The 101,222-nt window shown below is 34.9% G+C and overlaps 6 protein-coding genes across 8 annotated transcripts; 1 reads left to right on the forward strand and 5 right to left on the reverse strand.

Moving 5' to 3' along the window:
* Positions 1–7,695: 7,695 nt before the first annotated feature.
* On the reverse strand, positions 7,696–8,850 carry LOC132795400 (uncharacterized). The gene is made up of 2 exons (XM_060806091.1): positions 8,638–8,850; positions 7,696–8,544 (listed from the first exon to the last, which is right to left on the reverse strand). Exons 1-2 carry the CDS (start codon positions 8,848–8,850, stop codon positions 7,696–7,698), a joined length of 1,062 nt encoding a protein of 353 aa, XP_060662074.1.
* Positions 8,851–20,874: 12,024 nt separating this feature from the next.
* LOC132796195 (uncharacterized) lies at positions 20,875–64,847 on the reverse strand. Of its 2 annotated transcripts, none has more exons than XM_060807274.1 (10): positions 64,748–64,847; positions 63,593–63,796; positions 32,993–33,713; positions 30,868–31,252; positions 27,722–27,894; positions 26,042–26,158; positions 25,615–25,926; positions 24,092–24,387; positions 22,223–22,426; positions 20,875–22,129 (listed from the first exon to the last, which is right to left on the reverse strand). In XM_060807274.1, exons 4-10 carry the CDS (start codon positions 31,086–31,088, stop codon positions 21,656–21,658), a joined length of 1,797 nt encoding a protein of 598 aa, XP_060663257.1. In that variant the 5' UTR covers positions 31,089–31,252; positions 32,993–33,713; positions 63,593–63,796; positions 64,748–64,847; the 3' UTR covers positions 20,875–21,655. The 2 variants fall into 2 exon arrangements, with proteins under 2 accessions (XP_060663257.1, XP_060663258.1); XM_060807275.1 differs by having other exon boundaries at positions 64,712–64,843.
* Positions 64,848–66,619: 1,772 nt separating this feature from the next.
* On the reverse strand, positions 66,620–70,023 carry LOC132795490 (pyruvate dehydrogenase E1 component subunit alpha, mitochondrial). The gene is made up of 2 exons (XM_060806229.1): positions 69,548–70,023; positions 66,620–68,168 (listed from the first exon to the last, which is right to left on the reverse strand). Exons 1-2 carry the CDS (start codon positions 69,698–69,700, stop codon positions 66,774–66,776), a joined length of 1,548 nt encoding a protein of 515 aa, XP_060662212.1. The 5' UTR covers positions 69,701–70,023; the 3' UTR covers positions 66,620–66,773.
* Positions 70,024–70,201: 178 nt separating this feature from the next.
* Positions 70,202–73,987, reverse strand: LOC132795491 (pyruvate dehydrogenase E1 component subunit alpha, mitochondrial). The gene is given in 6 exon segments (XM_060806230.1): positions 70,202–70,798; positions 70,857–71,179; positions 72,253–72,463; positions 72,465–72,818; positions 73,494–73,562; positions 73,830–73,987. Coding segments are annotated over 6 exon segments (1,200 nt in total). The 5' UTR covers positions 73,890–73,987; the 3' UTR covers positions 70,202–70,615.
* Positions 73,988–77,656: 3,669 nt separating this feature from the next.
* LOC132795257 (dynein light chain 1, cytoplasmic) lies at positions 77,657–91,556 on the reverse strand. Of its 2 annotated transcripts, none has more exons than XM_060805882.1 (3): positions 91,453–91,556; positions 86,906–87,090; positions 77,657–77,824 (listed from the first exon to the last, which is right to left on the reverse strand). In XM_060805882.1, the coding sequence occupies exons 2-3, from the start codon at positions 87,011–87,013 to the stop codon at positions 77,663–77,665; spliced, it is 270 nt and encodes an 89-aa protein (XP_060661865.1). In that variant the 5' UTR covers positions 87,014–87,090; positions 91,453–91,556; the 3' UTR covers positions 77,657–77,662. The 2 variants fall into 2 exon arrangements, with proteins under 2 accessions (XP_060661865.1, XP_060661864.1); XM_060805881.1 differs by having other exon boundaries at positions 91,382–91,495.
* A 3,491-nt stretch (positions 91,557–95,047) lies between these two features.
* On the forward strand, positions 95,048–100,358 carry LOC132795289 (putative mediator of RNA polymerase II transcription subunit 26). Its single transcript, XM_060805942.1, has 3 exons — positions 95,048–95,378; positions 96,320–96,767; positions 97,402–100,358. The coding sequence occupies exons 1-3, from the start codon at positions 95,186–95,188 to the stop codon at positions 100,130–100,132; spliced, it is 3,372 nt and encodes a 1,123-aa protein (XP_060661925.1). The 5' UTR covers positions 95,048–95,185; the 3' UTR covers positions 100,133–100,358.
* Positions 100,359–101,222: the final 864 nt, after the last annotated feature.

Consider the following 101,222-nt stretch of genomic DNA (forward strand, 5'->3'; position numbering starts at 1 on the left):
CACGGTTTACGGAGGGGGGGGAGGGGGAAAAGAGAGCAAGTTTCATTTGGGTATTGCTGAGAGCAAGAGTTACTCGCAATTTCAGTTGCATTAATCATCAACTTGTTTGGACCACTGACTTTCGCAGACTTTTATTGACTGTGGCCCTGACGTGCGCTCACCCGCTGCAACACTGCACTGTGGGTGACCATTTTCTATTACATTTATTTTGTTAAGAATTTGTTAATACATAAATCTTTTATTGACTACTATGTACATTTTAAAAGTTGTGTAAGAAATAATTTGATATGGAATTAATAGATATTGTAGTATGTTTTGAAAATATAGTATATCGATATACCAAATTAGTATATTTTTAGTTTTTTTGGTATATTTACATACCGTATATAAATTGACAATCTGGTATGTTTTAAACTTTATAGTATGTCGATATACCATATATAATCCTTGGTATATTTTTCGGTATATATGTATATCGTACTGTTTTGCTCTCATTTTAAATGGTGTTTATTGACATTCTGGTAAGAATTGAATTTTATTGTATATTTTGAAAGTAATAGTATGTCGATATACCAAATATAGTCCTTGATATATTTTTGAATTTGTTCGGTATATTTACATACCGTATATAAATTGACAATCTGGTATGTTTTGAACTTTATAGTATGTCGATATACCATATATAGTCCTTGGTATATTTTTCGGTATATATATCGTACTATTGAATTTTATTGTATATTTTGAAAGTAATAGTATGTCGATATACCAAATATAGTCCTTGATATATTTTTGCATTTGTTCGGTATATTTACATACCGTATATAAATTGACAATCTGGAATGTTTTTAACTTTATGATAAGTCGATATACCATATACAGTCCTTTGAATATTTTTCGGAATATATATCGTACTGTTTTGCTCTCATTATATATGGTGTTTATTGACATTCTGGTAAGTTTTGAATACTTTTGTATATTTTGAAAGTCATAGTATGTCTATATACCAAATATAGTCGTTTTTTTTTGTAGTTTTCGGTAAATGTACCATACTTTTTAACATTCACAGAAAACTTGTGTCATCTAGTAGTAGTCTCTGTAGCTTTCTTACTTATTGTAATAAAAGTTGTTAACTTTAAGGAATCAATTGACAGTCTGATATACTTTGAATTTTGTGGTATATTTTGAAAGTAAAGTGGTAAAGTGTCGATATACCAAATATGGTCTTTGGGATACTTTTCTGTACACAAAGTGATAACTATTTAATTTGTACAATTTAGTGAAAGAATGAATTAATGAGTGAAGGCAATTTTTACTAAATGATAAGAACCACATAAATCGCCAATTTGTACTTTTCTACTTAAAAAGTTTGACTTAATAAAAAAGGAATAGATTATACAATTTTCAGAGCACAAAATCCAGTACTCTGAATAATATACACACAAAAGTATATACAATAAAAATTTCTTGTGTTCTTAATACGAATATGGCAGGCTTAACAAATGAAAAAATATTATCGGGTTAAATAAATGCAAAAAAAAGTAGCTGTAATAGCACTTTCACCTAATTTAAATGCTTTTAAATTTGCTACGGAAATATGCATATTTAGCCCACAGTGCATTGGCTGTACCGCCCTCAATCCACATGTTTTGGCTAACGCGCTTCTAATAGACTGCAGTTCACTTGGCTGAGCTTTATAAATTATCAGCAGTAACCAACTGACTTTGTATGGTCACTGCATGCGGTTTTTGTGTGCCCATAAACATGAACCCATAGTCCGTCCCTTCCACTCTTTGTGTGTGTGTGTGTATGTGTGTGCATCTATGCGAATAGACCGCAATAGTAGCTCACAAATGAGACCACAAAAGTCACTTTAAGTGCGTGCCACACACACACACACACACACAAACTCGCACGCAAGTTCCACAAAGTGCGACCAGACATCCCATTTAATGTGCAAAATATGCTGTGCTGCCCACAATATTAAACATACGCAATGTGGAACAATTAATTAAATTCCAAAATCATTTAATTACATTTTTGCCACTGCATTTCACTTTCACTTTACTCCATTGAAAGTCACAAACTTCGTCCGTCTCCTACAAATCTTACAACTATCAATTATCAATAAGCGAAATGCCTGTACTATGTATAATTTACCATGAATTATGAATATGTTAATGAATTTCATATTGACAAAAGCAACATACACAAAAGTTCCAAGTAATAATTAAATTATGCATTTCACTTGCCCACATTCGTAATTTGTATGAAATTGAATGGGCAACAAAAAAAGAAGAACAAAAACAATTGCATGAAAAGTGATTCATAGTCCCTGGAAATTAAATTATATTACAAAAGATGTTTTACATAAGAGCTTCAATTGAAGTAGTATTTTATATGCTGCTAATCTACAAATTATCTTTAAAGGGTATCTGGTATAATATTTAACCGCTTTAACATCTTTCATCAATATTGCAAATTTTAATTTCATTATTTAAATGATTCAACTTCCGCCTCTCTAATGAAGTGCAAATTACACAAAGCCAATTTGTTTTAACCGAAATGCTCCACAACAAAAACTTGGTAGCAACCAAAAAGCTGCTCGAAAAAAAAACGGAATATTTGTATTTCCATTTTTTTGTCGGCGCGATCTGCCTTTCATTGTGAAGTGTTTTTATCAAACCAATTCGTGTTAAATTGTGATAAGAAGTACATTGAACATGAACTGACAAAAATGCGCAAATTTAATTAAAATATAGATGTTGCATTTTTTATTCATACACATACTTATCGTACATACTGTAATCTACCTTTTATCTTGGTACAAATGGATAAAGTGGAAGCCAGAACAGGGCGCTCTTTATGAGAATGAATTTCAACAAAGCTCCGTTACAACCAGCTCAAACAATATTTTCACTTTGAAAAACTTAATTCGACGTTATATGTTGTTTTTCTTTTTGTTTGTTTTCTTTTTTCACTTTGTGTCGAAATTATTGTTGTTGTTCCTTTGTCTCTATGCATGTAAGTAAGTGTGTGTGTGTGTGTGTGTGAGTGTGTGGGTTTACACGTCTTTTTTTCCTTTTCTTTTGCATATGCTTTTTGTGTGTGTGGCGCATGCAAATTTTCTATGTGAGTTTACACTGACATGCGTAAAAGTTATTGTTTCAAATTTTTGCACTTTCTATTGGAGTTGGGTCTAGTCTGGCGGCTAGTCGACAATCGTCGAACGATTGCTTCTGACACACACACACACACAATATGTCTGTGCGTGGAATCCAAAAAAAAGTTAATAAAAATATGCATTTCAATTGCAGACTAGTAAGGGCGTTTAGTTTTTTCATCACGGCGTTTTCCAATAGTCCCACTTTTTTGATAACTTGCTATTTGATTCTCGTTTGTATTTTTTCAAGGATAGTATTTCAATTTGTTTGCCAATTTCATATATATTGAGCTACCTAGAGTTACGCAGCACTTTCTTTGATTGTTAACATCAAAAATGTTCATAAACTTGGCCAATTATTATCAATTATACGACAAAAATTGTTTTAGCATTTTTATTAATATGTCCTTAATAGAAAAACAAATTATGTTCCTCATTGAAGGAACACTTTTAAAGCTTCCACCAAACAAAATTGAAGAACTTTTGAATTAATAAAGATCTCTATTGAAGACGAAACAAATCTTATCGCAAATCACATAGTTAAAAATGCCATCGAATCGATGCAGGCCGATACCAAAGAAGCAACACTTTTGTATAGCGTTAACAAAAAAAAAAAATCGAGGAAAAAACCAAGAGTTTTGCAAACAAGACACACACACTCGCACACCCAAAAAAAAATTGAGGAAAATTCTACACACAAGGCCAAAATCTCTTTGAGGTGAGGCGTAAAAAATTGCAGCGCTGTTATGCAGCAATGTGTGCTGGTTTGTGTTTGGATTTGTGCGAGTCTGGGTTGTAGAGACAAGTGCATGTGTGTGTGTGTGTGTCTGGTAAAACAAACGAAAGATGAAACTACAGTTGGGCTAAAAATTGGCAGCCTTTGTGCCTAGTTAGAGTTAGCAGCAGTTACGCAACCAAACCCACATGCCAAACTAAGGCACTGACAAACAGCTGACTAACCAAACCTCGCTTCCCGCTGTTCTCTCTCTCTCTCTCTGCTGTTCTGTTGACCATCACCTAAAATGTGGTATGGTAAGGAGTGCCAAGGGGATAAAGGGGTGGCGGCATGAATGAAATGTAAAGGAAATGCTCACAAAAGCAATGAAAATTTGATTTTATTACAGGAATTTTGATTGGTTGCATTCGGACAATGCATTGAAGCTAACCAGCTCACTCAACAAAACCAAAAAAAACAAGGGAGGGAACCAAACACATACACACACACACACACACACACACACACACACACACACACACACACAGACACAACAAAAACAGGCAACCAACCAACAGACTGACTGACTGACAACATGGATATACGCACACAGTGTCGAGTTAAATGCTTAATTTGTGCTATATAAAACGCTTTTAAATTGCATGGAAGTGGAGCATTTAATAGGCAATCAGGCAAATTAGGACGAGTCGAGTTGCGTTCAGCTGAAAGAGTGAACTGAACATTACAAATATTCTGTATGTTTGGGGTCATGGCAATAGGTTCTACACAACAGCTGTTGCTGCCAATTAAGTAGCACTTTTAATTTTAATTAGCATTCGACGAGCAAAACGCGTTAATTAATGGACGAAATAAAAAATCAAACAAGAAAGCTACTTTCGAGTGTACACGACTGTGAAATACCCGCTAGCATTTTTAAGAAAAGCAAACATACCAAATCATTATTGTAAAAACATATTCAAATATACCAAAGCATATATTTAGTATATTTAAATACCATTACTTTTAAAATATAGTATCACTTTCAAAATTTTTAAAGTAATAGGATTAAAAATATACCAAATTTTCAGCCATAGCAATTTAGATCCGACTACAGCTGCCATTTTTCAGGATTAAATATTTTCTTAAATAACTTTTACAATTGTTATCTGATTACAATCAAAATGTTGGCAGACAAAAATGCTATACTTACTTGTGTATGTATTGAAATAATACTGACAAAATACTGAAATATATATTTATTATATTAAAATACTATTACTTTTAAAATATATTTTTTCAATATATCATCCAGTTCAAAATATACCAGATTGTCAACAAAATCAAATAATATCTGACTGCAAAAGCCATTTTTTCGAATAAAAAATAAACATTTTTTATATCCTTTGTGGGGAGATGTCTCCTTCCGCCTGTTACATTTGCTGGAGACATAAAATGAGAATACCCTTCTACCTTTTGGGTAGCGGGTATAAAAAAACTAAGGGATAAACAAGTCAAGAGGCCCGCTAGAGACCAAATGTCTCTTAAATGAATTATAATGCATGCAATAAATAATAATAATAAACATGCCCCACACGCCGCCGTCACACTCATAAATTGTGCTCCACAAAAATCCATTAATTTGTAAATAAATAAAATATACGCTGAAGATATAGTATAATTAACGGCACTTGTCCACTCGTGCCATATTTGATGGAGTTATGTGTGTTAGATGTTTACCCCACCTTTGAAGCAAATAATTATTGCAAGAAACAATTAAATTACAAGAATGCATGTTTTCATTTAAGAGGTAATTTTGCCTTAAAGAGACATGAAATAAAACTTTTTAAATACATTTAAAAGGTTCAAATATTCAAGAACTTTATCGAGTTTTACTTTTTAATCGTCACTCAATTGTTTTCTATCTTTGGAAATCATTTAATTGAGTTGTATGGTACATTGCATTAACTACGCATCATACTAATAGAACAGATCGATAGTCATAAACCATTTCCCTCCTTATTAAGTCTCATAAGTCTCTATATAACATATGTAACTCTCGAAATGCCACAAAGAACTTTTACCATAATTCCATCAGCAGCATTTCTGGTTGCCAAGTCAATACATCTATTGAGACGTTGAAAAGCTTCCAGCTTGGACAAAGCTGAATAGATTTAATCGACTTAATAGCAATGCCTTCGTGCATACACAGTGAAAAATAGCAAAGTTGATTTATCTATGCGTTTTCATGTGCCACAAACTAATGTTTATAAATTATAGTGGTAGTCACTAACGTTTGATTTTATTAGTTTTTCTTTGAGTTATAACTATTTTGTGGAAAGGTAGTTGTTTTTGTATTTATGTAAACTTGTTTCTCGTGAAAAATGGAAATAATTTTTTTTGTAATATTATATTAAACATATTAGAAAGCTACAATTGAATGTAATTGACTGTGAGATAACCCCAACCCATTTTGAATAAAATTAAAACAGTGCGGTATTATACTTTGAAATACACCAAATTAACAAAATACTCAAAATACCAAAGACTATATTTGGTATATCCATATTCCATGATTATAAATCTACCAAAATAATACATATGATGATACAATAATGTACTATATTATACCGAGGGCTATATATAGTATTATATATTATATTAGTTATTCATGAAATATTTTCAAAATTAATATACCAAAATATACTAAAATATACCAAATAATAAATATGATATATTCATAAACTATTACTTCACACTCTACCATATTGGAGATTTTCTTGAAATATTCAAAATTAGTATACCAAAATTACTAAATTATACCAAAGGATATACTTGGTATATCACTATTGTAATACTTATAAAATATACTAAATTCTTAATTATTATTGAAATGTACAAAATGTATATACCAAAAATACTAAAACATGCTAAATTAATATACTGAATAATACTTAAATATATCAAAGGCCTATTTCGGAATATACCAGATTGTGAAATACTCTTGAAATATACAAAATGAATGGTAAATTACACCAAAATCTATATTTGGTGTATATTAGTATACTATACGTTATACTATACGAAGTTACAAATCATTAATTGAAAGTAATGTATTTGCTTTTGAACTTTGTTCGCTGTCTGGTCTACTATCATGTATTACTTCACGAGATCTAAGAAGTTAACGATAACTATGAGAAGAACACTCTGATTAATAAGCAAATACTATCGATAGCAAAGTCAATGCTTGGCATAAGCACACAAAAGCCATTCGCATAATCTCATTGAAGGGTTTAATTAATGAACGGGATTTCTGGTTTTCTTTTGTGCAATTAGTGTGCAAATCAACTGTCAATATGGGGAAAGCAGACACACGATGCAGACAACATATAGTACATACATACATATGTATGCATATTGTATTGCCCACTATTGCAGTCGAGTGTGTGGCTATCTAGTTGCCAAAAGTATTTGCCTCTTGCATTCGCACGCACTCTTTCCCTCGCTCTCTCTCTCTCGTTCTGACTGCTATCAGCAGTTGTGTTGCAGTTGCAATTTTTACTGCAATTTGTTGACTTATCACCAATTGTAGCTTTTTGTGTGTTACACAACTTGAAGCCATGGAAAATAATTGTGTAATTTGACTTGCACAAGGCAATTACGTTTAACACATTGCGTATACGACATGTTTACTTGGTTGCTTGACCAACTAAATTTGGCATTTGAATTTCTTTTAAGCTTTATTTTATTTTACATAGCAATATTTTAGGACTTTTCAGGCTTCAATGTCATGCTCTGAATTAACAAACTTCGCTTCGGCCATTCAATCCAACTGCATCGAGCTAATGAACTCGATAAATTGAGCATACTTGAAGTGATGTACATAGGGATAGACAACGTATGGCATATGATATTTGCACATTGGGAAGTAAATCCAGCGACGAGGTGACTCCTGTTTCCTGACCAGTGCTCGCTTCCCAAAGCCCTCGCTATCCGTGTCCGTCTCCTCGTCACCCTGCATATCCATGCCTATAAAGGACATGGCTTCAGATAAACGATTTTGTAAGATGCGATCCTTGCTAAACTCCAAGAGCACATAGTCTGGCGTATTGATGTCATCGGTAGCCTTCCCTAGCGTACCTCCGCGTAGAGAAAACAAAAATCCCATTGGCATATAGATGAATCGCAGCGACTGCATGACTTCTTGCATATGAGGCAGACGATCTTGGGTTCTGTGGAGTATCCAACGCACTGCCGCATACAGCACTTCAATTTCCGAATTGACACCAAGTGTGGTTGCCTTAAGCAAAACAATCAACTGTTGTGGCTGAAGTTTCACGAAATCCTCGCTGGCGACAAGAGGTAAGAAATAGTTGCGAACGCGACCCGCCATCAGAGGACGGAAATCATCAAGAAGGCTCAGATTGCCGGCACTCGCAAACAGATCAAATGCCGCCCTCTCGCGTATTTCGGGATCACTCAAGAGTTCCCACAACTCCGTCTCTAGTGTATCGATTTGCAAATATTTGGCTCCTTGCATTGCCTTGACCGAATGTTTCTTTTTGATCGTCTTCTGAGTGCGCATCCATTTGTAGATCGCGCGAAAACCTTTGGGCGGCACATCGCGTTCGTCGAGCTTAACTTCAATGATGTTCCTGTTGAGTCTTTCAAACTACTTCGAATAAACCTTCAGCAGTCTGGGTATGCAATCGAAGACATATTTTCCAATCTCCACATGCATATAGGCGCCATAATTATTTTTCACCATCTCGCTAGCAATGTGTTCCAATGTGATTTTCGGTGGTGCGATTAGCACTTGGCCCTTGTCTTCAGGTGCTTTCATATATGTGAAAAATGGCCGAAGAGGGACACGAATATTTTTATTTTCAAATCCATTGACGTAGTCTTCATCTTTGAAGGTTTCCCAGATTTTCTGGGCTGCTGCCAAATCAATGATTTTATATGATTGCGACTCCATGGGTTTATAGTTCGTTTCATTGAAATAACGTGGCCAACTTCCCGATTTATTTATCCCCAATATTTTTTTCATCAATTGTCGTAATCGTCATTTCGAGTGAGAGACTCATGTCATCTTCAGACAAATATATATTTGATGCCGTATCTGTTGATGTATCGATTGCCGTAGCCTCGTCTGTCATGGTCAATGTATCAGTTTCTGAATGCATACTATTTGTTTCATCTTCTTTCTGAACTTCTAATGCATCAGATGCATTTGGGAAATTATTCTCAGATGAATTGCTTGCATCAGCGTCATAAAATGTATTCGAACTTTCGCGTTTCTCCAGTGTTCTGACCAGTTCAATGTCTTTTACTTTACAGCTTCTAGTTTGGCCGCATCACATTGAACGGTTTCTTTCTTTTCCGTCACTATTTCATTTACCACTTCCAAACCGAGAGCCTCACAAATTCCACGACCTGCTTCCCACATATGGGGAACATTTATCGAGATTACTGCACAAATTTTTAGCTGTTTTCCCGATTCTGCAATATCTTTTGTTGCTGGAATTTGTCGAACTTCTTCACGGTTTGTGCTTACGTTTATATCATCAATTATTGCAGATACTTTAATTGGGTTTTCATCTATTCGGTTTCGCTGTCGCAATTGTTACTGATGAAGCAGTTATTTTCATTTCTAGAGCTTCTTTACTAAGCTCTTCAATATCGCAGTCGTCAGTCGTTTCAGATCCTTCAGAAGTTATTTCATCAATTAAATCGCTTGATTCAGCTACTTTTATTTTAGGTGCACTCCATATAATCGAAACTATACTCTCATTCGATGAATTACTCGATTTGCTGGAATCACTCGAATCATTCAAATCACTTAAATCGCTTGAATCCATTTCGGTTTCCACTTTAAATATTTTAATTTTTTATTACCTTTATTTTGGTTATTGTATTTCTTTCAAGTTATTCACAATTTGCAGAAAAATATTTAATTATTTTTATACGTCCGCAATTTCATTACGCATTGTCTGAGATAATGGTTGAAAAGTTATATGCCTGCCAACAATACTAGCACAGTTTACTGCGTTTTCCATTCGAGGTTTAAAATCAACATGTGTTATTAAAAAATTCAACGAACGAAGTTAAATCTTTAGTACAGCGTAATGCTAGGAAAAGTTGAAAAAAGAAATTGTTGGAAACCACGAATGTGGTAGAAATAAATTTGTCATTTTGTTTGTCATTTATTCATAAAAAATAATTAATATTTTTGCATCAATGAAATGAAATGACAATAATATACCCGCTACCCAAAATATTTATATGACTAACTGGGAGATCCCTAATAAAGTATAAAAAAAAGAACAAGTTAAAAATCTACGACTGTGAGATACTCAATATTCTAAGTATAGGCTTTGGTATATATTTGTATTTTGTGGTATATTTTTGGTATATTTAAAAATGTTTTTATTAAAAATGAGTAATAAAGAATATTTTAAAAATATACCAAAAATACTGAAATATACTGAAGATATGAAGATGATACCCTGTATATTCTAAAAAAAAAAATGGAAATAAGTAATAATCCCCTATTCTAAAAATATACCAAAAATATTCCACATGTATACTAAAACATACTAAAGCCCATACTTGGTATATCGATATTCTACTTCATTTAAAATTAGCACACATCTATGATACCCTTCTACAACATGGGTAACCGGTATAAAAATTTACTTTTTCTACTACCTTTTGCGGGTTCTTTTTTCGATGCATTTTCTGGCATTTTTTGCGTTCCCTTCTCTGTGATTTTTCCAGTACATTTTCTATTGTCGTTTTCAATGCATTTTCTGCTGCTTCCCGATGTGGTTAAAGCGTGGTTTCTGTCAAAAACACCAATTCAGGTCATAAAAAAACACGAACTGTGTACAAATTGCAACCGTCAAACGCTTTTGTGATATAAAAAATTGTAGTATTTTTCAAAGAGCGTCTAATACATCATTATTAAATAAACCTCTTCCAATTGCTCACAACATTCAGACATGTGTGTCAATCGAAGAGTTCAAAATGCTGCGCTAATCGATGATAAGTATTTCATAAGTTAAAGTTAGTGGCATACCACTGAATATAATTATATACATAATTGATAAATAAATAGTTTAAAAAAAAGAAAAATATAATATTTTTTGATCTGAAAACTATAAGTTTTTTTGCTTCTTATTGATAAGCACTTGGGTCTTACATCATATGTACGTACCATCAAGATGGGTTTCCTAATCTTAAGATTTTTATATTCTTTATGCACTTTTTAGACTAAAAAGACTAAGACCCAAATCATAACTTAACATTTTTTTTAGTGTTGAAATTGATAATATTATCAGCGATTAATTTTTACGAATTTTACAACATCTTGAAGTCAAAAATGATAAATAAGTATGCTCGCTGTTGAACATGAGTCTTAAATATTATTTGTGTTGCATGAAAACAATGATTTAATAATGTTTTATTTTATGTTATTTTATATTTTCAAACAAACAGCCAGTTTGTAGATTGCAAGAAGAAGAAGGAAACACATGCAAATATTATCGATCTATATTTGATATTCATTAATGGCATTCAACAATGCATTGTCATAAATTTAACAATCATCACTGCATATTTTAGTAATTAGTTAATCAACTTATAGTTTTTTCTTTTATATTATATTACTCGAAATCGGTGTAAGGAGTAACTACAATTGTTGTTGAGCTGCAAGCAACTGAAAGATTTCATCTCCATGCATCTGAAATCTCATTTTAGCTTTTGTTTTCCCTTTTTTTTTGCGTTGTTACTGTCTACATGAAGAAACATAACTTCTCGTTGGGTTTCGTTATCGTTCAGCCATCCCAAAAGATGGCTGCCAGCACACACACACACACACAAGAAGAGCGCTAAAATGTCGCCACTTTTAAGCTGTTGTTGGCGGTGTTTTTTGTTGTGTGTCGCTTTCGTCGTCGCCTTTTGAACGTAATTCTCCTTCTGCCCTTTTTGTTTCACTCGCTCGCTCGTTGGTTTTTTTTTCTTTGTTTGTGTGTCAAGTTTGCCTGTTGCACTTGCAACTGCGGCAGCTGGCAGCCAACAACGACTCTCAGACTCGAAGACCCTCAGACTCGCGAGTCGCGTCTGTGTGTGTGTGTGTGTTTTTGGCCGCCTTTTTATTGTAGTAGTAGTGCATTGTGTGGCATCTTTTGTCTGGTACATGTCTGGGCGGCAAACATTGTCCAAAAACAATTGCGTTGCTTTAATTAAAAAGTTAAATTTGTGCCACTGCCGGCTGGCTGACGGGCTGACTCGCTGACTGGCTGCCTGGCTGCCTGGCCTATGAAAGTTTTGTACACGCAGAGCCACAACACAAACAACTCAAGCATGCCCAGAATGGGGTCGACGACTCGGACTTGGTTGCGTTTTGGGTTTTTTTTATTTTTGTTTTGTTGGGGAGGGCGGTAATGGTAAATCTTTTGCAATTTATACAGAGGCGGGGCATAAGATCCGCTTTTGGCAAGCTAAACTTGACATGGCTGGTGAAACTTCAGTTTTGGCCGAAAAACTTGCCGCTGTTGCTTGTTGCTAACGTTGTTAGCTGTCAACCGGAGACAGTTAGTGTTACCATACCCCACCCCCCTGCCGCCATACCCCGTGGCATCTTTAGCAGCCTGCCTCATCGACATGAACATCAGCACATTGTGAAGCTCTTTTGTCAGCCAATAACATTTTTGGGACCTGCGGCTCCTATAGCAAGAAATTATATTATGAAGCAAAAAGCTGGAAATTGTGTAAAGTATAAGGATACAGCCAGAAGGGCAACGGGACAGCAGAACAGCGGGACAGCGGGACAGACAGTGGCCAGCCATCCAGCCAGCCCGTTTTGCTGTTGCCCTGTGGGCCGCACTCCTCGCTTGCGTACTTTTTGTCCTTGTGAATTTTAATTGAATAATGACTAAACGCAAAAACTTATTTAAAGTGCATAATTTTCTGTTGAATATTCACTCATCGCCCGAAGGCTGTCAATCATTTGCTTTTTATTTTATAATTTCTCTCCCTGCTTTCTCGCTCTCTCACTCTCTTGCTGCCTCTGTCTGGCTGTCTGTATTTTTGACAGTCGGGAATCTGTATATTTTCTGGCTCGAAAAGATTAAAGAGAATTGCATAATCAGCGTGGCTAATCGGCAAATGTTTTGCGGTCGCCACCAAACTCATCATCGTACATCGCTCCCTCTTAGACAGTAAAACATTCGCCTCTAATTGGCATTACTCTAACTCTGACTCTGACTCTGATTTGGATTTAGATTCTGATTCTGATTCTGATTCAGATTCTGATTCGGTTGGCTGTCATTGCTGCTGGCGAAAGTTTTTCCAGCAGCAGCAGCTTTCAGCATTTTAAACAAAATTAACACAGAAATTATTTTAGTGCGGGGCAACTTTAAGCCGCTTATGCTTTTGCCCCAAACACCATTTCAATTTGGCTTTTTGCTTGCATTCAACCAGCAACAACAACTACAACAACAACAACAATAAGTGCCACAAGCTCCAGCATCCAACGCATAGCAAACAGAAAAACACAAACTTTTTCCCCATGCCAATTTTGTTTGCACACACACAAACAATCTCCACCATCATTACTATCATCATCATCATCAGCATTGTCATTATCATTATCATATACATAGTCATTGTCATCGTCATCAACGTCATTGACTTTGAGGCTTTCAGAACTTTTCTTTTTCTTTTTTTTTTTTGAGTAGACACAATCGATTTACGACTCTGATCAACAAGCGACAACTAATCGTAATTTGACAGTTAACATGACTTTTGACAAACTCCATTTGATATAAACAGATCTGTCAATCATTGCAAAGTCTTTTGAATACTTCCAAGTCGAAGTTAGTTTCTTATATTAATAATATTCAACTATAAATTGTTACAATCTTTTGAAATGTATTTTAAGTAATCTTTGTTAATCTGCTACTACTCTGTATATTTTTAATATAATATATGTACATACAAGTATATACTAATTACGGATATTTTTAGTATTTTATGGTAATCTAGTATATTTTGAATGTATTAGTGTATTTATATATTTACGAATATAGTATTTTTATATACCAACTATTTCAAACTATTTGGTATATTTTGTGTGTGGTAGTATATTTATATACCAAATTTTGGAATATTTTAATCATATATTATATGACAGTTGCTTTAGTTGGCAATCCGGTATATTTTGAATGTATTAATATAAGTATACCAAATATCGGCATAATTTAGTATTTTTAGTATATTGTATATTTTGATATATAGCAAATATCGGTATATTATAGTATGGAGCGAATTTGACTGTAGCTTTCATACTTACATACATACATATGTGTACATATTATGTGTTAACAAATTTAAACATTTTCCTTTTAGATGATCTGTCAAGTAAACTGTATCGTAATTGTCAATTTAACAAATATTTAGATCGTGGTAAGAGGCAATAAAATATTGAAGCATATGCTGCTCAAGTTTTGTTTCATCACTGAGGATATATTTTCGAAATTGCATTAGTTAGAAGTACATGAGCAAGCACACGGATCAATCGACGAAGCATGCCAATTAGTCAATAGCAAAGCTCCCAGCTCAAAGCAGCTACAACAATAGCAACAACCAAAATGGAAATGAAAACGAATACGAATACGAATACAAGTACAAAAAAGCAAAAGTAAATAAATAAGAATACATTAAAAGAAAATTTGAGCCGCTGTCAAAAAGGCAAAGGGATCAGTTCACAAAACAGAAAACCGACTACAACAACAACAACAACAGCAGTAATTCTCCCACCCCTCACATGAGACTTATGGAAGCTTTTAAAAAGTCGTCGACACAGAGACTAGTGTCGAGGGATGGGAAAGGTCGCATCCCCTACAACTCCCCAACTCCCGCCTTCGCCTCTGCTCCGCTGCCAATAGGTATGCATATAGACCATTCGCCGCCAAAAAGAAGCTGAAGGCTCTGTGCAAATTAAACGCTTAACTAACCATTAAACAAAGTTTTGCTTGTAGCTCTGCGGTTGTGCTCTTCTTCCTTCCTTCCTTCATGTTGATGCTGCTTTTGGGCTGGATTGCTGTTGATGTTGTTGCTGTTGTTGCTTGTTATTTTTAATTAAGCAAATTTTCGGCACAAACATAAGAAAACAACTAGTAGCACACTTAAAAATATACGCACAATAAGTGCACATGCGTGTGTCTCTCTTTGTGTGTGTGAGAGGGTCTATGTGTGGAAGATTAAAAATGGTTTGAGGGCATGTTTAGAAACATATTGTTAATTAAAAATATTTTATGGCAGTCAAAACTGGACAATACATGCACAAATACCTAGTTTGCGTGTGTGTGTGTGTGTGTGTATGTGTGCTTAAGTAAAACAAACAAATTTGTAACTTATTTATGGGCTGGGCCCGCAATGCACAACTAATGAAACAAAATGGTCTCATTCAATTGAAATGCACAAGTGTAAGCAAAGAAAATGTTCGAAAACACACCGATGAAGCACACACATAGACACACACTAACACACACGTAACCACAAACTGGCTAATACTATAAAATGAAAAGCAAACACGCAAAAGCAACGCATGATAAAAGGGGTCTAAGCAGTGAGCGTCGTTTTTGTTGCCTACTTTCAGGCTGGGCCACATACGATTTTTGTTGCCTACTTTCAGGCTGGGCCACATATTATTTGCCAACACTGACTGACTGCCTACGTATGTATGTATGTTCGTGTGTGTCCGTGTGTGTGGGAGTGTGGGAGTGTGGGAGTGTGCACAACTACAACTGGAAATCGTTTCAACGGCTTGTTTATCTAGTTGTACATTTATTTGGCTAACTGCCTTCAACCGCAAAATGTTTTACCAGCCTCCCTTCCTCCCCTTCCCTCCCCACCCCACCCCTCCTCTACTACCAACCCAAATCATTCCCCTTCGCCACTTAACAGCCCAAAGTCTTCACGTTGCTCCCTTTTTTTGTAGTTGTTGTTGTTGGTGGTTGGTGGTTGATGTTGTTATTGCTCTTTGCTTTGACTTTTGCAAAACGTATTTGACGCTTTGGCAATTTACGTAAAATTTTACGAGGCTCAATTGTAAAATTTGCCATGCACATTTTATGACTTTGCTGGTCAAAACATTTCAACCTGCTGCATAAAAATAAATCGCCAAATCGCTTTAAATAAATAAATAAATTGGGCCAGAGAATACACGCAGTGGCAGTGGCAATGTTAGTCACATTTTTATATGCATAAAACTCCAATAAACTATTGCAACTTTTCAATGCGAATCAGTGAATAAAATAGATTTCACAATTTATTTGCCATAAAATAGTGAAAGAGAGAACATAGAGCACATAAAACCTTATAAAATAATTAAATATTTATATGCGATAAATCGATGATCTGGCGACAAATACAACAAAGTAAATACGAGTAGTTGTGATGTGAATGGTGAATGTGAATGTAAATGTGACTTAATTATGTATTTCGGATGGAGCACAACATTATCGCTAATAACGTTGTCACAGCGGCTTCAAATGTGGTGGTCGAAAGCAATTTTAATTAGGGCTTAGACAGCAATGAAATAATCCATTGCATTTTTAAATAAATGCCGTAAACTTTGCATTCATTTAAATGTTGCCAAAATGCTGTAATTAGTTTGTAACACAAAACTGGACAAATTAAAGCAATACTTTTCATTAAATGAAACAAATGTTAATTAAATGGTTTCTTCGTTGTTATTGCATTAATTATAATATCACTTTCTGTAGGATTTGTGCCTTTAACAAACCGATAAATGATTCTCGTTTCTGTCTCTTTCATTTTCGTTCTTTCTTCTCTCATTGCTGGTTCGCAATTCGCTTTCTCTCTTTCTCTCTCTCTCTCTCTCTCTCTTTCCATTAGACACATATCAGCGACGGCTTTGCATATGAAAAAGTTATTGTTGCAACAACTTTTTGACAGCTACATGAACATTTCGTTGTTGATACTTTTCCCAGTTGTTGTAGTCGTTGTTGTTGTTGTTGTCATCGTCTGTTGTTTCTGTTGTTGGTATTATTACAGTACAGCATTATCCGCATTTCGCTTTTTCAAGCGTACTTAAAATTCCCTTTTCCCTTTTTTTGGTATTTTCTCATTTTTTTCGGTACTTGCAGCTATTGTTTTGCATTTGTTGTGTGTACATTATAGCACTGCATATTTTTGCATTGTCTGAAAGTGAATGAGTGTATGCCACAAAAAATTGGTCAATCTATAGATTTTTTAGAATGGCAATCAATGCGAATCGCTGCAAACTTCTAAACTAAATTAATTTCAATAATATTAAACAGTTTCTAACATTTTAATGACAAACTTCGAAGAACTTCTAAAGAAAATAGATACATTAAATACAAAAAAATGAGTTTTTACGTTTTGAGTTTTAGCTATAATATAAAATAAATAAACAACAAATTTCTATGAAGAAATAAACAAATTAACAGTTTATATGATTTTTATGAAAGCGAACTCTTTAACTTTCTTAATGCAGACTAGTTCAATAATCAAATTATGAAACTGTTGAAAACTTCCAAAGTAAATAAATTTAATAACAAATAAATTGTTCTTAATATGTTTAATATTACTTATTAACTCTTATATTTAAAAAAAAAACTTTAACTCCAATTAACTCTAATAACTTGACTAATGTGTGCTCTCACAGAACAAATATTTAGTATGGCTTTATCATATACATATGTATATTTATACCCGCTACCCATAGGGTAGAAGGGTATTATAACTTTGTGCCGGCAGGAAATGTATGTAACAGGTAGAAGAAGGCATCTCCGATCACCGTCAACAGCCCAGATAATCTAGCCATGTCCGTCTGTCCGTCCGTCCATATGAAACACTGGATCTCAGAGGCTAGAAGAGATAGAGCTATAATCTTTTTTCGACAGCATTTGTTATGTTCGACAGCATATCAAGTTTGTTTCAAATTCTTGCCACGCCCACTTCCGCCCCCGCAATTCAAAAAAATCGAATAACAAGCGTAATTTTCAAGCTAGAGTTTGGTATATACAAAAATTCCTGAAACTTTGGTTGTGATCAGATAAAAATTGTCGAAGTTATTAAAGAAATACTTTTGTATGAGCACTCGACTGTAGTTTTCTTACTTGTTACATTTTGCAACAATATATTCTAATACTTTCATATTCAAGCCAAACTTATTATAACAATTATTGCAACAAAACTTTGTATTATCATATTCAAGCCAAACCTCAATCAAACTAACTTTATTAAATTTCTGAATCTCACTTTTCAACTTCTTTTAAATTGCCTTTTTGTAATTTCAGGTTTTTTATTATTTAGCATTTTTTATAGTACTAATTCTAGATTATTACAACAACAGATTATATTATCATATTCAATCCAAACCTCAATCTTACAATATGAGAATATATATTAACTAATCAAACTAACATTATTGAATTTCGGAATCTCAATTGTCAACTTCTTTTAAGTTGCTTTATTGTAACTTAAGATTATTTTTATTTGGCATTTGTTGTAGTATTAATTATAAATTATTACATAAATACAGTATATTTTCATATTCAACTCAAACTTATTATAACAATTATTACAAGAAAACAATAAATTATCATATTCAAATCAAAATCAAGTTCACAAAGTGCCAACATATATTTAATAATTCAACTGACTGGTATTAATTCTCGGCACAAACTCGTACAGGGTCTAAGCAAGTTGAGCATGCCCAGCTGTTGGGTTTTTATGGTGCGCCCAAAAGTATGCCACATTGCATTCAGCAATCGGTTGGGCAGCTCGATTTTTATGTGCCATTTTCAATAAACAGACGTCGCTGTCGGTGCCGCTGCTGCTGCGATGCGTTTCGATCTTTAATTCCTTTTGTTGCCCGCTACAGCCGCTCCAAAAACAATCAAATATGGAAATTTTTCGGACCAGGCCAAAAGCAGTCGTTGGCAGTCGGTAGACGGTAGTCGGCAGTTTGGCACTTTTGCAGTTGGGCGTTTGCAATCGCTGGTTGGTCGAGTAAAGAGGCTTGCGGCACACAAACACACACAAGCACACACATACACAGAAAGAGAGAGAGAGAGAGAGAGAGAGGGAGGGAGATATTTCACATATGTGTGTGTGCCACACATGGTTGACGCCGGCAAATGTCCTGTGTCCTCTGTCCTCAGTGGAAGCGGCGAGTTCTCTCGGCTGTCGTTGCCATATCCGACTGTGCTCATCCAACTACCACCAGCCAGTCTGCATACGAGCAAGCTAACTGTTACCAGTAACCAGTTACCCCTTGCCAGTAACCCGTTACCCGATACCCGTTACCAGTTACCAACTTGCCGGCTGTTGCCATTGCATATTTCTGGGCAAATTCCAATGGCAAGATAACTATTTTCGATTGCGCATTTCTGTGCGTTGAGGCGGAAATATTTCAATTGTGACGCTGACTTGTAATTTTTCATGAACACCAGGCAAAGAGGTGTTGGATGCGAGAGCGGGCGAGCGGGGAAAGCTTGTGAAGATTGGCAACTGACACTCTCAATGCACACACGCACACACACGCGCAATTGTTGTAGTTGCTTTCTTTTTCGGCTCATCACTGCAAGTGTATTTACAAAGTACTTATGGCTGTTACTCTATCTGTGTGTGTGTGTGTGTGTGTATGTGTGTTACTGGCTATGTTACTATGTATATGATATGAATGTATGTATGTATGTACAAATCTATATTGTATGTCTGTATATGTTAGCAATTCTTTTTCATACCCGCTACCCATAAGCTAGAAGGGTATTTTACATTTGTACCTTCGGGAAATGTATGTAATAAGCAAACGAAGGCATCTCCGACCACATTTAGCTTATATATTCTTGATCAGCGTCAACAGCCGAGACGATATAGCCATCTGTCCATCCGTATGAGCACCTAGACCTTAAGGAACTGCAATTATAATGTTTCGACTGTACTTATTATTGTTGCATGAAGATAAAATAGTTTAAGATTTCTGCAAAGTCCACTTCCGCAACCGTAATTTGTAAGTCAGAGTATGATTTATGATTCCTACAAATGTGATAATAATCAGATAAACATTGTAGAAGTTATTTAAGAAATAATTTGATATGCCAAATCTGGCCTGGAGACTTTGGTTAGCAATCTGATATATTTTCTATTCTATAGTAAATTAAAAGGTAATAAGTATGTGGACATACGAAATGTAGTAAAATAGCGCGTTATTATTCTTAAAATATACCAAACTAATATACCGAAAAAGCAAAGATATTTGCGTGATTTTCTGACCAAACTTGTCGTGCCATAATACTATTTACAGGAAGAAAAAACATAAACTGAAACAATTTTAAAAATGAGTCAAGATTTTTTTATAGCTCTGGACTAGCTCTACATTTAAAGTTAAGATTGAGTTTAGGAACTTTTTCTGTTTTACGATAAAATATAAAAAATCGTTCATTTCTAAGTTTGCGTACGAATTCGCTATCTTTTGCAACTATCTTAAAACATAAAAAATAAGTTCAAAATCTTTCTTAGCTCTAATTAAAGTGTTATTCAAGTTCCAAAAGATTCATCTTTACTCAAAATTAAAAAAAAGTTTTGGTATATCTTTAAATTACTTTAGATACTGTCGCACGTGACATTGTATTTTTTCGGTATATTAGTTTGTTATATTTTACGATTTTATTACTTATATATATCATATATTAGTATGTTTTGGTATATTAATTTAGTATAATTTACACTTTTGGTATTTATCGATTTTTGTATTATTTTACGGAATTATTATTAGCCAGTTGTTGTATTATTTAGTATATTTTAGAACGTTGGTATTTATCTATTTTAGTATTATCTTCCTATATTATTCTATTTCGGTATATTAATTTATAATATTTTGGACTTTTGGTATTTAATAATTTTAGTATTATTTCCAAATTTTATTTATTGTCGATTTCAGTATTTTAGATTTTTGGGTATTTAACGATTTTAGTATTAGTGGTAGCGGGTATCTCACTGTCGAACACACTCGCCTGTAGCTTGCTTACTTTGTTTTCTTTTTCTTTTTTGTGGTGTGCACTCGCACACATGACAGCAAATGCAGTAAACCGCAAATGTTTGTTACTCCATTACGTTCCCAGCAATGTGTGTTCGAGTGTATGTGTGTGTGCGTGTGTGTGTGCCGTGACTGGCCCTATTATGCTACCCCGTTGGGCTTAAGTTGTGTCTGCAGGCTTTTTGTATAGATTCGTTTCGATACTCGCAACGCTTTTGCCACAGCCACTGTCGAAATTCAAACGAATTTCCCAAAGCATTCGTTGCATGAGACCGCCGATTAAAATGTCTGAAATGCAAATAATACAGGTAAAGGCCGCGGTCCCAAGCGTGTAAAGACCAATCGAAGCAATCGATTTGCACATGCTTTATATGTATTTGATTTAAACTACATTTATGACACTTAGGACAAACAACAATTACGATTAGGATAACTAGCATAAAGACTATAATCATCACATTATGGCACAAAAATAAATGGATATATTGTATATCTATTGTATATACGAGTAGTTATTATACAGTATTGACTTAAAAGCTAACAGAAGAAGAGAGAGAGATTTTTATGTATGTATATGTAGAGAGTAATGAAATAACAAAGCCACACACAGCCACTTCACTGCAGCACTGACTATACAATCGATATCGATATCGATGTCGATACCAAATCTATTACAAATCCCCGCTCACGCAATCAAACGCCCTGTGGCCGCAGCTTTGCCGCGACACCGTCGACTGCTCGCATTGTGGTTGTATGTGGTTGAGTTGCCACCACCACCAGCAGCAGCAGCAGCAGCCGAACTGTGTCCATCGCCATTGAGTGTGGTTGTTGTGTGGGGCACATAGAGACTGATATTGTTGCGTGCATGCCGATGACGATAACGATAGCCGGTGATCAGCTCACGGACCGTCTTCCGATACTTGTCCGACAGCACGCAATATAAGAAAAAATTCGCTGCCGCATTGATGGCAACCAGAAAATTCAAAATATTCCCAGCAATCCTCTGGATGTTCATCTCAATTTTCACATACTGTGTGAGTATCAAATAAATTGCCCATGGCAGCTGGCAGACGATGAACAGCAGCACAACGGCAATCAGTGTGATTGTCACACGATTCTCTTGCGAAACGCTTCCCTTGAGGCCCGAACTCGATTTCCGCTAACATACGTAAAGAAAAAAGAACAAACACAAAACAAGAATTTCGATTAATTATCATCGAAAAGAATTCTCCTTGACTCTCTCTCTTCTCACCTTGGTGCGACGTATGCTGCTGGCATTGGTCAGATCTCCGCGCACATTCTTTGAGCGATGCACGAGCAGGATGAGGAAACAGTTGAAGGTGGCAAGCAACAAAAGTGGCAGCAGCACAAACACAACCATCGAGTAGAGACTCCAGATGGTAATGTACAGCTCATTGTTGCCCAGATCCGAGTATATGTTGTTGTATACAGTTCTCTAAAGGACGATAAACAGTCAAATTATATAATATAAATACAGTTTTTTGTTTACAAATACTAAATATAAATAAATATGACATTATATAATACATACATTCCATTTGTATAGTTAAATATTAAAAACTTATATATATCTATATATAATAAAGATTATTATATTATATATACATTTTCTTTTCATCTTCGTTTCCTTCATATTTGATGGAACTCTTTAATAAATAAAATAAAATCAAAATCTATGCAGCTGCGAAATAGCACTATACCACTTTTGTAAATTGTCAAGTTAACTTTTATTGAATTAGGGGATAACTAGTTTATATAAAGAGACGAACGTTTCTCTTCTAAGAAGCATTAGTTATATGACATAAAAAGAACTCTTTAACCGAGTGTGCTCGATCCTGAAATTCCCGCTACCCATTTTCACTAAAACCAAAACAGTGTGGTATTATTCTATAAATATACCAAATTAATAAACTAAAATTTTAAAATATACTAAACGCGGTTTCATATATCGATATGCTATTACGTTAAAAAAATACAATATACCATGTACTTAATATACCAGATTGTCAAGCAAAACAACCAAGATGCGATTGCAACAACCGTTTTCTTTTTCATATAAAAGTATTTATATTTTGTATACCCACAACCCATAGGGTAGAAGGGTATTATAACTTTGTGCCGGCAGGAAATGTATGTAACAGGAGGCAAGGAGGCGACCCTATAAAGTATATATATTCTTGATCAGCATCAACAGCCGAGACGATCTAGCCATGTCCGTCTGTCCGTATGAACACCTAGATCTCAGAGACTATAAGAGATAGAGCTATAATCTTTTTTCGACAGCATTTGTTATGTTTGCACGCAGATCAAGTTTGTTTCAAATTTTTGCCACGCCCACTTCCGCCCCCGCAAATCAATAAATTGGAATAATTTTCAAGCTACAGCTGCGAATTTTGGTGTATACAATAATAACTATAGTATTTATGATTTCTGATTGATTTGATTGTGATCAGATAAAAATTGTGAAAGTTATTAAAGAAATACTTTTGTATTGTCAAAAACGCCTACTTACTTAGGTGCTTTGGCCGACAATTTGGTATATTGTGTCGTCTATGGTATATTTTGAATGTGATACTATATCGATATGACAAATATACCTTTTGGTATATTTTTAGTATTTTTTAGTATTTTGGTATATTTTGAAGAAAATACCGCAATATTTATTAAAAATAGGTAACAGGTAACAGGCTGTACCTTTCTTACTTGTTTTATTACGTTCAAAGTATACCATATAAAGTATATACCAGTTTGCCAACAAAAACCCGACTTTTCTCTTTCATATAACTAATACACTTATTATCAGAACGCATCCAGGAATAATAAACACTGTTACTATTACATCATGATGAAATTATATTTATATACAAAAAATTGTTGCGAATATTTATCACAATAATCGTTAGTTCCATATATGATGAGCATAAAAAAAATTAACAATAAAAGTTGGTGCAATTTGTAGGATTGCATCTGTATTTTCTTGTAATCTCTCAGATATCTTCTGTTGTGTACTTACACCAATTATTTCTTGTGCGTTAACTCATATTTCACTTGAAATTTTCTCTCCACTAATTATTATTACCACGATTAATTTTTCACTTACGTTTTCACACATATGCGTAATGTTAAATTCGAATGCGCTGTCGATGCTGTTGCTGTTGCTGTTGCTGTTGATGTTGTTGTAGTTGTAGTTGAAATTGACATCGCTGTCGCTGTCGCTGTGGATGTCGATGGCGATGTCGATGTCGTTGTCCTTGCTGCGTCTGAATCTGCGTCTGGCACGTGACAACTGCAACAAACTGTCCGTGGTCGCTGTAGTCGGCTCAGTGGCTGGCGCATTCACCTCTTCGCCGTCAGATGTTGTTCTGCTTAAGCGTTGCTGCCTACTTGGAATGTGCTCTGCCCGAGACCGAAAAAAAAAACAGCAATGAAGTTGCATACTAAAGTATTTAAAAACCAGCATTTAATTTCCATACACAGAGAAAAAATATCTACATATATTAAAAAGAGGATTACAAATCTTAAGTCAACTACTTTTGAAATAGAAATTTCAGATTGAAAAATGATTAGTTGTGAGTTTAAAAAATCTATATTTGAGAAGATTTGATTTTGAGATTTTGGTTTCTTGGTTTAATTTGACATTTTTTTAATCTTTTTAGCAAGAATTTCGAGAATGAGGAATGTAGAAACTTATTTGTAGAACTTTGATCCTGAATTAAAAATTCACCTTTTTGGTTCAACTTTGAAATCACATAATCTTCATTCAAGATTTTAATATTTTTTTAGCAATTTTTTGTGTTCCATTATTTAAACAAGAATGTAATCTTGAATGTTGATTTAAGACTTTACCTTCTTGGTTTTAGCACTTTTTTGTGTTCCACTCTAGAATCTAATTTTTGTAGCACTCTGATCCTGAATTACGAATTTGGCACATTGGTTCAAATTTGACATCAGATAATCTTGAGTTAAAATTTTTTCTTGATCTTAGCACTTTTTTTTGTGATTCATTGTTGAAATAAGAATGTAATCTTGAATTTCAAGAATGAGGCATTAAGAACTTTCGTAAAACTTGGATCATGATTTAAGAATCTAACTTCTAGGTTCACTGTTGACTTCACATAATCTTGATTCAAACGTTCTTTCTTGATTTTAGTACTTTATAGCAATATATTCTTGAATTTTAGGAATGAGGAATCTAGAATTTACGTAGAACTTTGAACTATATTTATGAATTTACCAATTTGGTTCAATTTTTACTTTGCATAATCTTAATTCAAAGCTTATTCTTGATTTAAGCACTTTTTTTTCTGTTCCATTGTTAAAACAAGAATATAATTTTGAATTTCAAATCTAATATCTCTAGAATCTAATATTTGTAGAAATTAGATTGTTATTCAAGAATTTAACTTCTGCGTTCAATTCTGACATCACATAATTTTGATTCTGTGTTCCATTCTTGAAACAAGAATATAATCTTAAATCTGAACTTTATTTAAGAATTTATCAACTTGGTTGAGTTTTGACAGCACATAATCTTAATTCAAGATTTTTTTCTTGATCTTAGAACCTATTTTTCTGTGCAGTAAATGAAGTTCTTTGATGTAACATATTTTCTTTATCACTTACCATTGTTGCTGCCGCTGCCGCTGCCAGGATCGCTGCCCAAATCAAAGTGCTCGAAATAGCGGAGTGTGTTGGCGCTGCCGCTGCGATTGGTTGCTGTAGTTGCTGTTGGTTGCTGCTGCTCATTCGGCTGCAGCAATGCTGTGGTCGGAGGCGGCGTGCTGGACGTCGTCTGGATTGGATTGGGCGTGGGCGACACATTTGCCAGGGTCTGATTGCAGGGCCGGTTGGCGTCATCCATCAATTGCCAATTGATTTTGTATGTGTGCTCGAATGCCGTTAAGAGCGTGGTCAGCAGGCAGAAGAGAGCAACGGCTGTCAAAACAATACAAAGGGACCTCAGTTTTGCTTGCTTATCCCAGGCCCCAAACACATGGCACATGGCACACAGCATCGAATCGCATCGCATCGTATCGATGACCACACTCACCTGCTATTACCTTCTTGGCCAGCGACTCGGTGCAGAATGTTTGTCTTTTGAGCGGATAGCGTATCGCTATAAATCGCTCGATGGTGAAGCACACGGCTATGTAAATTGAGATGTACGCTATATGTGTGTGTGAGTGTGTGTGAAACAAGCAAATATCAGTATCTCTTCGTTGAACATGAACGCATGCTAGCCAACTATTAATAATGCTCTTCCCATCTCCATTCATTCCCTACCTCCATCCCTCCCCCTTCCGCAGACAAAGACAAGACCACGCTGAGGTCTCTGGAGGATTCATCTACATGCATTGGCCAGCTTAATCTCTGCACGCTATTCAAGTATATTACGTGAATATTCATTAATTATGTTGCAAACTATTCGCCGAGGAATGCAAAGAACTTAATATCGAGGTCTTAGCATATTTTGACCTTTTAGCTTTAATTAACTAAATGTTAGCTGTCCTTCAGCTTATGCGTCTTATTCTTTAATTTATTTTTGTTTATTTATGGATGTATATTGATTGAACTAAAGATGTTAGCTGTTTACTAAAACATAGGCAATCTAATGAATACAAACAAGTAAGAAATCTACTGTCGAATGTGATGGACTGTGAGATACATGCTACCCATATTGAGTAAAGCCAAAGCAATGCTGTATATTTTTAAATATACCCAATTCATATACTACAAATATACTAAAAATATGCAGAATGTTATATTTGATATATCGATATAGTACTACATTCAAAATATATCATATATTATAAAATATTGTGATATTATTCTCAATATAAAACAATTCAATGTACTGAAAAAATTCTACATTCAAAATATACCACATGATATAAAACATGACCATATTATTATCAAAATATACCAAGTACCAAGTAAATGTACTGACGATATTCTAAAATATACTGAAGGCTATATTTGGTATATCGATATAGTACTATATCCAAAATATACCACATGATATAAAGCATGGCAATATTATTATCAAAATATACCAACTAAATGTACTGACGAAATTCTAAATATACTGAAGGCTATATTTGGTATATAGATATAGTACTACATTCAAAATATATCATATATTATAAAATATTGTGATATTATTCTCAATATAAAACAATTCAATGTACTGAAAAAATTCTACATTCAAAATATACCACATGATATAAAACATGACCATATTATTATCAAAATATACCAAGTACCAAGTAAATGTACTGACGATATTCTTAAATATACTGAAGACTATATTTGGTATATCGATATAGTACTACATCTAAAATATTTCACATAGGATAAATTATTGCGGTATTATTCTCAAAATAAAATAATTAATTGTACTGAATAAATTCTAAAATATACTGAAGACTATATTTGGTATATCGATATAGTACTATATCCAAAATATACCACATGATATAAAGCATGGCAATATTATTAACAAAATATACCAACTAAATGTACTGACGAAATTCTAAATATACTGAAGGCTATATTTGGTACATCGATTTAGTACTACATTCAAAATATACAAGTTTAAACAGAAAAATAATAAATATGTATATAAAAGAAATTTCCATTTAGCTCAAGTCCCCATTTCTCTCATCTTTCCAAGCTTAAGTTAGCCATTTACTCGAGATGTTAGCCATAATCTTGCATGGCATTTACTTACCACATGCATCACAGAGCCACATCATAAGCCCATAAAGCTTCCAGTAGAGCTCGCATTGGTATTTGAAATAATCGTAGTGTTGAAATGATAATATTAATACAAAGGTCAGGTACGCAATGTCCGTAATTGCCAGAGCCGTTAGATAAATGTTTGTGGTGCACCTCATGCGCTTCCTAAATTGCCACACAGCCAAAAAAAATAAAAATAAAAATAAAAATAAAAACAAAAAATACAGAAAGAAAACAACAACGAGAAGGGCAATAAAATAAAATAAGAATAAAAGCAAACAATTTGTGTATTTAGTGGGTAAGTGTGTGTGTGTTTTTGGGGAAATCTGGTCAGCTGGCGTTGAGGACACAATGGGACTGTGCCAAATGCAACAATAATTGAATAACCAAATGGCCCTGGAGTGTGCGGGGAATATGTGGGGAGGGTGCCGTTGACCCGCCACCTAGCGATGGAAGCGCGAAGTCGGCGAGAATGCCGAAAAAGTCGCAAATGTCGACAGAGAGTCATAAAACCGACAAATGCACAATAAAACCTAACTGTTCATATTTAGTTTTTGGCTTTTACGTAATGTGTGTGTGTGTGTGTGTGAGTGTGTGTGTGTGTTAGTGTATGTGAGTGTGTGTGAGTGTATGTGAGTGTGTGTGTTTGCGCGTTGTGCAATGGGCCAGCACGATGCTTAAATGACCTCAACCAAAAATTGACCAACACTGGCCACTTGACTACATAAATATGTTTGCTTCAGAGAGAACACTCCTCTTCAGCTGAATCTTCTATCTATCGACAATAAAATGACTTGGTCATTGTAGAAAGCAAAACGAAAACAAAACCTCAAAATAATACAAGCATTGTGATATAACTGAACATCACCATATTATATCATTATTAGATAATGATATTATTATTAGAATACAAAACCTCAAAATAATACAAGCATTGTGATATAACTGAACATCACCATATTATATCATTATTAGATAATGATATTATTATTAGAAAACGAAAACAAAACCTCAAAATAATACAAGCATTGTGATATAACTGAACATCGCCATATTATATCATTATTAGAGATTTTTTAATTTTAGATTTCTTTGTTTTACACTCTTCTCCAGTTCAGTTTCTGTCCATCGCCAATAAAATGAAATGAATTCAAATTTTATCAGTGTAGAAAGAAAAGGTTTAATAAATGAAAGTGAAGTATGAAAAATAAAAACAAAAACTCAAAATGATAAAATCATAGTGATAAAACTAAGCATCACCATATCACATCATTATCATATGATTCTGAATTTTAGTTATCTATTTTACTCTTCCATTCTTCTCTTTTAACAATGATAAAATACATTTTTTCATTTCTTGTTAGTGTTAAGTAAATTTAAAGTAAAAAAATAATTTTTTCGACAACTTTATAATCATTTTTTTTTTTTAATGAAGAGTCATTGTATAACTAAACTAGCCGAAAGGGATTTAATAATTTCTATAAATATTATTAAATATCCCTTGCAGTGTCTTAGTTTGTCTCCAAGTTTCATTTAAATAGTTAATGTATATATGTAACTAATTTAAAATAAAAAGAAAAATACTTGTAATCAAAACCAAAATATTATATTTCCTTCCAAAAAACGAGTTAAAGCAAAGTTGAATTATTTCCGTATTCCTAACTTTTAACGAAATAATAATCTATAATTGATGTGGAATATATTATTTTGTGTTTAGTTGTTAACCAGTATAAAATCAAGGAAAATAAATATTTAGTCAAAAAACTTAACTTTGTTTTTTTCGTGATTAATAATTTATCTTTAACGCATTACCGAAAATGTATATTATAGTTTCTATAATTGTATAAAGTAATTTAAGAAGTAACACCACTGCAGAATTTAAAGAAAAAACTATTTTTTTTGCTACAAGGTAGTTTAAATTTCATAGAATACATTAATCAAAAACTTTTTGTGACCCTCAATTCCAATTTAGTGAGGGGACCGCCACATGTATTGTAATCGCGTTTCAAAACTTTGAACGCGTTTTACTCGAATCACAGTTTTTAAATTCAAACATAGCATAACTCGAACAATTCTTCACACATTTGTTTGAAATATTGACCATATCCTTAAGCCGCGAATACGCAATGGTTTTTAAATAATTGATTGGTCGATTTTTAGCTGTCGAAGAACTGACCAAATTTGTAAAAGTTTTGACTGTTTTCTTCAAAAGTGCACCAAAAATGACAAAATTCAATATTTTCAAAAATCCTTACGACATTCTCTTGATATAACGATTTAGATTAAGAGTTTTTTTCTGTCTAGTAGGTTCAAATTTACAATGCTTGTGTTGGGTGCCGCTCAGACAAAACTCGTCTCAGTTTTCGTATTTTATACAAATAAATTGTTGTTGTACTTTTAAATGTATGTTTAACAACATATCCAAATTTCGTTCATTTAACCTCATTCCTTCTCGCCTATAAAAAATCACAAAAATGTATCAAATGTATGATTGTGTATGTCTGTGTTAGTTCAAATAAATCTTAAGGAAAATATTTGTAATCAAAGAGTAAACTTTGTTTTTTCTTGATTAATAATTGATAATAATTGATAATATATTATATATTAATATATCTCTAATTAAATATCGCTTGCAGCGTCTCCGTTTGTCGCATAGTTTGAACAATTTCAGCTATTAAAAACACCGCAGCAGTTTCTGCCAATTGTATCTTATCTGTGAGCCATTTGCATTTGGCACATAAAATTGTGGATGTTGTTACTATTGTTGTTACTGTCGCTGCTATTATTGTTGTTGCTGTGGCGATGAAATGATTTTAGAGTGCTGGCTAGATGGCAACAATTAAATGCCTCGTGTAATGTGCTGCTGCTGCTGCGTACCTGTTTTCAGTTTGAGTTTCAGTTTCTGTTTTTGGCCATGCAACACGCAACATAAACATAAAATGCATAAAATAGTAATGCTCCACATTGGACACGGACACGGACACAGACACAGACACAGAGAAGCACTTGTGCCATTTGAATCAAGTTGCCCGCTCGGCCGTAATCCAGCAACAATAACAGTCAAACAGCAACAGCAACAACAACAACAACAACGATAGCAGCAGGAATAACGAGAGCAACGCATACAAGTGCACTTACCGCGTCAAAACACAAATGCTCACTGCATTTCCCAATAGTCCAATAACAAAAACGCACGGCACCAAAATGCGTTGCACAACGCGCCGCACTTCCGCCACATCCGCATCCGAAAACGTTTTTGCCTCCTCTGGCAACGACGTTGATGCTGCCGCTGCTGACGCCGCTGCTGACGTCGCTGCTATCGCCAGCAGAGGCAGTGGCAGTGGCAATGACGTCGTCATTTTTCTCCTCAACCGTTTCCACAGCTGAGGAGCTCTCTCTCTCTCTCTATTTTTCAGGAGGAACACTTAAGCTTCTTGATTCCAAATACAGTTTCCAATTTCACTTGTCGACTTGTGCCAGCCTCCCACATCCACATCCACACCACATCCAAGTGCAAATGCAACTGCAACAACACACAGAGAAGACAGACAATGATAATTAAAAATCAAATTCCTGCTTAATTCCCATGCCGATGAGTGCGATGCTGTTCGTCGTAAATGAGACTTTCTGAAGAACAGATTACATTGCCAAATGCAACTGATTTGGTCAGTTTATGAACTGCGCACAACACACAAATGTTTGCCCATTTTTACCGTTGAAATCTTTTAACCCGACTATTTTGCATTTTTCAATTAAGTTAAACTAAAGTGCCGTTGCCTGAGCTTTAAACAGCTTTCGCACAACTTGCTGTAACTGAGACTAATTACAAAAATACTTAACATCTAAAAGTACAAAATGGAAAATCTACATTTATGACTTGTACGTGTTAAATACACATTCCAAAATATATTTATATATTTTATGTTTTTAAATATTTATTTTAACAACAAAAAGTAGAACGTAAAATTGCACCGACAATTCTTTAACAATATCTTATTTGGAAAACACATCCACATAAATGTAAATTAAGCAATTAACAAAACTACCAGCTACAAAGTATTTCTTAACTAAACTTCCAACCAAATTTTCAGGAATCATAAATGCTGTAGTTGTTATTTTATGTCCTAAAAATTGCGACGTTAGCTTCAAAATTGCGCTTTCTATTCGATTTTTGTTAATTTGTATGTCGGCAGTTTGCCTGACAAAAATTTGGAAAATAATATCTGCGTGGAAACATAAAACATGAAGAAAATTATTTCGCTAGCTCTTCTAGTTTCTGAGATCTATGTATGTATGCATACGGGCAGACGGACAGACAGACGGACATTTAAAATCCAGTAAATAGTAATAAAAATATAATAAACAAAATTACGATATGAATATTTAATTTTAAAATCAAGTTATAAAATTATGTCATTTAATTGTCAATGTATATTTTGGCTATTACTGCGACTAATTTTCAAGCAGCCGATTTTAAATAAAACTCATAAAAATGCTAAGACAAATCACAAATTCCTTGAACATTTTCTTATTTTTATCACAAAGTTTCATTAAACTTTTTTTCAAGCTTAAAAATTGTAATAAAAATAATATAATACAAATAAATAAAATATATAATAATAATAATATATAATATAATTTAATATCTATTTTTTACATTTATGTATGTCATTAAATAATGTATATTTATTTTATTGCATGTTAATCAAAATATTCTAACACAAAAACTAAGATCGTTAGAAATTTTGCTTTGTGAATTCCTGGACAATAACTAAATTTAAAATTAAATCTTAGTTCGTAAGTATATATAAAATAAAATAAATTCCAAAAAATCTCACATTTAATTTAAAATTAATGTTTACTTAAAATTCACGTCAAAGCGAATGTAATTTTAAGTAATTTAAATCGCAATTAATAATAATATAGGCAAAATAAATAATTCAGAGAATCTTCAATCGTAATAAATAATAATATTACGGTTTAAGATTTTTTGAATATTTTTTTTTTTTGCTTATAATATTTTTATTCCGTTTTATATTTCATTCGCGTTGAAGTAAATTGTATATTTATTATACAAAAAAGTAAATAAATTAAAAATAATTTTTACTTTGAATTCACCTTAAAATTTGATTGGCCAATTGCAATTTACAGCATGTGTGTGCTTTATGAATAATTGTTGTTTGTCTGTCTGTCTGGTGTCTGTCTGTCTGTCAATCCTCGTGTCTCCGCATCGCAAACTGTAATCTGTAATGGGAACGCTTACCTTACGAGTAGTGTAACGATACGCTTTATTCCCTTTGTTGCTGCTCGATCGCACTCACGTTTCGGTCGCTGGGGTGCAATTGACCCTTAAAGCGCCATCAAGTGCAGCAGCAGCAGCAACAACAGCGACAGCGACAGCGGATAGGTAAAACGACGGGGAAAATTTGACTTTTCCTGTTGTTGCTCGATGTTGTTCTTGGCGTTGTTGTTGTTGCTTAATGCAACGAATACAACTCGTATCGCTTTGACTTTGCCACGTACAACATTAACACGCGTCCTTCTTCTAGATATTGTAGTTGTTTTTGTTGTTGCTACCGTTCAAATGCATTACACATACACATACACAAACACAAACACTCAACACACAGCGACACGTATTCGCAATATTTGCGAATTTTTTTGCTGCGTAGCAAAGGATGCTTAGGGGGCGGATTGCCTGGCTGTGAATTTGCCACTTTTATTGTTTTTAAAACGCTTTTCAATTTCTTCTTCGTTCTTTTTTTTTTGTTGTTCTTTTTGTTTAGGTCTGTGTTGTGCTGTATTCACTTATTGTTCTTGTTGTTATTGCTGCAATTGAAGTTTTATTTTACGCGCAATTTGTCTGCTGCGGGGCCTGTCGACTGCACTGGAGGAGAAGGTTGAGGGCGAGGACGAGGATGAGCTTGAGCTTGAGCTAGAGGTTGAGAATGGAGCCAGCGTGGCGTTGTCCAATAACATTTTGCCTGCAATATACAAAGGCAAAAGCCGAAAACCAAAATTGAAAACCAAATAAATAAGTGCAACATCGTATATACTATATGTATGTATGTAAGTGTAAGTCTTCTTCTCTCTCTCTTTCTCTATGTGTATGTGTATGTGTGAAGTGTAAAGTGTAAAGTGCAAGTCTAAAAGTAATTCAAGACAAATAGCCGAGTGGCAGTTGCAAAATCGGCAAGCATTTTCCGAGCTAGCAACCCAGATCCCAGATAACAAATACAAACAAAGACACACATTTACACCCGCTTACACACCCACACGTACACACACTCACACACTCAATCAATGCGCCTTGGGCTACTGCTATGCTGCTGCTTCTTCTTCATCTTCGGCATTGTATCAATGCCAATCCATGCGGGGCCCATAAATCATTTGGAGCCAAGATAGAAGCTTCCGATACAGACGATGATTAGCGAGCAATAAAGCAGTTGCCATTGTTTTCTCTTTTTCTCTCTGTTTCTCTCTCTCTCCCTCTGCCACCTCACATAAAATCGAAAAGAGCAACAACAACTATGATTATGCAACTTAATGGTCGAATAAGATATATGACAAAACTGACTTTAAAATGACGCTAATGATACATTCGTAATTTTCTTTCAAAGGATTTAACACACAAAAACCTTCTTAAAACAAGTAAGAAAGCTACAATCGAGTGTGCTTGACTGTGCGATACTCGCTGCCCATTTTCAATAAACGCAAAATACTGAGGTAATATAAATATACCAAATGAATATACCGAAAAAATACTGAAATATACCAAAGTTTAAATTTAACGTAGAGTATCGATACACATTAAAAATATATCGAATGAATATACCGTAAAAATACTAAAATATTCCAAAGTCTATAATGTGTGTATCGATATTTCATTAGATTGAAAATATACCAAATAACTACTTAAAATACTAAAATATTCCAGAGTCAATAATTGGTGTATCGATATTTCATTACATTAAAAATATACCAAATAACTACTTAAAATACTAAAATATTACAGAGTCAATAATTGGTTTATCGATATTTCATTACATTAAAAATATATCAAATAACTACTTAAAATACTAAAATATTCCAGAGTCAATAATTGGTGTATCGATATTTCATTACATTACAAATATACCAAATAACTACTTAAAATACGAAAATATTACAGAGTCAATAATTGGTTTATCGATATTTCATTACATTAAAAATATACCAAATAACTACTTAAAATTCTGAAATATTCCAAAGTCTATAATGTGGGTATCGATATTTCATTACATTGAAAATATACCAAATAACGACTTAAAATACTAAAATATTACAGAGTCAATAATTGGTTCATCGATATTTCATTACATTGAAAATATACCAAATAACGACTTAAAATACTAAAATATTCCAATGTCTATAATGTGTGTGTCGATATTTTACTATATTGAAAATATACCACAGACTACAAAAAACATCAAAGCAACAAAGATCTGACTACCTCTTTATGTCATATAATTTATTTCCTAAACAACTTCATCAATGGAGGCATAAAGTTATAATACCCTTTTACCCTACGGAAAACGAGTATAAAAAGTGCCATTAATATCTTGCATAAAATCCTCGTTATTACTCACAATGCAATTGCTTTTCTATTCAAATTACTTTTCTTTAACGCCATCGATTTTCAGCAATATTTCAGATACTTTTGCATATGTTTTATATCGAAGTTGCTTTTCCACAGCTACTTTTGTATCTTAGCTACATCTTCATTTCAAAGTTACTTAAGCCACCAAGAGTGCTTGAAATGCTTTCAAGTCATATTTCTTGTAGCACCTTTTGCAATTAATTTTGTATCTTGGATACTTATAGCATCTAACAGCTACTTGAGTATCTTTACGATGTCTGAGAAAGTCATTTGTGTGCAACTTTTCAGTTTCTTTTGTTTCCCATCAAACATTACTACTTCCTTAGATTTCTGTTCAATTGTTGCAATCAACTTTAACAATTTGAATTTCCCTACAATATTTTGGTACTATTTAAGAGTTAAAGTTAATCGTTTATTTTCTAATAACAACTCAAACGCAACGTTTATTTAATTTAAAAGTCGTGTATTTAAACAATGTTGAAAAGTCGTCAGACTTTATGCAAATCAAACATCCGCATCCATTATCCATACGCACCGTGAGCCAGCGCTTATAAATAGCTCATTAGCCAGCCATATCATAGCTGGTTGGTTTTTCTTCTTTTTTCTTTTGGTGTGAATTCTTAAGCCAGAGCTTAAGCTGCGCCAACAGCAACAGCAACAGCAAAAGCAACAGCAACAGCAACTTGGTTATCAATGAGTAAGCGACTGAATGAATGTGAATGAATGCATGAACGGGACCTCCCCTCCACACCCCTCATAGCTACCTTTGGGGCAATGCATCCAGCGCGGGGGAAGATGCGAATGAAGGTGGGATTTTGCAGCTCGTGTCTCTGCTGTGCTATTTACAATTCTGTTGCAGTAACTGTTGCAGCTGCAGCTGCCGCGTGCAACCGCATGGCCCACTCACTGGCAAAGTCCCATTGTTGTTTATTATTATCATCTTTTTTAAGCATCGCTTTTTTCTCTCTTTTTGGGAGCTGCCATTGCACGACAGCAGCAACAAATGACAGGCGGCCATTTTTTTTTGTGTGTGTTGTTCCCACGCCTGGCATGCAGGCAAGAGACGACAAAAGACGCCTAAATTAGCACACACATACGCCCACGCGGTTTGCAAGTACGTGCTAAAAAAAACACAACTAAGAAAGCTATAGTCGAGTGTGCTCGACTGTAAGATACCCACTAACGACAATGCAGTATTATTCTTAATATACATATGTATATACCGACTTAATATATACATATATGAATATACCTGAAATACTAAAATATGGCGAAGACTATTTTGGGTATATCGATGCACTATTAAGTGCTATCCTTTGAAAATATACCAAATTCATATACAAAAAATAACAAAATATACAGAAGTCTATATTTGGTATATCAATATACCATTACGTCACATTACTAAATATACCATAGATTATAAAATATACGAGATTGTATAATTCTAAAAATATACCGAATAATGACTAAATATACCAAACACTTTATTTGGTATATCAAAATATTATTACGTTACGTTACTTAATATACCATAGAGTACACAATTTGCCAGATTGTATTATTTTAGGAATATTTAATATTTATATTCCAAAAAATACCAAAATATAACAAAGATAATTTTTGGCAAATCGATATACTATTACATTAGGTTACAAATTATACCAGATTAAAATAAAAATAAAAATTAAATTAAATTAAATTATACATTTTCAGATTGCATTATTCTAAAAGATACCAAAAATACTAAATACTTTATGTTACAAAATATAGCTTAGAATACAAAATATACGAGATTGCATTCTTCCCAAAATAAGCCAAATTGATATTCAAAATACTGTTACATTACGTTACGAAATATACCAGATTGTATAGTTTAAAAAATATACCGAAAACTAAAAATGTGTACCAAAGACAATAATGGTATATTGATAAAAAATAACTATAACTACTATAATAATATACTATATGTTAATATACAAATATACTATATTGTGCTATTCTAAAAATATACGTAAGACTATAGCAATATATCAAGACTATATTTGGTATATCGAAATACTGTTACGTTTATTTATAGAATATACCATAGAGTATAAATACACAAGATTGTTAACCAATCAACTAAGATACGATACAATCTGCCATAAATATTATAGTTACTATTTTATGCACCAAATATCATGGAAGGTTATATACCCTGCTAACATATCGGTATCGGGTATAAAAATGTATATATATACACGAAATAAAGAAGTGACAGAAGGCAAAAGGAGAATGCGATGAAGATACGAGAGAAGCAGCGACTACAACTGCAGGATGGAGCTGAATTGTCAGCTTTAGCTTTTTATGTGTCGCTGTGCCGGGCCGCGTTCCAGTTTAGTTTCTCTCATTTTTCTGCTTGCAACTAATTTTTGCATAATTAGTGAGTGGCTCAGTGGTTACAACAACAAAAACAACAACAACAACAACAACAGCAGGGAAAACAACAAGTCAAGTGTGCTGTTCCATTTTCTCAAGCCAAAAACCCAAAACGCACGTTGCCTCGCCTTGTCTCCTGCCACTTGCCACTTGCCACTTGCCACTTGCCACTCGCCACTTTGCAACCAAATGGCCTGACAGTTTGCATTACCTTAAAGTTGCCAGGCAGCCAGCCAAGCAGCTTTGCTTTGCCTGATAAGCCAACATTTAAACATCATTTAGATGCTAGCTTTAAATTGAAAATGAGCCAAAGCCAGTCGCAAGTCAAGTCAAGTCCTGTCGAGTTGAGGCCAAGCGAGTCGATTGAAGTTGACTTAACTTCATATAGAAATCCACGTAGCGCACTTGCTGAAGCTACTCAACGCTATTTTACATACCCTATCAATAAAATTGTTGTCCACCAATATTAATTTTTGTTTGACTTACTGGATAACCAAATTTAAGGGAAAGAATTGCCACTGAAATGTAAAAATTCCATAACATTTTTTGGCTTGCTTAAATTGAATTTAAATATGAAGAAGACTACTATACATATGATATATATATATTCATTTTAAGTGTTTTTAAATTAATTAATTCAATTGTAGGTCTAATAAAATGGAAAATAAATATAGGATTCTTTTAATTGTATTAAAATAGAATTAAGACTATATTTATAAACATTCTTTAATTTATTATATTCTTCTATGTGCTTTATTGGATATATATAGAAAGAGCACTATTTATATTATTATTTATTTATATAGATATAGTTTTTAACTTTTTATATACTTTTATCATTACAAAATTTTAATGAAGATTATTACTGATAAAATGTACAAAAAAAAAACAATGTTTCATGAATATTTTGTGTTTAATTCAATTTGAATAAAAACTATATATTACATATTTCTTTGTGTTTTGTATTTATTTATATTCTTTCAAGTGGTGTAGGATTGTTAATTATTATGATACCAATCAGTAACAAATTTGTATATATTCTACATTAATTATGTTGTGTTTATCTTTCTATGTTCTTAAAAAAAAAATGTGTTTTTTGCATTTTAATTACTTGTATGGAAATCTATATAAATTCGTAATACAGCATATGTTCTTGGATCGAGTATAATTTATGTTGTAATTACATTGCTATTGATATTTTATCAAAATTAAACTATAAAATACATCGTTACATTTATTTTGTATAGAGCATCACTCTTGTCGTTTATCGCTGCTTATTTTTTTTAGCATTTTTTTTTTTGTTTTCGTCTTTCTTTTTTCGTGTTTGTGTGGAGTTTTGTTTATCGTTTGCTGTTGCTGCTGCGCCCTTTTCCGCTTTTGACTGTCTCGGTGTTTACACGACCAGCAGCAGCAGCAACAGCGGCAACAAGATAAAGTCAAATAGTTACAGGCGTATCATGTCGAGCAAAACCTGACTAGTCTTCCAGTCAGACAGAAAGTCAACCTGACGGTCAGACAGTATAACAGACAGACAGGCAGACAGGCAGACAGACAGATACGACAAGCCCAGGCAACTGGCGAGTCAGTCGGAGCATTCATTCAGACATTTCCAAACAAACAGCTGAGTCGTCCCTTGGAATATTTCTGCTGCTAGTTTCGCTTCATTCTGCATTCCTAAACCACAGGACACAGTGCACTTTGTGGCACGCAGCAGACTGAACTCGAAAGACCGCAGCCAAATGCGAATATAGAATATGCTATACAGGACAAATTTCAAGAAGAATTTATGCCAAATTAGAAATTACAAAATTTAGTAATACACTCACTTAACATATCTGTCATCACTTTGGTATGAAAACACAGAATAATTTTAATTTATTACAAAATGATTGTGACAACATGTGAAGGAAAAAACTGAAAATTCTATTTAGCATGTCGATTTGCCTTTTTCTGCTTATACAGATAAATATTAGGAATATAATATATAACTTTCAGAAGAAAGTATATTTTTTATATCCGCTACCCTTTTTTTTTGCCTCGCCCACTTCCGCCAATACCCAAAAATCAAATAAGAACCGCAATTTTGAAGCTATAGCGGCGATTTATTAAACATACAATGATAACTGTAGTACTTAAGATTCCTTAATTTGATTTCCATCAGATGAAAATTGTAGAAGTTATTTAAGAAATACTTTTGTATGGGCAAAAGCACTTACTACGAGTCTTAGCTTCCTTGACTGACAATCTGGTATATTTTACACTCAATTGTATATTTCAAATATGGCCCTTGGTAAATTTGTAGTATTTTTGCTGTGCGGGTATCTCACAATCGAGCATACTCCATACATTGTTCAATTCCACTTAATATTCTATAGTACTGACCAAATTGATTTTTGCAACTTAAATAGATACAAATAGCAAAACAACATAAAATAATATAATATATCATTTTTATGGAAAAGTCAAAGTCAGTTAAGACATTAAGCAACTTATTAGAGTAACTATATTGACAATTGTGTTTTGATATATTTTATGCATGACAATTTTCTCAGAAGGAATAAAATTTTGTATCCAATTCTAAGAATCTTCTTGGAATATTGTTCTATTAACTTGAGAACGATTTCCGAGAAAAGAGACTAAAGTAGAGTAGATTGCTGTTGATCCAAAGGCAGTCAATAAATGCGAATCTTTTCAACGAACGAAGTAAACAAACTCTTCGTCATGCCCTAACCAAGGCAGTTTAATATGCGCATTATGCAAAAAAAGACAAAAAACAAACGAAAATAGTTGTAGTTAAGGTATTTGTGAATTTGATTTCAAAGTGTGCAGCTTTGTCCAGTAGGTGACTGCAAGGAATAAAGAGAGAGAGAGAGAGAGAGAGAGAGAGAGTTGACTCACTGACAGCATATCAAGTGGAGTTGCATGTGTACAAAATTGCATTTGGCGCAAGGTGTTGGCCAGTTATAAGTGTGAGGCGTTTATAAATTTTTGGTGACACGAGGCTAAAGTGGAACTTAACTAAAGGTGGACCACGTCCGTGCGGGCCATTGCCATAAAACTTAAACAAGTTATTTATGCACATGCATTGCGTGCTTCAAGCTCTTTCACTTACAGCTGCTGTCGGCGACGGCGACGGCGACGGCGACGACGGTTGAATCAGATTCAGAACACACACGAGTGCAGAGAGAGAGAGAGAGAGAGAACTGCATGGAACGTCAGAGTGCTCGACAACGCCTGCTTTGGCCTTAAGTTATCAACATGGAATGCAATTTTCCAAACTGTCTATTTTCTATGCAAATTCGCATACATTTCTGGGCACAGCGCTGCGCTTTGCCTTTCTCCCATCTCGTTGCCAAGGTGCAGATGGAGAGAGAGAGAGAGAGAGAGAGAGAGTGAGAGAGCGAAAAGAAAAAAAGAAAAACGCGCCGCACAAACATGCAAACGAAATGTGTTGCATAGTTTACGGCGCTTTGCTCCACCCAATCAAAACACATTTCCCTCTTTTGCAAGTGCGTGTGTGAGTGCCATATTAACTTGATATATATGTAAGTACTTAGCTAGCAAATATATATTAAAAAATGCTTACAACACACATTTTCAAATGCATTTTCAACTTCGTTTTCGGCGTGGACAACGCACAGATTTTATTCCATTTTTTTCCTGTACTGTCTTTAAGCGTCGTTAAACTACGCAACGATTTGAGCCTGTCCAGCGCTTAAAGCACTTTTTTTTATTACTCAATAAAATTGTTTAATGGCGGACAGAATATAAAATTAATACTCCCACCGTTAAAATCAAACTAAACTTAAGTTGAGTTATGTGAATGTTACGTATACGTAATACGTATACTACACATAAGAATGATTCGTAGATTTATCTTAAGCCAAAGTAGTGCAAAGTGTCACTAAACGTTATTGGTCTAAAAAACACATAAAGTGACTCATATATCGACTCAAACTCGAAATTTATGCACTGCTCATGCTGCTAGTGCTGCTCATTTTTGATGAACACTCGCTCATTCCGTCACAAATATATTTGAGTAAAATATAGATATTTAAATTTGAATTTCTTATAAATTCAATACCCAATGTAGTGTGTTCAATAATAATTTGGTAAGAATTTTCAATAGTTCAATTAAAGCAAAACATTGCGGTTTAATTCTTAATATATACCAAATAAATATACGGAAAATACTTTTAAAAAGAAAAGGATATTATTGATATATCGATATACATTTACAAAATATACCAACTGAATATGCTGAAAAATTACTTTTTTACACTAAGAGTATTCTTAAAATATAGCAAAAATATTATAAAGAAAATATTTTTAGAAAAATCCTAATGGTATAATTGGTACATCGATAAACAACTTGTTATACAACTACATTCAAAATATACCATAGAGTACCAAATCAATATACCTTAAAAAAAACATTTAAAAAAACGAAGAGTATTCTTGAAATATGCCAAATTAATATAATGAAAAACTAATTTTAAAACACCGAATGGTATAAGTGCTACATCAATATATGTTACAACTACGAAATATTCCGAATTTTGATACAAATACATTCAAAATATACTATAGGGTAGAAAATATACCACATTTTTAATACAAGTACATTTTAAATATTCTATAGAGTTGAAAATATACCGAATTGTTGTACAATTACATTCAAAATATACAATATAATACAAAATATACAAAGGTACTTGTATACAAATTCCAAATACACCATAGAGTACAAAATATACCGAATTTTCCCAAAAAAAAAAACTATGTGCCGACTGCAGTTACCATTTTTAGCCTTATAAAATTATTTCTTAAATTACTTCTGCAATTTTATCTGATTAACAGCAATTTGCTTTGTCAATTTTTTTCCATTCTTCAATTCTCTTTACAAAGTTTACCACATGCTTTGCCTTAACTGAACTGTCAATGCACAATTTCAATGTGCTATTTTGCAGTATACTAGTATTCCCAAATTTCAACTAATTAATCGTGTTATCCGAACAGTAAATTTTTATGAAACAACGAGCAATGCTGTAGATTAAACTTCCCAGTCATGCATAAACTTTTAGAAATTTATGTAAACTCAGCTTACCTTTTTTTAATTTTTTAGAGAAATATTCACATAATAGCTTATGAACATTTTTCATTGGTTTTATTCTAAAAATTACTTTTACTAAAAAATTACCTACACAGAATTTGAAGATTGTACTTAAATAGTTAAAATTTGTATCAAAGACAGCAATTTAAAGTATTTAAAAGTGCAAACAAGATATTCAAAGGAGATTTATTTGTGCTCTAATTTACTGCCTATCTCTAATATACTACTTTTAACACAAAATACAATATATTTCATTACTATATTTCATTACTATTTTACTATTAATTGATTTTTTATTGAAGAAATTTATGAAGCTTAACAAAGGATTCTTTGAAAACTATATAGGCTTTAATTTGTACTTCTGTTTTTATTTAAAATAATCTTTACAAAGGATTTTCTAAAGATATTTGAGTTCATTTTTTTTTTTTAGATATATTTCTATTTTATTTATATTTTATATTTTCTTTTTATTGAAGTGTAGAATCCGTACAAACAAAATACTATATATTTATATCCTTAATTACGCGAAACTTAAAATATTATTAATAATACATTATTTGGTTTAAATTTATTTCTGCTGATTAAAATTTGTTTTCCTATTTTTAAATAATAATCTTGAAATTTACTAAATTTGACACTCTTCAAAGATATTTGAGCTCATTACAATTTGTAATCCTATAACGAACTAAAATAATCTTTGCGAAGGATTTTTCAAAGATATTTAGGGTAATGACTAGTTTTGATATATTTCTATAGCAAAATATATTTATATCGTGCACTATGTGAAACTTAGCAAAGTATTTATTATTATTTAATTTACTATAATATTTCGATATGGAATATTTTGTTCAGTGCAGTTGCCTGCATTGAATGCAATGGCAAAGTTATTGTGCCGTAAATAATTTGACAACCATTTTCGCTATTCAGTTTCAGTCAGACGAGACGTTTAACATGATTCAAACTAGCTAATCATGGCTAACATGGCCATGACTCTGTCAGTGTCGCTGCTGCTGCTGCTGCTGTTTTTGGTTGCTGGTTGTTGGTTGATGGTTGCTGCTGCTGCTGCTGCTGGTTGCAATGGCGTAAATGGTTTTGGGGCATTTGTTGTTTTGGACCTGATTGATGCATCATTGATGGCTGCCAAAGGCATTGCAGTTACGCCCTTTATGCGCTGCTCGCTGACTACTAAATCTGGCCAACACATGGCAAATGCCAATGACCAAAATGCTGCTGCTGCTGCTGCTGCTGCTGTCGCTGCTGCTCATGGAAAAAACCAAATGAGCGAGACTTTGAGCGTTGCTTTTGATTAACACGTTGTGGCAACTGTTTTTGCAGAGCAGAGAGGGAGGCGGGGAGAAGTAGCGTGCCCATTGAGTAATGAAGTGAGTAAAGCGCGGGTCGCTACAACGACTGGCAATTGACCCCCTCCCGTCGCCCCCCGGGTCCCCACGGCGTTTGCCCAGCTTTGGCTGCATTAACATTTAGCGCAAAAGCGACGCAGCTGCGGCCATAGCTAAAGTAGTTGTTGACTGCCAAGCAGTTGGCATCCAAGTGTGTGCGTGCATGTGTGTGTGTGTGTGTGTGTTTTTTGTGTCCTGACATTGACAAATAGTGTGCGAAATACAATGCAGGCTTTCACACTCACACTCACACTCACACGCAGCTCGTTTACACGTTCAGAGGCCAACGCATGTTGGCACCAAATGTGTTGCATACTTGCGGGCGCAAATTATTGCTGGATAGCAACAACGCCAGTTGGCTAATTAACAAAGCACTTTACAGCGCAAGAGAGAGAGAGAGAGAGAGAGCGCGAACACAAGTTTCATCTACCTCTAGATGCAATAAGCAAAGCCCTTAGGCGAGCAACGCGTCGCGTCGCGTCGCATCGCGGCTTAACCAAACCTTCAGCCTTCAGCCTTCAGCCTGTTGCCTGTTTCCCAGTTTCACAGTTTCCTAGTTTCCCAGCTTGCCGGTTTGCAGTTTACCGGTTTTAGCCCCAGTTACAGCGCCTCCAACTACAACGGCAACGTCTACATGCACATTAATTAAATTTTATAACGCCACCGTCGACATGCAGACGTGTGTGTGTGTGTGTGTGCCTGTGTGTGTGTGTGAAATATTAACACGTGACACAGCAAGCGGCAAATTGCAAGCGCATCGCATAATTTGCCGACGTCAACAGCGACGGCGACGCCATTGCCGTCGGCGGCACACAACGTTTAGAATTTTACGGTAAAATTTCGCCGTCTACCTGCTGCTGTCTGCGTCTGCATCCCGCTGTCAACACACTCAGCTCAGCTGCTGCATCATCGCATCCTTAACAGCTTAGAACCCGGTGTTTTGGCACCTTTGCCACCTCAACGTTGCAACAACGAGAATTGTCAGCCATGGAACTTTAATCGACAGATTACTAATCAAAGAACCCAACACTTTACTGATTATTATCGAATAATTTAATTAACTACGCATTAAATACACTTAAAATAAAATTACTTGAGTGTTGTCTAAATCGAGAATAAATATTTCAATACATTAACTATGCTTTAAATACACTCCAAAAAGATTACTTCCGTGTATAATAGATTGAATAAATCAAATAAATATTTGTAAACATTTTGTGTATCCATTTCATCGATTCATAAATTTACAAAATGTTTTTTTATGACTTTATGTAATCAACTACGTTTAAATATATTTAAAAATGATTAAAAGAATTACGCATAACTAATCCAAATATTTTAAAATATTTTTCCAATTAATATCCTTCAAATATTAATTTTAAAAATTGTATTTTTTATCATTTCATTAAAACTCATTAAAATTGACAATAAATATTGCATATAATATTTTGGAACTTCATTTAATTCAAATATTAAACATTTATTTAGTATATTACTTAAAAAATGTATTATTTGCTTAAAAAATCGCATAGTTTATTATTAATATTTGACAAATATTTTTTATTTGCAAGTTTACAATTTCGAAAATTTAGTTTTCAGAGAGAATTTTAGTTAATCTCATTAATTTAACAAGGTCTGAATACTATACAAAGATTAATAAAAACATAAATGCATTATGTCAACATACAGTATATTTTAATACAGATTAAAGGAAAACAAAAAATCAGTTTATAAAATATTATTCCAATCACAAACATTTATGTATATTACTAATAAAATAGTTTTCATAAAAACTATTATACTACTACTAAACTTAATTTGGTAATTGAAATTATTATCAAGAATTATCTATTTACTTAAATAATCTCACTTATAAAAGTATAAAACTATACTGCTCATATGATCAATAATTTAATTCACTTCAATATACTAATTTATTCCAATATTCTTTCTACTTTTGAGGACTGAAATTTAATTTATATAAATTGCAAAATAATATCATCCCCATTTCAATTAAAAACAAGGAAGAGAACTACAGTCGAGTGTACTCGACTGTGAGATACCCGCTACCCATTTTAAATAAAAGCAATTCGCAGCTCTAGCTTTAAAATAACGCTTGCCATTCGATTTTTTTGATTTGCGGGGGCGGAAGTGGGCGTGGCAAAAATTTGAAACAAACTTGATTTGCGTGCAAACATAACAAATGCTGTCGAAAAAAAATTATAGCTCTATCTCTTATAGTCTCTGAGATCTAGGTGTTCATACGGACAGACGGACAGACGGACAGACACACAGACGGACAGACGGACATGGCTAGATCGTCTCGGCTGTTGACGCTGATCAAGAATATATATACTTTATAGGGTCGGAGATGCCTCCTTCTACCTGTTACATACATTTCCTGCCGGCACAAAGTTATAATACCCTTCTACCCTATGGGTAGCGGGTATAATAACTTTGCTTTATGAAATACGTCAATCGGTAATAAATTAAAAGTCGTAAAAATTTCAATAATATTGTAGATCATAAAATATTTTCAAGTCAGCAGCTCAGGTCAATTAACGGCCATTCATCACTCGTATATTTTAATCAATAGCAATCGGAAATACATCATAAATAATATTTTGCACTACTTATGCATAAATTGTCAATAAAGCTTGACGCAAGAAGAATAAATAGAAGACTTAATTGGCCACAATTCAAATAATGTTTGCTCATGAATGGAATAATGTTTGTCTTTCAAATTAAATGATAAGCAATTTGTCAGTTATTATATTTAAATTACTTTATTAATTTGATTTTGTTTTTCTCATTTTTTTCGAATGTTTTTTTGCCATTATTCTTGCCTTGCGCATTTGTCAAAAGAAGTTTTAATGAAGCTTGGCCCTGTGATTTTCATACTGAGTTTTAACTTTTCAATTATGATTTTCGTTTTTTGGCTTCTTCTGGCAAATTGCATTAATTGTTACATTTGCTTTTGGGCAAAAATCTTTAAATGATCGTGTTAACCAACCGAATATTTATCATTATTTTAAGCAGTTGCCAATTAGATGAGGGAGACGAGCAGCAAAAAGGACAAAGAAAAAGTAACGGGTGAAGGACATTGCCGGAATGTAAAATGAGACGCAAATTGTACAAAGAACTTGAAGCAGCAGCAGCAGCAGAAGCAGCAGCAGGATGAAAAGCAACAGCAAAAACAAATTAAAAGCAAAACGCTCTAAAAACAAAGGAATGAAAATTTAACAATTTCGCAACTCTAATCTGCGCAGCAATAAAATGAAAACGATACAAGGAGCGAAAACTCCGCGCGCCATCACAAAAAGCGTCACGAAAATGCGCAGACAGCGAACTATGATTGCGCTCGCTTATGTGTGTGTGTGTGCCTGTGTGTGTGTGTGTGAATGTGTGTATAGCTGCAGGGTTAGCGTCTATTGTTGCTACATAACAGCGCGATGCGTTTATTTAGAAAGTTATTTCCACACCAGACGCCGCACAGGCAACTCACGAAGCAAGCAAAATAAATATAAAAGAACAAAAAAGGAGAGAAAGAGAGAGCGAGGGAAAAACCCAAAAATGAAGAACGAAAAAGTGGGCGAACAAAATATAAAAAAGTAACTAAAAATAAGCACTGGCAAATAAAAACATTGTTGCACATGTTTGGCCAAGCAAGCTTCTCTCATTCTTATTCTCATATCGCACTAAACACAACAAGCGACATTGTTGCTCGTTTCATTGCCTCAAAATGTGGCAACACTGTCGCTCTGTAGTTAATTTTGACCTACCACGAAAACTTATCTGAAAAGCAGCAAATCGTTTTACAATTTTAACTGTTAACCATTTGCAACTGTTTACACATCTAAATGTATCCGAATAATAATTTTAATCAATGATTGAACATGGTATAAAATGCTTGAAATGTGGCCAGATAAACACACATAAAACTAATAGAAATTTGAAAATCAAAACCTTGTGGTATTATCTTCAAATATTCAAAAAAAAACTAAAAAAGGTCAAAGTCTATATTTAGTATAACAATATGCTAAAACCTTCAAGATATGCCAAATTATCAACCAAAGCAACTAAGAGAAAATATTATAGCTTTATTAGGTCTTCTTACTCATAATCTCATATGAACACAACAAGCGACATTCTTGCTAGTTTTATTGTGTTTCGTTTCCTGTGACCTTGCCTCCAAATGTTGCAACATAGTCGCGCTGCTGCAATTTTAACTGCTAACCAGTTGCAACTATTTGCAAATCGAGATGAAGCACAGTAATAATTTCACTCAATGATTCGACATATAAAATACTTGAAATATGCCAAGATAAACACACACGAAACTAATCTAAATTTATTGCAGATATTGTAAAAAAAATATATATTCTAATTCCCTATAAACATTTTCAACAAAGCAAAAAACCATTACGGTATTATTTTTGAATATACCAAAAAATCCAAAAATATGCCAAATTCTATATTTGCTACATGAATATACTACACGATTGAACAAAACAAGCAAAAAATACCATATAATATACTATACAAGCAAAAATACTAAAATATATTGAAGTATATATTTGGTATATCAATATACTAAAACGTTCAAAATATACCAGATTGTCAACTTAAACAATTACGAATACAAGTTATTGCTCTCATTGAATATGATATAAAATAATTAAAATGTGTTAAGATAAATACACGAAACTAATACAAATGATGGCGGCAAATAGCACAAAAAAGATTATAAACTCATTAAGAACCATTGCTTTCTTTTGCTTTACTATTATTCCCGTTATCCATTTTCAAAAAATAAAAAAAAATCATTGTGGTATTATCTTTAAATATACCAACAAATACTAAAATATACCGAAGTCTATATTTGGTAAATCAATGGTATATCAATATACTATAATAAAACGTTCAAAATATACCAGATTGTCAACTACAGCACATACAAATACAAATTATAACTCTATCAGGTGTTCTTATTCCTTTTCTCATATCGCACTAAACACAACAAGCGACATTGTTGCTCGTTTCCTTGCCCCAAAATGTGGCAACACTGTCTGCCACTGCGTTGCAGTTACAATTTTAACAGCCAATCAGTTGCAACTATTAAGAAAAACTAGCTATATCATTGTAAATTCAATCAATGATTCGATATATAAAATACTTGAAATGCGCCAAAACAAACACACACGGAACCAATAGAAATTTATTGCAGATGGTGGCAAAAATAGCGAAAAAAGATAATAAACTGATTAAGAACCCGTGACAAATGGTTTATTTCAACAAGTTTTTATGCTTGTCGTGGCCTTTCTTTTTGCTTTACAATAATTCCCGCACCGAAAGTATCTGCTGCTTTGTGTTTATTTATACAGTTAATTTTCGGACTGGGACTATGTTGAAGCATTTGTTGTTGTTATTATTTAGTCATCATCTTGGCTGCGCCAGTGTGTCCATCAAAGTTTTGTTGTGTTGTGTTTTGTTTTTGTTTATAAACAAAATTCGCAGAACCTCATAAAAATGGCACAAAAAGCCAAACAACAAATATTGATTGCCAAGCTTTAGTAAATATCGCGGGGTTGAGGTGCAAAGGGGCGCGAAAGGAAAATCGCGATTATTTTTAGCGGACAGCAGTTAAGTTTAATGCGCCATCAAACAAATTACGTATACGCAATGTATACACTCGATGTTTGTAACACGCTCATCCAACAAATATAATTTAATTCAATGCAAACGAAAACGAAAACAAAAATGAAAATGAATTCAGTGTCAATTAATTGCAGATGCCCATTGGGTATATTCACAGTTTCACGGCTGAAACCCCAGGTTGTATACTTGGGGACGACGACTGATCGACCCTGAGAGATATCTTCATCATCATCGTGCAAGTTGGAGTTTTATGCCTGCTGCTGCTGTCGTCGTCGTTGTTGTTTTATTATGCGTAAGAGATTATAATGGAATTAATTACGTATACGCACAGGTGGACAATGGACTTTTGGCCACTTAATTAGTGTTTGGGTGTGTGTAAAGAACAAAAAAAGTGTATATGTGAAAATGTGCTCAAATTTATGAGTGCATGGGCGTGTGCCTGTGAGCCACTGTTTGTTTATGTTTAATTGTCTGGCTCCCTTTTTGCATTTTTATACCCTACGCAATGTTTTGTTTGCTTGTGGGGCATAAAGCCTTTGTCACGACAACTGGCAACGCATTAAAGGCACTTTACAGATTTATATCTGAATTTAGCGGGCCATAAAACATGACAAATGCCATTAAAAAAGGAAGTTACATTTACGCACAGACATAACAAAGTCTCGAGTTAGTAGTAGAAAAAGCATCAGCTGCGTGCATTATCGTACTTAGCATAGGACAAATTAAAAGTTGCAAAAGTTATGCGACCATTTGCCTAGGTTATAGTCCGCTACAATAAAGAATTATTTCGCCACAAATTTAGCAAACAGCTTTTCATTTTCATTGCTCTTAAGTTGTGTAGTTTGCGTCAGTCAGTCAGGCTTTCATATTTTCGACATCACCTACTCATATGTTCAATTTTGTGTGTGTGTGTGTTTATACCCGCTGCCCATAAGGTAAAAGGGTATTACAAATTAGTGTCTTCATGAAATGTATGTAATAGACAGAAGAGGCATCTCGGACCCTAGAAATATGTTAAGTGTCAACAGCCGAGACGATACAGGCATGTCTCTCTGTCTGTCCGCCCTATAAACACCAAGATCACAGAAATTGTGTTCTAAATTTTTGACACGCCCACTTCCGCCCCCACAAAACGATAAAAATTGAAAGCAGCGAAATTTTGAAGCTAATTTTTTGTCACGCAATAATAATTTTATTCTTTATATAAATCAGTTTGCTTTAGTTATTTTGGCTGACAATCTAGGATATTTGAATGTAGTACTATATCATAGTATTTGGTATACTCTAGTATTTTTTGTATATACTATGTGATAATGGGCAAAAAAGGCCTACTCACTCGTGGTTTTAGTTGCTATGGCTGACAATCTGGTATATATCAATATATATCCTTTAATGTACTTTAAGTATTTTTGTGGTATACAAATTTGGTTTATTTTAATGCTTTTATTAAAAATAGGAAGCGGGTATCTCACAGTCGAGCACACTCGACCGTACCTATCCTCCTTGCTTTTTTCGGTTTGTTTGCTTTGGTCAGGCATGTCATTGAAATTTGCATAATTAATCAATTAATGCTACGTTTTTAGTGCATTCGAGTCGTTTCGTGTGCGTTTCAACTCCTTTAGCCGAGGGCGATCAAATTCGTCACGTGCATAAATTTTGCGCTTGTGATTTACGTTTTGCAGTTCTCCGTTTTCATTTTGTCAATTTTTAAGCCGCGCACGTGCTCCGACGTGCCTATGCACGATATGAGTTTTAAATCAACATATTCATGACCAACAAATACGGGCGAGAGTTGACCCAACCATTTGTCATTTGTCATTTGTCATCTTCAAAATGTTCTTCGCTTTGTAATCGATACCCCAAATAGAGTTCTTCAATCGTCAAATGTGTTTGAAGCCGCCCTCGCAGTTGGCTTAATTACTGCAACTGAAATGAGATTACGTCCCATGTACGTAAATATCGCATGTAAGTTTGTTATGTGCACACACTTGATATGACAATATTGGCATATTAAATTTAAAATTTAAAATGCGTTTTGTTTGCCAAACGAGTGACATGTCAATTATTTAGCGCTTATTGCTTTATTGCACTCCAATTTTAATATTTTTTTTACTGATTTTGTTATGTAATCTCTTCTTTAAATTTTTGCGTAGACGTGACGAGCATTAATAAACACTAGATATTCCTCCCATTGAGTTCTAAATACGTTTGCGGGTTAAATTATCCCAATGCTGTTTGTACGCTGTTGAATAAGCGACAGTCGAGTGTGCTGAGAGATACCCGATACTCATTTTCAATAAAAGCAAAACAATACAGAATTATTTTTGAAAAATACTGAAAAATTACAAAAATATACCGCTATCTATATTTGATATTAATTCAAAATCTACCAGATTGTCAACACAATTTTAACTGCGGTAGTATTCTTAAAATATAAAGAAACAAGTAAGAAAGCTACAGTCGAGTGTACTCGACTGTGAGATACCCGCTACCCATTTTGAATAAAAGCAATATATTTTGCGGTATATTTCTCAAAATATACCAAATGTACTACAAAAATACTAAAAATATACCGAATAGTATATGGTGTATATCGATATAGTACCACATTCAAAATATACCATAGACGGCACAATATACCAGATTGTCAGCCAAAGCAACTAAGACCCCTTGTAAGTATGTTGCCCATACAAAAGTATTTCTTTAATAACTTCTAATCGCAACCAAATTTTCAGGAATCATAACTACTATAGTATTTATTGTACATATATACCAAAATTCTAGCTTTAAAATTACGCTTGTTATTCGATTTTTTTGATTTGCGGGGGCGGAAGTGGGCGTGGCAAAAATTTGAAACAAACTTAATCTGCGTGCAAACATAACAAATGCTGTCGAAAAAAAATTATAGCTCTATCTCTTATACTCTCTGAGATCTAGGTGTTCATACGGACAGACGGACAGACAGACAGACGGACATGGCTAGATCGTCTCGGCTGTTGACGCTGATCAAGAATATATATACTTTATAGGGTCGGAGATGCCTCCTTCTACCTGTTACATACATTTCCTGCCGGCACAAAGTTATAATACCCTTCTACCCTATGGGTAGCGGGTATAAAAATACCAGATTGTCAACACATTTTCAATTGCGGTATAATTCTTTAAAGCACACAAAAAATACTAAAATACACTGTGGTCTACATTTGGTATTTCAATATACCATAACGTTAAAAATTTACCATTTCTTAACACATTTTTAATTGCAGTATTATTCTTAAAATATACAGAAAAAATACCTGATTGTCAACACATTTTCAATTGCGGTATAATTCATAAAAAACACAGAAAATACTAAAATATACTGATGTCTATATTTGGTATTTAAATATATCATAACGTTCAAAATATACATGTTTACTGTATTACTCTTAAAATATACCGACAAAATACTGATCTATACCGATGTCTATATTTGGTATTTCAATATACCATAATGTTAAAAATTTACCAGATTCTTAACACATTTTTAATTGCAGTATTCTTTTTGAAATATACTGAAAATATATTAAAATATACCAAAGACATATATGTTCGTTGTACCTGTGAGAAATACATTACAGCTCTATCTCTTATAGTCACCGACATGTATGTACGTGTTCATCCGGGTTAACGGACAGACGGACCCAGATAAAAAATATTTATACTTTATAGGGCCGAAGATGTTTTCTCCTTCTGTCTGTTATGTAGGTTTCCTTTAGGTTATCCGGATAAGTTATAAAACCCTTTTACCATATGGTTGGCGGATATTAAATCAACAACAAAGGAAGTTTTAAGAGCATGTTTCTTTTCCATCTTATGTGGCAAATCTTTTCTCGCCAATAATCACATCTACTCCAATGTGTACACTCAATTTGCAACTACTTAGACTACACACAATAGTACTTTTACATTTCATTTAATTTTGTATTTCGTATATTTTTTTTGCACATCAGTTCGTAGTAGTTTGATGGCTAAAAGCTTAGCAATCCTTTCGCATATTCAGCCATCCATCAAAATTCCAAAAACGGCATTGAAGTGTCAATGCCAAAACTGGACTCGTTTTCCATTTGAGTTTTCACACTTGCCCAAGATTCGTCATTAGGTTTTAGCTAGTATTGTTTTAAGTGTTGTTGTAGTTGCTGTAGGCTGATTCAGGCCATCATCGTCGACTGCCTAATGGATGTGCCCAACACACACACACACACACACATTGTCTGCTGTCATTGTTTTTCACCTGCCTTGAAATCTTCTGCATTTGATTTGATATTTTGTTTTGTCTCGTTGCGTTTTATCTCGTTTCGTTCCGTTTCGTTCGCATTTCAAATGTTTTTGTTACGGTTCTCAAAAAAAGCAAGCAAAACCAAAAAGAATTCAACACAAAAAACCACTAAAAACAAAAACAAGTGAATGTATTTCAGCTGAGCGTAGTCGACATTCGAATACCTTGTAGTACCTTGCGTATTCTAAATATAAACTTAAATAAGTTTTATAACTTTATTTAATGCAATTGCTATGGATGCAGTAAAAATATATTAACATCTAAATACCGCAATTGCACTAAATTGAAATATTAACAAATTCAGTGAACTGTGCTAATAAGGACATTTCATGCCCTAACTACAGGGTGTTAGCGAAGCAGAAGAAGAAGAAAACACTTCATTTGAATTAGTCTTATCTGCAAGCTGCTATTTGCTTAGCTTATTCCCGCTCTCTTCCTCTCTCTCTCTCCCTCTCTTTCTGTGTCTTTCTTTCTCTCTTTGCTATTAGTCCTCCCTCCTCTGTTTTGTGCCGTTTGCATGCGCTTCACATTTTCATTTTCATTTTTGGTCTCTGCTTCTGTTTCTGTTGCTTGTTATTGTTTTTGTTTTTGGTTTTATTTTGATTTTTGGTTTTGTTTCCCGTTTGACTTCTATTTATAACATAAAATAAATAATACGTGGGCTATTACGTTGTCCGCATATTGTGCATTGACCACATTTTACCAGTTTTTGTCGCTTTTGACATCTGTTCTCTGTTCTCTCGAATTCGCTTTCGTCGTCGTAGTAATATTATTGTTATTATTGTTGTTATTATTATGGTTTTGAGGAATCGCTTTGAGTTTTGTCGTTTTGTGACACGAGCCAATTCGATTTTAATTCTAATTGCAACTGGTCGAGCACACAAAAAGTGCTTCTCCATCTCATAAATACGTTTGAAATTAATATTTTATTCCTATTTTAATTACCAATAGCATCTGTTGCACGCTCAATTTAAAGTTGAACACAAATATCATTATTATTTTTTTTTTTTTTGGTTTTATTTTATTGTTTACTGTGCTTAGCATTAATTTAAATCGTCATAAATTACTATTGCTTTTTTATTACTCGTACTCATAAAAATTATTACTTGAACTCGTTAACGTACGAATATATGCCAGCACATGGTTTAACGCTATTCACAAAAATATTTTAGTTTTGCACATTTTATGATGTTCAGCGTTTGAAAGCAGTAAACAAAATGAACATATTATTATGTACATATGTACATACTTTTTAATTTACGTAAAAATTCAAAACGAATTCCCAGTTTTAAGTTTAAAAAGCTCTTTCTCACTCATTCTGGCTGTCACATTTCGTTAAAGTTTATTTTAGAGGTCTATGGATTTTTCATAGATTTTGTTTGCCCAGTCTTAGGTTTCATTATTGTTGTTGGTTTTTATACCCGCTACCCATAGGGTAGAAGGGTATTATAACTTTGTGCCGGCAGGAAATGTATGTAACAGGTAGAAGGAGGCATCTCCGACCCTATAAAGTATATATATTCTTGATCAGCGTCAACAGCCGAGACGATACAGCCATGTCCGTCTGTCCGTCCGTCCGTCTGTCCGTCTGTCCGTATGAACACCTAGATCTCAGAGACTATAAGAGATAGAGCTATAATTTTTTTTCGACAGCATTTGTTATGTTTGCACGCAGATCAAGTTTGTTTCAAATTTTTGCCACGCCCACTTCCGCCCCTGCAAATCAAGAAAATCGAATAACAAGCGTAATTTTAAAGCTAGAGTTACGAATTTTGGTATATACAGTAATAGCTGTAGTAGTTATGATCCCTGAAAATTTAGTTGCGATCAGAAAAAAAATTGTGGAAGTAATTAAAGAAATACTTTTGTATGGGCAAAAACGCCTACTTACTAGGGGTCTGAGTTGCTTTGGCTGAAAATCTGGTATATTGTGCCGTCTATGGTATATTTTGAATGCGGTACTATATCGATATACCACATATACCATTTGGTACATTTTTAGTATTTTTGCAGTATATTTGGTATATTTTGAGAATAATACTGCAAAATATATTATTTTTATTCAAAATGGGTAGCGGGTATCTCACAGTCGAGTACACTCGACTGTAGCTTTCTTACTTGTTTGTTTATACCCGATACCGATACGGAAGAAAGGTATTATAAGTTTGTGCGTGCAGCAAATGTATGGAACAGGCATCTCACAACATATCTAGTATATTTTGTACTATATGCTTTATTTTGAATGTAATAATACATTGGTATACTAAATCGATATACCAAACCTTTGATATATTTTAGAATTTTTTTTAAATATTAATTTCATACATATTTAAAATAGTATTACTATTATTTAAAATGGGGAGCGGGTATCTCATAGTCGAGCACACTTGACTATAGCTTTAGCTTTTCGGCATATTTCAGGAATAATACCTCAATATTTTACCAAATAAAAAGCGTTGACAATCTGGTAAACTTTGAACGTTATTGTATATTGAAATACCAAATATAGACTTCGGTATATTTTAGTATTTTTTGGTATATTTTGAAAATAATATCGCAATGTCTTACTTATTAAATATTGAACCGAATAAAATGCCTAAGTCTAATCGGTATATTTTATTATTTTTTCAGTATATTTTGAGTCAAATGCAATGTCTTACTTTAGTTAAAATGTGTTGACAATTTTGTACATTTTGAACGACTTGGTATATTATAATACCAAATATAGATATTGGTTTTATAAAATTATTATATTTTAGTATTTTTTCGGTATATTTGAAGAATAATACCGCACTGTTTGGTGGGTATCCCACAGTCGAGCACACTCGACTGAAGCTCTCAACTTGTTTTTTTTTGTGGTGAGGAGGAAGGGATTTGTTTTAGTTTTTGGTGACCATCCCCAAGCAATTAATGGACCATGTATAAACTGCAAAGTTAACCGGGACAGCGTTCAATTAAAATTCAATATAAAATTGATTGCATACACGCGATGACTGTATGCATTTTTGTGTGCAATATTTACAAGACATGGCAGGCAACAGCAATCACAACAACTAAAGCAACAACAACAACAACAACAATATTTAATTGCATATAACAACAAAAGCGTTTGTAGTGCAAATAAAACCGCATGTTCCTATATAAAAGTTGATTTAGTGTTAAACATTTTTGGTAATGGCAATGCATAAATTTCAACCAAATACTAACAATATACAATATGCATTTACATAAATATACATACATCTGTTTATGCACAGATGTGTTATATATACATACATATTTATATATATTTCGTACATAACTTTGAACTTTGTTAATTACTAGAAATGCCAGCTGATTGCTTTACATTATCACGTTATATGGGGTAAATATAAATTATCTTTTAATTCTAAATTGCTTTAGCTGCTATTCAAAATTGTGAACAAATTCATTTCCAAGAAATTTCATAAAAAAAATCGTACTAATTTAATAACAAAAATAATTATTCCAGCCGAACTTGTTTTGAATATGTTAATTGAAATCCAAAGTGAGCAACAGGTTTTTTAATTATCTCTTACTATCACATATCATATAATTTTTTATTAAGAAGCTTCAAATGCAGCTGATTTTTATTTTTATTTTAGAAAATTTTAAAATCTTTAATAAATTAAAGAATTATAACCTCAAGTCTAATAAAGATCGGTTTTAATGAATAACTTAGAAAATTCAATATAATATGTTCCACAATTGTTGAAGTAATTTTTTTTATGTATATAATTAAATATAAATTTTTGATATAATAAATAAAATTGTTAAATTCAAAAAAAAATCCAAAGTAACATTTCAGACCAGAAAATCATGTACAAACATTTACAAATGTTCTGTCTTAAAAATTAAAAAAAAAACTTGAATTTTTCTAATCTAATGTCCTTGAAACAAAAACATATAATCTATATCTTCTTATAAAAATTATTAAGCTTTAAATGTACTATAAAGTCAAGTAAATTGAAAATCTAAATTATAGAAACCTATTCTTCAAATTTAAATAGATTTATAAATAATAATCATAATAAAATTTATGAAATAACAAATTCAAGGCTTCAATTGAAGACAACATTTAAAAGTCTTAATTAAATATAAGAATTGATCAGTCATTTTTGAAAAACTCCAAAATGTAAGTAAAAGAAGTCTATATTAATTTCATTACATTTCATTTTAAAATGAATCATTAAAAATAATGAATTTTATTATTTATTTACTGAGCATCAGATAGTCGTGCCATGTGCATTCGCCTGGGGCAACTTTCTTATTTGTTCCATTAAAATTTACATAGCATACAATTCAATTTCGTGGTTCATTTGATTTCCATTTACGGCGAATATAAATCTATTTCTTTTGTGTGCGCCACTTGAGTTCGAAACTGTCTTATCTGGAGCAAAAGGCATTCCAATTTTATGGCAACTGCATTTTTGGCTAACAGAAATACTTGGAAAATTTAAAAAAAAAACACACACACACACACAAATACAAAAATTTAAAATATTAAAAATCAAAATAAAAGCAATGAGAGCCGGTCCGAAATATTCATTTGGTTTGGGGTTTTTTTGGTCGTTGGGGATGGCATTTGGTGACGTGCGGAGATCGGCGAGCGTCGCGCATAAAAATCTATTTTAATTCAAGGTCGCGTCATCAGTTTTTGTTATAGTTGTACAAATTGTAGAAATTGAGGCAAATTCCACAGCAACAACAACAACAATAAGAAGAAGAATTTATAAATTATTTGAACTTGATATACTTGATGTGTTTGTTGCGTTGCAGACACACACACACACAGATCGTTGCAAAGTTGTCGTTATCAATTGTCCAAGACATGATAAATATACATTAAAATGAATGACAGCTCGCCCCTCTCCTCTCCCTCACATTGCTAACATCAATTCAATTGGAGAAATATTGCACAAAAGACGAAACAAGTCACATTATTGTTCAATTATTCAATTGCACAATGATGTGACTATGTATATTTATTAGATGCCGGATTAGCTGTCGGTTGCCGTTTCCTTGACAGTCCCCCCTCTTCTTCTCCCTTTCTCTCTGTCTCATGCCGACCATCTCCCTTAGGCAAGCAGCACTTTTCGCTGGGCGACGGGAGAAATTGAAAGCATTTGTGTAATTTGAGTGTGCAGCATTAAAGTGAGTGTCGCTTATAAGTGCGAGTATAACACCCGCCAAGCATTGTGGTAATACACACTCTGTCGCACACCAACACACACACTCTCAATATCTATCTATTAAAAGTTGCGTATACGCAATGTGCGCTTGATTACATGCGACAATTACCCACGTCAGCTGTCGTAACTTGGACCGCCAACAAAAAGAGAACTTCATTACGAAGACTTTTCGGCATCCAAAATCATTAAGACTGTAACTGTAACTCACTAAGCCTATTGAATCCATTGTTGTTCCATTGTGTAGTGCAATATTCTATGACAATTGTGAAGTTCGGTAATAAATATGCTGCTAAATATTTAGGTTTAGGGTCATACAGATAATAATTAAAAATTAATACAAAAAAAAATTACCAATAAATATATATTCAAACTAAGTGTAGTTGGTATATTGATATACTACTACATTTAAAATATACTAAGGTGTACAAAATATACCATATTATCAAAGCAACTAAAACCAGTTTTTTTTTTCAAATACAATTAATTTCTTCTTTCTCAAAATAGCATTTTATTTTATCGCTTTTAAATGTTTACAGTTAAAAATACTGTAGTTTTGTTTCTACAGAGCAAAGAACAGCAAACAATAGAAAAATTTTAGGCTTATCCAGATAATAATCGAAGATCAATACCAAAAAATTACCAATAAATATATATTCAAACTAAGTGTGGTTGGTATATTGATATACTACTACATTTAAAATATACTGAAGTGTACAAAATATACCAGATTGTCAACCAGAGCAACTAAAACCAGTTTTGTTTGTAAAATACAATTATTTCTTAAATATCTTAGCATTTTTATATGATGATTATTAAATGTTTAGAGTTAAAAAGACTGTAGTTGTATTTGTATGTTCCATAAATCAATCTTTAGAATTGCGATTCCAATTAACATTTTGGTAAATATTTATGCATCAGCAAAAATTTTAGGTTTACTCAGATAATAATTCAATAAAATAAAAAACTTTAGCAGTAAATATACATATATTTGTGTGTGTAGTTTAATAAAATAATAAATAAAAAAAATGCATCATTTATTTTTAGTTTTTGAAAATCTTTAAGAAGTACATTAAATAAGTATTTATTATTTCACTTCCTATTAATACTTATAAGTCGTAACCCAAAATATCCTGATTAATAAGATTATGCTAAAATAAATTAGTAACTTAAAAAAAATTTGAAATTTTGTAAAAAATTGTGCTCTAACAATAATTCTTAGTAAAATTGTGGTTTGTTAAATTTATTTTTCACTTTGAAAAGTAAAGTAAAATAGTCTTTATGACCTCGCTGCGTTTCAAGTTTTACAGCAAAATTTCCAGCTTAATAAAATTATAATCAACAAAAAAGAAAGGTGAAGTCAAATCTTCTTTACATACTTTTAATAAATGCAAAACATTTCGGTATTATTCTTAAAATATACTAAATTAATATACTGAAAGATAATAAAGTATACATTTGGTATATTTATATACTAATATATTTAAATCACACTAAAGTTTAAGAAATATGTTATATTGTCAACTAAAACCTGAATTTCGAAAAATACAATTATTTCTTAAATAACTTTGGGAATTTTTTGGCTGATCGCAACAAAATGTTTAGAATTACAAAGACTGTAGTTTTGATTGTATGTTCCGAAAATTAAGCTCACTTGATCTGCGTGCAATAATTTTACAGACAAATGGACACAGCTATATTGTCTCGGCTGATCAAGAATATATTTACTTTATGGGATCGACGATGACTCCATCTGCCTGTTACATACATTTGCTGCCAGCACAAAGTATAAATAGTCTCTATTATATTCTTTGTATTCCAGTTTAAACATTTTGTTTATAATCTAGATTATTCTACGATTTAGGCCTTGCACATTGCATTCTAAACACCTGCTTGTGAAACGTAAACGCTCAATAGAAAATAAAATCAAGTCCGCAGTTTCGATTTAGCTACGCTCACCAAAAAATAAACCTTTTATAAAATTGTGTTATGAAATGAACTCTAGAAAGTTTTTTATATTATATATTTATTTAATACATTTATTAATTACAGGCATTGATGGGATCTGGTTCATTTTAACTGAAGTAAGGAGCAGCGAGCTGTTGAGAGGAACAGCGAGTTGGTTACGCGACCGCATTACATAAGTATATGTACTATAAACATTAGTATATGTTACATTAGTATAATATATGTTCATATTCAAAGTACATTTTCACCCTTAAATTTATAAGTACATTATTAATAAAAACCCCACATTTATAATTTTTTAAAATTAAAATCTCATGATATTATAAGTTGTTAATATTTTAGTTTCAATTTAAAATTTGCACAACTCCAAAAAGTGAACTATTAATTAAAAATAAAATCTGTTTCACAGTTTACCATTAACTCAAGCTAAAATTCATTTTTATATTTTTTTCAGAAATTTTGCTTTATCTACATATATGTTATTTGTAATTATACCCACTGCCCATAGGATAGAAGGGTATTATAACTCTGTGCCAACAGGAAATGAATGTAATAAAGAATATATATTCTTGATCAGCGTAAATCTGGTATATTTTGTGATCTATAATATATTTGAATGTAGAACTACATAAATATATAGTGTTCGGTATATTTCAGTATTTTTGTGGTATATTTTTATACCCGCTACCCTTAGGGTAGAAAGGTATTTTATTTGTACCGGCAAGAAAGTATAATGTATATACGTACATATATATGTTATGTATGCATATTCTTGATCAGCGACAACAACCGAGAGGATATACATAGATGCTTTGATTGACAATCTGGTATATTTTCAACTATAATGTATATTTGAATATAGTATTATACCAATATACCAAATATTGTCGTTTATTTTTAGTATTTTTTTGGTATATTTGTTATATACATGGGCGTTGATTAACAATCTGGCATATTTGCAATGCAGTACTTTATCAGTATATCATATATACCATTTGGTATTTGGTATTTTTAGTATTATTGTGGTATATTAATTTGCAACTATTTGGTTTTACTTTTATTACGAATGAGTTACGGGTATCTCACAGTCATACACTACAGTCGAGTGTGCTCGACTGTGAGATACTCGAAATTAATATACCACAAAAATACTAAAAAAAATACCTTAATTTCTTAGTTGTTTTGTATATATAATAATTTTGAAATACTTAAATTTCAATGGTCGCCTTGCACACTTGCTAAATTAAAAGTAAAATCGGTTTCTGTGTTTCGCATTAGCTAAGCTCACCCGAAAATGAAATGTAGGCTCGTCAATGTTACGAAATTGTTCAGCGAGTAGTGTAAATTACAATTTCAATTGAAACGAAACGCTTTGAACGTTGTTGTTGCTGTGCTTCTTAGCATTATTTTAATGGGTACAAGTATCACAACCCCCTTCAGACGACGGCGATGTCTCTTAAATCGCTCAGTTGATCTCTCATGCTCTCACCATCATGGGACAGTTTTCAAATTCGGCTATGCAAATGTAGCGGAAACCAAATGAAAAAAAACACACACACACACACACACACACACTCGATCGAGTGGAGAACATGTGACAAAAAAAAAAAGAAAATAAAAGGTACAAGTAGATACTTGGAGTATTATATAGAAATTCAAGGTGTCAAAATAGTTAAGAAAAATATCTGTAAAGTAGTTGATTTATTTTATGTTTTAATATTCTCGCATATTTACAAAAATTGCAGAAATACTCAATATGCAAGGAAATTTTCAATCTAATCTTTAAATGTTATTAAAATCATACATAGATATGTGTAGATATGTTTGTTTGCAGTTGATATGCTATTTTGTAGCGTATACAAGTTTCCGCAATGCTGATGACCGCTTTTGCTTGCTCTTAGATGCCACTCAAGTGTGTCACTCGAAGCATACACACACTTGTATATAATGAAGAATACATATATTTTATATACTATATGCACATATATCGATAGAGAAAAACATATATAGTATACATATACATATGCTATGTTTTCGTATTTGTCAAAACACTTGACTCCAAACTTCAATTGCTTAATAATTTGGGCATTGAGAATTATAAATAAACAAAACTAAATTATGCATAGCAAATGTTATTACCTTGAAATATTTATTTGCGTTGTTCTCACAAATGTATGATGATTATTCACAACAAACTATATATGTATTCCTTTCATATATATATATGTACATATGAATATATTTGAACCGCACTTTAATTCGACGCGTGCACACTTTATTTGGCTACGTTTTATTTATTACATTACACAGCACAGTTATAAGAAGTAATTTTAGTATTTTTCACTATTTTTGTGGAACCGCGAAACCAAAAAAACAGCAAAAAAAAATGAGTAATAATAATGATAATAATGGAACACGAGTCGTTAATATGTGTGCTAAGTATGCGCCAGCATGAAATCAAATAAAATAAATAAGGAAAGCAAAGCAGAGAATAGAATAGCGGAGAAATGAAATGTAAAAAATAGAAATGCAGAATGGGTAAAAATAAAATAAAATTCAAATGAAAACGTTGAAAATATTTGGCACCCGCCGCTGCTGGCGCTTTTCACTTCCGACAGGCGAAAATGAGATTCAAAACACAAATCTGCAAAAAAAAAAAAAGATATACAACAAAAAAAACAATATAAAAAAAATCAAAAAACACGAACTAACTTATAACACAATCTTTAAAGAAATGATATCAAAATATAAATCAAATAAATGAAAGAAAACGAAAATTTAGAATCAAATTGTGGAGGATGTTAACATATGATTTAAAACACAAATTTTTGACATTATGAGTTAGGACTAAAACTAAAGCAATTTCATTGAAAATATAAATTTAAAAAATTGGTGAATATATTTTCAAAAGCTTCTTTATGCAAAAAATAGATTAATTAAAAATTAGAAAATATTTTCACAAAGCTTAAAACCTTTTGAAATTCTAAAAACATTGAAATTTACTAAAATGATTTCAATGCGATATATCCTCAAATAAACAATCGCTAATTGAATTCAATAAACTTTAAATGGTTAAAATAATAAATATTGAAAATTCAAAGCAATTGCAGAAAATAATTAGAATACAAATCGAAATGATAATGATAATAGCTCAGTATAGAAAAGAATATTATTCAATGTTTAGCAAAAATGTAGAAAATTTTGCGGCATATGAAAGAAAATCGCACAACACGAAGCAGAAGCAACCACGCCACGCACCACACAACAACAACAGCAACAATAACAAAAACACACCACGAGGCAAAACGAAACCGAAACGATGATGAGATGATGAGCTGACTGACGAGCCACGAGAACCGATCGCAGCGCACGTGAAGATCAACGCCAGAGCATCGCGAAGAGACTGAATAGCGCGCCCAGATGATCGAATGCCGCCTCGCAAAACAGGCAACAGGCCGGCCGATCGACTTTAAGGGTGTCGCGCCAAACAGTGCGGTGAGGTCTTCGCTTACAGGTGCGGGTGTTCGTGTCGCTGTAGAGGGGGAGGAGCAGCCGAGGCGTGCGGTGGGAAGGGGGAAACAGTGTGCGCGTGGGCAACGGACATTTAACGGCTTGATAAATGAATGGAACGCGTCGCACACGATTTGCGACAATTTTAACAGAGCGCAACAGAAACAGAAACAAAACGATGTGGAGCAAGAGAGAGTGCGAGAGAACGAGAAGGAAGCAGAAAGCGCTCAGAGCATGACAGCGAAAGCTTTCGATTTGTGCACAGGTGTCAATGCAATAAAGCTTCCAAGCAAGGCTGCTTAAAGCTTCAAGCTTTCATTCAGTGTGCGCAAGAACTTTCGATGCGGAAAGCTCAGCAATAACTTTGCATAATGCAAAATTTGGCTATGTTGCGGCAGTTGACGAGCTTCTGCATTCGAAAAACTTTCTTTCTTTTTTTCTTTCTTGCAGTTTTCTTTCACTGTTATTCTTATCAAGATGCAACTTTCGATAGCAATTTTACGAGTCCGCTGTTAAATACATAGCGACAAATGTAGCTTACAGAAACCTTTTAATTGGTAATAAGCATGCAATACCAAACTTATTAATACCCAGTTGAAAAGAAATCCAAATATGTTAAACAACAAAAAATATATCTTATTTGTCCGTTCGTACGTTTGAAATTTATAAAAAAAAAACATTTGGGTATTGGATTATTTTAAAATATAATCTTACCAATTACCTAAATAAAGGGGTAACACCACTGTGCAATATTCAAAAAATCAAACAAATTTTCTTGCCTTAAAAGATAGTTCAACTATTCTATCAGGGGATGTTTTTATATGAAAAAATTTATTATATACTTTTAAATATATGTTTAACAACATAACAAAATTTTATTCATTTACCCTCATTCCTTCAAAACGAAAAAAAACGCAAAATAACGCTCCAAAAACAAGAGTTACAGTGGTATTACCCCTTAAAAAGAAAATTTTTCATTTAATAATTTTCAAGAATAGCCTTGCAAAAAACCGAGGTAAAATAATTATATTATGGAAAATCAAATATCTTAATGGTCGCCTAAATATGGTTGAAAAAAATGTCGTTAAATAATGATTAGATGATTTTAATTTTTTTTTTTGTATTTTTGAAACAGATCACGTTCAATAAATTGTACACTATTTGTCTATTTGAGAAAAGTCAAGATTATTAATATTATGAGTATCTCTGGAATCCGAAACTAATAAGAAAGCTAAAGTAAAGTGTGCTCGGCTGTTAGTTACTCTCTATCTATTAAGAATAAAAGCAAGACAGTGAAGTATTACTCTTAAAATATACAAAATAAATATAATCAAAAATAGTCAAATATACCGAAAACTTCATTTGGTTAAAAATATAGCATATATGTAGTTTAAAATGTAACCATTTTGTCAACCAAGCAACTTTACCCGATTGCAACAGCCGTTTTTATCTGATAACATCTAACATCTAATCTAAATCAGATCGTAGTTTCAAAATTGTGCTTCGTATTGCTTTTGAGACAGGCGCAGTGAATATTTATATGATAAGTATCTTGGCAATCCCCAATATAAAAAAATTGACTTTCTTCAACTATTACTAAATTTTGATTGCATAATATCTGAAAGGCAATTTTTGGAAAATAAAAGACAGGTGATGTAATTTACTTTAATTTTTTTCACTTAAACACGAAAGACTTTATTACCTTCGGATAGGATATATATTTCTTATGTGAAGAGTTGAGTGTAGGGCAAATTGATATATGCAATGTATTGGTTAATCTTGTCAAGTGGGTGCATTGTTGGCTCTCAGCTTACTTGGGGTTAGCTGCCGCTGGTGGAGCAGCTGCAGGTGGAGCTGCTGCAGGCGGAGCTGCTGCTGGTGGGGCAGCTGCAGGTGGGGCAGCTGCAGGTGGAGCTGCAGCCGGTGGCGCTGCTGCTGCTGCTGCTGGCGGTGCTGGTGGATCATCGTCATCGTCGTCATCATCGTCCTTCTTGGGCTTGACATCTTTGGCTTTAGCCTTCGCCTCGGCAGCCTTCTTTTCGTCGTTCTTCTTCTTGGCCTCCAGCTGAGCGGCAATCAAGGCCGCATCACCAATGGGCACATTCTTCATCTCATTGGCCGGCGTTGGCTTCGGTTTGCCAAAGCACACCTCGGCAATCTTCTTGTGCGTCAGATTGTAACCAGAAACGCCGCGAATCTTCGGCTCCACGTTCTTGGCATATATGTCGGCGGCGAGTTCGTCGATGCCAACCTCACGATCGGCCACCACCTTCTTGGAGACGGCAGACATTTCCTTGCGCACCGCCACATCGATGGCCTTCAGTTCGGCCTCGTCGGTGAGACCCAGCGAGAGTATCTGCTTGCGGAAGCTCTCGATGGGATCGCGCTGCTTGCGCACCTCTTGCACCTCCTTGCGTGTGCGATACGCCAAGCCCGGATCGGACATGGAATGTCCCTCATAGCGATACGTATTCATCTCCAGAACAATGGGGCCATTATTCAGTGCATGCTCGATGGCAAATTGAGTGGCACTGCGCACCGCCAGCACCTGATTGCCATCGACCCACAGTCCCGGAACATACTGTCCACGCATATAGAAATCGGTGAGCGCCGCATGGCGACTGATGTGGGTGCCCATGCCATAGTGATTGTTCTCGCACACAAATATGCACGGCAAGCACTTCAGCTTGGCAATGTTGTACGCCTCAAAGACCTGACCCTGATTGGCAGCCCCATCGCCATAACACGCCACACAGACGCCCCCATCGCCCTTATAGCGATGGGCCAACGCAACGCCAGCGCCCAACGGCACCTGGGCACCAACGATCCCATTGCCGCCATAAAAGTTATCGGCATACGTGTGCATCGATCCGCCTTTGCCTCGACTGCATCCGCTGCGCACTCCAACCAATTCCCCAATCATTCCATGCGCCGTCACGCCCATCAAATAGGTCCAGGCATGGGCACGATATGCGGTGATCACACTGTCCTGCTTCCTCAGGCTGGCGCACATGCCCACGGCGACGGCCTCCTGGCCGATGTACAGATGACAGAAGCCTCGGATCTGCTTCGCCTTGTACATGTTCCCCGAGACGACCTCGAGGCGACGCACCTCCACCATTTGACGGTACAATTTGACCGCGTCCTCGCGCGACAATTCAACATCTGTGGGCGGGCCTTTCTCCAGTTCGTAGCACTTGAATGTCTGTGGTCGAGAATATCGAGAAAAGTAATTAGAATTGGAATAATAGTAGTAATAACAAGAGGATTTGTAAATGAGGCGATTTTATATTACTATAGACTAAGGACTATAGGCTACGTAAAAAAAAACAATGCATAATTTACAGAGGTATAGTAAAAATAAATGTATATACACATAGAATAGATAAAATTTCGAGATTCCATTCAATTTAAATAACAATGTAAAAAACATAATATACAATGAGTATATACCAAAATTTCAAAATAGTATTCAAATAAAATAATAATAGTAGGAATAATAAAAACAGTTGCAAATAAAGGTATTTTATATTATAATAGACATAAAAGAGGAATAGTTAAGAGAATAAATGTATATATGTAAATATAGAATAAACATCAGCAGCAAAATTTTGAGATTCGATTCAATTTAAAATAACAATGTAAGAAACATAATGTACAATGAATATATAACAAAATTTCGAAATATTATTCAAATAAAATAATATAAAAATCCCATTACAAAATAATTAGAAGTTAAATAATAGTAGAAATAATAGAAAAAGTTACAAATCAATTTAAGAAAGAAGTACAATGAAAATAAATTAATTTGACATATAATTGCATTTAAATTACTGAACTTTAAGCCCCTTTTATTTAATTTACTAGATTCTGAGCTTATTTATTAATAACAATTTCTAAGCGTTTCTTGTGGATACCTTTCCCCATAAAACCTATTATAATATGTTCTTTACATTGCTTTTCTTTAATTTCTGTTTTAGTAAAAATTCTTAAATTTATAGCTCTCAAATAAAACGTTTTAAATAATAAACATTAAACATAAAACATAAAGCCATGAAAACAATACGCTGATTTTAAAAATGAAAATTATATGAATAATTCTACTAAATATGTTATATGTGTTAATCGTGCCAACATTATTTTTCCTTGTAAATTAAAATTATCCAATTAAAAGCGAAGTAATGAATATACTTTTGTTCAGTATATACATATATTATAAGCATATATTATATAACACGAATTTGTATATAGTCCATAGTTGCATCTTCATGACCATCACATAAATCTTTTTCTATATGTGCAGTTACTTAATTTGCATAATTAATAACCACAATATTGTAGTCAGAGACTTATATAGTCAGCGATGGTCTATCCTAAACTAATGCCAGTAATTTTATATTATTACTTAACTATAAACAAAATAAAATAAATATATAATGTTATATGTATTGATATGCTCTATGTACATATATCCAACTGCTTACAACTATGCAGTATAGAATAAACTAAAATAAATAAATAAAGTAGTATGGATTGATATACAATATATATACATATAAATCTCCAAAGAGTTCTCCTACTTACATTCTCTAGCGTTAACGTTGAGCAATCGGAATTGAAGCGTCTTTGGATTCGCCACACATTGCGTTCCATGCACTGTTCATGCATCAGGTTTCGCAGTAATCGTAATCGTAATCGCATCATCGAATGACATCCGGGCGCCGTCCGTTGCATCATCTTGTGTCAGTGGCTAGTTCACAAAATATTCAACTATGCTGACGATACACAATTGTTTTACGGTCCCCTAAAGTGTCCAGTGTGAAAGGGACCACTAAAATTGTCTCGGTATGGTATTAAAGGAATAATAAATTTAACCTTAAATTTGCTCTTTTTGTAAGTATTAAAACCGCATGAGGACAAATAAAACAGAAATTCTAATTATATAAAAAATGAAATGAGTGAATAAACGTTTGCCGAAAAATACTCGAAAAAAATATGACTTATCGAGCTAGATGCCAATGTGATCTGAGTGTAAAAACAAACTAAACTAAACATTTACAAATGTAATGCAATGTTTACTAAGTTTTAAACATTTTGGTAGAGCTTAAAATTCGAATCAATTGACATTTCCTTTATAAATCGGTTTCAGTTTCTTACATTCCAACCTTTTTTAAACGCAATTCTTATAAATGTTATTTAGCTTAATAATCCCGTTTGTGAAATAAAAACTAGATTGCGTATGTTTGTAGTTTATATTTCAACAAATTTACACCTCGCTTTAAACCATATTGAACACGTTCATATGCAATAATATCCGTTGCTTTTCCTGTTGCTATTTGCCACTGGCCCTGGCCCATGTTGAGTGTTGATTGTGTATGTCGATTATGGGTATGGGTAGAAAGAGTATCCATATTCGTGGTTAGCTACGTTCTTTTGTGTCTTTTTCGCGTGTGTCTATGTGTGTGTGTGTGTGTGTTTACGTGTGTTTACACGAAGCTCTACATAATTAAGCATATCGCATAAACAAAAATTTTCTAACTTTCACTTTTTGGGCTTAACATCTAGAGATTTCGCTTGTTATCTTTGTGTGTGTGTGTGTGTATTAAATGTGTATGTATGTTTGGGTTGATCAAATCGTTGTAAAATCATTGTTTAATGATTGACACCCTTGCGCTCCTGGATGTGATCAATATCATAGGCAATAGTGCCGCGAATCTTGCGCTCCAAGTTGTTCGAGTAGACATCGGTCCACAAATGGGGCAATGGCAGCTCGGTATCGGTCTTGGCAATTGCGGTGGCCTCATCCACCTCCTTGCGCACCTTCATGTCGATGGCCTGATATAAACGTAATGTTAATGGAGTGTTCCTTGAGTTCGACTGTCAGAATACTTACCTTAATCTCATCGGTGGTGATGAGACCCAGCTCAATGCACAGCTCCTTGAAGGATGTGATGGGATCACGCTTCTGACGCACCTCCTGGATTTCCTCGCGTGTACGATACGAGGTTCCCGGATCGGACATGGAATGACCCGAATATCTATAAGTATTCGTTTCCATCACCAGCGGTCCATGCGTGTTCACATACTTGATGGCAAACTCTGTGGCACTGCGCACAGCCAGCACATCCATGCCATCGACCCAAATGCCAGGCAGAGCATCGCCACGCGTGTAGTAGTCCGTGTTGCACGAAGCACGCTCCGCACTGGTGCCCATGCCTATCAGTAGACAACAGAACAAGATAAGTTTAGTTGTAGTATGGTAATTTATAGTATTGGTTAGCGTGATAGCATGAATTACTGATAGTGTAATTTATTGATTGTATGATTTACTCCAAAGTATTTTTATCGATAGTATGATTTTTTGATAGTATGATTTACTCAAAGTGTTTTTATCGATAGTACGATTTATTGATGGGATGTTTTATCGATAGAATGATTTACTGATAGTATAATTTATTGAAAGCATGATTTACTCCGAAGTATTTTTATCGGAAATATTGATAGTATAATTTATTGAAAGTATGATTTACTCAAAGTATTTTGTATCGATAGTACGAATTATTGTAAGTATGTTTTATCGATCGTATGATTAATAGTACGATTCACTCAATGTATCTTTTATCGATTGTATGATTCATAGAGTTAACAAATAGTGTGTTTTATCGATAGTATGATTTCCGGCTACAAAATATACTTCAAAATTAAATTTTTTCGAAATTCAAATTTTTCAATAATTTAAATTGCAATTTTTAAAATAATTTAAGTGAATATTTTTTAGATTGTTTAATTTCGTTCACTTTTTTTAACTAAGTAAAAGAAAGTTAAATTTTGCATTTGTTTCTTAATCCAAATCCAAATGTAAAAGATTTTATTTTAGAGTACGATTTCCCATTGGTAATTTCGTAATTTGCAAAAGCAGCAAAAGCTCATGAGTTTGAATTCTTTAAAATTAAAAATTGTAAAAACATTTGAATGGAAGTAATTGAAGAAAATCTTTCAGTTTTGTGAAATAAAAAATGAATTATACAAGTATAAACTTATTCTTAATTTTGTTTGTCGTACATATTAAATAATAGAGTTCCCAATAATTTAGAATTCTTATTTAATATGTATAATAATTAATGAAATATTAATAGTATGAGTTTTAAAATGACTTTAAAATTTGTAATGGCATTATTTATCACTAATAAAAAAGTTGTACAGAAATGTAAAGTTTTCAGAGCGTTGAAAAACAAGTAGAATGCTTTCCAGATACTGTAGCTGATTAATCGTATAAATTATCTACTCACCATAGTTATTGTTCTCGCAGACAAAGATGACGGGCAACTTCCACAGATAGGCCATGTTGTAGGCCTCAAATACCTGGCCCTGGTTAGCAGCACCATCGCCATAGAGGGCCAAGCACATGCCACCGTTGCCCTTGTACTTGCAGGCGAGACCAACGCCAGCGCCCAATGGCACCTGGGCACCAACGATGCCGTTGCCGCCATAGAAATTGGGGGGAATACATGTGCATAGAGCCGCCCTTGCCGCGAGCACAGCCGCTCTGCATGCCCGTCAATTCGGCGAGGACGCCCAGTGGCGAGACACCCATCAGATAGGTCCAGCCATGGACGCGATAGGCCGAGATGATGTTGTCGACATCACGCATGGCGGCCTTCATGCCAACGGCGCAGGCTTCTTGGCCCGAATACAGATGACAGAAGCCACGAATGATCTTCTCCTTGTACAGATTGCCGGCAGCGGTCTCAATGCGACGTATCGTCTGCATTTGTGTGTAGTATTTGAGCGCCTCATCCTTGGTCAGTTGCACTGTGGTCTCGGGTCCCTCGTCCAAGCGATGCAGCTTGAATGGCTGAGGAGCACACAGCACAGAGCACACATCACACGGCAGCGACAGAGATAGAATGCATGAAAAAGAAGAAACGTGTAAGTAAGCGAGTAAGCATTTCGATAGACAGAGAGAGAGAGAGAGAGAGAGAGAGAGAGAGATAGATACGCAATGGTTTATTCTGCAGCAATAAAAGTTGCAATGCTAATTTAATACCTATTTCATTTGTATTTTTGTTTAACTATAATCGATTAGTTGTATCGCAAAATAAACATTAATCTGTAACTGTTTTTTTGTTTTGTATACTTTCGTTCTGCTTCGATGACGTCACACGAGAGTGAGAGCACAGCACGCACACAGCGAGAGATCAACACTGAAGTGCACTCTTTTTTTTTGCATAACCTGTCGATCGCCGTGGAAAGTGTTGTTGCTGCTGATAAGAAAGTGCGTGTCGTCGGCGTTGACGCTGCCGACGTCGGTCACGCGCGTCACGGTGTGACCTTGACGGCCGGTAATTTTTGAAATGACCGCCAGACGAACGACACTCACGCAAAATGCAACTCTGACCTGATTGGTTAACAAGCAAGCAAGCACACATATTCACACACATTATGTAATCGGTATTTTTCTTTTCACTACTGCGTTGGTGGGAGAAGGAGCTCTTAGGTGGTGGGGGGTGGTGTGTGTGTGTCTACTTACTCGATTCACCTGCACGGTCGCTTCCGTGGCATAGTTGTTGGTCTTTGCGACACCAGCCTGTGCTGCATTCTGGAATAAACCGAAAAATGACGATGAATAACTGCGTCTGCTTCCAATTCTTATTTGCTGTTGTAGTTGTTGCTGTCGCGTTGTCCACTGATAATAGTTGTTGGTGCTGCTGCTGCCTGTGTTGCTGCTGTGGGTGTTGTTGCTGTTGTTGTTAGTCCTAATATTGCTGCGATTGCTTGTTGAAGTTGTATGTTGTGATCGCTTTGTATTAGTTACAGTGACAATTGTTTTGTTAGTGACAGCAATGGCTGCATTACAGTTACGTACTTTTTGCAATTGCCTTACAACAATTGGCAATTCGCTAACGCGTGATAATGTACGCAACATTTCGACGGCTTTCGGTTTCGACTATTCTCTCTCGTTCGCGTAACAGCTGCTGGCCAATCGCCATAAAAATACGCGTTTTTCATGTCAAACAGCACTAAAAAATATCAAATTTGAAGAAAAATACCAAATCAAATGCGGAGTTATCGATAACATAGCAGTATATTTTAGATAATGTGGTCACACATTGGGAGTCATTTGCAGGACCTATTTTAATAATTTAAAATTGTTTTTAATAAACATAAAACTTTTATTCAAAATCTGAAAAAAATTGTTAATTAGCTTTCTGAATAAAAATGCACTTTGGTTTCAAGAAGTACTTTTATTTCACATTAAAGATCTCATTTTTGTTTTTGTTTATCATTCTCTTGTCTTCTTACTCGTATTTACTTTTAAATTTTCCATTTCTCCACTTGTCTTCATATAATTTACTAATTCTTACAAAAACTTATGTAATTTTCGTTCCATGCACAAAAAAATCAATTAAATTTACAGAGCCAGTTGAATACAAAAAAGAAACAAGTACATAAATTATGTATGTTAAACAGTTTTACGAAATTATAGTTATAAACTAAGCTTTAAACTAGAGTTTTCTTTTTTTTTTTTTTTTTGGTTGTGTTTACTCAAAAAGAAATGGCAGCTACAAGCTTTGAGTTTTGAGGAAGGAAACAAAGAATACAGTGTTGCCTAACGCACAAAAAATCAACGAATACGGAACCTAACTAAAATGAATCTCACCCGCTGACCAACTGTCTGTCTCCCTCTCACTCCTTAGCATTACAATACAATTCATTTCACTTCACTCCCTTTCGGGCTTTGTCCTGTTTTCCGTTGAAGTTTTACATCAAAAATTGGTTTCTTATGCTTCTTCTTCTTTTGTTTTTGTATTTTTTTTTAGCACACAAATATTTTGCTTTATGACAAAAAAATTATGCTCTTTTATCTTTTAATATGTATTGTATGTATATATAAACACTTATTAGAAGTCCTCGTATGTCTGTTGGAGGGGGGAAGGGGATTTAATATGTATGTATATGTATAGTCATTTAAAGAAAACATACATTTCGTTCTTGTTCTTTTTGTTTTTGTTGTTTCTAGTTTGGTAATATTTCCCGAGTGTGTGTTTGGGTGTGTGTGTGTGTGTGGATGTGTGTAGCCGTTAGCATAAATAGTTGTGTGAAAACGTGCAGCAAAAATCTAAAACGTAAATATATTATAGCAGAGGTGCGGTGTACGAAAAAGTCACGGCAAATACAATATCATGTTTGTTTGTTTGTTTGTGTTGCGTGTGTGTGTCTGTATGTGTGTGTGATTTCCATTTGTCTGTGTTGTAAAATGCCGGCACATTCTTATTATTGTTGCTGTTGTTCTTGCTGTTGCTGTGGTTGTATGATTAGGAAATTACGTATGTATTGTAGTTGTATCTTTTGTTATGCTTAAGCTGTTTAGTAGTTTTTGTTTTTACTTTTACTTATTTCATGTTCTTTCTTTTGCATAATTTACACCAATTTAATTTGCTTTGAATATATTCTCATTGTATTTGTTTGTTTTGCTTCCATTTTGTTTTTCTTTTTTCGTTTGTTTTTACTTTTTGGGTTCACCACATAGTTTGCATATTTTGCTGATGAATAAATCAAGTATTTAAGAACATACATAGAGCACACATTTATATAACGACAAGATGACAATTATAATGTTGTTTTTTTTTTCGTTTTTTCTTTAATTGATATTTATTTTCATTTTGCATTTATTTGTTTACTTTCTGATTTGCAAATGTCTATTGTGGATGGAAATCTTTTATTTATTTCTTATATAATATTTGCTCAATTTAGCCCATTGAGATTCACAAAATTAACCAATACAAAAACACACGCAAAAACAACAATTGTTCAAACAATTGGCCAACTTCGATCTGTCCGATCATCAGTGCTGCCTAAACCGTCGACGTCGTACAGTTTTGGTAGCTGCAAAAAAAAATGAGTTCTTGGAAAGTTCCTCGAATCCAACAACAATATTTGGTTCATGAGGATCGTTTCTCCAGAGTAATTCAAATATACATTTTTATCGTATATTGTACAAACAAAAATATTGGTTGCCAATTTATTAGCACAAAAACAATTTGCTAAGCATTTGCTTGCTTTTATTTCCTCGTGTACTTCGGTGTGTTCGACAAATTAGTTTGAGTCCAAACCAAGAGAAAAGAAAACAGTTCGTTTTGTATTCCATTTGTTGTTGTTGTTGTTGCTGTCAAATATTTATGTTCTTTGTCTTGTCTCATTTAAATTGTTTATGTTTTTGGTTTTGCTTTTATTCGTTCGGTTGCAGTGGTGGTTGTTGCCTGTGCTATGTATGCTAGTGTTCATATGTATGTATATTGTGTAGCTGCTCGTTAATATGGTTGTTGCGCTTGCTAAGCCAAGACTCAAACCAACGTGTGCAAAACCATTGGGCGAATTAGAAAAACGAGACGCAATTTAATATGAATGAAAATAATCGAACAAATAAAACAATCAAATCAAAATGCATAATTGTATGTGTTTTTCTTTTTTTTTTTTTTTGTTTCCATTTTTATGTATGTTACATTTTGTTGGTTTTGTTTTTTCTTTTTTTTGTTTTTTAATGTTCTTCACGTGCTAAAACAACTACAATTTACATTTCTGCAATTGGTATGTCAAAAACTTAGGGAGGGAAGAAACAAACAAAAAAAAAAAAAAATAATAAAAAAATGCAATAGAAAAATATAACCTAAAGCGTATAAATGGGACGTGGAGGGGATGGATGGGGGTGGGGAAAGGAATTTGGAATTGGCTTAAGGAAAACTGATGAAATATAATAGTAACTAAACAGCGTTGGTCCAACTGTTGCTTAAGTCGATTCATACAATGGTAATGCCTAGCAGTTGTATAAACGTGTATGTGTACGCGTGTGTGTGTGTGTTTATATGTGTGTATTTCTATGTGTCTCTCTATTGCATTAGGTTATTTAGCTCCTACTTTGGGCGGCCTTAAAAGAAAAGCTGTTGTTATTTACACGATACGACAATTAACTTGCAACGTGCAACGTGCAACGTCACTTGACCACCCCATTCTCCGGTTGCTTTAAGCGACATCTGGTGGCGGTGACGGCGGTGTTGCTGCTGCTGATGACGACTCGGCTGCCATTGCCAGTATGTGCTGCTGTTGTTGATACTCAGCTTCCTCGAGATCGGCGCGACGACAGCTACTGCAACTGGTGGCATCGCTGTCCTCCACAATGGGGCCATCGAAGTCATAATCTTCATCTTCATCCTCGTCATCGTCATCATCATCACCGTTGTCGTTGTTCTCGTCGTCATCATTAACAACTTGCTGCTGCTGCTGCTGCTGCTGACTACTTGCACCAACAGCACCAGACACCGGCAACTCTTGTTGTTCCTCCTCCACCTCCATCATATCTAGTTCCATGTCTTCGTGCTGTTGTTGCTGTTGTGTTAATTGTGTATCGTTGTGATGAACAACCGCTGCTGTTGTTGCCTGCTGCTGTTGCTGTTGTTGTTGTTGCTCCTCCTCCTCATGCTCCACATCCATCTCCATTTCAACATCTTCCGCATCCGCCAGCTGTTCCTCCTGCTCTCTCCTCTGTGCGGCGGCAACAGCAGCCTCAGCCTCAGCAACAGCAGCCGCATCAGCCAACTCTAATTGTAACTGTTGCTGCTGCTGCTTTTGCTGATGCTGATGTTGCTGTTGCTGTTGCTCCTCCAACCTCCTGACCACCACTTCATCCGACTCGACAATACTTTAACCGCTCTTAAACAATAAAATGGCCACTTGGCCCAAATAGAAGTATATGAAATGGCGCGTCTCGTGTGTCACATACGATCCAAAGTTGCGACCCACAATGCAATGCCATGTGGGATTGTATTTTTTGTCGAACTCCTTCTTGATATAAGCCGCAATATCCTGCAAACAAAACAATAATACAAAAATCCACGATTAGTCAACGCACACAAGTAAAAAACAGAAAAAAAACACTATACTATAAATACAGGATACAAAATGTCCAAGTGCCTGTTAACTGCTTTCGAAATTAGCGTCGGCAGGCGGAAATTCAATAAAATACTAAAGAGACTCCCCACAAAACAACAACAACAACAACAACACTCCTTTCCCCTTCTCCTTATCCCTCCATCACTTCTCTTCACCGTTTACAAGCACATTTTTGGGGTCTGTAACTAGGGTAACCCAAAATGTGTGACCTCAAAAAACTGATTTGAGGGACGAGGACGAGGAGGAGGGGGGGAAGAGCAGAGAAGCGAGTTGCCAAAAGTTTTTCTGTGCTAATGAGTTAGTTATGATTGTTGTTGTTGCTTGTATTCTTGGCTGTTGCTTGGCCTATTAAGTAATTTTGTCGATGCTTTAGCATACTTAGTAGCGCACTGGGTCACACACACACACACACACACACACACATACACACACACCCGCATATATTAAATGAACTTGTCTAATTTCGAATGCAGCGGCAATTGCTAAATGCCAAAGGTCAATGCCAGTTCGTTTTGATGGTTAAAGCCAGGGTTACGCAAACACAGACACAGCCACAGTCACACACACACACACACATACAGACCGATAGACAAAAGAAAACGGAAAAAGCGACAGACCACACAAATGCACACACACACTCACACACAAACACAGACAGACAGACAGACACACGCAGACAAAGCACCGCAACATTTGACAAGTGGCGCTTTCACAGTGTCATCGAGTAGTGTGTGGGATGGAAAAGGAGAAGAGGGGGGAAAGAGAGAGGACAAATGCGAATGCGAATGCGGACAACAGCACAAAGCAAAGCCAAGCAAAACGAGCGTAACAAAACAAAAAGAGCAAATCAAGCTAGTTGAATTATCACAAATTCTGCATTTCCATTCGCTGTTTTTGCTGCACGTTAATTGAGTTGACTTTAATATTAAAGCGTTTGGCAGCGACTCTTCAAATTGAATATCATATATGAATGTATATCATATATGTATAGTGTATACAGTCACCAATAAATACATATTTCAGGGATGGCACACTCGTAATAAAATTAACAACAATTTAATGGACGAGAGAACTTTATGAAAACATTTCACTATTTAAATTAAGCGTGTTAATTCTTTAACAAAAGAAAAACACTGTATTATTTGAAATATACTGAATTCATATACTAAATAATATTTTTGGTATATAGATATTCTACAACAATATAAATACAATGTATACCAATAAGAATGAAACAGCCTGTAATTTTTAATAAAAGCAAATCAATTCAAAAGTTGTATTATTGTTAAAAATATACTGAATTAATATACCAAAAGGTATATATTTGGGATATACCAACAAAAGGTGCTAAAGTTGTATTATTGTTTAAAACATACTGAATTAATATACCAAAACGAATATTTATTTCGACAATCAAAAATATATAAATATATAATAAAAAATATATATAATATATTATATAAATATTCAAAATATACTAAAAATTCTACAATGTACCAAAAGGTATATTTTTGGTATATACTGTATACCACAACAATCAAAATGTATCAACTAGAATGAAACAGGCTGCCTTTTTTACTAAATGCAAATCACTCAAAAAATGGCATTGTTTAAAATATACCGAATTAATATACCAAAAATACTGGAGAATACCGAAACGTACATATATTTTTGATATGGAAATATATTACGACATTCAAAATATAAGGATAAAAAGCCAGTTTTTGCCTTAGACAATTATTTCTTAAATTAAATACAAAGAATAAATTATTACAAAAAATATTTCGCTTCATATAAATTATAAAATTCAAAGTAAATCAAATTATTGTTCTTAAATATTTACTAATTTTTAATTTTAAATTGGAAAGAAAATTTGTTTTTTGTATTTAAATAAAGAATTGTTTAATTGCCAGATGTATTATGAAATTTTAATTTCAAGTAAGAACTTTAAGTCATATTATTGATTTTTAATTGTCAACTCTAAAATCTCTCGACTTTATGTGGCAATAGCAGCTTCGCAAATGTGGCCAACTACATGAAAAATTGTTGTCATTGGACGCCAGTTATTTTTGCTACAAAGTTAAATAAGATGCGACAAGAAAATCGACAAATACAAAGTGCACAAAACTTAGTGTTGTGAGCAACAAAAAGTTCCTGTACTTTTACAATACTTAAGGTGTTGTTTGTGGGAAAAGGTTGGTTGCTTGCTTGCTTGGTTGGTTGGTTGGGGGACAAAGAAGAGAGCGCGCAGATTTTACAGTTGGTCTAAGCCAAGTTGTGGGGTCGCTGGCTGCCTAGACAAACTTGACAACAAGGCAAATGCGTGCTAAGCCATAAACTTAACCCAGTAACCTCAAAAAGCAAAACTAAAGAATTGAAGACAACGAAAAGAAACACAAACACATAAAAACAATCTAAAGCTTATTCCGCTGAGTGCTGCGCGACAATAGCGTCTGTTACAGTTGCCATTTGGTTGGGAGCAAGCGAGACAGCAACAACAGTATTGTGCGAGGGTGCGGGAGGAGGAAAGGGAGAGCGATAGACATGATCGTTGTTAAATAATTCGCAAAGTCGCTGTTGTGTGCCGTGTGTTTCGTGTCAGACGACAATATTCCGTTGATTGTTTCATACTATATTCAATTTTATACGTTTTGCAGGTGAACACACAGCCCTTGCTCTTCCTCTTGCTTTTGCCCCCCCCCACCTCTTAACTTCCCCATAATTTCTGACCCGCCCAGCAACGTTCCGACATTTTGTTTTGGCAACGCGGCAGCAACAAAAGGAAAAATTGAACATTCTGACACAGAACTCAGAGAGAGAGAGAGAGAGAGAATGGGGAGCGAGAATAGCGAAAGAAAACAACAACAAAACACATCCTTTGCGTTTTAGCCAAACACGAAATGAAATATATACTAAATACCTCTGACATTTTGGCTCTCTAATGGCCCCACAATTTCCATACAATATGAAGAGTAGTGCTCAAATACATATAGCAAGAATATTCCATTTTTTGTTTTTGGAAATCAAGAAGTTGCTTGGAAATTTATAAGCTTAAGCTTTTCTCTAGAATATTTGAATAGAAATTTAATCGCAAAAGTACTTTACACCTATTATAAAACGGAATATTTTTAAAATTAATTTGCATTTATTTTTCCTATTACATACATATATGTCAATATATTGAAAATCAATAATTTCAAATCTCTTTAAACAACCAATTTAAGCAGAAGAAATACTAACTAAAAAAATAAATCTAAATATTATTTAATAGGATCTATCTGCATTTATTTTTCTTATTTCAGTTTCGTATTCAATTCAGGAATTTTAAATATCAAGATACTAATTTATTCAGAAGAAATACTAAAAATACTGAATACTCAAATATTATTATAATACTACAAAAAAAATTAATATATTAATACAAAAAAGTAAGCTTTTGCATTTATTTTTCTTTTTTCTCTTTCTTATTCAACAATTTATTCAAATTCAATAATTTTAAATATCTTTTAGATACTAACTAAATCTGGAAAAATACTTTTAAATTAAAATAACTCGAAATATGTCGAGCAAAAAACAAACTGTTTTCTTTTTATAATTTTATTCAACGAATTTTAAATCTTAAAAAACAAATGTAATCACAAAAAGTACTAAAGATTTTTTTTGAATGGAATATTTTTACTTTTTTGTTTATTATTGATTTATTTTTCTTATTAACTAATATATGTTAAGCTATTGAAATTTAAATCTCTTAAGGAACCAATTAAATCAGAAGAAAAAAAAAAAAAATAATATTGTATGCGATTAATTTGCATTTATTTTTCTTACTTAGATTTCGTATTACACATTAAAGTAAGATTTTAAAAAACATTTCCCTGAAACTATATTGGTAGTTTTCTTGTTTTTTTACATTTTATCTGCAACTATTTTATTGCTTTTCAGTTTTAATCTATTTATCTTTTCTCTTTTGCAAGCCAACTCTTTTTGTTTTTCGCAAATTTATCGCGATTTATTTCGTTATCAAGCAGATACATGTTAAATGCTCTCTGATTTATGCAGACAACCCAGAGAACAGAGAACCAAAGCTTGCCATTTTCGATTCCCGTTTCCATCGCTATTTTCATTTTCATTTTCATTTTCAATTCCATTTTCATTTAGTGTCCATCAATTTTCGTGCCATTTCTATAAATATTTAAGCCATCTATCACTCTACTCTACTCTCTCGCTTTCGACTAGACTTTGGGGGCTCAAACTACTTCGAATACATGTCTAAATATATGTAGACAATAATATATTGAAAATGTGAACCTTTTAAATTTGCGGTATATGAAACAATACGAAGAGACAGAGACAGAGAGGGGGAGAAAAGTGTGAGGTAAAAAAAGTCTCGGCCCAAATCATGTTCTCTATATGTCAAATGTGCGGAATGTTCGATGTCGAGTCGCAGTCGAAGTTGTTGGTGTTGCCTGAGCTTGACGGATATATTTGGCCGCATATTGATTAAACATTTGGCCACGCAAAATGCTTCAACCACAACAACAACAACAACAACAACGGCAACGACAATCCAATATTCAGCGACACACAAAACAAATCAAGGAGCACCATAATAATAATAAATGAACTGCAACCAGAAGGACAAGAAAAACAAGAAGACACACAAAAAAAAAACTAATTAAATTTATTTTGGAAAACGCGAACGTTGCGCTGAAAAATTGATTTCATTTTGCTTAGTTTGTCTTTGATTTTGTTGTTGTTGTTCTTGTTGTTGTTGTTCTTGTTGTTGTTTCTTTTTCTGCTATGTTTTTGGTTTATTGGCCTCTTGTAGGCTTATTTGAGGATTTGCCTTTAAATCGCTGTCGCTGTCGCTGCCGCAACCAAGGCAAACACAAAGCAGTCACAGGGGCACAGCACAACGACAGCAACAGCAACAGCAACAGCAAATAATGCCTTATGGTAGATACAATTTAAGCCTCTCGAAAGGTTGAGCGCCCCTATAAATATACAACACATAATTTGCTGTGCTCGCTGCCATTTATTCTCCTCCTTCTCTCATATTTTTTTTTTTTTTTTTTTAGCATTTTCCGTTTAACCCTTGTGTATTGGTTGTTCTAGTTGCGTATCTAATGGATACCAAATTGTTTTCTTTCCCTTTTGACACTTTGTCGACATTTCTTTATGGCAGAAAATAAAAATGCAATAAACTCCATCATAACGATTATGCCACAACACAATCTGGATCTGGGCATTAACTGATCAATTTGTGTGCATGCTTTTGATTTGTATTTATGCAACATTCAAATTGCAATGAAAACCCACTTTTCTGAATCAGTAACGAGCGAAAGAGCAAACAAACTAAGCAAAAGAAGAAAGTGGACTCGACTGTGAGATATCCGATACCATATTCTAAAAATATATCAAATTAATATACCGAAAATGTATACTAAAATATACCGAAGGATATATTTGGTATTTTAAAATACTATTACATATATACAAAGTATAAAAAATTACATTGTGAATAGAAGCAAAACGGTGCGGTATTAATTTTAAGATATAACATAAAAATACTAAAATATAGCGGTGGCTATATTTGGTACACCGATATAGTCATATATTTAAAATATACCAAATATATATACCAGAGTATAAAATATACTATAGACTATAAAATATACCAAATTGTCATTCAAAGTAACTAAGATCTGATTGCATTTAAACAAAACCATATTTAAAAATATATCGAATATACCGGGGAAAAAACGTAAATACCTAAGACTACATTTAAAATATACCGTAGAGTATAAATATACTAAAAAATATACCATTATCAGCAAAAGTTACTAAGAACCTATGTCAGAAGCCGTTTTTTGCCATAAACATTTCCGTATGGGTAACGGGTTTAAAAAAATATATGGAAATACAATTTAGCAAATCAGTTTTTTAGCAAGTTAGGCAGCAAGTTGACAACGTTTTCCCATTAAAGTTGAAAGGGAAAACAATGCATTTATTCAATAAGATATTGCAACATTTGTCAAATCAATTTATTGTTGATTTGTTTGCCATGTGGAAATGTAATTTGGCATGTGTTGAATGCAATTAAAAAAAAAAAAACAGAAAAAAATAAGAGAGACAAACACATACATACCTATTTAATTAGCTCTCACACACATTAATAATGACACTATGATGATTATTATGCAATAAGCACAACAACAACAACAACAACAAAGAGGAGGAAAACGGGGGCCAACAACAAAGAGCAATCAATCGCGCATTTGTGCCCACACAACGAGTGTCGAGCCTACTCGTGTATTTGCGTACTTGTATCTGCTGTCTGTGTGTGTGTGTGTGCGTGTGTGTGTGCGTGTCGTATACTTTATTTATAGCAACGAGGGGCAGGCGCGGCAACGGCAATACCAAGTGGGTGGCTGCCTCCCTCCCAGTGACACTGGCAGCAACAGCAGCAGCAGCAACAGCAGCACACGCATACGCACGCACACAGAGACACAGGCAGGTGGACGCGTAGACAACGAGAGCAAACAAAAAAAAAAGCGTAGCATACTTTCTTGCGCTGCCTTTTAACTACTCAATTAGCAAACGCATCCACACACACACACGCACACACATACAAATGTAGCTACGCAGTAAAAGCGTATATTTACGTACTCCCCTTCCCCATTCCTCCTGTCACTTTTTTTTTCCTCCTGTTGCTGTGATTTCATATTTACGCACTTCTCTCTTTGTCTTTCCTTATCAATCTTTCAGTCTGCCATTATGTTGACGCCATCTCTTTTGCACTCACTGTGGACACGTATTCAAGGACCTGCTGCTGCTATAGCACCTGCCATTGGCATTGACTCTCTTCTATGTGAACCTCTGCAGAGAATCCGCATCCGGCACATTGACCAAAGCAGACGGCGACCAAGACACAAAAAACCCATCGACGACCATCGATAGATGGATAAATGGATGGGATGATGCGCCACTCACACACACACACACACCGACACACACACACAGCGCACGTCCGTCTATTGATTATTTCTATTTCTTCATTTCACTGCTGCTGTTGTTGACATAGCTGCTCTGCTCTCTGCTTCTGTTGCTTCTATTTGCTGCCACTGTTGCTGCCGCTGCTGCTGCTGTTGGTGCTACTAAGCATTCATTGCCTCACACAGCCAGCTTATATTAAATCCTGCCCTTGGCCAGGGCCAACACAGTTGACGGCCACCAACTACATAAAAAAAAAGCACGGAATATAAAAAAAATCCCACCCCGAGAGGGAGACGACGGAGAGGAAGAAAAGTGAAGGGGAGGTCGCGGTAAAACCTCGACACTGAATTTAATGATGTGTATGTAATTATTTAACCAAAAATCGCAGCTAAAATCTCTCAGCTCGTTTCATTTCATTCAAGGGGGAAGCGCTTTAGTCATGCCCCAAAAAGTATGCTATGTAAATTTCAAAAAGAATTTCACTAAATTTCACAAAATAAATATAATTCTTTTTATGACAAATTTGAGTTATTATTAAATGTATTATTATTTCGTTTGACTTTTATTGTTATTTTTGTGTTTTTTCGTTTATTTTATTATTTTCTCTCAACAGTGCGTATACTTAATAAGCGCTCATGACTGTTAAGTTGATTGTTTTGCTAACTTAAGCATTTGTTTATGACAAATTTGTATTATTTATTTATTTATTTTTAATATACGTTTATAGTTTTTTTTATTATTGAGTGAAATTATTTTCGCCATTTTGAATACATTTTTTTCACCTTTTAGTTTGATGTAACAAATTTGTTTCTTTATTAAATTCAATGTTATTTTATTGTTTTTTTTTTGCTTTTGCTCTTTTTGTGGTTCTTTTTTTTTTTCTTTGCGTATACTTAATGTAGATTTTATACTTTTCAATTTTGTTTTGTTTTAATGAATTTTTTAAAACAAATTTGTGTATGAGTTTAAATTCTGTTAAATTTGATTGATTTTCTGTACTATCTTTTTATTTTATTTTTTTCCATAACAAATTTCTGTTCTCATTAAATTGAATGCTATTTTGGGTTCTTTTTTCCTTTAACTATGCGCATACCTAATGTATCCTTATTACTGTTAAATAGATTGTTTTTCTAAACGACTTTCCGTGTTATTGGAACTACGCTTCGTATACTCAATGCACCACTACACAAAGACTTATTTAATTGAATTTGAAAATGAAATGTCCTCTTCTTTTTGTTTAGTCAAATATAATATATTGAGGTGCCGTTGGCCATAGTTTTTGCTTTCAAGTGCAAATATATATTTTTCATTATTCGCCTTGAAGTTCTCCTATCTATTGACAATGCAGCAACAGCAGCAGCAGCAGCACAGTTGGTGTTTTGGCCAAAATGCCAAAAGGTCAAAGCTGCTACCGAGACGAAGAGATGCAATAACAAAATTCCAGGAATCGCTTCAACTTGGTGGAAACTATGTGTGGGGAATAACTTGCAAAAGGACAACACACAGAAAGAGCGAGAGAGAAACTGTAAAACAAGCAGAAGAGTTTCATGCCACACATATGTGGATGCAACAATTTGTGTACGCTTGCCTGCGTTTATTTAGTTAGCACATAATTGCAATTGCATTAAACAGCAAAAAAAAAAAAAAAGAGAACACTACAAAATGTGTGTAATGCTAATGTAAAGTTGTTGATATAATTTGCATACGATCAGAATACTTGACACAATTTAAGTATTTTTTTTTCTAGTTTTATGCAAATGTTATTCAATTCAATTGGCCTCTACTTTTTCAATATGCAACACCTGTTGTCGACACAAAATACATTTTAAATACCAAATATTCACTTTAATAAATATGGATGTTTTCAATTTTGGAATTTCGGTTTTCAACGAATTACTCTGAATTTGAATGCATGCATTCATTACTTCAGTTGAGCAAACATATATTTGCTGACACAAGTCTCTGAAGTCTTTTTATCCCTTTTGATGCGATGTCACTTACCTTTTCAATATTGTACTTCTCCAAGGCTTGTGTCGCACAATCAACAGCATCCTGCTGCATCTCCTCGCTCATATCAGCATTCTTGATGACGGCTTTGCGATCAGACATTTTTGTGGTTATTTAGTTTGTTGTTTGTGGTTTGGTTTGGTTTGGTTGTGTGTGTCCTTTTGTTGTTGGGCAGATGACTGAAACGAAAGTAATTGAAAATTGCACTCTGCAATTGTGCAATTGTGAAATGAATTAGTTCAAAGCGAGCGAAAGGAATGGCAGTATTAATTAAGAGATGCAAATCACGGGCCAAAGACATAGACAGGCAAACTGCAACACAGTGGCTGGCTGCTGTCAGTGCAATCAAAAGCTTAATAAAGTTACACACTCACACACATAGAAAGATATAGAAGGGAAGGGAAGACACAACACACGTATAACGCAAGCGCATAAAACTTGTAGCATACTTTTGTGGGCGAGTGACAATGCGACACGCTCGCAATTTAATTATAAACCACAATAGCGCGTCGCAACGTTGCAAATCAAATATCAGAGCAGCATCAGCAGCAACATTGCCAACTGCCACACACACACACACACACAAACGCACGCACACACAGACAATCTGAGAAAAGCCAACACAAACATCAATTAGCAATGAATGAGTGAAGAGCAGCAACAGCAACAGCAGCAGATGCCAAGAGAGCGAAAGAGGGACGAAGAAGAGAGAGAACATGATATGGCCTTGGCAACAACAAACATACATATGTATGTGTGTGTGTGTGTGTGGTGAGTGAGAGCAAAATGCGCTGCAGCTAATTCAAATTCAATGCAGCAGAAGAAGCTGCCATTTTATTCTCTCTTTGCTTCTTTTTTCTGCTGTTATTGTTATCTGTTGTTATTGTTATTTATTATTATTGCTATTATTCATGCTGCTGTTTTGCTGGCTTAATAGCGAGTGCAACCAAAGTAAACAAAAACACGCATTCAAATGCAATTTTTAAAATGCATTCACACACACACACACATACACATACACACAGTTGCAGTTGGAGCAAAAGGGCCTGGATGGAGCAAAAGAGAGAGAACGAGAGAAGAAGAGAGACAGAGCTATGGCTGAAAGCCCGGATAGCCAGGAATAAGGCCAGTTAGTTGTAAGCATGGCAACCGAACAAATCATTTGCCCCTTTCACTCAATCCAATTCAATCCTAGTTCCCCCCTTTTTCTCCCCTCTCTTCATCTCACAGTCAGCTCAGCTCATTCACTCAAAATAGATGGATCAAGTGGGTGTATTTGTGTACGCGTATGTCTGTGTGTGTGTGTGTGTGTGTGTGTGTGTGTGTGTGTGTGTATGTTCCATGGGAACCTGAGCTGTCCATACAAAATGAATTTTTATATTTTTCATCTCCTTCAATGAGCATATCTCTCGCTCTCTCACGCACTCGCTGCTCTCTCTCTCTCTCTCCTTTCCTCCTTCTTTCCCTTTGATTTATTTAGCATTCTTTTGTTGCGTTGCATTTGCATTCTTTATTACCCATTGAAGCTTATTAACTTGTTATTTTTCTCTACGCATTCTTCTGCAACTATCTCATATTTGAGCCGACTTTTCTTCTTGTTGTAGTATTATTATTGCAGCAGTTGCCGCTTAATTGGCCTCTTAATGAAATCAATTTATCGAATAAGGGCACTTGAAAACGAAGCAAAAGGATTTCACATCAAGAGATTCTAGTCTTGAATATAAATGCGCAACTTTCTTTGAATTCAAAATATACTACTTGCAATGTATATCTTGAAATTGGAAAAGTTTTCTTTAATATATATTTATCTTTAAGCAAAAGGTATCTTGAGTAGAAATTATCTTTAGTATAATATTTCCCTACGATCTTATCTTTAGTTTAATCTCTGCGTAGTCAAATCATTCTTTAGCAGAAACCTAGCTTTTAATATGAACTCAATATTAGAGGTAAATTTCAAGCTAAACAAATGAAACAAAAAAACTGTTTTAAAAACAAACAAATTTCTCTTACCGATTATGCAAATTGATATTTGATGTTTCACAGAACGCAACAAACTTCATTTGAAAGCCCGCAAATAATTTACGTCTAATAGCAGAATTAAGTATTCGGCATTATCGAGACTGTGAGCGATACCGTTTTGGCCGTCTACCAAACTTGGTCAACGATTAAGTTATTTGCGGCACAATTTGCAGAGCTGAATGCCAAATGGGAAAAGCCAAATGATAGAACCGGAAACTTTACTAATAGTTTTGCTGACTAACTCTGACTCTGACTGACTGCTGACTGACTCATTGACAGTGCCATGCGGGGGGGGGGGTAGAGTAGGTCAGCTATAGAATATGAAAAGTGACCACACACTCACACACACAGAGAGGCTCAACTTTACATATCCTGTTTTCCTGTCTCCCGCATACTTTACTCCATATGCACTACTCGCTCCCTCTCACTCTTACAGCCGGCGTTCCAAGCTATTTCTCGTTTTGCGATAAAATTATGGAAATTCATTTAAGCACAAAAAGGATGCAGCAATCGGCCGACAGGAGGCAGTATTATGAGCTTGTAACAATGCAGTTGAACTAGCCGTAAGCAGCAGCATGACGTGCAGCGTGCCAGGAGTGTTGGTAAGGGGGAAGGGGAAGGGTACGAGGAGGATGTGCTGATTAAGTCAATTAGATATGCATTGACAGTTGAACAAACGGAGACAGCTTGTTGCTACCTCACCGAGCGACTGAATGAGTGTGAGTGAAAGCAAAGCTTGAGCAATGTGAGTGTATGTATGTATGTGGCTGTGTGTGAGTGAATGACAGCTGCGTGGGTATGTGTGTGTGTAAGAGTGATTTCAATTTGACTGATGCCACTTTCAAAGTTTAAACGTGCACATCAAAATATATGCTGAAATGTGTGCCATATTTAGCCACAATAATTTAATTAATTGTTTTAAGTTGTAAAAATGTAAATAAATTATTTGAAACAACTTCTCTTGCACAGCTAATAAATAGGCAACGATTCAATGATCAAAGTGCGCTTGCCAAAACACGAGCGAGAAGGCAACAGACTTGAACCAAGTGCATTTGCGTGTGTACGTTCTGTTCACCTAATAAATATGCAACTACCCTATGATCAAATTAAGCTTGGCAAAGCTAGAACGAGACGGCATCACTTTTGGCTGCTCTCGGCACTGAACTGTATATGTGTGTGTGTGTGCAAATAAGGCATAGCTAATAAATAGGCAACGATTTCATGATCAAATTGCCCTTGAGAAAGCAAGAGCGAGATGGAGCGTGTGTTCTTGAGTAAGTTAAACAACAGATTTGACACTCTGCAATCACAATATGCAAATGCATGTGTGTGTGTGCGAGTGTGAGTTTGTGCATTACTCCCACGACAATCAACTTATCAAATCAGTTGCTAGAAAGCTCTCAAGCTGCAAGCTCCCCATAATTACCTATCAAGGCATGCTCGCAAATTAAGAACCAGATTAGGCAACAACAAAAACAAACCAAAAATATACAAATTCGAAATAACAAATGACGTCAGCTTGAAAACTTGGACCTTTCATTTGATTATAAACCAGACACAATCTTACACACACACATACGCACATAACATAGAGTTGTTGGCCAGTGAATAACAAATCTCAATCGCACAATGCGTGGGCAACAAACGTAGGCGGCGACTTCGACTGCGACTGCGACGTCGACGTCAACGTTGCAGTTTTTAGTCGGCAATCTCTATGGGAATGCTTTCGGCAATTGTTTTGGCCACACACACACACATGCGGACATACATACATTGGTAATTTATTGCACAACTTCATTTAGAACTTTTTCTCACAACACAATTCTCACTTACCTTAGTTGTTGTCATACCCTCTATATAAGGGTATATTAGTCGACGATGCTGCGAAGTCAAAAGTCGTAGCAGGTGTTTAACTAGTAAGTGTGTATGTTGGCATGTTACATTATACATATGACAACAATTCGCGACGAGGGTATCTGCTAGTCGAGCATTCACTATGCTTTCTTTCTCGTGGAGTTTTTGCGAGATCATTTGCCGCGTGCCAAGGCAAAGTTTTATTTTGCCCTTCCTACAATGCATTTTGTTGTTGTTGTTTTTGGCGGCCTTGCCGCTAACTCAACAGCTGTCGACTAATTAAGCCAAAATTTAAATAATCTTAGCACAAAAAACAAAAAAAAATGCGCAAAATACTCTCAGCCCTAACCTATTGAACGGAATGTATAAGTGTGCATGTGTATGTTAGTATTCGTGCATGTGTGTGTAGCTCCTTTTTGGCAATTTTGCACTCAGTACAAAAAATAAACTCGACACCGCCGCGTTTGCACTTTAGCCATAGAGGGAAGAACTTTAACAAAAAAAATTTGAACAAAAATATTCTTGTTGGCACACAGTTTTTTTCGGGAATCTGTTAATTAACTAAACTATCCGTTTATCTAAAATAGTTGTGTTTACCGCTAAGCGCACTCGTCGTCGACTAAATTGACCAAAAAAAAAATAAAACACTTCGATTTGTGTTGACGCACTTCGTTCTGAGCTGTTTGCTTGCCTGTGTTGAACTGTTTCGATCGAAATTGCTGCCGACAGCCGAGAGGTGTATAAATGCCTTTAGTGTTGCAGGCAACATTCGAATTCCTCGCTTCTGATTGGCTGAACTGAGGCGGCGTGTGGCAGGCCGCTTCTGGCAGGCCGCGTCTGGCGTCAGTGCCTAAGTACCCGTAACGAGTTATGCAAGCAAAACGAGTACTTTTCGAATACGTTCTAGAACTTTGTTCAAACATTTCGCAAAAGACAACACCTCAATTCAATGAAAAAGTATTAAATAATTGTGTTATATATTTGTGCATTATTAAAATATCACAAATATTAAAAAATGACGTGTGAAAATAAAATAAAGAAGTCATGTGACGTGTACTCGTTACTTTGAAACGTGTGAGTGACTGAGTACTGGCATCACTGGGGATTACCATAGCTACAGGGTTGTATTTAGTGACAACAGCTGAATGGCGCCAATTAGACAATTCAAATTGTTGTGAAAACATCCTAACCATTCGTGTAATTCGATTATCTATTATCCATTATTTTGTTATTAAATAAATATAACACTATTATTCATATCACATATTTTATAATTTCATGATAAATTTGAATTTTTTGTGAAAACAAAAGCAACTTACAACACTGACCATGTATTAGTGTTGCAAAGCGAAATTTTTTGAAATGTTGAATAACTTAAATAGCGTATCTAATTATTAAGTTACATGAAACCCCAAACAAGCTAATTGTATATTCGAAGAAAAATAAATAAAACTATGCATGCAACCCATTTTACAGAAAATTATGTAACATATTCTGATTTAATACAATATCATTTCTTTTGATGAGAAGAATTAGTGCATTGGCATTCACACATACACAAGAGTAGTATCAATAAGCTAATAATAAAAAAAAAGTAATCGGCACATCAATTTTAGGGTTGCTATCGCTTTAAGTGTTGCCCTCCAGCTTCGATCTCAAAAAATTAAAACGAATATTCAAAATTGCATTTTCCGATTATACGACTGCAGGTATTGCTCCATGCCAAGAGCGTAAAACATTATTTATTTTTAAAGCAAGTATAATCCTTCTTATGTGCATTTTCATACACGTTTGTATATAAATACGTGTATATTGTTATATCCACCATGTGTGCATGGTCTGACATTAAAATTGGAAATTTTCGTTTGTTCATTTTACAATGGCTCAAGCGAAAGCAGCACGACGATGACTACTAGTTGTAGTTGTAGTTGCCAGTCGTAATCATTAACAAGCGCTATGCTCATGAGTGCGAGCGAGTACACCATACTGTGTGCTGCTAGCTATTAGTGTCAGATATATTAGTACATACAGCGGTAATGCGAGCGTGTGTGTGTTTGTGTAAGCGAGTGTGGGATAAAACCCGCAAAGCAGCAACAATATACAAGAGCATTGAAGCGCGCGCTGCCGATGACTAATATTTCAGGGCTGCCAGATAGGCGTACAGATTGTGACTATGCAGGGTGTGGCCATTAGCCAGCAGTTGTCTTTTTTTTTTTTAAATGTTCCTCGATCTATTTGTGAATATACGCATTCATGATAACAATAAACTAATAGAAAAAAAATATTTTTTCTCAAAAAAAAAAAAATGTTTTTATCAATTATAGAAAATAATAATATTTTTACATATGTATGCATTATGAAATAATATTGATTATATGCGACATACACCACCATCTAATATATTATAGTATATTTTACTCGTATTGCGTTTCAAAGAAACTTCACTTTAATATTATGTATTTAAGGTATTCTTAAAAATACAGTTAATATTTTTGAAAGTTAATTATTTTGCGCATATTTTGTGACATGTCTGACACTTCGAACTAAAAAAGCAACGCGCCAACCTTAGTGGGGGGTTACGCAAACCTGACATAAGCATACTAGATCTCGCCTCGTCACCGCAACCCTGTGTGTCTATTAAAGCAGCAATTTCACAATTTTTCTACTCTCAAGTAATCTGGCAACCCAGGCCAGGTTCCCATACAACCAAACATACGAACGGATGTGTGCATGTGTATGTATATACACCCTGTGTGCATGTGTGTATATACCAAGTGAGCATGCGTATGTGTATGTGTGTGAGCCAGAGTGGCCTGCCTGCCCTGCTTCTTGCTGCTTGTTTAGCGCCCGCTTATTTTGTGAGTTGGCAGCACAAAACAAGTCGCAGCGCGCTCAGTTCAGTTGTTTTTTTCCCGTCAAACTTACGCTACTGCTACAACTCTGCTGCCTCTCAGTTCGTTCGTTTGTTCGTTCGTTCGCTTGCTTTCTATTTGATTTCGTTTTTTGTGTTATTAACAATTTGCTGTGGTGTGTGTGTACGTGCTCATTTCGAAAAATATTCTAAGTAATGAAAATGCTCGACGACGACTACAAGAACTGCATATCCAAAGGGAAAGAACATCGTTGCTGCACCAACGGCATCAACAACAAACTCGACAACAACAAAATCTATCAAATTTGAAAAAAAAACAACAAAATATAAGAGGCTGCAAACGAGTTTTGTTTGCGTTTCGTTTGCAAAGCGCGCGCATAATCCAAGTTTCCAATCAAGGTGAAACTGCAACTAGCATTGAGTGCTTATTTTCAATCATTTTGCTGTAATTAAGTATCAGAATATATACAAGTCGACGGAGATCAAACTGTAACAGACGGTATAAAGAAGAAAAAACTATATTGGCGGTGATTGCCACAATACAAAAATTCAAAATACCAGCGATAGGAAGGAGAGAGAGAAAAAAAAACCAAAAAGTAAGAAGCAGTCAGAGGCAGAAGCTGCTTACAAACACACACACACATACACCGACCAACAAAAATACTACAGAAACACACACACACGCACGCCCTGCGAAGACAAACAAAGGGCGAGACAGCAGTGCAACCGCTCACACACATTGTGCTAGCGACCTATGTGAGAGCGAGACAACGCGCAGGTTGCAGCCAATATTGGAGTGCGAGTGCCAAATGTCACAAGAAATTACAACACTGCTGTGAAAGACAAATGCAACAACAATAACAAAAGCAACGGTCGACCAGAAGAAGAAGACGAAGCAGCAATATAAACAAAACCAAAACAAGTACAAAGCGGGCGCCGGTTACAACCTTACCCCCCACAGCCACGCTATTCATCTCTAAATGCAAAAATGTTACCCAGTATGCAGACCACAACAAACAGCAGCAGCAGCAACAACAACAACAGATGTCTTGTGGAAACTGAACGCGATGTAGCGCATGTGGAATACGATGTGATCAAATATTACACAGACGATGCCAGTTCCAATCCGGATGCTGGTGGCGTCGGCGTCGAGTCCACAGCGCCACAACAGCGTTGCTCCCGGGTGAACAACAACACCAACAACAACAACACACTGCTTGATGTTGTTGTTCACTCGCGAGCAACGCGCAGCGATTCAATGGAGGAGGATGCTCCATCCTCGCCATCACCATCGCCTTCGCCTACCTCCAGCAACAGCAGTGGCAGCAACAGCAGCAGCAATTCTTCCACAACGCGCTGCAAGGGAGGCGGCAACAGCGGCCGTAAACGCAGCAAGGAGACAGCTGCTGCAGTGCCAACGACTCCCACATTGGGAGTCAATATGCGAGTAACGGGACAATGTAGTCAGGGTGGTCGCAAATATATGGAGGATCAATTTTCGGTGGCGTATCAAGAGTCGCCGCTAACCCATGAATTGGAATACGCATTTTTTTGGCATCTATGACGGACATGGCGGCACCGAGGCGGCACTTTTTGCCAAGGAGCATCTCATGTTGGAGATTGTGAAACAAAAACAATTCTGGTCCGATAACGATGAGGATGTGTTGCGCGCCATACGCGAAGGCTACATTGGCACTCATTTTGCCATGTGGCGGGAGCAAGGTGAGTGAACGAGATGCATATATGTACATATTGTGTGTGGTTGTACTATAAACACACAGTTGTATTGTACATAACAAAAATATACAACACATATAATCGTTTATCGATTGCTGACTGTGCGGAGCGCTCTTTGCGTATGTTGTGTGCGTGTGTGTGAGTGTGGAATATTCCACAGACTTGCCATATGTTTTGCACCACCACCACCACAATGGCAACCCCGCTAAGCAGTGATAAATGGTATGGCTATGTGTTAGAGCGAGACCACTCTATCTTCTGACGGTGCAGATAACATCACGAAAGCATTTGGTCAGTTATAAGGTTGCTTTCTTTTCGCAGTCACATGACGTCACAAGCCACTTAAGATATGATTGAAATCGCAACCTCAACAATTTACTCTTAAAATAGCCTGTTTACATTAGGCGCGCGTAAGCGTTCATTTCAAAACCATTTTAAAGTATTTTTGAAAGTTTATCCACTCGATAAAATAACTATTAATTTGTATGAAGCAGTATTATTTAATTTTGCTGTTTCATAAAATAGATTGCCAATTTATTTATCCTATTTTGAGTATTATTCGAAATATTCGTTGCCAACTAATAACAGCTGTTTAATGAACATATAACACTACGCTAAAGATTATTTTTGACTGAGGACAGTATGAATTTGTTATTCGTTATTTATGTTTTCATTTTGTCATTGCCAACAAATTGCGCCAGTTTTTAGCAGCAGTTTATTGTTGTATTCTCATTTTGCATTGGTCAACTGACAGCTGGTGTTTTGCTATCGATAATTAATGCGATTAATTTTTGTTTTGCAATTTCTATCGGTTTTTGAAAATTCGATAACTTGAATTCATAATTGAATACTTCACTAAATATAATACTATAGTAAGTAGTTTTTAACGACTATGGATTAATTTTGCATTATTTTTTTTTTTGCAGAAAAATGGCCGCGCACTGCAAACGGACATTTAAGCACCGCTGGGACCACAGCAACGGTTGCGTTTATGAGACGCGAAAAGATTTACATTGGTCATGTGGGCGATTCAGGCATTGTGCTCGGCTATCAGAATCCCAACGAGCGTCGCTGGCGCGCAAAGCAACTGACGACAGATCACAAGCCCGAATCGATGGCGGAAAAGTCACGAATCCAACGTTCCGGCGGTCAGGTGGCCATCAAATCGGGTGTGCCACGCGTCGTGTGGAATCGTCCCCGCGATCCAATGCATCGTGGTCCCATTCGCCAGCGAACTGTCGTCGATGATATTCCCTTTTTGGCTGTTGCCCGTTCACTGGGGGATCTCTGGAGTTATAATTCTCGGTGCAACGAGTTTGTCGTTAGTCCTGATCCCGATGTTAAGGTGGTCAAAATTAATCCCAATACATTCAGGTGAGTACGCAGAAGCTTTTAAAGTTCCTAAATGGCTTTTGAGTCGATTCAATTGAACGCTTGTAAATGTTTATGATTAGTTAGGCAGTTTTGGAGTTGAGTATTAAAAGTTGTTGTTCATAAATAGCTTAGTCGATAAAGATGTTTTATTGAATCAAACACTGAAAGCTTTAAGATTGTTCAAAACGGATTTTTAATTGATTAAGCAGCTTTGCGTTTGCATGTTACAACTTTAAAAGGATTGAAAGTTTACTTAGTAAATGTTTTTGATCAGCTTTCTTTCATGCATTAAAATATTGTGCCAGTCGACCAAGATTTGCAAATGAATTAGTTACTTAATAAGTCACTTGATATTTGTTTTGCAAGCTTTTAACTTGATATTTGTTTTGCAAGCTTTTTTGCTTTAAAAAGCACATTAAAGGTAGCTTAAAATCTTCTCAGTTTAAGAATCCTGTTAACACCACTTTAAAAGCGCATGCAAGCTTTAAAACAACTCAAGCTCACTTGGTATTTGTTTTGCAAGCTTTAAAAAGCATATGAAAGCTAGCTTTAAAGCTTCGTAGCAGCTTAATGGGCTTCCCATTAATGCCTTTGTATGAATTCGTGACTAAAACGCTTTCTTTTCACATTGCAGATGCCTCATATTCGGCACAGATGGACTATGGAATGTGATAACAGCTCAGGAGGCGGTGGATTCGGTGCGCGAGAAGCACATTATCGGTGAGAGCATGCAGGAACAGGACGTGATGAATCCCAGCAAGGCCCTTGTGGACAAAGCCCTCAAAACGTGGGCAAGCAAAAAGATGCGTGCCGACAACACGTCCGTGGTAACTGTGATACTAACACCAGCAGCCGAGTCCACGGCAACGACGCCAACAACAGAGGAAGAGGAAGACGGAGAAGAGGCTGACGTAGATGTGTTGGGTATAGAGCCAATGGATACGGAGAACAAGTATCCGAGCAGTGCTGCTGAATTGGAGCACGAGTTGGATTTGTGCGCCAACATTGAGGAGAAGGAATATCTGCACGAGACGCCGTACAGTGCCTTGGCCAAGCGACATTTGCCGCCGGAGCCGTATCGCAACTTTGACTATTACATCGAGGACGAGTACGAGACCGAACAGGAGCAGGAACAGGAACAAGAACACGAGCAGGATGTGGACGATGAGATGGAACACGTGATGGAGCACAGTAAATTCTGGCGCAAATCGATGACAACCTGGCAGCAGCAAGCAACAACATCAACGCCAATGCCAATGCCAATGCCAGCGACATTGCGTCATCGTCAGCAGATGATGGAAACGGAGCACGAAGTGACCGAGTCATCGATGTATGCCAACGAATTGGAGCACAGCTATGAGAGTTATGTGAGCAGTGCTGGAGTTGTGGCCACAACGGAATATAGCTTTGCCGAATCGTACAATTCGCTGCTCAATGAACAGCAGGCGGCGCGTTCACATCAGCAGCAACAGCAGCAGCAATCGCAACAGCTGCAGCAACAGCAGCAGCATCAGACAGACCAGCAGCAGCAACCATCGCAGCAGCAGCAACAGCAGCTGCACAACAGCAGCAGCAGCATGCAGGAAATACTGCAGGAGCAGCAACGCTATCAGCAACAAGAAGGCTACTCGCTCACACAGCTCGAGACGCGACACGAACAACAGCAACAACAGCAACAACAACAGCAGCAGCAGCAACAGGTTGCCAATAGCAGCAGCAGCAGCAGATGGCAGCAGCAGACAACAACGTATGTGGAGCAACCGGCCGAGTTGTTGGCGTTGAATGCCTTGTTGCAGCAGGAGCGCGATGAGGAGCAACAGTTGGCGTTGGAGCGCGAACAACAACAGCAACGCGAGCAGCAACTGTTGCTGGTTGAAGCCAGCTCGAGTTCGAGCTCATCGCAGCCAGAGTTTGTGTATGCGCCACCTTGGAGCGACAATGTGGCAACGTTGCAGGATAACGAAGTGAGCTCTACACTGCCTGCCACGCCCACGCCAACGCCCCTGGCGAGCAGCAGCAACGAAATGGAGCAAGAGCCGGAGTCGGATGAAAACAAAACGCAGCCATGCAACGCTGTGGAGCAGCAGCAACCACAGCAGCAACTGTTGCAAGCGCCACAGCAGCAGCAGCAGTTGCCGTTGCAACAGCAGCAGCAACAACAGTTGCACAGCGAACCAAAGCTGAGGCGGCAAATGCGTCGCTATCGCAATGTGCCCAATGAGAATCATCAGCACATGCAAACGCGACGTCGGCAATTGTTTAAGCACAGCAGCAGCAAAAGCAAATCGTTTATTAGCGCCGCGGCAGCTGCAATTATTGCCTACAACAACAACAACAACAACAACAACAACAACAACAGCAGCAGCAACAACACTGAAACATCGCCGCATTGCAGCAGCAGTCACAACAACAATAATAACAACAGCAGCAGCAGCAGCAACATCAACAGCAACAACAACGCTGGCAACAACAGCAACACAGCCAATGGCAGCAGCAGCAGCAACAGTCGCCGACGCAGCGTTGTGAGCAGCGGCAGCAGCAGCGGCGGCGGCGGCAGCGGCGTTATGATGACGCGTCGCAGTCACAGCGTCGGTTTGGCCAACGGCGGCGTCGGCAGCGTTAACAAGCGTCAGCTGCGCAGCAGCATCTGTCAGTTGGCGCAGCTGGGCAACTTGGATTTGACCAAACGAACGCTGCGCACGCGCAATGCGACCTCAGTTGCTAACAACAACGTCGCCGCCAGCCCCAGCAGCAGTAGCAGCAACAGCAACAACAACAAGAAGAACGATAGCCCCAGCAGCAACAACAACAACAACAATGGTAAAGTCAATGGCAAAGCTAGTCACACTTTTAACAAGCCGGCAACGCCAACAACAACATCGACGACGTCGGCGCAGGCAGCGAGCGCGCGTCGACTGCGACGCAGCAACGAAGAGCGCGAGCAGCGACGCAGCTTGCGACGCAGCACATTGAGTGCCGGCAACAGCGATAGCGGCAGCAGCGTCGGCAGCGGCAGCAGCAGCGGCAGCGGCAGCGGCATCAGTCAGTTCAGCAAACCGACGCGTCTGCAATCGTGCAGCGGCGGCATTGCAGCTCGACCGCCGCCGTCGCCAAAGAAATTGAATGCCGTTATACCGACCCTGGCGATTGGAACGCGCGCCTACACGGCAGCGATGGCAGCAGCATCCGATTTGACCAAGCGTTGGTCGCTGCGCAGCAGCAGCAGCAACACCAACACCAGCACCACCAACAACAACAACAACAGCAGCAGTGAAATGGCATCGCTTGTCACAGCCATCAGCTGTTATAGTGCTCGCAGTCGAACAGCGGCAGCGGCAGCAGCTGCGCAGCCGCGCCGACGCTGAGAGCAGCGAGAGCGAAAAGAGAGAGAGAGAGCGCCAACCAAGATACGAGGGCTGGAGAGTTGTCGTTTTTTTGGGGCGATTCAAAATTTCAAGTACAAATTGCTAAACAAAAACAAAAAGAAGAAATCAAATAGTTTAGATGAAAGTGCGAAGTGAGAACAAAACAATGATTGGTTCAAACTATTGTTATTGTATTTGTAACAAACAACAAAAAAAAAAACCAAAAGCCAAAATTTGTAAGAGCACACACACACACACACATTAACTCACTGTACATACAAATTACTTAAGATACATGCATACATATGCATATACACAATATATATAGTCCTGTATAAACATGTGTATATGTGTATATATTTATATCGAGATAAGCATAGAAATTAATGAAAAGTGCAGAGTAAATTACTAATAATAATAATGATAAGAGCGCATAACATTTACATGGAATATATACTACAAACATATATTTTTTGGAATTTTGCATTAAGCAACAGCAGGTTAAAAATTTAGCATTCAAAGCTTTACACACACACAAACACACAAATGAACAACTAAATTTCTCTGTAGCAATTTATCATTATTCATCTCATTATCATTTGAAATCGTTATTTAAGATGTCGAAAAGTATTTATTTTTTTAGTTAAGTCAAACCAGAGATGAGAGAAGCTAATAACTATAGAAATGAAACAAACATACTATGTAATTTTAATTTTTAATTCCCGTTTTTTTTTTCTTTGTCGTCTATATCATAGTTTTAAGTTTATTGACCCAGATGTCTGGTTGGATCGTCATCTACTATTTAAATTCCTCTTTTTTTTATCACTTTAAGCTAGCCTCTGTCCACTGGCTAAATGTTATTACTGCAAATTGAAAAATGCGTAAAGAGTGTGGAAAACAGGCAACTAAAAATATAGTTTAATATCAATGGAGATATATAAATATATATATGTTTTTTTTTATTATCTATTATCATTGTAATTGTTACCAAGTAATGCAAATACAACCAAATTGATTAAGTATAACAAATACTGTATTGAATAAATACATGATATTTTTACAAGATTACAAAAACCAAAAAACAAATATT

This window comes from Drosophila nasuta, chromosome X (genome assembly GCF_023558535.2).
Source record: "Drosophila nasuta strain 15112-1781.00 chromosome X, ASM2355853v1, whole genome shotgun sequence".
In the NCBI taxonomy this organism is placed as follows: Eukaryota; Metazoa; Arthropoda; class Insecta; order Diptera; family Drosophilidae; genus Drosophila; species Drosophila nasuta.

Excerpts from the sequence above, each read along its gene's own strand:
- LOC132795400 (XM_060806091.1), bottom strand. The coding sequence starts at position 8,850 with ATGGAGTCGCAATCATATAAAATCATTGATTTGGCAGCAGCCCAGAAA. Across the intron at positions 8,545-8,637 it reads AACACATTGCTAGCGAGATG|TTTGAAAGACTCAACAGGAA; the intron begins GTGAAAAATAAT and ends TATTCGAAGTAG.
- LOC132796195 (XM_060807274.1), bottom strand. The coding sequence starts at position 31,088 with ATGACGACGTCATTGCCACTGCCACTGCCTCTGCTGGCGATAGCAGCG. Across the intron at positions 27,895-30,867 it reads AGCATTTGTGTTTTGACGCG|GAAGCGCATGAGGTGCACCA; the intron begins GTAAGTGCACTT and ends GTGGCAATTTAG. Across the intron at positions 22,427-24,091 it reads TTACGCATATGTGTGAAAAC|AGAACTGTATACAACAACAT; the intron begins GTAAGTGAAAAA and ends ATCGTCCTTTAG.
- LOC132795490 (XM_060806229.1), bottom strand. The coding sequence starts at position 69,700 with ATGATGCAACGGACGGCGCCCGGATGTCATTCGATGATGCGATTACGA. Across the intron at positions 68,169-69,547 it reads CAACGTTAACGCTAGAGAAT|ACATTCAAGTGCTACGAACT; the intron begins GTAAGTAGGAGA and ends TCTCGACCACAG.
- LOC132795257 (XM_060805882.1), bottom strand. The coding sequence starts at position 87,013 with ATGTCTGATCGCAAAGCCGTCATCAAGAATGCTGATATGAGCGAGGAG. Across the intron at positions 77,825-86,905 it reads AGAAGTACAATATTGAAAAG|GATATTGCGGCTTATATCAA; the intron begins GTAAGTGACATC and ends TTTTGTTTGCAG.
- LOC132795289 (XM_060805942.1), top strand. The coding sequence starts at position 95,186 with ATGAATTGGAATACGCATTTTTTTGGCATCTATGACGGACATGGCGGC. Across the intron at positions 95,379-96,319 it reads TGCCATGTGGCGGGAGCAAG|AAAAATGGCCGCGCACTGCA; the intron begins GTGAGTGAACGA and ends TTTTTTTTGCAG. Across the intron at positions 96,768-97,401 it reads ATTAATCCCAATACATTCAG|ATGCCTCATATTCGGCACAG; the intron begins GTGAGTACGCAG and ends TTCACATTGCAG.